This window comes from Anoplopoma fimbria, chromosome 13 (genome assembly GCF_027596085.1).
Source record: "Anoplopoma fimbria isolate UVic2021 breed Golden Eagle Sablefish chromosome 13, Afim_UVic_2022, whole genome shotgun sequence".
NCBI lineage: Eukaryota > Metazoa > Chordata > Actinopteri > Perciformes > Anoplopomatidae > Anoplopoma > Anoplopoma fimbria.
Window position 1 is genome coordinate 2,385,083 of NC_072461.1, and position 121,896 is coordinate 2,506,978.

The following is a 121,896-nucleotide window of genomic DNA, read 5'->3' on the forward strand; positions in this document are numbered from 1 at the left end:
CAACAGGAAATCCATGCCATGGAAATTCACCATTGTTTGTTGGTGGTGGTGACACCAAGGTCTGCCCATAAACGGTCCAATGGGCAGAAGTTGTTCACTTATCACATTGTATGATAGTGCTCACTTTGGTGGTGCGCCTGTTTCATAAAAGTAAAAAGATTGACAAAAGTAAAACAAGAAAAAGAACAAAAAAGAAAAGGAGTTTGATACACGGCAGCCTTCCTCAGAGCATTTTACACTCAATAAGAAAATAATAGAGGGTTATGGTGTATGTTTTTATATAGATATAATAACTGTCAAGGTATAGTTTTAGTTGACCAAAGACAAATTCCTCAGTGTAAATGTATGTACTAAGAGAATGGTGGATAGAATGCCACACAATTAGTAAAAGCACATTAGCCTTTACTGTTTTTTATAACTTTCCCAAACATACCAGGCCTCTCTGGTGTTACAGATTTTATAAATGTGAGTGTTTGCAGTTTCATGACACATGACAAATGCTCTAAAAGTGTAGCATGCAATATTAATGGCAGATGTGAGTAAAGAAGCCTTGAGTTGGGATGATGATTCATGATAATCTGATCAGTCTTGTACTTTTAGCCAAGCATGTGCAAGTTAAATAACGTTGCACATAATTTTTCTTTGTTATCAAATATGTTCTGCTTTGTGTTTTTTTTTTGCATACTATACAGTATATGACTTCTCTTTCTCTCTCTCTCTTTCTCGCTCTCTCTGCAAAAAAATAATATCAGGTTTTGAATAACCTACCTATTTTATTTGTAACTCAAACATTGTGGCTAAGGGATTTTCTAAAAATACATCTTCTTTCTTCTTGATGACTATCTACAGAATGTATTTGGAGATATTAAACAGGATCCTGTTTTGTGAACACTGTTTGCACAACAATGTATCGCGTCAGTTATTGGTTTAATTATAATTATTTCTGCTTGTGGAACTGTATTATTGTGTTGTATTCGTTTTCTGTGATATATTGTAAGTTGCACTGGTGAAACAATGAAAAGTGTGTTTAGGCACACATTTATGAGATTTATCATTTCTAAACAGTTTTGTCTGTTTAGTCATGATAAGAGGTTTTTCCGCACATTGCTGCTGCTGCTTGAGCCAATCATCATTCAATCATGCAGTGTTTTGCTACTTCTCTGCCAATGTCCCTGGCCATGGCAAATGACCAAACCATTGGTGACTTGATTTCCACTTTTTTGTACAAAAATACTTTTAAGACTCACAGATGGCAGAGAATAGAGCCCCAACCCAGCAGAACAGATCTGCATGGCAGGAGTTGTTAAGTGTGTGCAGTTGGATTTTAGCAGCACTAAAACTTAATTTCATTTGTCAGGGAGATTAGTTGCATGTTTAAAACCTGCTTGCAGTCTGTTATTCTGCATCATTTCATATGCTATAATCTTTGTCTGCAGTTGTTTGTTACTCCAATTTAAATACAAATAATCCTATTTTATATAAATTAAATTGAGTAAATTATTCCTGGAATTACTGTTATTACATTGTTACATAATAAGCATTCATGGAAGTCCTTGTCTTTTTCTTTCAATTATGATATACCACAGACATAAATAAAATTACTATCCAGATTATTTTTGTTTACTGATTTGTATTTATGAAATACAGGCAGCAAAATCTGTCAAAAAGCTCAGTCTTGCCTCTGTAAATTTTATTTTGTAAGACAGTGTGGTTAGCATAAATGCAGTATAAACTGAAATGTTCCATTATCATGCACATCACTGCACACTGTATCCTGTATTTAGCATATAGAATCTTCTGCAGTCACCAAAATAGAAATCCTGTGTGTTGTATGTAGTGCAATGTGTGTGTGTGTGTGTGTGTGTGTGTGTGTGTGTGTGTGTGTGTGTGTGTGTGTGTGTGTGTGCACTGATGTTATCTTCCCCTCAGAGGTAGATCGTAGATGAACAGTCTGTTTGATTCTCCAATTTTCTCGCTAACTGACAGAACTTCATCTTGTGCCTAAAGACAGCCAACGCCTTTGGCATGTTAAGCCAGAGCAAGAAAAATGAATAAATCATAAAAAAGCAAACATCCACACATCATAGACATCTCACATTTTGTTGATGTGTTTGATGTTTCTACAGTCAGTCTCTGCTATAGCTACACATTATTTTTCCCTCTCTTTCTCACCCACAAAGAGTGTTGAACACAGAGTTTCCCTTGATTTACTGGTAGCAGTCTGGATGTGACCCTGTGAGGTGGTCATGATAAATCTGTTCAGATCTTAATAAAAGACGGAGACAAGCACATCGCTTCATCAGCAAAGGAGAGAGGGAGTTTTAAAGGCTTAGTGGTTTATGTTTCTCTGGACCCCTAAGTATTACACAACTCTCACATTGAGAAATAAATACAGGCCCTTTGGCAAGGGGGCCCCCTGGAAGTGATGTGTGACTGTCATTCTTGCCAGTACATAGAGGGCTTATTCTAAAGTAGCCCAACTCACTCATGTTACTTTCTGAGACAAAATATTTCAGTACTCTAGACAACTGCTAAGATACTCTTATCACCATGAACCAGAAAACACTCTCAGATTTCACATATTCCTTTATCTCTATATTTATATAATTCACATAATTTGGCCAGTGCTCCATCCTAGTTATTAAAAACACATGTTTCACTAATATTGTGTATCTGACCTTGCAATCATTGAATTTCAAGCATGTAAGAAAACCATCATCATTCCCTCATCTGGACTCAATCAAAGCCTTTGCTCAGTTTCCACATGGTGCCCGACTGATACATTTCCTCCCATATCCTGAGAAATATGCCTTCATTTTAAAAATCAGTTGGTCCATATCTTTTATAATTTACAGTCACTACAGGAACTGTATCAGTTGGGAGGAATGTGTGGGATACTGGACTGGGTGGGCACTGACTCCCAGGGGTCATGTTGGAAGGTCTTTCTTCGGCTGTGCTCAGGGTCAGCCGACTTAAGTTAAAAAAACAGATGTGTTTGACAGTGATATTAGGGGTAACCCGAACAACTACGAATAACACACACAGCCTTTAGGGTGGATACTTTAGGAAAATGATGAATGGTTGAATTCAGCTAGCTTTTAAAGTGGTCTTGGTCTGTGTATGGCAAAAAACAACAACATCAGCTTAAATACACTTCAGGCCTCAAGGAAACAGTATTTTCATTGTATATCCCTTCTGCAAACAAATACTGGTATGTTTGAAACAGAACAGCACACTATTGTTTCAGTGTTTTCCCTTGTAAGTTTTGAAGATGAAGATTTTATATCACAGACAAAGGGAATTAAAAATGATTGAACTACATCTAAACCAGATGAATATACAGTCTGGTATAACTTGGTATACACCGTAACGTAGAAAATTCTTTAACAAGTTGAAAAAGTTACTTATTTCATTGTGACATGTTATTTTTAACTCCAATGTCAGCCCCTCAGCCTTTGATATCTACAGGCACCATTCACTATTAATCTGAAGGGATCCTAAATTTACATATTATGATCATTCATTCAGCACTGTTTCAACAGCTACCCAATTTGTTTTAATGCCAATGCCATAAAAGGAGATGCTAAAGTCTATCCTTCCATACAAATAAAAGAGCTTGCTGCACCAAATGTAAGACATCAATGAGTCAGTCACTGTATATTGGGTTCATTTTGCAGTCCCCTTTGATTGAACAACTGCCTGGTTGGAGAGCTAATTCCCTCTGTAACATGCGCTTGCATGAGTGCAAACCCCCAGGATTCCCTTTCATATCAACCTCCCTCTCTTCTGTATCCAAGACATTGAGAATCCTCCCATGTGACATCTGACTAGGGACCAAGCAGCACACCAAAGACAGAATCATTAACATATCCCACATCTCCTGTTTACACGGCTCTCATTTATCATCAAAGACAACTTTATGGATAGGTCTTTCCATGGTCGAGTAATATTAATCAAGCAAAGATCCAAGAGCAAATGGAGAAATCAGATGCAGGAGGCCAGCATCTTCTTGTCTGTGTGCTGAAGGCCCATGTCTTGAGTAAATATTGCAAGCAGATAAAGTGTGCGTGTAAGCAGAAAAGGCAAAGGGAGGCAGCACAGCTCGCAGAAAGCAGGTTTCTTGGAATCAGCATTTTGGCTTTGCCTGATGTGGTGGATTATACAGTACACTGGTGTTTTGAGGGACACAGTGATATGTTTGCAAGCGGCAATGTTAGTTTTAATTTAATGCTACAGAGCATTGATAAAGTCGACACTGAAAAAGCAGAAAAAAAACCAACATATAATGTTCTAGACGAGGAGCAGTATAAACATGCTCCATACGGGCATCTTTGAACAGTCACTGCTGCTAAGCCTGAAGCTCCATGCTGTATATCTTTGAGAACAAAGAAAAAAAGAAGTAACAGTGGTTTACAGTACGTGCAGTAGTGGTGATATGAGCTAAAATACTCACATATCCTAGTCTCCATGGAAACATTAAACAGTCTGTGAAAAAGTACCTAGCAGCAGAGGCTGCTCACTGTAGAGATCCATCCTGCCTAAGGTCTTAAGGTTCATGGTGGCAACTCTGCAAGGCTCTTAAAGAGCATCTCCACACTAAATCTGCTGTGGAGGAAAATCATTGCTCCACTGACCTCTAAGGGCACCCAGTATCAAAGTTGCCACAATCCCACTTGATTCCCACTGGTGAAGCAGACCCACACACAAATCAAACTACCTGTTTTGCCTCAGGTAAGTGACTATGATATAATAACCATGATGCAAGTTTAATCTTATTTTTTCTGTCAATTTTTGGACATTATATCCAAATTACTTTGTGCAAAATATTGAGGTATTTGTTCAAAAATATTGTGATATTTTATTTTCTCATTATGGCTCAGCCTTATTATGAATCGATTAATTGTTTGCTATAGACTTTTTAAAAAAAAAATGCAATTAAAATCTTAAAATGTCCAAAATACAATTATATACTGTAAAACAGATGTCATTTTAAAAATCTTGCCTGAAAAAACTATTTATTTCATGAAGGCTAATCCGTTAATCAGGTTATTACTTCATCTCAATGCCAAGGTGTCCCAAAACATACATTAAAAATAATATAATCATTTTAAATAAAATGCTTAAGGCCCAAATTAAGAATTTTAAATGTAAGTAAGGAATACAAAGACACATACTTACACAGAAAAGCATGTGTGCAACCCCTGCACACACAGTCATGGGTAATAGTTCACACACACTGTAATTAAGAGGCAGAAAAACTCAGACTTGTGCACAGCAGGCGCACAGACAGACAATTTTTTCACGCTTTGTTTCACTCACAGATGTAAATAGCAATGACACACACATACAGGGACACGGCACACGTCACCAGCAACAACTCTACCGACACCCACCACCAGTTTGTTTTGTTGTTCACATGCTGTCCCTGGAGTGAGAAACTGTGAGCCGGGAGATAGAAAAGAGAACAAAGACAAAACACAGTTCGGTGTAGGATCGCTCGATAGATAGACTGGAGAGCTGCAATGCACAGTGAAAACTTGTCTCGTATCAATGCCATGTTTGTGTCTTAGGTTTAACATAATCATGTAATTGCTTTTCGTATCCATAGACAAAGGTGATGTTTATCTGTCAACAAATTATATAGTTCCAAGGCCAGTATAGCATTAGACCCAGCAGTTGCATGATTTACACTTTAACTATCTGAGAGTTTGTTCCATAGTATTTCTCCCATCTGAGAAAATATATTGGTCTTAGTGTAAAGTGCTTTGACTTGTAGCGAACATCCACAGATTTCTCTTGATAAAACTGAAATGTCTATGACACAATCTGAACTATTAAACTTTGTCGTGGGTCACTAAGTGGTTACTTTCCATTTCCATGTGCCTGGAGAAAGTCAAGATAGGACTTGGGGGTCACTCTTCGCGTCACTCAATGTTTTATGACCCTATCTTTGTGGTTTTTACAATTATTTACATTCCTGAGGACATAACTAAACATCCAACTGTTGATAAACAACTTAAAGAAACCTTTCCTTGATATGCTATTCCTAGTCATTTCTGCTGAAATGTTGAGATTAATATTATCCATTCATTTATTATGCATAAAGGTACATATACATAACAATGTCTGTCTATGTTGCGTAATTGTTTATTTAATTCTGTCTTAAACTGATCAGGTTTTCTTCAGTGATTTATATCAAACTATTTGGTATCATTTTGCAGCTGAGATAGCTCGCATTTCAAATATGGAATAATTAAATAGACTATATAAGTAACTAGCATTCATTCTGTAAAGTAAGGATGAATGAAATAATCAAGATAGTTGTTAAGATTGGAGTTGTTTCGCCCCCATAAAACTGCCATCCCCTTTCTCAAGAAGATAAAGCAAGGAGAAAACGAGAGGATTTCTCTCTCTTCTCCTTGTTGATGCTGAACGGTGGTCTCCACCACCCCACCTAACTGCTTGAACGGTTAAAGCCGATCCCCTTAACAAATAACACTACCAGGTTCTGAAGATATTCAAGAAAGCCGAATCCAGCGAGATGCAGATGCGGAAAGAGGTTAACCCTCTATCTGCCCGTCAGAGCCGTCAGGTGCAACAATACTATTTTCAGATGAAAAAGAGTTTGATGTTCCGAGGCCAAATAAATTCAAGTCACAGCAAAAGATAATCTTAGATAGAAATATCTTATACCAAAAGATCTAAATTTAATTTTAATTAAAACTAATACAAAGGTAATTCACAATACTCCCTGGTGCTTCTCAAACACTCAGCTGCTAAACGGTAAATACATTTTTTTTGATAAATTTAAGGTATCACTGTCAAACGATGGATTTAAGTGATCACTCAATCATACGAGTCACTGATTCTACATGGTCACATACGTATTTATACGTAATTATTTAGTAAATCTGCTACCTGCAACAGCACTACAAATTTGTATTTGACACAACATACTAATTGCTGTATGGGTTCATAGCATGACACTGACAGAACAGTCATGAGGTGTAAAAATAACTGTAGTCTGTAACACCCACTTTGTGGCATGGCTCTCTGACATCTCACTCTCTCTCTCTCCATAGGATAACAATAGCTCAAATCTCAAACAGTTTCTGCTCTGATTATGCTTCTCATGTACAGGCAGTCAAGCATGCACAGAGCATTGCATCCCAAACCCCAACACAGAGCCAAACCATATTTCAAGTTAGTATGTGTTGAGCCTTCCTGATTGCAGCACGATCAGGATTACTTACTTAGTGAATTGTACTGCTTGTCACCATTTAGCATTTCTGCGTGACTCAAGTTTCCTTCAGAGACACACAGCATTCTCTCTTGAGTTCGTCAACGACCCCCACAGATGTATGCAAAAGCAGGATACTGCAACAGTATCCTCGAACAAAATATTCTGCCTGTAGAGATAAGACCACGTGTATGTATACCCACTGCTTCCTGAATATCATGGCCCATCAGTGACTTCTTTGGATCACCACAGATGGTTGCATATTTAAATGATAAAAAGAAAAACAATGTTATTGTAGTTAAGCCCATCAGTTTCCTATGAGATACAGAAATACCACCATCATCATATTCTTCCAAGAGCAGAATAAAAGAAAAAAACATCTGCCACAGACCGGCTCTATTCTGCTTCTCTGTGCTGTTGGTTAAGGTAAATCATGTGATGAACTTGAATAACTGAATTGCTTTCAACAAGTTAGTCAGACTTGAAATGAAAAGATATAAAATATTTTCAACCAATTATAGATTGATGATATATTCCTTTGCTATCTTAAAAATGAAGATACATTTAGGACACATATGATGTCTTTTCCAGCTCCCAACTTTACTGTCATGTCTGATTGACACCAATGTTATACTTTGGAGTTTGAACCCACCTTCTTGCCGCTGCTAATATGGCATAGTATGCAACCCAATTGGGTTCATAGCAAGTGTCTTTGCTAATTTGGCGTGTACCGCCAAAGGGGGCATTTGTGCCCCGAGTTAAGCCTCTGAGGCAGCACTTCCTCTCAGGCTGTCTAGTTCCCCCAACAAGCTCACAGCATGATACTAAGTGCAGGGTCTTAATTTAAGCCAAGAAAGTCCCTCTAATACATGTTCAGTACTGCTGTAGCCACAAAGCCTCAAAAGGCATGACTGGCAATTAAAAAAACTTTTCCCACAGTGCATTCATTTTGACAGAACTATATATTGATAAGCTTAGATGTACTAAACCATAATTCCCTGAGTCATTTGGCCACTTTCTAAATGTATCTAGTGACTTCATGTTCTCAGTTGAAGAAACAACAGAGCCATGAGGCACCAATGTGAATGAGACTGCTGCTTGTACCTCTTAAATCTGTGTCAGAGACATAAATTGGGGCAGGATATTCCAACATACTCAGTGGTGATGTGATATTATGCATGCAGACCACCTGGAAATGAGCCACCCGTGCTGAAGATGAAGTGGGCAGGAAAGCACACGTTCCAGGGTTTGAAGTGGCACTCAGTCACAAGTGCGATTTCATTCCCTTGACAAGCCTTCTTGAAGCGGTACACTGCCAGATCCGATGGTGGGTTTGGATTGAAGTAGATACAGGAATGTATTATACAATGAATGAGGTACTCATGTCGGCTCATTCATTCCAGTGAAATCTGTTCACACAGAGCTGTAGCGTTATTGCTATTAGCATTTTTATAATTAAATGATTTAAAAATGATGCATCATAAACTTATGGATTAGTGATAAAGTGAAGGGAAGTTTTTGCACAATAGGTTCAAAAGCAGAATTTAACATTAGATTTAATTTAGAACAACACCCAGTTTTGGAAGTACGGGGAAACTTTGTCAATTGAGTCTCATGATCTCAGAGTTGCTACAGAGGTGTTTGGCTTGGTGTACAGGGACTTACTTATTTCATACAAACACAAATCACATGATCAGACACATAAAATGATGAATGATGAATAAAACTGATAAAGAATGAATAAATCAATAAGGGATGAACAAATGAGTACACTGAATAACAAAGAAAATGAACCACATATGACCAGGTAGGATCCTTGATTTATCCTGAATTAATGTTTCCAGTTAAATTAGTTGTTTTAAATTGACATTGTTGCGTGACACATGGTAATTAAGTTTGGATCATATTTTTCATCTCACGCTCTGGAAACGCCTTGTTCGGCTTCCTCCTGGAAGATCTTCTGGAATCTATTATCCTCTGAGAAAAGGGGTCTGAACAACAAACCACTCCCATCTTAATAACTATTATAATTCTTTCATTTAAACTTATTTTATATAATTAAACCTAGTTCTTCAATAGCCTATTTAATTCTTCTATATTTCAATGTTGCACTATCTCAGCAGCAGAGGGTTACCAAACATTTGTTATAAATGACTGAATAAAAAGTGTTGAATAAGAAAACTAACATTACACAACATAGACAACAACCTTGTTATTTTGATGAGGTATACAAACATGACAACAGACATGCCTATACATGTAGATATAAAGGTGCACCTATATGCATAGCAAATAAATGGATTCCATATATCTCGACATACCAACACAAATCATCTTTTTTTTTTTTACTTGTATTTCACACAGCTTCCACTTGACCAACAAAAGCCTTTACAAATATATATATTTTTCACATTCTCAAACGTACTCCCTAAGACCTGTAAACATACTTTGATGTGTAAAATAGGTGGAGTAAACCCAGCATGTTCCCTGTTGGTAGGGAGACATTGTGTCAGCAGAATTCTTCTCTCCCTTTTCATTTTTGTTTTACCCTTGGTATTTCTAACCACAGATATAACTTTGGTCTAATGACATATTGTTCATTTCCACTTGCCCTGAAGTCTTACTTGCAGGCATGCACACTTTCCAGACATTTGCCAGTTTTAGGTATAGGTTTTCACCTCATTTTAATTGTAAATTACAACAGTTATTTACTTTCTAACATGATAGTATAATGCAAATATGTGTGCTCTGTTTTATAATCTCATTTTACAAATAAACTTGAAAATGTAGCTGCGGACTGCACATTTCTGATAATGATAGCCCGCAAATATATCCAGAGAAAATGTTTACATCACAGCAAAACACATACTACAAATACAACATGCAGTAACTACAGTACACCTAATGATACTTAGAGTCATAGATACTCATAGCAGGTAAAAAGTTCATGTGGCATGTTAAACTCACTGTAATAACTATTACAAAAGGAAAACATGTCTATAACATGTCACTGTTAACATAATGATTTTCAAGATTTTCAAGAAGATGAGCAGAACCATATGATAACATCTGGGCTCATTTTAAACAACATTGCACTCTCATTATTTGACAGAAATAAACAAACAAACATAATACTGCAGGTCGAAAAAACCTAAACTACAGCAAGACCCTTTGCTTATTTATCTTCTCTTTTCAATGCCATGAGGAAAACATCAGTCAAACAAAAGAGAGCAAGTGAACACTCTTTCAACACTCTTTTTCAATACATCTTTTTATTTGAATGTCAGATGAACTTTAACATTTGCCCTGAGACGTTCTTTGGATTATACAGAATTCAAGTGTGACCCGGTGGTCTGGTAGGTCGATGATATGTGACACGACTGTGTGCTACACGTTCAGGTTCAGTGTGACCTACAACAGATGGACAATTCTTAGGAAAAAAAGAGAAACCCCTAAAAGAGAGACTTTTTGACAGACACATGATCAGTCAAACAGAAATCTTCACAGGTGAAAATGAGAAGGTGGGATTCAATAAAAAAGAATCTGACTTTTGGAAGATTTGAAAAATCTGCTTTATCTTAGAAAAAACAACAACTGAGCTTTCAAAAAGAGGTTCAGAGGTGATAGCTCAACAGAACAATTACTCATCAGTTGTGTTTGCATTGAGATCCTGAGTGCTCAACAGAGATTTCATCTTTTCAACAAAAAAACAAAACAAGGCTTTTGGGATTTAGACTGCTGTTAACTTAGATTTGGGTCTCTGGTGTGCTCAAAGTTGTGCTGTGCAGTCCAAATAGTTCTCATCAAAACCTCCTTTTATCCAATTAACAGTTTTACTCTCACATTTTTATTTCAATTATAAAAGCTCACATGTAGTTGTGACAAATGATCTTCAGTGTGCCTTCACATGCACACAGTAGTGAATAAACTGGTTCTTTAACCCACAGGAAATTAGAAACGGAAACTTTTAATAATCCGCCATATAGACTATACCTATGAGTAAACCTAATGACTTTTAGGTTGCTTTGCCAGCATCTCTTCCTCTCTTTATCTTAAAAGTGTATCATTACTCACTTAGACATGCTCACACACTCGCATGTCAGCAACATGTCTGATACCACAAACATTTTGTAAATTCCCAAAAGCAAGAAGATTCACAATTGAATGGAAAACATCTGCAATTCCTCAGAAATTTGAAAAACATGCAGACCATTTGGAAAGTGTAACCTCCCAAAGTCTCCAGAGAACTGGACGAGAAAACGAGTAAAACATGTGGAGCCTGCATAGTTTGGTTGCAACACTACAGTTTGTCTCAGATCAGTGGTTCTCTTTGTTCTGGTCACTCTACAGTGCTTCTATGCACATGAATGCATCTCAATGCTGTTTGTTATGTTGTTGTCCATGCAGTTTATTTTTGTTCTAGTTCAACTGAACGTGTGATTAAGCAAGGACTTGCTTTTCTTTTTTTGGGGCAAGCTAATAAGCTAATATAAAGTGGAATGAAATGCATGTTTTTTTGTTTTCTGTGAAATGCAGAACATTATAGTAAAATTCCATTACAAGTCCATTGGATTTCATTTTAAATTATATTTTTTTATATCCCTTCATCAACAAATTGTAAAACAGGAAAACCATGTTCATATTGTAATGATATACTGTCTTGGATGGTTAGTGTTGTCAATTAGGGGAAACATAAAAACAAAGAGAAAACAACATACCAGAAGCCCTCCCTGGCTTCCAGCTGGTGAAACATTTAAGTGCTCACCATGGTATTTTATGGAAGAGATTAGGTATCACATGGTGGTAACACTTACTGTGGCCTGATTACAGAGTAAAATGATTGCAATTTGGAAAGAATTTAAACTGAATTGACTCTGGTACTCATGTTTTTTCTGGAATAAATCAAATCTAATCTCGGCTCATTCTTGGGCGAGGGCTTTCTGGTGTGGTCCAAAAAGATTCCAGATTTGATCCGTCATGCAGGATCCTGGCTGCCAAAAAGGCCCTGACTAAAAAATGTAACCTGAGGCACACTCTTGTACAGTCGTTTGATAGCACATTGTATTTAATTTTTGTATGAAAAATGTGAGTGGATTTCAAAATACAATCAGTCAATTTATTGAATCCATTCTTCCCTTAAATCCATTGGATCAACTTTGCATTCATGTAGGTCTGTTCAGTGTTTTTGTGGTTTCTGATGTGGGTGTGATGTGAAATTGATGTTGCAATAAAAAAAGAACACAAATTCACTGACAAAAAAGGAAGAGAATGCAATTGACAATAATGCAGAACATTTTACTTTGTTTATTTGTAGGGTTTCCATTTAACTTGAACACTTTGGGTGTTCATTTTTACTGAACCAGTCGGAATTTATAACTGAGTTATTTTCCAGGCAGTGGGTTTGATAGACACGTCACATTCAGATCAAAGCACCGTATTTGTCTCCCCATCATTTGTTGACCTAGAGCTGATATTTGGAAAGATTCACTGCTTTGTACAGTGGAGCAGACAGTAAGAGCACGCATTTGCGTCTGTGTTTGCACCTTTCTAACTGATGACATGTTTTTCTGATAAAATATGTAAATGAGTGTGAACATCAACCATATGGAGAACAACTGTAACCCACATGTGTGTAATTAACTGTGGAAAAGATGTTTAACAAAACAACAGATATGCAATGGTCTGTTTATCTCATACACGCCCCCTAAGATACATGTTTTCCATGGAGACCTACGTGGGTGGTGGTAGTGGGGACTCAGGAGGGACCTTTTACCTACTCAGATTTTTGCTATTCTCATGGACCCGAAGTTATATGTATATGTATGTATGTAGTTATAGATATAAAATATGGGCATGTGAGTGTGTGTGTGTGTGTGTTGTATTATATATATATATATATATATATAATATATATAAATGTACACACACACACACTCAAACACCTATTGTATATTTGCTGTTATTCAACAACAGTGCTTGCTGAGCCTAGTTGTGCTATATCCAAATGCCTAAGAAAAAATAGTACTTTAATCTTGGCTTTTTCAGAAGTCTCGTGATAGGCTAAAAATCTCCTTATCTCCTACAGGAATAGCACATTTCGTATTGTTGGTTTCACTTCCACCAGCAGTGTGATAATGAATCCGCAGTGTCCTCAGTTCCAATAGCTGCTTTCAGATCTCCAAGGAGAAAAATAAACTTTGGGAGGCTTACACTGCTCAAAGATGACTCTTGAATTGGAATGGAAAAATGTCAAGTGTACTGCTTTGTAAAGAGAGGGATGAGTACATTGAAAATCCTCCTCCGCCTAGAAAAGAGTTTCTCACTGCCTGACACAGGCGCAGCCAAGACAATCCCCTGCATAGCCTCTGAATTATTTACATACTACAGTGGTGGTGCATAAACATTACTGTTATATGCCTGGCTGGGTGAGAATGGACGCAAACATACCTTGACAACTATCATATTACCGTATTTAGCCTCAGAACATGTCATGGTGGAAGAGTCCACAGAGGATAGGGGGGCAGTATCTGCAAGCAGGCTCGATATATTGATCGTAACCCAGGGACCAATGGTACTGTCATGTCCTAGCTCCGCTTAACTTATTGATCATTTAATCGTTTTTGCCAAGGCAGTCAATGATGATGCAGGGATTAATCTTCAACATCTACCTTCCCACTGTCTCTACGAATACATCTGCAGGGTGCACAATGTCAGGGCATTACATTTTTGATTTGCTTGAACCCAAAGTGTTGGTGAGGGGTTGAAAAGTAAATACAAAATAATAATTCTGTTGACGTTGATTACCTATCATAAAAAGGCAGCTTTTCAACGATGCTGGTCTCCAGGGATCTGTTCCATATCAATACAAGTTAAAGGAATGTTTCTGTAGCATACTAGTACAAGGGCATTGGATTGTTGAACATACGCTTGTTTCAATTATAAATGAGGTCCTTTGTTTGGGATGCATGTCATTAGAGAAAATAACCTTGGATTGTTCTCTGCTCCTTTCTTTTTCTGTTCTGTCTGTTTCAAAACACTTGTCATCACAGCTTCCTTTGTATGTTTTTGGCTCATCAAATATACTCTTTGCTTAGTCATTTAATAACGTAGTGTAAAGATGTTCCGTTGCTCAAAAATTTGTCATAAAACGTTCCTCTGAACTAAACATTTAGTTGAATAATACAATTAAAGTAACAGCGGATCTGTGACATTTGCTGTCATTGGAGTTTGCCAACATATTCCTGAAATTATTCAGTGAATAAACTTTGTCACACATGTGAGTAAGCAAACACTGCGATACTGTTGTTCACTCTGTTATTGGAAGCTTGATGTAAAATGTCACCTCTTGTTTCTCTCTCTTTCATCTCCTCTTTTTCCACCCACAGAGTGACTGGGTGTGCTTTGGCTCATCATCGTCTTCGTCATTGTGTCTGGGCTGTAGGGGGGGACAAAACCACTATATGAGTGCTTCGAGGCAAATAAACATTTACTCATACTTTGAGTCAAATAGTTAGAATATCTTTGAAATGAATTACTTAAATTCCACAGACCAAACCAAAGTATTCCCTTTATTTTTGGCAAAAAATAGCCACGGGTCAACTAGCTCATTACCTCCAACTACAGTGTGTTTTCATTGTTGTTGGCTTTGGGATCCCTGTTAAACCTTTTAGAATAATATGAAAAACCCCTTTTAGTAGCTGAGAATCTGTTCAGAGCGGGCCGAATGCTTGGCCCTGTGGTGTTGCTGCTTGCAGCCTTCTGGAAAACTGCTCATACAGACAATATCACACTCGACACTACGTTTCCTTGGCTCCTGAGCAATACACCTGCCACGCCATAGTTACGTCACACACCGAAATTGTGCTCACTATCAAATACACCTGTCAATTAGGCCTACAGTCTGATTCACAGGAAAAAAAAAAAATACAAGGGCAGACTTTACTGTTAAAGCGAGGTAGGCAAAATATTATGTTAGTAATTGAATTACTATTAACTTAAATAAACTGGTTAATTAGCAGATTCCAATATGACTCACAGTATATAACAACAAAAATATGCATTATTATTCATTAGACTTTCCAGAATCTGAATAGAATTGAAAACTCCACCTAGTGCAGACATTAGCTAAGCGTACTTGTTATTCCAAATTATATTTGTGTAATGTAACTGACGTCAGCGCACTGGGAGAGCAAGAGGGCTACATTCGAGCAGGAAAAACGTTCCATTTTCAAGCAAGCTTAAAAAAAAGAAATCTGGCGCTTGAGACTCTAGTAAGGCCCAAAAAAATAAATATTTGATTTGTCAGTTTTTGTGCATATTGTGTATTTTCTCTCTTCGCTGTTTTCTTTTTATTTACATTTTTAAGCTGGTATTTGAAAAATAAATATCTTCCTGGGCTGCCATGCTCCTGGACCCTCCTATGGGGTTTGCATCTTTGTCACCTTATGAGTTTACATCCCTCATGTATTTATGAAAATGAACTTTAAATAGACAGTTTAAGCAGTTAACCATGATGGTGAAATGGATAGTTTAGGCATTCTTTGCAGTATTTAACATACTTTGATTTTCTAGAGTACTCTAGATAGACTTCCATAAAACAGAATGTTTTCGTGTCTATATGGCCTTTTTATGACACTTTTAAATGCCACACAAACTCACATAACCACAAGCAAATAATCCACACGTGCACACTTACACAAGAAGCAATAAATACACAAACACACATTCATGCGATTCCCAAATGCCTTTGTGTGCAGCTTAATAATATGTGAGAGCCTCTGGGTGTCAGTAAATACTATAGTTCCAAAGGAACAGAGACCTTAAGTAGCCCTAGTAAATGGTTTTACAAGCAGTTCAGTGAAGCATGATGTATCCTTACCTGAAACCCCTTACCATTATACCTCACATACTACTACCACTGATACAATTTATTTTTAGGCAATTGAGGCACAGACCAACAATTCCCTTGTTTGAAATTATTGCTTAGGCTAAAAATATGCCCCCTCTCTTCAATGAGAGGGAGTCACATGTGTCCATGTGCTTTAAACATTGGGCTTTAAAGCAAACCTCCAGCAACTCTGACATTTGGAAAATCCAAATCAAGACCAAATTAGTTGTGACTCAAGTTTTCTGCAGATATTTCTGGTTTAAGAGGGATTGAGTCTAAGAGGTTAGTGCAGAGGGCGAACAGGGGCCAGCTGATTATTGCTGAGAAGAAAACTGCAAACACAATTTATCACCACTGCTGATACTGAAGAAAATACTCCCTTTAATCACTCATGTCAGAAAGGATAATCTCAGGAATACCAAAAATTTGTATTCCTTTAACAGAACATTCATTCAACAGAACAACTATTATTCATGAACTTGCTCTTCTATCAAATAAACACACTACTATGTTAAATATGTATAACTCACCCTGGCTCCTTTTGCCTACATTTATACCAGCTGAAAAGATGCAGAGCAGAGCAGTGCCAAATGAATTGGTAAGCGGAGGCTGTTGATTTGATCAATCAGCCAGCAATGGAACAGTTGATTGATTAAAATGCTAATCAAATCAACCCTAACAAGTTGTAATTAACTCACTCAAGATCCCCACACAACAAGGTTACACTTTTAATCAGTAAAGACTCCTCTTGGCCTATGTTGTACCTTTTAGTGGGCATTTTTCTGTGGACAACTGCAGATGAGCGCCAGGGCGAAAGAATGGGTGGGGATTTTGTGGTGGTGGGTGTCATGTGTTTACCCAAGTCTTTGATGATCAGAGTGGTGACGGAGGTGGATGGAAGGACCTCCTCATAACTCACATTGTTACATTATAAATCCTGCTGTCTCATGCTGGGGAACAGCGTATTGATCTTTGCACAAGAAATATAGTCCTTCTCTGGCTAGTGTTGATATGTGGCATTGTTGTAGAAAATGAGTTGCAGAGGTCTAAGGAAAGAAGATCAAACTCACAGACTTTTAAGAGCCACTCCTCCGTCTCAGCAACACAATTGTGTTCCCACTTTTGCCGGTTTTGAACGTTTGTATCAAAGCAACAGTTGTTGCAGTTGTGCGTGTCATGATTGCGGTGTTCGCTTATGCAGGCTTTGAAGTGAAGTCCTCAGTGAAGGGTTGAGTGTCATCTTTGTAAATTGTTCTTACAGTAAGTCCCAAGCCTCAGCCAGTGAAGAAAATATTTGTTCAATCTGGGAAGAAAAACTGACTTTAACATACAGAATTGTTAATTTCTGTCCTTGATCTCAGCAGTCAATTAACGTGCGCAAAATCTGAATGTGTCAAGACAAACTATAATCCAAACTGACTCGTGAAAATCTGAATAAACAAAGCTGTTTGTGATTAAAAGCTGTTTAAAGCCCAACAAGAAATATGAGTAAATTAAAATAACACCCTGCTAAATCCTCTTGGTTTGAGGAATATGTGCAGTTAAGTTAGAAAGAGCCTTGCTGAGCCAGACAAACAATATTTGATTGTTTGAAACAAATGTTTTCATATGCTAAATTTGGTATCTTCAGCTATTCCAAGGATGCCGTCTGAAATGAAATAATTTTCAGACACTGACTGATACTCTACTGAGTTAAAGACTTAGAAAGAGTGAAAGTAGGCCATTGATGCCGACGTATGTATAGGATTACTTGCACACAACTCATTAAGTCACTTCTGACAGATATTAAATTAATTAGAGCCAAATTCCAATTAATTAAACAGCTATAAGAAGTTTAGAAAGTTAAGAACAGGGTGAAAGCTCATGTCAATCATTCACTAGAACCCCATATATTATATCACTCTATTATGCATTCAGCACAAACTGACAAAAACACCGTAGAGTGGAACGTCAGTGCAGGTTTGTGGATGATGGGGGCTCAGGCCAGTGTTTCAGGCAAACCACCAGATTACTGCCTTGGCCGTATTCGTAGTAGAAACAGATGGGTCGGGGTGCACAGTGGCAGCTCGTCACTATAATGGTCACACAGTGGGGGCAGGTTATGGAACATGTTCCTTCTTAGGCAATGTATCATGGTTCATTCATTCTAGAAATCCATCTAGCAATGGGTGACAATGTAAAAGTACAAAAATAGGAATACTTTGTGAAAGCGTTATCTTGACAGTTGTATTTTTCTTTTCCTTTTTTTTACATTATTTAGAGATCAAATACCCAGTGCTATTATAGCAGTTGTGCTATCTGTCGGATTATCAATGACAAAATGCCCAAATGCTCAATGTAGTTTTATATTGAACATTGTGACCATAGCTCAATCAAAATCTCATTTTTTGGTGCATTTGTAAAGTTAGAACTCAGTTCATTATATCTGCTGCAGAAAAAGTATATTTATAAGCAGAATGACAAAGAGAGGGAAAGCACGAGCTGGTGCCAGTGGTTTCAACAGCCTGGGACTAACAGAAGAGAGGGGAGAGAAATAGAGAAGCCTGCTGGGGGAACACATAACTCCACTGTGTGTCCCGATGCTGAGAGAGGAAGGGAATAGACGATACAATGCAATATTCTCTTTGGAATTAATTCACTGTCTCTTCTCCAAGAGCATCTAATTTAGTGTTGCTTGCCTTCCTTACTGTCTCAATCTGCCCCTCGCTCCCTCTGTCTCTCCGACTTTCTTCATCCATCTCCTTTACTATCTCGCTGTTTCCATCCTGCTCTGCACCTCCCCTCTGCTCCCACCACCACCACCACCACCACCACCCTTCTAACCGCCGCCTCTTTCCCTTTGCTGTCTCTCGTTCTTTCTCTTTCCCTGCCTAAGGCCTTTGTTAGACTGTCTTTGTGGCGAGTGCAGAGAGAAAGAGGGAGGCCTTGAACAAGACTCAAGCAGTCTGATTGGGAAGGAGAGCGCGAGAACCTGGAGACATGAGAGATGAGAGAGGGAGCGAGCGGATATGAAAAACCTCTTCTCCCCCTGTGAGAGACCGAGGGAATGAGAAAGAAGAGGGAGCATACTGATAGAAACACAGACAGGCACGGAGGGGAAAAGTGATTAGCCCCTTATCCACTGTTTTAAAGAGGTTAACCTCATTAAAATGGTGGTTACGAAAACGCTGAGGGCACGCTAGATTATAAAACCTCATGCCAATGGTACAGTCTCAGTCTGAATTCATAGACTCTTTACCCATTAAGTTTTGATTTCAGATAACGTCTGCATCCTAAAGGTTCTTTAGCCCCACCTATCCATTTGGATGAAAGGATAAAATCTTTGTGCCCTTCAAGGTGTGGATTATTGCTGGAAGAGAAATAGCAGCCACTCCTCTCCAACCCTGTAACTTTTGCTGGAAATGAAAACATAGCGCTCGTTTTAGCGGCTGAAATAAAAACAGCAGTAAATGAGTAAAAAATTAAAAGGTCACTGAGTTTTCCAGCCCGTTGCTCATCCTAAATGGGTCCCTATGGCCTAAATGAGGATGGATGTGAGCCGAAGAGGATTCACTGGTCTGAGCTGAGCCTCTCGACAAGGGCAAAGGAGACGAGAAGAGTTGAGTTAGAAGAAGTACTGGCTGTGGCGAGGTTTGGATATACTAGTGTGGAGGATTTACAGAATACAGAATAGGAGTTGTGTTCAGTAGGCTGGGAGTGGAGACTGGGAGGAGGTCAAGGGGCCTGTATTTAGTGTACAAATTTAGCAGCAATCCTCTGTGAATCCTCTCTGATCATCTCCGTTGTTTGATTCTCTCTCTCTCTCTTTGTCTGACACACATGGAGCTGAAGCCTAATAAGGACTGTTGTGTCAGTTTTATGGTTTCATCTGCACACTTGCTAGGCAAACATAAATAAAAAAGTGGATTTATAGGGTTCATCTGATTTAAAGGGTAAATTCCTATCCAACTCCAAACAAAATATAATTCAAGTGAAATAACACCATATTTTTTAAGCAGTGGGAGGTGCTGTGATCATAAGAATAGAGGGCACCGTCTCATTGAGATGATAGTAGACACTTTGGAACTGCAGATGATTTATAGGTCTTGACCAAGTGCATACAGTTATAGGTCTCTATCTGCATTAAACCATAGGACACTTGATATCTTTCATGATTCATGGCAAGGAGCTCGGAAACACCTCAAGGTCAGACTGATAACTATGGGATGTTGGGTGATGACATCAGCTAAAATTCGAGCCTTGCCCTGCTCCTTTTTCAGTTGTGGAAAATTCTAAACAAAAATGTGTGGAAATAGAAACTGGCATTAAACAGGATGCATGATGTCCCTTAAGAATGATGCTTCCTCCCAAACGCCCAATTGTGGACCTACAGTAAATGCCAGCAGAGGAGAACATAAAGTCCAAAATCAAATGTCTTTTGTTCTAACCAACACAGTGAAAACTTCTAACTCTCCTATGTTGGCCATCAAATATTTTACTTTTCAGTTAACAGAGTGTACAATAAATGTGCAAAAACACATTGCACATTGAAAAATTGCACTTGATTTGAACTCTAATTTAAGTCCCAACCACGGGTTAATCAGTGTAAATTTGACGTCCCCAAAGTGCAATTGTCAGATTTATTTAGCCCCTACTTTCATCAAAGACCAATAGGTGGTGCCTGAAATATCACAGATGGCACATGAATCAGTGTGATGCCCACCGGTGCGCAAAAATAATCTAATTTTGAAAATGCCACAGCTCTGTGAGATAGCAGTTTACATTCTAGCTTGATCAATGCCTTGTCAGTGGTGCCTGAATGGATGGATAGATGAAATCCCAAGCAGGTCATTAAGATCAACCTTTCAGTAAGATTATCAGCCCATGTGTCATTTCACTAGATAGCTGAAGTGACTTTAACCGGGAAAACAAGGTGTAGGACATGCAATGGCATCATTGGCAGAGTTCTGATATCAATGTTGCAGAATCGGCACACTCTTTAGCTTCGATATCCTTGAAATCAATGCAACCTGCATGTTTGTTACACTGTGCTTCAGTGAATATCACATACCACCAGTCTTACTTCTGTCTTTTCCTGGAGCACCAGACAATGTATGGGTATGTTGTACTGTATCTTTATTTTGTTGTATAGTATGTGTATTTATTGTCTGTGTAGTTGTATAGTATGTGTATTTATTGTCTGTGTAGTTGTATAGTATGTGTATTTATTGTCTGTGTAGTTGTATAGTATGTGTATTTATTGTCTGTGTAGTTGTATAGTATGTGTATTTATTGTCTGTGTAGTTGTATAGTATGTGTATTTATTGTCTGTGTAGTTGTATAGTATAGTATGTGTATTTATTGTCTGTGTAGTTGTATAGTATGTGTATTTATTGTCTGTGTAGTTGTATAGTATGTGTATTTATTGTCTGTGTAGTTGTATAGTATGTGTATTTATTGTCTGTGTAGTTGTATAGTATGTGTATTTATTGTATGTCTGTGTATTGTATAGTATGTATGTAGTTGTATAGTATGTGTATTTATCTGTGTAGTTGTATAGTTGTATAGTATGTGTATTTATTGTCTGTGTAGTTGTATAGTATGTGTATTTATTGTCTGTGTAGTTGTATAGTATGTGTATTTATTGTCTGTGTAGTTGTATAGTATGTGTATTTATTGTCTGTGTAGTTGTATAGTATGTGTATTTATTGTCTGTGTCTGTGTAGTTGAGCTGCTGCAACACTTGAACTTCCCCCATGGGGATCAATAAAGGAATATAATATAATACATAGCTTCGAGGATGTCCACCAAAGGCCCACAGATCTCAAATAAGTTTATATTATGTTGCTCTTAAGTAACTTTTGTTAAGCAACTCATGCATAAACATTATATCATATCGACATTATTGCCTGATTTAAATATTGGGTGATAATGCTGGTTCAGAATATGCACCCAACAAGGCTTTCCAGAGATAAGACACTTGAAAAAGCTATCCAATTTACTCAGACTTGGAAAGGAAGCCATGTTGATTGAAAAAAAAAAAAAGGTTAAGGAAAGGCAGAAGCGGCAGATTTTAAGCCCAAACCCCGGCAGACTTGTTGGCAGTGGGAGGAGGGAAGGGGAAGAGAACCGGTTTACTGTGACAGGACCGTGAAGCGCACATCCTCCTGTGCGTCAATACGCACCGCCTAGCCCGGATGTCTGGAGATTGCATCTTCAAAACAAAAGCTTAACATTTAAATCATGGAGTTGGCTTATGTCATGTAAATATTACATTCATATGTATAAATGCACACATACAAATCTCAAACACAGTATATTTTGTCTATGCTTTCACATCACACTATCACTGTGCACATTGCGGTAAATGTTATGAGTTCTCTTAGGTCAAAGGTCAAATACTCCGGTCAGGGCGTTCTAGAGACACATAAAGAAGGATGAGCTCATGCTGCAGAGAAACCAGATAACAGAAACCCAGTTTCACTAACTGATAAGGCCCTCAGAAAGTCTAAACCAAGAGCCGCCTTCCTTTTTTAGGGACCTATCATATTCAACTCATAAAAGTCTATATAACATGATGCGCACTCTGTTTTAGTTGCTGAACTTCTCAGTACTGCTAGGCCCGTGCACGTACAACTGCTGGGCGATATACTCCTGTTATCCTACAATAAATGTCACATTTGTTTTAAGATGAATCCGGTGTAGAAGTCTCTCTTGTTTTCCACTCAACACTTACGTGTCACATACTTTTGTAAATGTAGTTCATTATAAATGCGTTAGGTCAGCTATCTAGTGAAACACTATCTAGCGTAAACCTTCATAGCTACTGCATGGCAATTAATGTATGGTAAACCAGACTATTGTCGTATCTTTCATGCGACAGTGCTGTTGAAGTGATGAGGAAGGATGCTCCGCGGACACTGTTCTTGCTGGTATAATAAAGTTTATTACAAACAAGCAACACATGTCATGACGGACGTCTAGAGCGCCCGGAGGTCTCGAGTCGAATCTGGAAGACCTGCCTTTCGGGCTCTCGCACCCCCTTATATAGGGTACATGTTTATCAACATTTGGGCTGAAGTCAAGACCGTGTATGGGGCTCCGTCATTCTACACCTTTGACCTTCAGCCCCTGGTATCCTGCACATCTGCTTCTTATATTGAATTTGCACTTATTGAATTTGTATTTGTTTACTGCACTTATCCTATTCGTAGTAGTTTGTAGCACTTACTATATTCGAATTAGTCTGTTGCAATTATTGTTTTCCTAGTAATTTGCCTCTGCACTATACTTTTGCTCTGGTTTATGCTTTGAGATGCTTGTTTAAGAAAGGAGATGCACTTATGACTTCTGGTGACTAGTAGTTCTCTTGAATACCTATGTTGAATACACTTCCTGTAAGTCGCTTTGGATAAAAGCGTCTGCTAAATGACTGTAATGTAATGTAATGTAATGTAATGTTATATAGGACAAAAACACTTGGGGCCTTCGCTGTATTGTGCAAGACCTGAAAATATACCACACTATACGAACATACGATACAATAATGCCTTTTGTTGCATTAACAACAATCCAATGCAGCATATTTTGAAACAAAACGAAAGCAATTGTCTGATTTTACTTTGTAAATTCTGGTCCGGAAATGATGATTGACTCAGCTTGGGGGAGACTTGACTAGTTGTCCGGGAGCATCGGGCACACACTCCGCTCTCCACTACATCTCTCCACTGCGGTAGGACCGGGGCAGCAGAGAGAAGAGGAGAGAGAGGAGAGAGAGAGGAGGACCAGGCAAGGACCACTTCACCTGTTCCTGCAAGGAAGCGACCCAGGTGTCTCTGCAGACTGGACTTTATCTGAGAGGACATATAGCAACAGATCCCAGTGCAATCTCATCCCAAGCAGGGAGAACTTCTGGCTATTGCTTTGGCATTTTTCATTTTGTTTTTTCTTTAACCACACCTCCATAACCTTGGAAGTCAGACCTGGTTATTGTGGGAGGATGAGGCTGCTCCTCTCCATCGTCCTGTGTTTGGGTGCTGCTGTCCCGCAGCATGTGATAGGTGAGTGGAAGAGTGACTGGCTGTCAAATCATTTCAATAGCCTTTTTTATTATTTATTATTATTATTTTTTTGCGTGGGAGTACAACCAAAACTGATCAGCAGCGGATCGGAGCATCTTTACATTTCATAATTGACCAAGTAGCCCACATGAACAGCTGAGCAGAATGAAATGTGCGTGTTTTATTCAACAGAAAACCACCGCTTGTAATCTGTGCACGACTCGTTAGTTAATTGGTTTACTTGCCTTTTTAAGGACACTTGTTTGAGTCGATCAAACACATTAATTTATGTTTTATCAGTGCGTATTTTTTCTGTGACAAAGATGCCAAATCGGTCCAATGTAAGGTAGCAATGTGTATTTTGTGCCCTCTCGCAGTGATGATCTTCGGCTGTTTATTCGCTCCTCCGTGATGCTTCCAGAGGATAAAAAAAGAAGCTGTGTGTTCAGAAAAAAAAAAAAAAAAAAAAAAGAAATTACGTCACTTTTTCCTTCTTTAACAAACTGAGTTTAGAAAAATAGATAAATGGAAAAATGTCTTGAACATGTGGGCTTTAGACAAACCCAGATGATATCGCTTAGAGGAGATATGCCTGAGAGTCTTGTGTATTAGCTGCATCACAGCACCATTATTGACGAATGTGTCACCAAGAGAAGGTCAGTTGTGTGCTGCAAGTCTAATGTAGAGAAACACTGTCTGACTGCTTTTGTAGAATGGAAATGTTTAAAATACATATGTTTACCTGACCTACTGGATCAGCATTACAATAAGTGGTCACTCCCCTCCTTTGCCCTTTCCAGTTTCTGGTCACAGGAATATTTAAGCTTTTTTCCTGTGCGGTCTATTTTACTTGAACAGTGCAGAACAGCACCGCTGGGATCTGTGTAAAGACAGCAGTGTAGCCCTTATGGAAGTGGGTCATGCCATCCCTCCTGTCTCTATTCATTTAGCAACATGCATGCCTCAGGAGTCACAAATGTCAGACAGACCTCAGTCTCAACACCAGGAGTGTGCCTTAAGCAGTGTTTCTAAAGCTCCATAAGCCTTGCAGTGTCAACTCAGAATCAGCCGCAAGAAGACATAATACTCCCTGGTAGGCTGGCGTAATGGATGCAGAGGAAAAGCAGGGAGCTTTAGTGCCGTGGGTCGACTTGTTTCAAGGCTCAGTGAGTTAAAAATACACCCCAAACTTGTCCCTCAATTAATCACACCCCAGTTAAATTGGTTGTATTGTAAAGGGTTTTTTTCTCCATCTGTTTCCAAACTGAGTACAGCTGTAACCTAATTCACAGCAAGGAGCTGGTTTAAGGGAGTTGGAAGGAGGGTCTAAACCGTACTTGATCTGTCTGTTAGCATTCTAACAACCATCCTCGGTCACCCTGGCAGCTATTTTAGCACCATAACTGCTCTGGACTGGCTCCAAAGGTCCAGCAGCATTCAAACTCCCCGTCATAAGGAATGCATTGTGGTGTTTAGAAATCTTTTTGTATTGTACCAAGGCTACATTATACTTATCTTTTGTGGTTGCTCAAAGGTAGCAGGTGTCTTCTGAGACAGCCGATAACAAACACTCTATTCAGGATGTCACAGGGTGCCTCTGTCCACTGAAACAAATTGATGGGGTAGAAACATTCGCCTTCAGGTAAAACAGGCTGCATTGTTCCAAGTCAGTGTGCAATACATCACTTCCTCTGGTCGGTTACTGGTGCTGACTCTCACACATTGTTTGGGATCCAGCCTGTCCGCCTGGACAAAGCACAAGACCGCACCAGTGGGCCCTCTGTATGTCAGATGCTTTTGTGCTTGTTTAGAGAGTCAGTTTTTATTGAATTTCATGCATCTTAATTTTAGTCTCATTCTTGTTATTATGGCGGGGCAATTACAGCCTTTTCAAGCAAATGTACAGCCATCTGGAGTGGCGATGTGATCTGATTGTGATTAGTGTTAATATCGGTGGTCACTGTGGAATTTGTTCAATGATTTCACTCTGTGGTCACTGGTCAATTTAAAACTTGAGGGAAAAACTGACAGAAGGCCTGTTCCCTGTTAGCAGGAATGGCATCTGGTACATATGAATAAACAAAAGATCTAGCTAGAAATGAGTTGGATGGAAATTGTTGGCTGGCTGTAACTTAATACTGCCGTGGGTATGTTGGGGCCGTGGTAAACCTACAGCAGAGTGCAGACTAACTCACTTACATTTTCCTCCGATGCATTATTTTACTACAGTATGCATGATGGGCTATAATTTCCTGAGATATATGATGTATTGATCACTGCAAATATATAACCTCAGACCTGTCAACAAATTGCTGCAGCAGTACAGTATTGGCTAGAGACGCAGCAATCAGTTGATTCATTGATTAGTCAAACAACAGAAAATGAATCATCAACTCTTTTGATATATAATCTGGGAAGTTTTCCAAACATTTGTTGGTTGAAGCTTCTCAAATGTGATGATTTGCTGCTTTTTTTTTGTCATATCTCACCGTAAACTGAAAAGCCTATTTTTGCCTTTTTGACTGTTGGTTGAATAAAACAAGCACTCTGCATATATTATTTTAAGCATTGTGAAATTATAGCAGCCACTTTTCCCTGTTTTTCTGACATTTTATAGACTTAAAATGATTCAAGAAAATAAAAACAATTGTTTGTTTCAGATCTAGTATTGGCCTATTCTTCAAAAGTCTAAAGACTTAATTTCATAGTTAACCATCTCAGCATTGGAGATAATGTACATCTCTAAGTTAATTGTTGAATTGCTTTTTTAAATTAAAATATTTTCAGTGAACTTGCTGCCACTGTGCAGAAAATAAACCGAGCTTGTGTTTGCAACCAGTTGGTAACATTAATAGAAGATGTTCTCTTTAAATGCATGCAGATGATAGCGATCCATCTCAAAGCTCATTACATTTACTGGCCAGTGGCCACAGAAGGTTATGGTGGATGTATAGGTGACTTTTAATAACAATGACAGGCAACCTCCCTCTACATTGCCCTTCACTCTGGTTTTAAATGGCACAGTCGTCAATCAGTGGAGAAAGGTCAGACCTCTGTCAGATCAGCAGCCATGATAACCAAAGGAATGAAAGCAACTTATTGGACCACAACACGCACACAAGGGAATAAGATATGGGTTATCAGAACATAGGAATCTATCTTTACACAAAACCATCTCCTGATGCCATAGAGACATTGGCTACTGTCTTTATTTGTAAAATTTGATTGGGCTTTTCATTGTCAGTGCAGATCTTACTTAATCCCATTAATAATGATAATTTGACTCCTCTGCCGACAAGTTAATGGATATGGAGCTATTTGTCTTTGCTGTAGTCGGGCCTCTGTTGTCTTGCCTTATTGGAAGGGTACTAGAGGGAAGGTTACAGAGGTGGCAAGGACGCATGCTGAGGAAGTGCTCACCAAAGAACTTTAACACGGCCCTGATATAAGAATGGGCAGCACAATTGGAAAATAAGTTGTTTTAGCCAACACACACTCATATAAGCTTTCAGACAGAAATGACTGTAATGATGTAATCACAAACTATTGGTGTAAGAAACGCCCTGTGCTTTAGCCCAGTTCTAGATTTTCAAGGTGACTTGAGGCTTATCAGCTCTGCATTTTTACATCTGCAGTAAAAAGATGAACACAAAGACAATCAGCAGTAAAAATAGCCTCTTTTTTCTCACATGACTTCCCATGTTTTCCCCGAATCCTTAAATCGACATCTGATGTTTCTACTCACAAAACTCTGAAAACATTGATTCTGAATTTTCCCAGACATCATAAAGGTCTAACATTCGCTAAAAGCAGCATGTAACGCTTTGTCGGCTTGCATAAGCAGCGATCGTCTTAGAATTCTATTAATACCAGTGTCAAAATTCAGACTGTGACTGGGCCAGGATTAGAAAAAAAGGCCCTCTGAAACACTAAATAGATTATATGAATGTTTTCATTTGTAGTGTTGAGTGTAGGCCTACTTCACTTTTTCAACTAGATCATGCAGCAGCACATCCTTTCATGATTTGAGCAATCACAAGACCACATGCTGGTTTTAAGTAATCCCACTGGGTCACGATTAATGACTCAACTTTTGGAGGCACAAGCCGGCCCACACTGCAGGCTCACATCCGTGTGTGGCAAAAAAAACCATTGCACATAATGTCTCTGAAATGAACTGAAACATATTGTTAGGGATTTTCCTGAGGCTTGCAAACTCTCTTGACTAAGAAATATAATATTATACTAAGAAAAAGGCCATCCAAAGCCATCCAGATAGAACACATTTAGCCTGAAGTAGATAATGTAATTTTATGGTACAGTTGGCCTTGAATTGCTGTTAAGACAAATCTTTTTAACATGTCAAAATGTAGCAGGTACAGGTTCAATAACAAAGATATAGTAAAGTACAAAGCACTATTAAACATTACTGCACAGTAGCTAACCATACTGTTGATGGATGGTGATTTGTAGATGAACAGTGGTTTAATGACTAAGCCAGTATGGACACTTTACTTTAACTCACTTTTAATGTAATGTTGAAATAGTATTTTAAACTGTATTGTAGAACTGAATCCTGATAGCAGGGAGTAAAAGCTAATCAACACCACATTTGTATTCACTCACATATATTTGCTTCTGGTTGCAACCGTGGGAAATGGCTGAAATATACTCAAATGATGTCAACTTTTCATATTGTTATGTAATATAATTATATACATTAATCACGATGTGTGCTTACAGGCCAGAGTAATTACTGATTTAACTCAATGATTCACATCCAAACAAAACATGGTTTGCATTCAATAAAGTGTCTACACTGCAATGCCTTCATAATGCTTTTTGCACACAGTAGCAGTCGGCTACATTGTGATGAAGCTTTATTTTTTTTACATTTGAGGTGGTTGGGGTGCTTTGGGCTAATTGCTTTAGAAAAGTTAGTTTAGACTTCCCTGTCGTCCACACAGCCTGGAATTGACATTATTTATTTTAAAATTCCAACTCAAATTAGATTAGAGCTCTCATGCTGCGTTTCAGACAACTTGGAACTCAGTATTTCCAACCTATTATCATGTACCGTTATTATTATAAAGTACCGTGGAACGCCACTCAAGGAGTTCCTACTAAAGTCGGGGCGAAAAAACCTGTTTGTAACAATTTGCTATAAGCCAAGCCAGTGTGCTGTGCTTGTGTAAATCAGCATAGGCGGATGAGAGTCCATGGACAGAGCAGATAGAAATAAGACTTTTATAAATGTTTCCATTATTTTTATGCTTATTTAACAGCCGTATTGGTTCATTATTTGCCTTATTCCTTCAAAGGTTGTATTGCACTTACAGTAATGAGTGTAGTTGTGGTAGTAATCTACATTTAAAATGGTTCATTTCACTGTCTCTCTGCTCTTCTGTTCACTGGTTTTACTGTGTGTTTGTGTTTTTGTATGTATGTGGAGAGCTCCTCCATAGCCCAGATAGAAAGCAGGGGAGAGGCTGATAATAAATACTGTGTTCAGCCCTGGGGCCTGTAGGATACAGGGTTTCATTGTGTTTCAGGTAGTCTTTTGTGATGTGTTTATCGTGCATGTTCATATCGCAATGATTATGAAAATATGGAAAACCCAAGCTAAGTTCCCTTGCCTTGTCTTTTGCCTGCTGATACATGTGAAAGGGGTTAGCCTCGTTAGCCATGGGAAGGCCCACCTTAAAGTAGACCCCTAGCACCTTGCCAGCGCTTTTCTGCCAGAGCAAAGCACTATATGGACACACACTGTTAGGCTTTACAATATTACCCACCGCTGGATTTGTAATGAACTGAAATTAAATTGAGTACGATGCTTTGATTACCCGCTATAAAACAACATTCTCTTATTTATTTTATAGCGCATTCTCTCACTTTTGTGGTTATTTTGTTGAAAATAACGCAGAACTCTACACAGTAATTACAGTTACTAATAATTTTTTGATATGTAATATTAAATATTGAAAGTGACTTCCCCAACACTGACAAGCATCAGCGTGAATTGTTATTGTTTTCTTTATGTGAGCCAAGCACAACCTTTGAATTGCAGTGGGAGTGGATACTGAGCGCTCTGGACACTCCCTTTTTTTGTCAGGAGAGTGTCAGAACAGCAACAGCCATTCATTATGGTTGCTGGCCATGAGTGAAAGAGTCCACCTCTCTACAGCAGATCAATAAGCAGAATACATTATTTTGGATTAAGTGTAGAACTGCAGCAGCCTGTAAATCTGAGGAGGTGTGAGCAGTTTCGGCCTGTTTAAGCTCTATTGTGAGACCAAAGCTTTAAGACAGTAAGATTAAGAAATTAAATGTCATTTTTGAGAGTTAAAAGCTAGTACATGGATGGATGAATGATGCATAGGTCTTTGAATGTTTGAATGTTTCATCTTCACACAAAAAGCCAGCTCCTGACACATTTTTTGGCAATGTAACATTTTCTGTGTGAAGATATAAATGTCTTCTGTGCTTGTAATTTATATATATTTTTCCATCTTTCAAACAGGTTCCATTAATGTGTGTGTGTCGTTTCAGTTTTATGGCATCCTCAGGTGTGTGCAGGCCATCCAGTCTCATATTAACTTTGTAATGGAGGATAAAATAAGAGAGATAAAATAAACCCAAAGCTTGCAACATTTATGATTGTATTTATTGGACAAGCATGCTGTTGTTACTGCAGACTGGAGTTAATCCTGTTTTAGTCAAAAAAGATTGAGGAGTTAAAGCAATGAGCTTTGCTTTGGTCAGATAAAGCCTCTCCTTCAGGCCATGGGATACCACTGCATTTGCAATAAGCCCAATCCACTTATTTGAGATCAGATGGGTGCCTGTGGCTTAAGTTCTTACTTCCAACAAGCCCTAAGGAGATGTGGGCTACTTATTCTTATTCTAGAAGCATACTTAAATCATGAGCATTTATGTTACGGTCTACACGCCAGGGTCGAAAAGTATCTTCAGTCATGAGCCCTTTTCTTCTGTTGTTTGAATGAACAGTAAATGATGCCACAGAAGCTAAGAAATGCATGTTCATCTAAATGAACTAAAAAGTAGTCGCTGGTTGACAATAACGCTCAAGTCTCAAATGTTTGGGTGCCTTGTGCATCCATCTTTTACTATACTCTTTATACACACCCGTGTTTCTGATTGTCTCTTTTTCTTTTTACTCACTCGTCTCATACTCCTATAATGAGTAAGGTGTAGATACAAGCCTTGTTTTAGCATTTGTTTGTGCATTTCATCTCATGCCCAGACTCATCAGCTCTGTAGTTTACAGCATTTTAACTTATATTTGATTATGTCAAATTCCTGTGCTGATGATGCCATGCTCTTTTGTGTGTGCGTGTGTGTGTGTGTGTGTGTGTGTGTGTGTGTGTGTGTGTGTGTGTGTGTGTGTGTGTGTGTGTGTGCGTGTGTGTGTGTGTGCAGTTGGGTGGGTTTGTGTGCTCGAAGCTGGGAGAGGTAACCTAGAAATGTCACCAAACAAAGTCTAGGCAGCAATCATGGTTCTTTAGCACAGTGTGAATGTGCATCTATACTTCAATCATTTACCAAGAAAACAAAAACAGCATCCCTTTATTTATCATGTCAGCCAGCCTGCTTTTACACTTAATTGTGCTGAATGCCAACAAGGGGGTGTTTGGTGAGTGACTGAAAACAAGAAGGAGCCCATCTGTTAAAAGAAATGTTAAAACAATCTTCTTGATGTGTTTTTTGATATTAACAATCTGTATAATGCTGCATTTCAACTGAAAGCGCATTCTTCAACTCAGATATGAACAAATTGCCCGAGACTAATTTTTTTTTATTGGAATATCTCCAGACCAGATGTTTTAGATTACCCTTGGGGTTTTTAGTACCAGGCAGATCTGAGAGCCAGGATAGAAATCGCCTTAAACGTCAATAAACTGCAACTACTTGTCTTCAAACTCCAAAGTAAAGCCTATTAGAAAACTTGCAGTCCATTGTTGCTACTAAAAAGGGGCAAGGGTTGCAACAAGTTGCACCATTTTGTTTATTGTTAGTTCAGGTAGATTGCTTTTTTTCTACAATATCTTCTTTTTAGGTTTTTTCAGAGGAGTAGTCATAGACCAACAGAAGCCCTAATAAATTGAACTTGTCTTGTGAAACTCGTCTGCGGCAGTGACAACAAGCAGCAATTCAGCCCTTACTCCCCCCAATGAGCACTGAAAGCCAAGTTGTGGCAAAGAGCTGCTGGTCTCCCTGACAGTGAGAAGTTGAAATCAACTTAATGCCATTGAGCAGTGATGCGGTTTAGCAATGGACACTATTGATCTTGTGTTTCTCTGCTATTAAGCGTCATTAACTTTAGATCAATAAGAAAACTGAGGACTATCTGATTGTTGCTGTATCCACTTCTATAGGTATGTCAACAATTAGAGCATAGCAGAAGGAAAGACAAAATACATTCATTCAGTAATAATCTGGCAGTTTGCTTTTTAACTGCTACACTTTCTATGGATTATCATTTGTTGTCACTTACTGCAACATCAAAAAACAAGTTTAAATCTCAGAGCATATTTTTAACCAGGATCAAAGTATTGAAGAGGGACCTTTGTGGGATTTGAGGGCTCACCCTCTCTTTCTGACTCTCTTTCCCTGTCTCCCTCTAAGTTATAATTATAACACATCAAATCACAGTTCTAAGGTGGCTGCTGCAGCTGGGCGAAGAGCTGTCTTGATGTTGTGAATAAAACGATTTCATAGCTGTTGCCTATACCGAGTAGGTTTGATACCAGACCATGTGTGCATTTTGCAGATGCATGCCTGTTTATTTAAAGCAATCATAGAGCTAATCTTCCAGGGGTCCTCACTGATACCTGTGTGTTTGATGCTGTCATTCAGTTATACATCAGTTACTCATTTACTTCATTTCCAGTGAATTGGCTATCCAATGAGACATAAAATAATCACTGAAAAGTAGCTTCAGTAAAACAGTTTGATGTCCAGTAATCAGCTGTGACTGTACTTCATCGCTCATAAAGCTTCTGTACACTAGGCCATGTCATGCACAATACTGTGGCTCTTTGAGGAAGTAGCGCCTGCTACATGAAATTCACTGACCAAGGAGTAAGCAGGATCAAGAAATTCAATTTGTCAAGCCCTACCCTTTCCAGTACACACAATGCACAGCTCAGGCCAGCGGGTGTGAAGAACGAGTGGAACAAGGATCAGAAGATATTCTGTAACTACTTCTTCATGTCCTACTAACATGCATATAGTGTAATAGAGCAACATCACATGCAGCTTTATAAAATGTTACAGTTTAAATTGCTACTATGACTTTAACCAAACAAGTCATGGTACCATTTACTGTATCAGAGACTTGCTATGCAGCAAGACATTGAGAAGTGGTACATTGCATTGTGTAACACGGTGTGTTATAATGTGTGAGATGACAGTCAGAAGAATTTAAAAAGAATTGAATAACATCTTGGGGAAATACGCCATTTTGCTTTGTTGACAAGTATTAGATGAGAAGATCGTTAACATTCTCATTGTTTGTCTGTTCAATATGTAGCTGGAGCCAGCAAACCTGTTAGCTTGAGTCTCATTTGTTTAGTCTGTACCAATGCCAATGTTAAAAAACAATTTGCCATTTAACAAAGGCTTATTGAGAAGGACTGTTTCATGAAGTCTTGTTGTCAGCGTGAGTGTGCTAGGCAACCTGCAGAGATTCCAGAGATTCACAACTCCTATCGAAGAAATAGTCTGGCACATAACCCCTGTTCACACACACGTATAGAATAAACAAACAAGATATGATGGGACAATTATTGAGTTTTAAAGGAGCATGTAGGTGTATTTTGGTACTTTCGAACAGAACTGGGCTAGTTGTTTCCCCTTTTTTCCAGGCCTTATGCTAAGCTAAGCTAACGGGCTACTGGTTTCAGCCACATGAAGACCTGACAGACATAAGGTTTCAGTCTTACTTTCGACATAAGCAAGGATATTTCCCAAAATGGTTCCTTTAATGCAAAGAAACGTTTAATAATAATAATATGTAATGAAAGGCTTTTCATGGAGTTATCAAATGTATTATCGGCTCTTTGAAGCTACCTGTCTCCCTGTCTCTAACACATACAGATGCAAAAAGACTTAACATTTGAATTTGCTGTACTGGTGCATCCTTTGTGAATTTTGAAGTAGAGGGTTGTTCAGTCACAGTGTGTGTTTGTGTGGCATAATTTCCCTTTCATCCCAAAATGCCACATGGAAAACATCAAGACAACAAGAGAGCTAATGAGGTACATTTAACAAACAGTGTCACAGAAATGCCTTCATGTGCTGTTGAATATGCATTAAACCTGTGAATTAGTGACACAGTTTTCAAGCAAAATGCTTTTTCCCCTCGCCAAGTTGTTTTCCCTCCTTGCCTGTTAATCTGCACTAGCATTTTCCATCACAGACACCTTCCTCTTCAGCAGTGACTGTGGAGATTCAGATGAGATGTGAGCTCTACTTCTTTATACATGTTTGATGACTCGTTTTATTCCACTTCTGGGATACAAACATGAATGTGGGAGATCTTGTCATGGAAAAAAAGGTACAAAAGATGGGAGGTTTCCAAGTTCTTAATGAGGCTAGCAAGGCTCTCCTGGCTCATGAGCAAACCAGGGCATATGTAATGAGCATGCAGAGAAACGAGGGGGTGGGGGGCAGAGAGAACGGAGAGAAGCAAGATGCAAATGTGAGTTGCTCCACAAGCTCTGTTGTCCAGTGGATGTTAGGCAGAAAGAGGGGATAGTCATACTGTAGCTCCTGCTCAATGACCGCTACATTCAAGTATTGTTTTCTCAGAAAGCATGAATTTAGCAGGGCATACGTCATTTTTTTTATACATCTATGACGTTGTTAAATGGATGGTGAAAGACCCAACTGTGCTTATCAGTGGAAGAAAGCACAAACACTAAATGAACAAAAGGTTTAAGAGATGCACAATACTGAAGGTAGAAACCATAAAACATCTATGATTCTTTCAACACAGTTTTGCACTGACATGTAAAAGTATGTTTTGTCAAGATATTCCTACGCAATGATGCTAAAGGTATGTAAACAATAATAATGCTAATAATGCACAAATGTGAAAGCTGCAACCATTTCAAATTGAATGTTGCTGCATTTACCCTCTCCTGAACTGTAATTGCATTATTGAAAATAATTTTGTGAATCCAGTAAAAGGTTTATGAGCTATAGCTGAACCTAAAATTGGATGCATATGAATTATGTTAATCACACAATTCATCATAGGGCCTTGATGCTATGTTTCTCTGCCGGTCTTTGATTTACAACAGAGACAATTTGTTTTGGTGATTCATTCTTGGTTATCATAGGATTTATCTTTAAGATGACCAGAGTAGCAAAAGAGAATAGTAGAACTTTAAGGCATGTACTTAATGTGTTTAATGTGTCTTCCTTTTATATACTACTGTCGCTGATTTCGAGTTTGGGATGACTTCACTTCACAGGAGTCATTATAGTCAACTCAGTTACCTGCCAAACTTGCACAAATAACTATGTAACAATATAAGCCTTATCATAATCATCATATATTAAGCTCTACTATTGACCTGAAGGGATAGTAAACCTAAAAGAAATACTCCCAGCAGAGTCATATTTTTCACTGACCTGCTGAAGCCACCACATAGAATAATAAATATATATCCAGAAGACCAGCTATAGGCGGTCAGGAGTTAGCTTGGTGTGCGAGATCTGGATGATAGTGTTACTGCTGAGCCTTCAGGGTCATGGGGGTATGCTATATGAAAGAAAAATGCTCAGGTCGAGTGTTGTGTTGGAACTGCAGAGTTTGACCATCTGGGCTTTGCCCTGTGGATTTTGGGTGTCGAAGCTTGCCAGTTCCAATTTTCAATATGAATTAGGCATTCATAAAATGGGGCATGATCAGGCAGTGAATCATTGACCCTGTAACATTATGTTAGGTGCTGCTCCCACTTCTGATTGTGTTTTATAGTTATTTAAAACGCCAGGGTGGCGTTAAATCCCTCTTAATTATCTCATGTGAGTTAACATAATCCTTGATACATATTCTTATAATCTGCCCATCTAAAATGTCACCATAGTTTTGGAAGCAGTGTACATTTTTATTTTGTAAGGGCTTCATGGTTCATAACTGCACCTGTTTCACCTGAGGAAAGCTTCAGTCCTTGGTCCCAGGTTGCTTCAAAATCCGGTGAACCCTCTAGACACTGGGCTGAGTGCATTATTGCTGCTTCTGGCCCATGATGAGGAAAGGTATTGATCTTATCCTCCGACAAAAGCCCTCTGTGCACCTCTGCAGGGCTTTGAGATGGCTGAGGCAGCATGCACAGTAATGAGGCCAGAATGGGGGACCAGCTTACTCCTAACAAGGATGGAGACCTTTACACTAAAGAAAAGAAAGAAGCTTGCTGGGCATTGTTGTTTGTTTCTTTTTATTTAACCCCTACTCTCAAGACGCTCACGTCTTTCTCTTCCTGAGCAGAGTTAAGGTCTTAACCACACCATGCACTGTAGCCTTGATGGTCTAATCTGGAATTCAGGACCCCTGTGGGAATATATCTCAGCTGTTTTTAAAGCGAATTTGGTTTAGTCCCAGTATGTCAAAGTCAAAGGAGCATGGAGGTGGTCTCAAACGATCAAAAGCACTTCTCAGAGAAAGTGGTTTGAGTTTAGCTGGACCTAAGATGCTAGGATACCTCTGGCTGGGAAGAAATATTTCCACTCCTTTGAGTGCTATGGTTGGAGGTTTTTGAGGCAACAGAAGTTGCTTTTGAGACAAGGGCTCCAAAGAGAAGACTTTGTGTGCACAAGCCTTTGAGATGATGATTATGTTGGTTGAAGCCTCTAACCTCACAGTGACCAAAGCTCCACCACACCATACTTATTATGGGTGGCTGATTCTGGGCCATGACTGCTGTAGGTTTTGGTTAAGCTTACATCATATGTATGGTGGTATGGTCGTTTATGGTGTTGAAACAAAAGGTTCTTTCATTCTCAACAACAGATGAATAAGATTAACTTTTTTTTTTTTAAATGGGTAACGTTACATACGTATCCTGTACTCACATGGAAGACATCAGTCTGAGTTAGTGCCTTCTCACACCAGAAAGTGAAAATGTATTGTGCATCGAGGCCAAATAGATGGTGCTGAAAGATCAGTGTAATTGTGACTACTCTCAGTCTCAGTTGTTAACTGTAAGTTAAAAAATAGTTTGACATTAAGGTAAAATATTCTTAATCTTATTCTTGCTTAAAGTAAAATGAGACGATCAATCCCACTATCATGTCTTAAAGGCATAGATGGAGCTGTTTCCAGACAACAGTTAGCTTTGCTTAGCATAAAGACTAGAAACGGGGAAACAATTAGCCTGGCTGTGTCCAAAGCTCTAAGCTAACTGGCCAAGAGAACATATATGTCCCATCTACCCATGTGTCATGACTGACTGCAGACCATGCCACATCTCATTTTTGCAGCTGTTTATACTCCCAACATTATATCGTTAGGCCTAATTAAAATTGGATGATACTACACCTCTGAATAATTTCTTCCATTTTGGACTCACTGGTCTCTCAAAGTTCAACATTGTATGTTGATAGCAACTGGTCAATGAGTCAAAATCACTTGTCAAAGTTCACCAAAGATGAACTCTTCACAAAAGAGCTGCACAGATTGATTTTGCAGCCATGAACAACATGAGTGATTGTGCCAATGCCTTAGCAGTAAAATTACTTCAATTTGAATTTTCCCTAGAATAAATGCTACTCTGACAGAGCCGTTAGATTTCTGTTTGAAATGAGGAAATCACTGGTTGAACCTCTCTATACTAATATGAGCCTATTCTGCCTCAGTTCCACTAGCTGTAGAAATCTTTCTAACTCAACGAGGAGGGGAAGTTTAAAGGACTGCCCTCAGCAATTGACTGACTTCACAGGAGCACCAAAGGTTTCTCTCATCTTCAAAATGTCCCTGCAACGCAGACCTAGTTCTCTTCTCTCTGGACTAGGTCCTCCCCAAAGCTTTCACAGACATAGGGGCCAGCATGCTCTATGTTATCAATACCCATTTATGTGTTTGATGTGCTGCCCTTTCTCAGACTCTCTCCACAGTCTCTCTCCTTTCTGGCGCCTTATAATTCCTGTCCACATTCCTGCATTTTTTTAATTCTCCTTTGTGCACATCTTTATTGGGGTGTTTCTGAACAGTAGGCTGTGTATGTGTTCAGCTAACTTGGACTATACTGTCTGTCTTTCTACTGGATGTTTAGCATTTTCAGCCCTCTCTAAACATCTTCTCTCTCTTCTCGCGTTCCCCTCCCCGAGGCCAAAGCAAGCTTATTCCCTCTAGCTATTACATCCAATTAGGAAGAGTGAGAGTTTCACCCCTCCTCCCTTTCTACACTAACAATGTGGAATACAGTGGAATGAGTCAGGGTTTTCGCTTCTCTTCTTTGATGTGAACAAATTACGCTTCAGATACATACTTGGCAAGGAAACAAAGATCCAGTTTACTCTTTCAAGTTTGGGTTCTTTGTCATTTGGTGAACAACGAGATACACAATGGAAGAATAGATCACTTGGTGTGGATGATGGAAGCTTTTATTTCAGCTGTTCTCTTCCATCTTGAAAAATACAGCCTTGTTTAAATTCAATTTCGAATAACAGTATACAGTATGTTCAAAGAGTGGGGGCGTGGTGTTAACATTTAAACTAATCACAAAATATGATCATCATATTGCTAAACCCTATCCCTGAAGCACAAGATTTTTTCCAGCATTTCCATGAACATTGTCAGCAGTTCTGATATTATTCATGTCAGTTCTGCTGACTTTCAATGATGTGGTTCCTGATGCATGTTCTTCTTCTCCCAGATCAAGTGTATGAGCCACCTTCAGAGGCCCTTTCATTGACCTTTAAACACCATTCTTTTGAAAAATCTATGGTCTACAAATGACCTTCAGATAACATTATAGGTCTTTTAGGCTATCTTACTGCAGGGTAAAGCGTCAACATATTCTAAATAAAGAGAACTCTATAAATTATAATTTTTTAGTTAAGTCTCTCGTTTAAGTGGCTTGAATACATTTTGCTCCGGCCTCCATCCACAGCATTATATTTCAGCATTATGTAATGCACTGGATAAGGACCTAAAACAACCCCACTTCAAAGAAGCTCGAATTTTCCCTTTAACCTTTAGAGTTCCATTTCAGAGAAAAAAACTGAGGTTTATAATTAAGTTTCTGGAAACAGCTTGTGAAAAATAACAGTGTCAGTGCACTTAGGGAGCTAATTTGCTTTTGTCTAATAATAGTAAACACTTTGGTGGATTACATACATGACGGTGAAGGGAGTGTCAGCATTTTCCTTTTGATGTGAACTGTTTCATTTAAGATGGTGGCGAGCTGTCTCACATTGCTTTTTCTCCTTGGCTTGTACTGCTGTAGTATGCTGTTTCTGTTTCCTCCCTCTCTTCTTCTTTGCCTCCCTCCTCCATGTTTCTTCTTGCAATGTTGCAGCTATAATCCCGAGTTGCATTATTCATTTGGATGCACAGATCAAATAAATATACATGCTTCTCTGTATATATCTACGGTCATGCTTTATGTTTTATTTGCTGTTTTGAAAGCCACAAGAAGTGAAACCAGAGAAGCTGCGCTTCTAATCTGACCACAATCTTTTTATTGCAAGTGATGTGGTTATTTGTATAAAAACAGCTTTGACAATAACTTTTCTTCTTGCAATAGCAGCAACACTGGTCTTTATTCTGTTTGTGTGTGGGGTTTTTTCCACATATATGTGAATAAATGAACACATTTAATGCAAGTAGTTATAGCAACTACTCCTGTGATCATCTTTAACTTGACAAATACAGTTCCACACAACCCCATCCATCTGAGTTAAGTGTTTATACGACATCTACCATAGATATTTTGGTTATAAGATCCTTTTGCACAGTAGGACACAAAGAAAAAAAAAAAGATGGATAACGTGCCTTAGAAATAGTTGCTCTGCTGAAAAGGAACACTTGCTGCACTACCATACGTTTCAGCCTCCTTTCCAAGGCATCTGGTTGTTGCGCAGTGCAACAAATGTTGTTTAGGTTAGAATACTTTCTGGAAGAATAGCAGCACTTATTCTGTAAATGAAGGATTTTTTTATGGCATGCAACATTGTTTTGTTTTAGACCTGTTGCCTGAGGAATCAATCAAATCTCAGAATTTGTACACAACTTCAATTACCACCACCACGGATTGCATTTTATCGACAATTGACAGAAGAATATAGTCAATTTTGTCCACTTTTGTATTCTTGAGGTAGCCTCCTATAGGGTATGGACAATCAATTCTGACCATAGCACTATTGAGAACATATATTATTTTGCTGACAATTGGTTTTGCACACTGACACTTGAGAGCAGACCTAAATAAAAAAAATATTGATTGTGTGTCAAAAACACAGTATGAATAAGACCTTGGATATGTCTGCACTCTGTATTGACCACATTACAAAAACACCCCAAGACAGTCTGATCCAATGGGTTTTTCTCTATGTTATGCTTAGAATTGCAATTTGATGCTCTATTTGACTGAACATCCTCTCCACAAGCAATCACATACAGTATACAGTCTGTGATAATATGGATTTTAAACAGATTTATAAAAAAAAATCATTTGACTCAAGCATACTTTTCAAAGAAAAATGACTCTAAGAGATCTACTTTGTTTTAGGCCAACACGATATGTACATGTTTTAGGGCCTTTTCACACCTGAAAGTCCAAACCAAGGTTTGTGTTTTTGTTGCATTTTATACATTTAATCCAGGTAGTTTTGGTTTCCCATTCCAATGAAGCGAGCACACTAAAAAACTAAACATGACATACCTACGTACTATTTTCCTTACTTACATAAGCTCCCAATACTTGCAATAGACTGGTTTGTTAACGGTCTCCCTGGTCCTCTTGTATCTTCTCCCTCTCTGAAAGTAAAATGAAGAAATGTCAATTGGTCTCCTCTCCTTTCTTACATAGCTTATTCAGTTTTGCTGCTTTGTACTTCCGGTTCTGCAAAAGACTGCCAAAACTTTATGTAATTTGATCAAAAGTCAGAAACATCCAAATAATGTCTGCACATCAGAAATTAAAGCAACCATTATTAAATTTTACCTGGACCGAAAACCTCCCTTTTCGTTGGACCAAGGTTTGGCTGGTTGGTCTAGACAGCGATACTGGGTAGGTTTCACATCTGTCATTTTGGTTTGGATGAAACTGAGAAGTCTGAGTCCAGACCAAACAAGTTAGGTGGATAAGTGCCTTTAAAGGCCAACAACAAGTCACAGTAAATATACTGACTAAATCTCCAAATACAATGGTATTTTGGAGTTACATGCTAGCAAAGAGCGCGTCAAGAAATAAAACCTAAAAGATGAATTTTAAATGATACAATGGCATTTGTATTTTTCTGAAAAGAGAGGACTCATTTGTTACATTTGCCTGCTGTTTACAGCATTACAGATGGGTTGGGATTATTTATCATTTCCTCCAGTAAAGACTTCACTTCATTGGGCTCAATGTACAAAAGCAAATTTTATGATTTTATTAACTAGTATTTTAAAACATATCATTCATCAGTGGTTTGTTGAGCAGTGTGTTTATTCCCCGAATAAACAGTTTTGGCAGTGGCTTCCCCTCTACATAGGAAAATACAATTATAGAGATTTTGATTTCTACATTGTAAATCATACCACAGCTGTAGTGTCTGTCAGAAAAATTGCATTAATTCATTTCTTCATACATTTTTACAATATCCCTACTTTCATGTATTAAAGTTTACTTAAAAGAGGTTTAAATGAATCTTAAGCATCCCTATTAGCAAGATGAGCTGTAAGGGGAAACAATTATAATACCTTATCTCATCCTGGAGTTTGCTGGGTTTTTTTGTGTTTTTTCCTTCATAAATTACATGTCAAAGAGCCACTCGTTAATGGAGGACTTTACCCTGCACCCCTGCTCTGCTGACAAAAAAGTTAAATGAGATGGATGGGTCATTTACTTACAGAGATATAGCATTTGCCACTCGAGTTGATATAAAGGGATGTGCTACTGCACTTCCTTGTCATTAGTTAGAAGAACATCCACAATGCCTCCCTAATTATTGTTGGTATTATGTCTGTGAATCATTTCACAGTTATCCACCCACTCCAGAGCAAGATGATTTAATGTTAATAAGCACTGCTATGATGGAACAAACACTTATAAGGGTGATGTTTGTGGGAGATAGATATGCAATGAGCATCTGCCGGGGGTTGGATAGTGAGTGTTTGTGTGTGTGTGCGTTTGTGTGTGTAGGTGGGGGTACAAGGAAAGGTGATATCTGTAGTGCTAATGTAGCACATGTTCACAGAATGTGCCACAGTGAAGCTAACTAAATCCTCATTTGCAGCAAACCACTTTAGACATTTTTATTCTTTTTTATCCTTTCTGTCAGAAAAAGCAAAATTGAGCTAATAGAAATGCTTACAGTGTTTATTGCCAGTTGGACAACCGTCTTAAAACAAACTCTCCCAGCTGTTCAGTCTGCATTTCTGAATATTCATAGTCATTTGAGTGCCCTTAAAACTTAGTCAGCTTTGATCTTGGTTTGCTGAAATATGTCACTTACATCAATGATAACTAAGTCAATGTCAATTTTATTTTGCAGCTTGAGTTTAATAATGCTGCTCATTTATAGCTGCAAACACGTGGAACCTTTTAAACTGTGATTTGAGTCATGCTGTAATTGAACGCAGTCCTGTGGCAAATTAAACCGGTTTGTTCACTGCCAAATAGAAAGTAAAGAAACATAAAAACTCCAACAAAAGTTTTACTGCTTGGGATTCATAACATGAGACACTTGACAGACGCAAACAGGCTTTGTCAGCCCCAGTGAGTGGTGTCTGGGCTGCCAGCATTAGCAGTGACAGTTGACTGTCACTCTTGACGCCACGATGCTAAATGGGAATACGACCCATTATCCGGATGTTTTTTACTTTGTCGTGGGCCGATTGGCCATGAAGGTAAGAATGATAAGCTTTACAAAGTCATCATGTCAGATGGAGATCAATTTGACCGCTGGCCAGCCATCATTGTTGGGGTTTTCAATTGTTACATACCAGCTTATATCAAAATTTTGGTAATATAATCAATACAAAGAAGCAGTTTTCTATTAGCTCAATATTTCATAAGACAAACAAACAAAAAATCTTTTTACTTTTACTTTATTCTTCATATGTAAATATGAAACCACTCATACAATATATAACACGAGCCATCAAAAAACGCCTGCTATTGTGATTAACTAAACATTAAAACAAAGTTCCTCTACAACCTTTCCTGTGTGCAAAACATCCACCAGGTCAATGCCATCAAACATAACATCATAAAACAGGCGCTAGCTCCCATGACTATGTAATGGATGCTATCATCATTACATTATTGCAATCACTGTGTTGACCTCTCACACTCACAAATGTGGATATCAAAACAACACTTTCATCTTTATTGTGAAAGCCGTACAGGGTTGCAGGTTTAATGCTAATGGAAAGGAAACAACCCTGGAAAAAGTGCTGAAAATATTTAATGCAACCTCCTCCCACTCAAAATAATCAAATTGTATTGACATCAGCACATTGCAACTAATTGACCATTATTTCTGAGAATGATACATATTTTCTTCTTTTTAATAAAAATTTAGAAGTCAAGCACAATGTGAAAGTCCAAGTTAGGTACTATCTGAGATTTGATTCTTACAGATTTCACATGTTAGAAAATAATTGCTGAAACACGTGTAACTATATAGTTCTCAATTGTGTGGTTAGGCGATTATTTTGTCATCAGCATTTTTTTGTGAAGACCTGAAGTCATGGCTCATTGACGCACTGGGGCTATCCTTAACATAAACCATCCCCTAACACTATATAAAAACTGGAGTACAGCGTGATTTATGCTGGCCGAATCTGCGAGTGTTTGCAAGTGTTCACATGGATAAGTAACGTCACACCATCAGACACGGCCCTTCACAGGGGTTATTTGCAACAGGTTTTTGCCTGTCTGTGCATATCCAACATGGTAGGAGAAAACGGCGAGCTTCCGCCCTTGCGGAAAGTATAACTGAGGCTTCACAACACTTACCTACCACACTCTACAGTTTGCTACCTAGCAGTTGTTTACTGGCCATCTGGCTAACCGGGACAAGTCCTGGTTGACCCCCGCATCAGAGCCTCGGCCAGCAGAAGTCTCCGGTGAGCCTGCCCTGCCCATAAAGCATGTAGATTTACATTTTGCAAAAGTAACATGACTCAGTGAGAAGGCAAACATTTTGTATGTACTGTAACTGTACGTATGTAATCAACCCTCATCCGTGATTGGGCTTGTTTTTAGAGCATTTAGCAGACACACCCCAAACATTTCAGAGCAAGGAGTACAGTTATTTTTTTTATTTAATACAATTATTTGTTTCACGATTTTGAAAAACGATTTTATATACTTGCAGATATTTTTAATAATAAAATTTTGGCTGGGTGGTTAATATCAATATATTAATATAATATTAATATTAATATTTTTTTTTCTGTGGCGTCAAACTCAGGACACACTTTGATCTCACATCTACATAGATTTTGTTATACTTCTACAATACTAACTGTGCTCCTGTCAATGTTCACTCTATCTACAGTACCTTCTTGCTCAGCCTGCCAGTCATATCCTTGTTTTAGGCAGCTAACAAGTATCCTATCAAATCTGTGTTCTGTACTCAAAGCCTTTTCGAGAAGAGAAGACCCTTTTATTGTCTGTATTCTCTCTCTCTGCAAAATCACTAACACTGACATTATTTGCTAGGACACTCACAGCTGTCAAGAACTGAAGTAGAGCCTTCGTTTGTTGGAATTTAAGATGGCTACACGAGAGAAAGAAAACTGAACACAACCACAGACCAGATGAAACACTCTGTTTTGAAACTTTAACTGTCTTATCTGTGCACTTCTGTTTCTCGTTTTGTTGTACCAATTGATTATTTATTCGGCTAGTTTGACCCAGTGATGCAGTGAGGTCCATCACTGTATGAGTTAAGGTAATGAACTAATATGATCACTTACAGTGTTGCAGGGTTCTCTATTGCTGAGGATTTTCTTCCTGTCCCTCTCACCTTCTATGATTCCATTTTAAGATGTCTGTCAGCTTGTGAAACTGTGATCACATGGTTCATCAGAGGTGATCCAAATACATTTCACACTCTCATTCACTTCAGGTCTACCACTTTCCTCTAGGCACCTTATAAAAATATATCACATCAACCATCAACTCTATGAATCTACAAATCATTGGTAATGCCAAGGCCATATTGAAGCAAACATGTCATCATGGTTGTACAAAGAGATATTGTACGAATTTGAAATTGAAAATATTACCAACTACTAGAGTAAATCACCACTGAAGATGCCGCTTTTAAAGGGATAGAGCTCTGCAACATTTTACTTGCTTTCAACTCTTTCAGTTGGCGGGGTTTACTGCTGGAAAAAGCCAAGCAACACATTTTCACTTATTTGTCATAAAATAACTAAGTCCATCAAACAATTTAGCCTGTATATCCTCAACTTCAGCAACAAGCGCCTCTTCTATGCTCTGTACAATTGAATGAATGAGCTAAGTTATTAGCATATAGGGAATCTTGTATTAAATTACCATTAATGGTTAATAGAAAGGTGACGACACCATTTCAAGTTCACTTTGGCTGATAAAAGTACTCTATGCAGGGTCGAATAAATTACATTCTTAGGTTTGGATAAATAGGTTTTATAAATGAAGCCCAACATAACTATTGGGGAAGAAAAGCAAACTATTAGATGATATTGTTCTAAGTGTTTGTTTCTAAATGTAGGCTTCTATTGGTCCATATTGTAATTTATACTCTGTGATTGGATGGTGTGTGTGCATGTAAACAGGTCATTGCTGTTGAAATGCATGTCCTGTCAGCGACAATGTAGAAACTAAGTAAAAACTGCTGACCAATAATACATGATCACATTTCTCTCAACCCTAACTTGTCATGTTACATCTACACGTGTTCACCTTAATATGTGTGTTTTATATGTGCATATGTATCAACTCCTTATGCGTGTGCGTGTCTATGTGTGTGTGTGTACTATGTCGGGGTTTTGTAGTGTTTTTTGTACTTGTTCGTCCTGTGCACCGGCCCCTCTATCTCCACTGAACACCTTGAGGTCACAGCAGCCCTATGCTGGACAGGCTGGCTGGTTCCCATTTAGATTATGGATGGTTATTACTGCCTCCCGGCTGTCATTCAGATTAAACCAATATGTCCCACGATGGCGGTTCGTCGTGCAACAGAGAGGACCTTCTCCTGGGAAGGAGGAGGGGCCATTTAAATAAGCCATCTCCAGAACCTTCCATGTTTTACAAATGTTGTAGTGCAGTCTCAAGATGCATCAATTTGTCAATATTTCGGTACAAAAGGAAACATTAGCTAGGCTTATCTATCTATCTATCTATCTATCTATCTATCTATCTATCTATCTATCTATCTATCTATCTATCTATCTATCTATCTATCTATCTATCTATCTATCTATCTATCTATCTATCTATCTATCTATCTATCTATCTGTCTATATGTCTGTCTGTCTAAATATGACTATTTATCTTGGCATATGATCAACTGCTGAGAGAAAAACACATTCAATTGATTATACGAACTCATAGGTTCAATAGTTTTGGACTAAATTAACATACACTGTTTGATGGTACTGTATGTACGCTCACAGCTCAAATGTGAAGGTTGGGTTTAGTTTTTCACCATTTTTTGATGATAAACATTAAACTGAACTGACTGCTTAATGTTTGTATCACAGCACGTTTTCAGAAATAGTATGAATACTCTTTTTGCTCTTTGTCTATATTGAGTGGAAAAACTGAATAGTACCACTTTCATACTATCCTAGTAGTATGTTATGTGATGTCTCTTTTCTTTTTGTGCCTTTGCAAGTATTTCCCCCAGATGTGTGTGACGTCAACATCAGGTTGAAACGGAAAAGTTATTGTTTAAAACCAGTGTGTAAAGCCCTTTATGGATTCCCTGAACAGCATCATCTTTGCATCCTTTCTGGAAGGCATGGTATATTGATATTTACATGAATAGACAAAATTATAAGATAAAATAAAATAAATGATTGAAAGTGGCACTGCTATATGAAAGCACCTTTAGAATACCCAATTCTAAGATAACAAATATAGCCATTTCACACACTATACATGCCTGCTCTATGGTTAAGACCTGGATAAGATCATGCATTGGTTAAGGTTAGGAAAACAACACTGTTGTGGCCAAGATAAATCAACTTTGGCTGTTGGTACAAGATGGGGCATGAACCATGCTCACGTTTCAAATCACTACTTGTTAACCCAATGACCCATTGTGACTTGTTCCTTAAGAGGTTTTACTATATAACATAGACGCAATATGTCCACTTTTGCTACTTATTGAGGACAGCACATTGTTCTGAAAGGTTAAACATTCTTTTTTTAAGTGTTTTCCCAAGGCAAGCTAATGCCCCTGATTTGGCTGAACATCACATGTATGTGAGATAAAGCCAGTATTGTCTGCTGTGTTTGTACTACTGCCTGGCATTTACAGATGACCAACTCAGTAGTTAACTTACAATTGTGCTGTTTCACTATTTCAGTAGAGGAAAACACTCTTCTCATCTTCTAATCTCTTCATTGAATTGGAAGTACATTTTCTTTTGTCAGACAGCAATTACTATCACATAGTCAGACCTCTCTCCCTTCGCTTTGTCAGAGCTAAAGACTGGTCTGGAACCTGATATTATCATTCTGGTAAAGGGGTCAAAAACGCTATGGTTTGTTTGTATTTCTTTAAACCAATTACAATCATCTTGGCCGGTGCTAAGCACAGGATGCAGCAATGGTTCTCTTGCAAATAGATAGCTGAGATACCGGAGGGGGGGAGAACGCAGCATGAGATACAAGGCAGGCTTATACTCACTGTCTACATCCCCAAAAGTCCGACTAGACAACAATAGATAAACAGTTTCCATTGGAAATAACTCAAGTGATGCAACTCGCAAAGAATGTTTTGACCGATCTTAGGGAACACTCAACAATTGAAGACATACATTTAGCCAGCCCCGTATTTTATACATCTAAAGCTTAGTATTTCACGCACTATTACTATTCACCACATCAACACATACAACACATAAAAACCTTTTTATATGTCTATTTCTTCTCAGCATGTGTATTCATGTGTGGGTGTGAATAGTTGTCTGCACTCACAGGCATGTTTTTCCTTTTCATTGTGAGTGTGTAATTGTGTGTGCACACTGCATGTGGCTATGGGCTTGACTGTGTGTGTCTTGACCCCTATGGTAAGAGAGGAGAGGGAATTGCGGAAAGAAAACCGCACTGAGTGAAGCGTGGAATGTGCTTGGATTTGTGAAAACATTGGCCCATGTGCATGGGAAAACACAAAGGGGAACATCTACTGCCAGACAGATGAGAGGTTGGGAAAATACTTGGCTTTGGCTCCTTGTGACTTCAAGTTAAGTTTTCTCTCACAGTTAAAGACGTGTTAAAGGCTGCGGTTCACTCTTTAATTCTGTGTGTTTATCATTCTGATGTCTAAGTGAGTTTATTTTACCCCTCAGTTTGCCGCTGCTGGGGAAAGATTCATTGCTGCTGTCTGAGTTGAAATAATTTGTTCCAGAGGTGTCCTACGTTTTTCAAAACAGTCAGCTCAGCTTGCCTTGATAGCATTTAGTAGTTACAAAGAATACAGACCCCCCAGAAATAAGGTACCACATTAAATAAGATTGGCAATAAAAAAGTTTCTTAAAACCATCTGAGTGCACTTTGTGAAGTGATTTTATTTTCACATCCAAAGACACCAGAGGGAATGCAGACTGATGGAGCAATGATGTTTGGTTTGTGAAGAGGAGAAAAATCCACTCTCTGCATGTTTCTCATTGTTATGATTGGAAGTGTTGACTTGATTAGTTTTCTAAGATGGATTTTAATGCATTTGCAGCTGCATTAAATGCTAGCATCAATAACTGTCTCCCTGTCGGCCTCATGATCTATGTGGCCTTAACCCTCTCCATATGCTAATAACTAATTAGTATGCAGCACTGTGAATTGAAAAATGTATATGACATTGAATCATACTTTAATTAAGCTAGCATGCTCATTTGAAGGCAGTATCATTAGTGACTGAGTACAGCACCAAATCCCATTACAATCATGTTTATTCATTCATCCATCCATCCAACAAACTGAACCAAGGGAATTGGTTCATCCTGTAACACATCTCTGATAGTCCCCAACAATAAAAGCAAATGTTATTTGTCCTCCTATGCATCAGACAACCTTGGTCTTTCACCTTTGTAGCTGTGTCCAGCTATCAGGCACCTTTTTAGAGAAATTTTACAAGTGGAGATGGAAATGGAAGTTTGTGGTAATGATGGCAGACAGGCAAGATCTCAGCCATGGAGCAGGATGGGGATTTAGGAGCCAGGGATGCAGTAAACATGTATGAATGCCGCAGGGGCTAATCCTACAGTGGTCCAGAATGATGAACACATATTAGTCAAAGGCCACCGACCAGGACGTAGAGCACTGTAGAAGTGTGTAAATGGGGGATGCGCTATGGCACGGTGTCAGGCTACGCTTCATGGTGGCAGTGTGGAGAGCTTTTCTTGGCAGAATGTTTTACCCTACAGGTAGCAGGTGTGGCTGGTTTTACATTCTGAGCGCTCCCTTGATTACAGATTACATGTGAGATGTTAATGCACATATGGTAGCGCACGGTGCAATACATAATATAGTTGAATCAGCAGCGTTGCGTGCAGCTCAAGCACTGAATACTGTGACATAGTTGAGATAAAGCTAATTTTATTTTTCTCCCTTCCCCTCCTCCCTCTTTTCCTCCTCTGTGTCTCAACAGCAGCAGATGGTGAGGAACCAACTTCAGCAGGTGGGAAATTTTTATGCTTGGTAACGTGATTTCCCTTCATTTGTGAATGTGCGTGTGTCTGGGTGTGTGTGTGTGTGAGAGGGAGGGAGAGAGAGAGAGCTCTTTCACCTTTTAAATCTTGGCCCTCTTCCTCCCTTCATTTGCATTGACTAATACCTGTATCAGCTCATCGATAATGGTTAGCAGCACTCATGATTATATCATTTGGTAGTCCAGTTTTTAAGGCAGTCCTGTATAAAGCTCTAGTAGTGTGACTCTTGCGTATAGCTCCTCTTTGTCCCTCATCGTTATGAGATTGTTTTCAGAAGCTCACAGTCAGATTCATTCCCAAATTGCTTTAGCTTGATTGCTTTTCTGAATACCTGAGCATATTGCTTAAATTCAAATGAAAATGGCTCCCAGTGTGCGTGTGAGCTTTTACTTTACAATCCATTAACTTAAGAGCAGCATTAATACACAGCAATTTCAACATTTTAACAGTTTACTGTATTTTATCTTTTATTAAGTACAATGCATTGAATCCTTAAATGCATGCCATTAGCATCAGTCGGAATGTACAGGCCAGTGTATAAAATCCCTAAGGAGCACGTTGAGTGTGTTTTGTGTTGCTCTTAGTGTTTGTAATAAATAGTAAAGCAAATAGCTGAATTATCATACAGAAACGTCCTTATAAAACAGCTTCCTTAGGGACAATATTTGGTATTCATAAGTAGTGCTTCTCATTATTGAAAGAACTAATGTGACGAGAGTTTTATTACAAAAGCAAGACCACAGAGGACAACAGTAAACAAGAACCTGATTTATCTTCATCAGTGATATAATTACAATGTCACTTCACATCCTGGGGAAGTACCGCAACTGAATACAAACTTCCTACTTCTAAGTGAATCCTCAGCATCTAATTGTCTTTGTCTACGTTTCTTTCATCAATATTAATATCTGCTGGTTTATTTGAGATCAAATGGGTTAAAACAAGAATGATTTATTTAGATAAGACATATTACCTCACAAATCAAATCAGCTTGTTGTTGCTATTCTAAATTTAGTGTAATCTCAGATTCTAATGGGTTAGTCAGAAAATAGGAGCAAAAAACACATGTACTCTCATGTACATGTGTACACATACATACATAATCTGAATATAGATTTGATATAGAATATAAACATAAACCCTTTCAATTAAATAAAAAAATAATATTAAAACATTTAATTACACACAAACAAAAAAGAATGAATAATTTAAATGTCAACCTATAAATTCTAATAGATTTGTTTGGTGGCATAAATGTCACAGAAAAGATGAACTATAGAATGGCACATATACCGTATACAGTACGTCAACCCTAAATTTATGAATTTGTTGGAATAAATGTACTGTTTGAATAACTGCTGTAAATGTTGTTGCCAAAGTATTTTCCAAGCTTTTTTTTCAACACAAAAGAAAAAATTAGCAGATCCGAAAATGACCCGAATTTGGTGCGACTTCTGTCCACTGACCTGGAACTGGACATGGAGAAAAAATAGGACATTGTGATGTGGAAGGGCAAATTACTCATGACAGGTTTGAAGAATTTAGCATATCAGCTGCTATTTCACAGCCTTTATATCTTCAATGTACATATTCACGCCCTTATGTGTGTCTTCACACATAAAGAGGACTCTCTTAAGCAAGTATGACCTGCATTTGTTAAGCTCCTGTGTGTATCTCTGTGCCTATGTCCATGCTGATTTAATTGTATTTTACTATGAACATTAGTCCATTATCTACATGGCATCTGAAGCTACTATTAAAATGAAAACTTTGAGGTTGAGAGAGAGAGAGAAATTCTGCAGTGTGCTAAACATGACAGAATATTGGATTCAATTTTGTCCTCCTCCCCCATTGGAGTAATAAAAGGATAAAATTGCTTGAATTTTATCTACAAGGCCAGATTATTTCTTTACAGCTAGGAGGTATTCATATTATACCAAATATCATACCAAATGGGAATGTCTTGATAACAATAAAATACAAATCATGTGAGTAACCCAGGATAAGAAAAATGTTCCACTTCAACATTTTTCCTCTCAAATCATCACATACACAAAGCTCTTTAGTGGCTTCCAGCACCAGTATATGAGCGAAGCATGTAAACAGGATGTATACAATCCTTTTTTTCCTACATTGAGTCTCTTGATTGACAACAAAAGAGATAGAAGGGATAAACGTCCTGCTTTTATCATCTGAAAAATGAGTGTGTCTCTGTGCTTATGGTGCAGTTCTTTGGGAACAGCTTAAATAACATTACAACAAATACTATAAATGCACTGTGGTTTCATCATGCCAATGAGACCTCAAGAAGCATGAAGGTTAAGTGGATAACAAACAGTCTCTTTGCAGAATGCAGATCAGTAGTCCTCCATTGAACAGGTTGGAGCCAGCCTCTGTCTGATTATCTAAATTGATTTAAGTTATGGCTTAAGTTATCTTGCCAAATACAATTTGGCATTCCTCACAAACGTTAGAATCAGGAAAATGCTTTTCTTTTTAAAGAAGACTTTTGCGAGGCAGGGACACCGATCTGACATTTTCATGGCATTTAGTCTCTGACAAGACAACCTCTATTTCTGCCTTTCCCCTCATCTTCCAAGAACAATGGGGCTCTTCAGCATGACCTCTCTATTTGGATATTTTTTGACATATTCCGAACCATTTTGTTTCTGCGTGATTCCTACTTCTTGCAACTCTAAGTGCATTTGTCTGACATTGTCAAATGATGATGGGCTGAAATGGCAGAATGGCAAGGGCACAGGAGAATAGGAGGCCAAGGACTTACTAAAAGCATGAACGTACAACGGCTCACGCTGAAAGCACTGATGTAATATTGGTGGTGCGGTGCCAACTTTCATCAGTCGAGGTGAAGGATGGGTGCAGTGACCATGAGTCTGTGAACCAGTGAAGCCGTCATAGAGAAAGAGGCTGGGTTAAAATAGATTTGACATAATTAGGCCATGTCAGAGTTCTCTGTGATGTGGCTGGGTGCACATTCAGAGCCGAAGAGCTTCAATGTAAATTTCAATCTCTTGAGGCAGGTAGAGTGTGTGTGTGTAATATTTTTTCTTTTCTAAAATGTTAACAAAGTGGTTGATTGGCCAGCTTGATACCTCAGTACTGTATTAGACGGCTGAATTAGAACTGAAATTCAGAGTTGACAATTTCATTTTAATTAAATCATCTACTAATTATTTTCGATGTAACGGATTTTCAATGAAGGTGGTTGGTGTTACTGATGTAGTGTTGCTCAGTAGAGCTGTCAGCGATCAAGTCGACTACAGATACTTGTTTGTATTAAGGAAGAGTATTAGAAGCATTTCCTCCACTGTTGCTGTAAATGGACAGCTGGCCCCACAACCTGACCCACTTCACTGGGATCGGCATAAATCTTTATCAAGAACATTCAGTAATTCTTTGTCCGACCTCCTCGTGACCCCAACCAGCACGGAGGAAGCAGTAGCTTCACACTTCACTTCTTTCCTTTTCCCACCATTTGATTGTCAGTGAAAATAGCTATATAACTGTATAGTGTTAACATTTTTTTATAGAGGAATGTTTTCCCTGAGTCTCTCTAGTAGAAACAGAGTGGACCGTTAATTATATCCCACTTATGAAGTCTTAATACCTCTCAGCCTCAACGGTGCATTGTAAAATTTAGTGCTGTGCACTAAATCATTGAAAAGTGGCTCATTTATAATGTGAAGTCTAATGTAATTAGAGTTTCCTCGCACATTTGAAAAAAACTAATGTTTGTGACGGCTGTCGGCTAAGACGTGAGAGCACATGTGTAGCTTTAACCCTGAAAATGTCAGGCCTTTGTGATTGATCTTTAAGGAAACAAAGGATGCCTTCCTGTGTTTAACCATTGGTCCGGTTTTCACAGCTGATTGATTGGACTCTCTTTGCAGCCAGAAAAGAAATCACAGCGCTAGTGCCGGACACAACACAGGCTCGCATCAATCACTGAGCCAGCGTTGGCTTGTACAGCGGAGCAGCAGCTGACATTCACACAACAAAGCTGCCAGTGTTTCCTCCAAACATGCATCACACAGACATGCATCACACAACCTGCACACTGAGTGAAGAGAGCATCTGTTGACAGCTTGACGAGATCTCCTAAGATGACACACAATGACCCCTCCTGCCTTTTTTCTGTAAAATATGCTTATTTTTTATTTTTATTTTGCTTTTAGATGTGTTGTGATCTCCAGTTTTGTCTCCTCTCATCCCTGCCACTTCCATCATGACTATACATTTATTTTTTACATTCATGCTTTATTGAAAATGATTATTGTTGCAGTGAAATTAGTGAATACATTTTTTTAAAGAACAAAAAATGGAAACCCGTGAATGGAAAGCCAAGTATCTGTAGTGTAATTGTAAATGTCAACTTGGCAAGACTTTTTAGTCCAGTTACCACATATTTATATTTATGTTTTTAAGTAGATTTTAAAAGAGTTTTGCAAATCTCAACCCACTGAGTACATGATAGTAGCAAAAGCAATTAGGCATGGTGTTTTCCTCCTGCCAAAGTTAGTTTGCATTCTCACAGCAGAATAGTTTTTGATTTTATATGCAGATTGCCTATTGCCTTTTTTTTGTGTATGTGCTACTGTAACTTCAGCATCCAATCCGGACTCACAACATAGTTGCAGTCTATCAGGTTTTCACTTTTTTTTCAACAGACAGGGTGTAAAAATATGCAGTGTTTCCCCCACCTTCTAGTATTCTTGGTATAAAATTGTCATCCAACCTCATCAATCATCACTGAATCATTCTTTGTTGAAATATTACTTTGTAATCTTTTGTAACCTTTTATATTTAATACATATAAATTTCCAATTCAGATGTATCTGATATACAGAACACACTCTCACTGTATCTCTCTCTCTGTCTCCTTTCCTCCCTGCTTTTTTCTGCTTTATGCACTCTCCATTAGGGAGGCTGTCAGCACGCCTTGGTGTGACTATAGATCATCACGTCAAACAGCCCTGAAACCTGTCACCCCTTCTCCCTCAGAGAGCAGGGCCTCTGTGAAAGCTATTATACATTTCTCTGTTCAACTGATTAGCCACCACTCTCATTATTACTGATACAGGTCCTGGCTTTGAAATGGCATAACTTTGATAGGATAACTCATTTGTAATTCATATCCAGAGGCCTTCTAATTCCAACGAGAGAACAATAATAAGCTTGCTAGTGGTGTTTATTTATTCATTTTCTTGACTGTGATCCTTCTCAGTCATACATTTTCTGGGCTAGGGCTCTAGTCTTAAATGGTTGAGCAGATGATGTAGTATACAATCCAAGGCCGCAACCGTTTACTTGACATTGTCAAATTTTGTGCTCATGGCTTCTCATTTGTCAAATTGACTTAAGAAGGCATGATAGTCTCACCCTTGAGACTTCTTCTTGCTGCTTATCACTTAAAATGAAATAAGAGACCTGTCAAAAGAATAGTCTACCTCTCATCTCTAAGATATGACTGTAAACAGACTAGAATATAAATGATATCAAGATGGGGAGCTTACAAAAGGTGCTCACAAAAGCAAACTTGTTTTTCTTCTTCTGGCTATTCTGTCAACATACTTTTACAAGCTTCAAACTGACCACAAGTTATCACAGAAACCACCAAACTTTCTTCTCACAGCAGTGTTAGAATGTTCAACATGTGCTGAGCTTTGGCCAGGTTTGCATTCATATCCATCCGTAGACTTCTAAAGTTTTCCCATCCAATCTCCAACCACAAAGTTTTGACAGCACTCGGGGCAGTCGTACAACTCAATGTTTAAAAGATGAGACAGCTATTGGCAGGCCCCTGAGTTATGAAACCAATAACCCTGCATCAAGGCCTCGTCATTTACATTTGTCCCTACTCTGTAGGTTGGTCCAAGAAAGATTTTAGATGGCAGTAATATGACACCATGTTGTGGGCACTGGCAATGAAGTAATATATTGCTGTGTGATATACATTCTGTTGTAATAAATATAATTCAAAGCTGTACTTATCACCATTGGTCCCAACAAGATAAAATTATATGAATAAATTGAAAAAGCACACACGCTCACATAACAAAAAGTGCTCCAACTGAGTTATTAATCATTACCAGCAGAACTTTGAAGGTGTTTTTTTCTGTGGTTTTATTTTTTATAGAAATTATTTTGTTTGCCAAATCCCCAAAGCATGAATTCACTATCTGCTGCAAAGCAACGCAGTGTTCACTACACCCTAATATTAAAGAGAAAACAATGGCAGTGATGAATGGGGTGCTGCACACACAGCAAGAATACATGTGCTTAATGGCTATGAATATGAATTCCCTTGCAAATTAATATTTTGCACATAATAGCCTTTTCTGCACTGAGCTGTATGTATGTACAACATACGCACCCTTTGATTGTCAGTAGGGATGCTGAACTGTTGTGATCAGTTTGTTTCGGAAAAGCAACTTTCACAAAGTAGGCCAGAATGCAGAGTGATTGGAGGCATTGAGTACAACTAAGAGCAAACACACATTCATTTATAGGAACTATTCAAGAACAGATGCATTCATAAATGACTGAAAGCAATCATTAAAGTCTACACCTTTTTAAAAGGCAGTAGGCAGTAGTATCTAGTTTCAGTAATCTTTGCATAATTTTGCTACCTTATGAATTTTCTCATGAAATGGCAGAAACTAATGAGAAGTTACTATCTCCCGGTGGTGATTAGAAAATCATGTATCATTAAAGGAGTACGTTTAACATGTAATCTTCACTTTCCTATGCATTTTGTAGAGTTCAGTTTTACATACTCAGTTAGCTGCCAATAAACACATTTTCAGCATACTGTATGTAATTCATTCTCACTCTCAAGGTGCTCTGTATTTTACAGAGCACCTTGAGAGTGAGAATGAATTTCACTGTAACCAATCTTAGAAAGATTAATATTATTATTATTATTTGTTTTAAATAAAATAAAAAATATTTAGACTGATGTAAAAATAGCTACTCAAAGAAATATTCAATATAGCCTGTGCCTTGAGCTGCTCTCCAAACCACAGAGACCAGCAACAGTCACCGAAAGCTCTCCTGTCATCCTCAGCCTGACTGTCAAACTGTTTTTCTCATACAATGTCTCACAAGGTCCAACTCAGGGTCATTTATTCATTCATTCAAATGCACCGGCAATGTCCACTTTGATCGTTTAGTTTGGTTTACATCACTGGCTGGGTAAGTCTGTTGGCATGGCAATATTCATTTTATTCATGTGAATACTCAAAAAACCATGCTACACCAGAGTGAATCAGTTACCTAGAACATTGAGTACTTGTATACACAGTAAATGAGAAAGTAGAAGTTGGAGCTCGCTAAAAGTGTCTCACGGCCTTAACACACTGTTTTAATATTGGCACAAAACAGGCTTTAAAATAGTGTTTTCTTCTTTTTTTCCGTGCAGGCCCTTGCCATCCAAACCCTTGCCACAACAGAGGGACATGTGAGATCAGTGAGACCTACAGGGGCGACACCTTCATTGGTTATGTCTGCAAGTGTCCACCGGGCTTCAGTGGAGTTCACTGCCAACACAGTAAGTTAAACCCCTCTCATCCCTTGCCTTCTCTAAAAAATCTTGAAACATTCTCACACATAAGGGTGAACTAATACCATTTTTTTTCAGACCAAGCACAAGTACTAACAGTTGACTACATGCCAGTAGGGACCCTATACTGGTATTGTTATCAATGCATCCCTTCTCACAAAACAGAAAAATTTGAGGTTGTACGGTTTTGGAAAACCTGTCTCCTTTAACCATTCTATGAAGTAAAGTTTGTCTGTTTGAGCTGACAGATTTTTCCAACACAAATAATGACCTTGAGCAGTGAATAAATGTCAAGCAGCTGACAGGAAGTAAATTGCTGTTGAAAGGACAAGTTCAGCAAAATGATAGTAGGTTTAGTGGAGAAAAGAAATGCTGATCTGGCTTTCTTTTGTTGAGCATGCTCTTGATAAAGGTTAGTGTCAGAAGGTTTTTGCTGCCTATGAGATAATACTTTACATTAGACCAGGGGCATTGTTCTCAAGCCCCGTACAATTTATGCTCTATCTTTAAGCAGACTTTCTGAACTCTTAAGCCTCTAACGACCTGAAACTGGACACAAGGGTAAACAGTAACGCAAATGTTGAGGTGCAAGCGGATGTGGGTGTGTACACCAAAAACTGCAAAAAACATGGACATGTACACAACAGACCGACCAGCAACATCGCTTTTCTTAAAAGGACAAAACTTTGATTCTATTGTTGCAAAGCTTTCTCCAGACGTCTCCAGAAACTCCAGAACAAACGACTGAGCTTTTTACGATTTGATGGAGTAGCCAGAGTGAGCTGTTTTGATATTTCAAAAAATAAATCTTTTTTTTTTCTGCAGCCGTCTGTTTCACTTTTCACTGTTCTCAGCAGTGTGAAGTGAATTTCACAGCAGTGTCAAAGCTTTCTTATGATAAAATCACTCGCAGTACCACTTACCAAAAAACCTACTGAATGTGTCAATTAATTTGTTAGTTTTATAAAACAAGTGGAACCAAAATCAGCAAGTTTAGCATCAAAACCTCTACATTAACTTGCTTTAAAAATCCTCTGCATTTTGAATGGGTCCCAGTTTTTAGAAACAGCATATAGCTCTTCCTCTGTAAGTGTTAAATCTTGCTAAATCCTGCAGGATGATATATAGGCCAAGTCCTGTGGCTGCCATGCCTGAGTGTGTGCTTCACTGAGCATTGCATTAGCTTGCACAGCACAGTTGTCCTTCATATCATCGCAGGTGTTCTTCTAAGTAATGGATTTAATGTATCATGGTGCAAACTGTGTGGTGGGATTGGTCATTATCGGTTTGAAAGAAAAAAAAAAAAAGAGATAAACACGCAGAGAGTGAGAGCGAGAGAGACGTTAACCAGAGCTTACAGAAACCATTTGTATCTGTCTCATAACTCCGCCACACTTACACCAAGGTTAAACAAGACAGCAGTTTAGTGGTAAACTGAAAAAAGGGCTTTGTCACTCATTATTTATTAGTTTTCACATATTTTTCCCATTTTTAATGAAAACCCACAAAACATAAAATCAAATGGAGCGAGTCGCTATATCAACGGCCTGTCATTGTGTTTGTCTCCAGTCTGAATTGTGAGCAATTGGCTAGTATTCATATCATAATTCAGTTATTGTTTCCTATTAAGCCCTTAGGGTGGTGAAAAACTGATTTGATATGGGCTGAATACACATTAATGTCTGCCAATTTTCCTCACCTTCATTACAGTTGAATGGAAGAGAGTGGGTGTGTGAGAGAGAGAGAGGGAAGAAAGGGAGACTTTTGTTAATAATCAAATCTAGCGTATGGATAATTCCTGCAATTAAATGATAACGGCGTACTCATAATTGTTCTTTTAGAATGACAGCTTAGTTGGCTTTGTTCTGGTATAGTGTTGGCTTTTGATCGATGACAGCTCCCTGAAAAGGATAAAAATACTGAAAACACAAAAACATGGGCATTTAAATCCTGCTGAACAATAATAATGTGTGTGTGTTATTTTCATGAATATCACACAATTTTGTGGGTGGATAATGATGTTACAATTTTCACTGCTGCCGGCAGTTCAAAATTGTACATAACTACTTGGTACTGCCTCTGTCAATACTATGAATTTAACAATACACAAAAGTATTCATCTAGTTAACTGGATGAATGAATTGGTGCTTGGAACTATTTCAAAAATACTTAAAGGAACTAACTTGTTACTCAGCATACAGTATCTAGAATAAGTCGGATTCAGGACTGATTCATTTTGTAGGATTACCCTTTATTTTATGTGACATCTAATCCAGTGTTTTCAAACCGTACTGGCCCAGATACATGTTTGGCTTTGTGTTTACTATACAGACGGAAAATAATATATGTTTGGGACAGCCCTGGCTTTTTACCGTGCTCTTACTATCTTCTTGCTCTGCCAGTGCCAAATCCAATTTCACACCTGTGAACGCTATCCTAAACACATGCACCACATATCCTGCCTGTAAGACCGTTTTTATGAAGCATAGCCAGGAATGATGTCGAACATGGACAGCTAGGATAAGCATGAGCTATTTCAGACTTCTTTGATTGGCGGATACTGTATTCACTTAATGTTGTTGACGGCTTTGTTTGTTTTTAGGACGCAGCCTTCAATGACTCAACTTGAGGTTTTGAGATTTTCATATTGAGGGCAGTTGTCAGATAATCCCAGCTGAAGGTGTTGGCAGGGTGTGCAATCACAGCAGCCATTAAAGTGAACATTACATAAATTTGATTTCACTCATCCACTTCATATGCAGCCAAATCTCACAGGGTCTTGTTTCCGTCTTATAAAATATTGCTTAAATGTTAAACTACAAAGGTGTCTTTTGCTCGTTGCATTAATAATGTGCCTGTGCCAAAAGTATTTACCCTATAGCATTGGTTTAAGGTTTAGATTTTGAAATAATACAAAGGAAAAACAGTGAATACTGTTTTATAAAAAGAAAAAGTTTTACAGGTGTCTTAAAACCACCTTAGAAAACAAGGATAAATGTCACTGCTTTTATTATTAGACCACTTATTATCTCAGAGTCATTCATCTTCGAATTGTGTGGCGTCATGTCCCTATGGTGACAAGAGACCAAGTGGGTCAAGTAGCCAAACATTGTAATGACCTGTCACAGTGTGAAAATTGGGACTGATTGCCTCAGTCGTCATGAGGTTGCAGATCATATTCAGGGAACATGTTATCAGCCTATCAAGGACAAATGAAGTATAAACTGTTTCAATTATTTGAGGTGAAGTGTTTTGTTTTTCTGACCAGAAAATCTGCCGTAATGTGTCATCGTAAACAGCCTTGTGTAACCAGGCCCACCTTGTGGAGAGGCTGAACAAGATTTTAATTTAGTTTGATATAGTAAAAGTAAATCATGTCTTTGAAAGTTGGCAGATCAGATGAAGATATGTCGCCCTCCTTTCTCTTTGAGTAGGAAAGCTTGATCACAGTTTTCTGCAGCTTCTTATTTACCCTCTTTCAAAGTTGTTGGTATGAGCCAGTCTGTTCGGACTGGTGGTATCTATGCAGAAACAGATTTGTACTCACTGTACAAGATCAAAAAAATAATTTGGCTAAATTATCCCTCAGATGATTGGTGTTCACTTTCTAACTCTGTCTCTTTCCATCCTTCCTTGGCTTGCAAGTCCTTGGAGGAGATTCTATCTTGGTCTTTGATCAATATGTGTCTTTGCTTTTCTTTTTGAAACACACTTGCAGGGCAGGATTGGTTGAGGCTAAATGTAGGATGTATGAGGTCTTTTTTAAAGCTTTGCCCTGGATTTGATCATGTATTGACAGCTGCTATCAAGCAGCATTAGCCCTGCTGCCTCCACAGCTTCCAGCCACAGGATAATCAGCTGGTGTTTGCGGCTGTGGCCCGTTAACACAAAAGAAAGAAAGAGAATCCACAAGGACTAGCTCTGTGCTTACTCGGTGGTACATCACTTAGGAGTGCATTAGTGACCTGTTTATTGTGTTTTGCAGGTAAAAAGGAGGTATACAGTGGCACCTACATTTCCTTTTACTTGTTTATTTTTTCCTCTCTAATATTTCACCAGGCCCTCTGACTCCTTGCCTTCACTTGGCTTTTTATGGAGAGTAAGTAAGAGACATAGAGTTCTGATTTATGTTCCGCTGGCATCTGTTTGTTGTGCTCAATTTACTGAGCAATGTCAAGATGAAACCATAGACGATAGCACTGAAGCCCAAAGCAACATGAATAAGTATCAGAAGGACAGTGGTTATGTGCATCTTAACTGTTAAACATTTGACTACAACAATAGACTCTATTTGTCAGGTACAAGGCAGAGGCAGAGGTCCGGCAGTTCTTCCCAGCACCCCTTCCATCCCCGTGAACACCCACCACTTTACCAGCACACCTCCGAGTGGCTACCTGCACCTCTTAAAGTGAGAAATGACTTGCCCTTCTTAAACCTGCCTCACAGGAGGTGACTTTGTAGCAAAGGATCTTCAGTTTGTTGTGATAGCAGGGGGAGGGAGGGAGTAGGGGGAGGGAGCTCTTGTTAGCTGGCATATCTGCCACTGCTCCCATGGAGGCCACTGAGAGAGGACAGCAGGTGTGGTGGAGAGAGATTTGTGGGCTTGTGGTTTTCTGCTCCCTCTTGCCATGATTGAGGCTCTTGGTATCTCCTTTTTACTGTGAGGCTGCACGGTTAAAATCACTTCAGCAAAGATGACAATGAAGCATGGAAATTACCTTCTCCTTTTTTAGCTGTTGTTAAATGTTAATAGCATTCTCACCGGGCTGCAAAAACCCCCAATTATTTCACTAACTAATAGACACTTTCTTTGGTGACAAACAACATAGTGTTTTTTGAAGGACCAATATGCTTACATGCTTTTCGACATGCTTTAAAAATCGATACAAAATGTAACACAAAAACATTTTCATTTAAATGTTAAATTTATATCTATGAGCATGTATCAAAAACAGTTCGTCAGCTGCCCTTTGACCTTACGGTGTCAAACATAGGGACTAAATGAGTATTTGTTCGCTTTTTCTGGTCATAGTTATTTTGAACCATAAAATAAACCCATAATTTCCAGCAAATTAGCTTGCAAATTCCCACAATATCAGCTTCCTTTTCATCTCAGCGGTGAAGCTCCACTAAGTGCTGTTGCTATTTTGTTTATAGCTCTGGGGGAAAGTTGTTCATGTACAGAAATCCACTAACTGTCTTAGATCATATGAGCAGTATGGCTGAATTGTGTTTAAGGGCGGATTTTCATTCCAAGTTTTCGGGGCAGGCTTAGCTAAATGGATTAGCTAGATTGATTTAAGTACAGCTATTAAAGTTAGTGAGAGAAAGTTTGTTAAAGAAAAACTTTTCTATGGTAAACCGTCAGAAGGAGTACTTTGTTCACAGAAAGTTAACCTATTTTCAAAATAAACAGAGGCATTGGCTTAGTCATAGTGCCTGAAGTCTGTTCTGTGAGGTATAAATATGCCTCGTCTTAACAGCCTCTGGGTTATAAGAGTTGGGAAGTTTTACTGAAATTATGCTAATCTACAGACCAATTTTGTTTTTAAATGCATAAATTAGCATGAATAACTTCTCACACCGTTTTGTTTTCTCATAATAATTTATACCGATGCCAAAATTCTAAACTTCTTATGATCGGCTTGTTTTCTTCTCAGGGTCAAACACTTACATAAGATGTTGTAACAGAATTTCAGTACACTAATTCATAGTATTAATTTAAGTTATTAACTCAAGAGTCTCTGATGTATTTTACGAAATAGAGTTAAATTTTGTGAAATTCTTTCGAAACCTCCCATTGTTTATCTTGTGAGTATAGATTCACTCCTGCCAGAGTTTCCCAAGGTCGTCATTGTATCACCGATCTAAAAATGTGCCCCACTAACAGAAGTGCCCTCAAAACTATTGTGGACACTGGCAGCCTCAAGGCTCTCTCCACTGCTCCATTACTCTGATGTAGAACTGTCTGGAGGACATTTCCAACACCCTCTCAGCATTACATTCACAATTCCACAGCCCACTCTCTCCTCACAGTCTGTGGCTAGTAGAAAGCTACATTTACAGGAAGAGATGAGTGTAGCGAAGCCTGGGGGAAGGGTCCATACTCCCCCAAACGTCCAAAGAAACGACCACAATCACACACAGCCAAACCGTCAGATGCCAATGATCAACAATTCATGGAGAGCCAGTGAGTGTGTCTGCATACTCTCTTTTTGGCTCGAAGGATTCGCTGCAGATCAAAATGGAAAGATGGATATGCTTGTGGGCAATCAGTCCTGCTGTTTTAGCTCACTGCACATTTGGTCTTTCGTTTTTCAAGGCGCCCGACTTTTATGTCACTAAAAACAGCAGAATGCCTCTTTATGTGCGGTGGCAGTTTATTCATAATCTGATCTAAATGAGTTCTTTAGAGAACTTTTACTTTTTCTTCTGTGGGAAGAAATGCACATTAGTTTCTTTTTCACCACTCGCTGGATATTTAAAAAACCTCAGATCCACCTTTACTTTGGGCGCATGGCCTTCATCAATATATCTGAGGAGGGAAAAAAAAGGGTTAGGGAATGAATCAAAGAAAAATAACACGTTTTCTTTAGCAAATCTTACATGAATAGTTCCCCTTCGAACAGATTCTGATGTTATTTTGAAATCAGATGTCTCCTGTTTGTAGAGTGTCACCTGCATTGGGTTAGTTCAAAGATGCTTCATTATTTCTATTGTTGGGCTAGTGAAGGCATACCTGGCATATTTCTGCCATCCTGCCCATGTGACGTCTTTTGGTGCTTGAGTCTGCACAGTAGTGATCGGGGATGGAGCTGTGGTATCGAGGTCCTGCCAATTTAACCAGAACCCACTCTTCCCAATCGTGAGCATGAGTACAGCTTATTAGCGTGAGAGCCACCAAGCTGCTGTACTTAACAGACATTCGGCTAGAGAGACACAACTAATCATTATATCGCTATCAATACATTTATGATCAAATTGAGGCATGTTCTATTACACAGATTTGAGATATGTGTTTCAGAAATGTCTGATAAGTTACACTTCCATTTCAGGATATGAACACACAGGACGGTCCGACAGTGTTCGGTAACTTTACTAGGTCAGTGGAAATGTTGCAAAGTGACACGGTCAGTGAATGTACACAGTAATTGTACGTAGAGTAGGAATGTCAAGAGGAGATGTAACTTTAACTTTCTCCATCAGTGGTATCAAACAAAGACTGCATATAAGTCTATGTTTGAAACCACTGATGTGGAAAGTTAAAGTGACAACTCCGATAGATATTCCTACTCTACTAACAATTACCGGAAAGAAGTCTGCGACTACTTCACTCAGAGAAGCTGTCAAGCACAGCTGTTAATCATGACGTCACACCCGCTTTTTATAGTGTCAAATAACTAATTAAAAACCCCTGACAGGCTCGCCTCCCTGTGAAGTTGTCTCCTGGTAGCGGTAAACCAATATACGGCTTGTTTTCAAATTTCTGCCACTTTGGATTTAATTAAATAAGAGATCATCAAATGTACCGTCATATATATATATGTTTTTTTGTTTGCTTCGTGTGTGCTTCTTTGTGTGTGTGTGCATGCATCCACAAAGTGAAGGAGACCTGTTCAAAGATCAGTGTTGTACTTCAAATGTCTATTTTCTCGGGTATTCTTCTGCTCCTTCTCCATCACAGGAGTAACCGACCCCATCTCGCCTCTGTCAGGGGGCATTTTGGATAACAAGTTGTGGAAACAAGCTTGAATCAAGGTGTTTAGGGCCACCGTCTTTGTGCCAGTGAAACAGATGTTTTATTTAGCCTTCTAGAAAGAGCCTTGTGCTTAACAGATCAAAACTGACATTTTTTTCTTCAGGTTCATTGAATACGTATAATGGCATCAGACAATATTAACCGGGATCCATCTGTGCCAGGCCCTGATCTTGTCAGTGTTGGCCTCATGCATGCTCTCACACCCTCATTTGTCAGTCCTCTGACCCATCATTGATGATATAAAAGTGATGCATCACCTTTCCCATATGCCTTCAGTGAGCACTTCAGTTCTGCAAATCCTGCCAAATAAAAACTGCTGTAGTAACGTACTTTGAGTAAGATGACCTTTCTTGTTTGGCAAGGTGGTGCTTTGCTAGCAAAATTACAGGCAGGACAGTTTTTTTCCACAATGCATCTTTGCTATTAAAACCAACTTTAATGGCACAGAATGCCCCCAGGTAGTGGAGGCTACATAAAATGGTCAGAATGACATCTTGTTAGTCTTTTAGAGAAAGGTCAGCACTTTTGAAATAATATTTGATGTGCTGAAGTGCTTTAAGAAAGGTTTTCTTAGAGCTTGGATTTCTTTAGTTATGTTTGTACTGATGAAAGTGAAAATTACTAAATCAAAAAAAAGTCTTGAAAATAAGTACCTTGGTTTTTATGAAAAAAAAAAAAAAAAAACAGCAGGAAAAATAATGACATGAGAATTTTGAAAAAAGGAGCATGGGTGTATTTGTTTAATTTTGTGAGTTTCTTTTCCCCCTCCCTTGTTCGCAGTCCCTGAACACGTACTCACCCGGTCTATCCTTCCTGGGAAGGAGTTGTAGGGAACAAGCTGTTACCGGGGCCTAATTGTGTAAGGCCCCCTCTGACACTTGAGCCTTGCTGTCACCTTCTAGCCTCTGCACAAAGTATGGACCTTTTGGCAGATGGCCAAAGCATAAATAGAGATGCATTTACAAATCCCAGGTGGCGGAAGAGTTACACTCAGCCCTGCCCAGGGCTTCTGACTGGCCAAAGCACAACACCTAAAAATGTCCAGCTTGTCTAAACAGAACTACATTAAGTCAGGATGGTAAATATGTGGCTAAATTAGTATTAGTGTTGTTTGAGTTCAATGTGACTGAAATTAAGATCAACGGACATGAGAACATACAGTTTGTGAACCATAACATATTATTTTCACTGATGCCCAGCAGAGAAATCTTATATTATTATTCCTCCTCTCATTTAATCATAGATATACCTCAGCGTGGAAGAAATGATATAGATGTGTGAATGTCCGTTATGATCCGTTATTATCATTCAAAATCTGACCTTTATCAAAAATCATTTTACTTTTAGTGGATATGATTTTAAATATTTAGTCAGAATGCAACTATTTCTCCAGATGTTATGTTTTGAACCAAACTTCATTCATCCTTCATATCTGCTCTTCTTTATGTCATGCCTTGGAGTGTTCTTGTCTTAAATATGATGACTGTTTTCCTGTCTTTTATTTAAATGTCAATGGTGTTGAGCCACTACTTTGATCCGGACTGAAATGTGTTTTTAATGGAAGGCAACTATATTTCGTACAGGCTTTCATTGTCCCTAGAAGATGAATCTTACTAGCTCTGGCGATCACCTGACTTTTGTTCCATCACGACCATGTGGTTGACATTATTGGTTCAGATTCAATATCTTGACAACTATCAGATGGATTGCCTAAAATTTGCTAAAGCTCCAAGGTCCCTAGAGGATTCATTCTAATGGCTTTGATGATCCTCTGACTTAACTTTTACCATCACCTGCAGGTCAAACGTTTCACTTCATTCGGTACATCAAGCCTACTCCATGTATTGGCAAGAAATTTGACTCAAACATGGTTTCCAGACAATGTACTCTATTGACTTTGGTTGTTCCCTGACTTTTCCTCCAGGGTCACCATGAGGTTGACATTTATTTTGAAATATGACAACTATTGGATGGATTGTAGTGACATTTGGTGCAGACATTCATGGTAACCAGAGGTTACAACTGTAATAACTTTGATTATCCCCTGACATTGTATGTAGCAACCCTGTTTTGCCACTTGGATGTAACTAAGGCTGTCAGTTATATCAAAAACAACAAGTTGTATTCTATTTGTTGTATGTTAAAACAGTATATACTCAAATAATGTGTTCTCCTAAGGGCAGGCATTTCTTGTTATCCTTGTTTTCCCCCACATCAAGTCCTTGCTTGCTCTTTGGCCTGCGTCCACTTCCTGCTGCATCTTTTACCATTTGAGTGTCTCTTAAACATTCTAGTAAGTGTACCTCAATGATGTTAAAGAGCTGTTGGGTCACACTCGGTTGTGCCGAGCTAGATCATTATTCCCCTCACACACCTACTGTGGAGGCTTCATATGCAAGCTTAAAATGACACTTAAGGCTTTCTTCCAAGTGTCAATCTGCCCACAAGCTGGGGGCTCTTAACATTCTGCACATCCCAGCTACGACAGATCCCCCCCGGTCTGCATGTCTTAGAAATGATGAGTGTTTTGCTTCTCAGATACTCAAACCTCTCTGCAATGCATCCTAAGATACCTTTCCAAAGGCTTCTGTAGTACTGCTGTGAATAACCTCTCAGTGGGCTAATCCCACTTCAAAAAGCGTGTCTTCCAACACTATTCTTAATCCTGAATTCACAGCTTCATGCATCATCATATACATATATAAACAAACAGCATGTACCACTAGTGGAGACTAACATGCATGTTAGAAGAGATTTTTTTATTTTTTTATTTCTATGTAGGAGATCCCAAAAATCAATACTCATGTTAAGCCTAGATACACATGACCATGCAGAAATATATCACTGTGAAAACACATATCAAGGATACATCAGTTTATGATAAATATCTCTTTCAGCTCGTTGTGGCATGTCATCAGACTCCAGATAGGAATCCTGTTTTATGTGGTGATAGTCACTTCAGTGACATTGGTAAGGCAAAGATAGATTGACAGGATAGATTGACAGTGGAGACAGACACTTCCGTGTTCCATCTTCTATCTCTGACTCAACTTGGAGAGACAGGTCTTGTTCCGGCCTTGTGTAGTGTGGATTCGAAACATTTCACTGCACCAGCACCTGTCAAACACAACATCCAGCCTTGGATGTTGTGTTTGACAGGTGCTGGTGCTCCCAGGTGCTGGTGCTTGGCCCATATATACAAAGATGCAGCTCTGAGGACATGTCAGCACTTCAAGTACAGTAGCATTACAGTACTATTCAGCCTGGAATTGTATAGGCAGACCGTCATCTATTAAACATAGATACTGTATGTGCAATATGTGTGTTTGCACGTGCATGGCATCTACAGTTAATGTTAAAGCTTTCGTGAACATTCAATCATAAGAAAATAAATAAGAAGCACACACAACAGGAGAGATGAGATCAGATATGACATGTGATCAAACGCAGTTGGACGAAACACTGCATGTAGCTGACTTTTACTGGTAATAAAGCCCTCACTTTTTGCCAAACATACAGCAGATGGCTTTTCTATCTCTGCCCTTTCAATACAGTTCTGCGTTGCATCAAAACATGAGTGGGGAAAAGTTATATTCACAAAAGAAAGAAATAAGTGTGAAGATTGCATAACAGGATACATGAGCATACTAATCACAGAGGGGATGGCAGAGTGGACAGCCAAAGATACGCTGTTCCTCTCAAAACCTAATAATAATGATAAACATTCTTGCTGGTCAGACTAGCACCCAAATATTGTAAATCATTGGCTGTGTGTTTTTCATTTTGCCCCTGATAAATTCATTAAATGTGTCTGTGGATTGCAATCTTTTTTTCAGTATCAAATCCAACATCTGCAGTTTACCAACATGAATCACAGGGCATAAGCAGCAGCCTGTCCCAGGGGAAAACCCCATCCATCAAAAAAATAGGATGATTACTTCTTTGGGAGTAAGAGTGTTCAAGGTCAGGGGTTAATTATGTGGCAGGCATAAACAACCGGTGGTCCACTTCATTGCTGTCGATCACTGACCGTAGAGGTCATACTACTATTCCTTGCCAGGATAAAGATGTCAAGAGAACCAGCTTGCTTACCAAACATGTGTGGGTTCACTGGCTCTTTGACATAAAAACAGATAAGATGAGGTGAAACTTCCCCAGGGGAAACTGTGCATGAGGGCTAAACTGAGTCCAGATGGAGAGATGTAACACGATGAGACATCGCCACATGAAAGCAAAATCTTGACTTACCTCCAATTGTGTGGCTTACAGTGTCTTGGCATGGGAAAAAGAAGGCTTTACCCAGATTTACCCAACTGTAATTTAATGAAGGAAGTGGGTGAGATGTAGGGGCAATACTGCTGGGACATTACCTTTTATTCTGCTAATTACGTTTGGGGGCTTTACAAGTGTGAGAGGATTACAAGCTATTAGCAGACATTTATTCCAATCATTTGTGTGATTTATGTTGTTGTTTGAGGCCAGTTTAGGCTTCCTGGTGCTGCTGCATATATAATTAAGTCCAGCTGAAATTAAGATGCTTGTTTTAATACTAAGGCTCTTTGTAAATTAAGTTTCCGCAGTTATCTTTTGGGGAAAAAAATGTACCATAGATGGAGAATGTGCATATCTATATATTGTTTACTTCTTTTTAGAAATACTAATAAAAATGTATATTGAATGTATTCTCTGACCACAAAAATTATATTTTTTCTGACTTTGGTCGGTGTCAGTTCTCTCAACTCTTATTCTCTAACAATGATTACTGCAGAATGAATGACACTGGGTTTGAGCAAATAGATAGTTCAGTGTGTAGGATTTATATTGCAACCAACTGAAACTTCTCTTGTGTGCCAAGTGTAGGATAACTATGCTGGCCGATGCAAAAATGCTAATGACTCTATCTGGATCCAATGTTTGGTTTTTCCATTCTGGGCTACCGTAGAAACATGGCGGCTGGCTCTGTGAAGAGGATACGCTCTGATATACACATCTCATTCTAATGTAACAAAACACAACAATTCTTATTTTGAGGAAACTATACACTAATGAAAACATACCTAATTATGTTACATTCAATTTCAGGCAATAGATCCCCCTAAATGCTACACTCTGATGGAATTTCATAATTTTTGCCTGAGCTTTAAGGCAGATATACCATTCATCCTTCCTCGCGCAAGATTTGACACTATACCTTTTCTGTTGAATGAACTGGAAAGCAGATTCATCAGGCTGTCTGTTTGTGTGGCTGTAGCAGGTGCAGGCACTGCAGAGGTCAGTGCAGCCCAGCGGAGAGGGCACAGATAAACCCCCCTCCCAATCCAGGTCTCCTCTTGCTCTCTTGACACACAAAAGCCAATTTAACGCTCACAGCCGGCGCTAGTTCCCGACACATAGCACTATTCATTGCTCTCATTATTGTCCGACTGAGACACTTTTTAGATGGCAGTAGAGGAGCAAAGCCAAGTAGCAAGACATTGCAGTGGACTGATGAGAGTCTGATCAGAGACTGATCAAATTTATTCTGGGGTTCAGTGCAAGGGGTAGGGAAGATTATGATGGTGTTAATAATGATAACAATATAGTATATAGTATTAATCTTTTTTTTTTCAACAACAAATTAATTTATAAAAGTCAAATATATTCATTAATGAAGAAAGTGCATTTATTGAAGATTGGCAGAATGAAATATGCACCTGTGCAATATAATGCACTATATTAGCCCTTCATCATCCTTTGCAACATATTTTGCCTGGTGTTACTGACCATTGGCCAATTGTATTTTGTCCACCACTGTATGTGCAGCAGGTGGACAAAACATCAAAACTTTGTTGTTGTAGACTGTTGCAATCTAATGTAATAACACTTAATACAGTATAAGTTGATTGAGCATCATCCTGGCTCAGTTTCAACAGACATTGGACATTATAACCTTCACAAGTAGTATTATTGGAGAGCCACTGTGTTGTATTATATTAAATTGTTCCCCTTTTAGTTTATATTGTCTCCATCCGCTGTGGACATCTTTACACAAACTGGCTTGTTAAATCCTTTATAACCAAGATAGCATCATTCACATTAATCTGAAGACATCAGTTTCAAATGTTGTTTTACCATAAGGCTTTAATAACATATTTAATTGCAGAATGGTAGAATCTGACTATTTGGGGAACTCCCTGGATGCATGCCTGTAACTGTGTTGCATAAACATAAGCACTGCATTTATTAACCTGACCACTAGGCTTGCACATCTTCCTCTCGTACACCCTCTTCTCTCTTCCTTTAACAGTTGCTGTCCCTCCAATCCCCTCCTCGCTTCTCATAACCTCTCTTATCTATTTTATGTTGGGTGACTTAACTGCATCCTCTGAAGTAATCCCTTTTCTCCCACCTGATTTACTGGCAGTACATCACTTTTAAGTCTTCCTTACCCTGCGCTTCTCATAAAAGGAAAGCAAATGGTTAGATGGGCTAGTTGTGTTGTCCTCTCTCAGTGGTATGTTGTGCTCCCGGCTATTTGAGTGGCTTGCCCATTTGGCTCATCTTTGTACTTGAACCTGCAGAATTGGTGGAAAGAAAACAGGATGTGAACCTACAACATCACTTTTTCTAATTATACTGTGTACAAAGTGACCTGTGGATTGTTTTTTACTATTGTACATTTCTGCCCTTTGCCTCTCTCCCACCAACGCCACTGAAGGTTAAGCAGGTATGGCTAATGGATGGATGTACATTCCTGTTCATGAAATATATATATATACATACTCCTTTGACATTTGAAGTAATAGTCTCTAAAGAGTGTGCCTTTAACTCTCCTATTTCTCAAGAGCTTGATCAGTTAAAATCTACATCAACATTTGTGTCATTAAAGTTAAGATGTTCATATTAATGCTACGGTGCTTATTCACAGATGGATCTACAATAAGTTAATGCATTGAATGCGTTACTTCGCAATGTTCACAAATGGCATTGAAATCACATTTCAATTGTAGTGTTCCACTAAGGCAATTAGTAAAGACCACATATTCTTTTTTACAAACAACCCTGATGGGAATTCTGTTATTGATGTTTCATATGGCCTGCTGTACCCTTGATTAACTATATTAGTATTTTATTGGCTTTGTCACATTTAGCTGAAAATAACACTAAGAAGCTGAATTGTTGAATGAGGATTGATGTTCTCTAAAAGGCAGGCTCTAGTTGTCATTTTTCAGGTTCATAGTTATTTACAGGGTTTTACACATAATCCCCCTTAATTGCATTAACCGTCCATAATCGAGACGTTTCCTTATGACAAGTACTTGTTTTTTCATCTATATGCTAATTGTGTGTTGTCAGTAGGAGGCTGGTTTCTTGCATTAGTCATGCTGGCTGTTTTTGGATTTGCCATTATAACACAATGTTCCATACTAGCTCATCAACGCAAAGTTAAAGTCAAGGATGGAGCATAAGAAAGATCACAGGTGAACATGAGGAAACTGGTTAATGGGAAGCATTATTCTGAATCGCATTTGAAACATGGAAGGTTCTTGAATAAGCTATGGAGATGTACAATAAAAACTGATTTATGTATGTTGTGCAAGAATGTTGCAGCAATCCCCAAAGACCCAAATCCAACATATTGTCTCTCTAACATGCACCAATGAGGCCAGATTTATATTGTGACTATTGTGAACATTTTTCAACCATGTTTCATGAAATAACAGCTCAGAAAAATCTGATATTTTTCTTTCCTCCCTCTAAGCTACAAGATTTAAGCCTCAGTTCATAATATGTGTGAAGTGAATCTCTCTGTCCGTCTCCCATAGGTTGAGGCTCCATAATTCAAACCACATGGACTCAACTGCATGGTCCCCAGCTGACTGTAGACAATGTAGATCCAACCATGATGCAGTTTTGGGGAGATGCAATTAACCTGTGCAATTAACCTGCCCGACCGGATGGTTTGTTTCATAGAACCAAGCCGTCATTGGAAACTGTTTGAAAAGGGAAGGCACTTTCAAAAAATATTTGGCAGGTAGTTGGATGAACTATCTGTCAATCAAACTATTGTATGAAGCCACATATTTTCCATTGGGAAAAGCATTCAGTGTCATTCTTTGCTCTTCTTTCAATGAAGAACAATGTACAACTGCATATTGGAAGTTGAATGGCTTTATGAAACTCCTTTGTAAATGTCTTGAAAAAGAGACACTGGAAAACAGCTAGGGTCAACACAGGTATGCACTAACAGACAAGTAAAAAAATGCAAAAATACACTCACATCAAATTTCATATGTACGGATCATCACAGCTTGACAGGCAAAATAATTTCACTTCTCTCACTTCTTGGTTGTTGTTATAAATTACATGTTCCATTATAATTAAAGATGAGTGGCCCCTGCAGTTTGAGTTTGATCTACCTACTTTGTGTCTAGCTGTGTGTTGAAGCAGTTTTGAGAATAGTGATTTTAATGCTGTGAAACTGTGAAAATCAACTCTTTTGTCAAGCTCCATAGCCACAAAACAACATGTTGGCTAGTAAAGCAATTTTTCCATCTCCCTAAGAGTGAAGCTTTAAAAATGTACAAGTTGGGTTGCATCACATTTGGAGGATCTGTGTTTATTTCATGTTCAGTACGATTGATTCATCACCTGCTGTTTCTAACTAAAATGTTTGTGTGTTATAGAGGATTAACAAACCAAGGGCTTCTCCATCATCAGCTATGGTCTGAAGCAGAATGTAACCACCATATTAAAAGACACATCAGGCCTTATCTCAAGAGTCCTGGCTTGGTGCTCAAAAAATAAATAAAATAAAACACATTGTTAGATGATAATCAAGTATATATACATAGGGTATATACTGTATAGAGAGAATTATTCACGTCCAGATAGACCCAAAAGCAAAATGTCTCCTTATGCATTCCAAGATAAATGAAAACGAAATAGGTGTGTTTTAAGTCAACCTGCATAACTTTTGATGGTTTTACAGTTCAATTTCATTATTTCACTCTATTTATTATTATTGTTTTGTGCTTGGCTATATATTAAAGATGCTACTGCTTCCAATCACAGTACCTCAGTGACCACTATGTGTGAAGAGCATGACTGTATTTCTCTGCATCAAACAGGATATTCACCAAAAAAATATATATATTTAGAGCTAGTGGTTTTCATTAATTCCAAGAAGCTAGTGTCTTTGTGAGAGCTTTTATTGGCAGACACAATCAAATAACACATAGAAAAAATTCAATATATGCTCCCTACCGGTGCATTCTAATGACAATGAGGTCTTTTTAATGCCTATGTCTGCTTCAACTTTATGAATGTACCCTTTTTTTTTGTGGCTCTTTCAGACATCAACGAATGCGAAAGGGACCCATGCAAGAACGGGGGCATTTGCACAGATCTGGTTGCCAACTATTCTTGCGAATGCCCGGGGGAGTACATGGGGAGGAACTGTCAATACAGTAAGTGCATCCATTGATTCTTAACAGCACACACACCAGACAGTTTGCTGGTGTGCTAATTCCCATAAAGAATATATTAACAGGTTTCAGTGGATAGTGTGCAAACCTTTAATGAAAACCTTTCAGAGATTATACAAGGTTGTTCAATTTTGAAGACATTCCTTTGTTTTGGGGTATGTAATAGCCATTATTGTTAATATATGCTCAGTGTGTAAAATTACAGTTAAAAAAAGAGGAGGAAAGAAGGCATTTGCAACATTTGACAGTGAAAAAGAAATTTATCTTAAAAAAAGTTTGATATTGTTATTTGAAAGGTGTTAATGTCAATTCTGTTCATAATCTGTCTTGCACAACTTTTTTAAGTTTGGATGGATTCTAGGGAGAAAACGCCCATGAACTACTAAGGAGGTGGATTTGAATATTATTTGAATCTAACATTTTGACGATGTTTGCATGTTCAGACAAACACACAATGAACCCTAAAGCATACTTTTTTTTTTTTAAACTCAACATTTGAATGCTGAGAATTCAAGGCCACTTTGTGCTTGCAATCATTCATTTCATTCTTCTGCCCAGTGGCTGTGTAGAACGAGACCACTCTTCCATCTTATCACAAGTAGGTTTCTTTTGCAAGATGCTGGGGAGCTTAAAGTGCCCTCGTGTATTTATTATGCTATTGTGGGGATTTGGTCTGCTCACTCTAGGAACATTTTAGGATTAATGTACCAGCGGAGCCGGAGCCCTGATCCACCCCTGCACTGCTACTGACAAATTAATTCATTAGATTTTCTATCTTATGTGCTGCACAGTTGTTTGCAAACATACTCAGGAATTTTCAAGAACAAGTCTGCATTGGAAAGAGAGACATTTTGGAAGTTGCTATAGTTATTTTATGAATTAAATAACAGAAGGCAGAGGGTAATTTGTGTATAGAGAGGAGTTAAGAGGCACAGCATGACTGATAAGGTTGGTGCAGTGAGTGAAGAACACAAGGAGAAAGTTTTAGTGATGCTTATTGAACATATGCTACGCTCCATTATTGGTTTAATGGTGCTCATTTCCATTTTCTCATATAAACTATATTTGTACAGCATATTATACAACCATTAATTCAGCCAGCCAAAGCGGCAGCGCAGTCTATTCGTGTTCTGGTTTGTTTTGGGTCTGTGCTTCTGCACATTAGATTTGAAACAAAACAATGACCATGAGGTGAAAGTGTTGACTCTCTGCTTTAATTTGATGATGTTTAAAACCAAAAGATATCAAAGTGTACATGAAAATAATTCCTACAGTGTTCAACCAATATAGATGTAAACAACCCCAAACACCCCTAAAGCTAAACTTCGGCACTGTTACCTTGTTTTTGTTTTTTTGTTACATGCTCTGGAGTATAGCCAAACATAACTCAGTCTTTATACTGTAGGACTGAAAGTTATGTTTTCTGACAAGGCTGCTTTATTTCAAAAACAGCCTGTACAAGAGACTGGATAAAAATCTTTTACAAATCTATCACGAAATGTATAACAGAAGGGCACCTTCTCTCTCCCCTATTTCAAGACTACCCTAAAGGCAAAAATCTCCAAAGAAAAGTTGAAACCTACATTTCCCATAATGAAACTCAATAATGTATTTCATTACATACTGCCTGCCTGCTAAACGCCCACATCGTTAAAAGTTAACATATTCACTTACTAACACAGTCATTCAGGTTACAATTTGTAGCCATCCAGCCTATGATGACATCACTGTGACATCACTTGAGTTATTTTCTCAGATTTGGTAAAGCTTCCCCAGAAACCCAGAGGCCATTTTCTTCATAAGTTTGTTAATTGAGTAAAGGGGTCTTCATGTTTAAACTCGGGGGAATGCCTCTTTAAAATCTGAAAATATGCTGTTTAATTATTGAATTGCTTAATTATTCATTCAATATGTTGCAGCTTTATCATAAGAAATACAGTATGTGGGGTCCCCAATGAATATAATATTGATAGAAAAAAGCAGAATGCCTGGAATCTACTTTTATGCAAGGACTCATCATCTCTTCTGACTTGTTCCTTCAACCCACGTTGTGTGAGTGGGCAAGTACTGCACACACATTGGCTGTTGCAGATAAAGCAGCTGTACATTTTCGGCCATACCATAAATGAGTGATGCGATGGCAGCAGTGAGTTTTGGCCATTGTCTGTCTGTTCGGTGATTATCCGATTTTGCTAAAATAATTACAGCGCTTTCATTTGCTTCCCACGATCCAACGGAAAGCCAGTAAAAAAGAATCATATCCGTCGCTTGCCAACATGAATCCCAGTAAAATATATACAAGAAGGCATACAAATACAGGGAAATAACACTTGGCCCAAAATGCCTAAGCCTTTCTTTTTGGGATTGTTACTGCCGTATTCGTCCAGGGACATTCACATTTTCAAACACTAATATGGGTTATATGGTCGGTTAAAGATCAAATATTAAGTAAAGGTTAGGTCTGTTCAGGGCCGCGTTTTCCTTAAGGCTAAGAAGATTGTAGAACCATCTCCCTTGAGGGGAAGGAGAATTGATTCAAGTGAACAAAGTTATAAATAACATCTAGTTGTCCTGAATCAAATACATTGCAATAGGATTGAAGCTCTGGCTGTTTTCCATGTCCTCATGACATTAGTTGGTCTAAGACCATATTCAGGGCTGAGATATATTAGTGTTTCTTTCTTCCATTGACAGTGACAAATCTTTACATAACTTCTCCTGACAGTCACTATTTCTGTCTGCTATCAACCAATAATACCCATGTGCAGAAAAGTGGTTCGCATTCCTACGACAACCAGCTACCATGAGAAATTGGCACTAGTATCAGCTGTGGCATAACTCCATATTAAACATACGGTGATTTGGACGTTTATTTTTCCATTCTAATATATTCGAAACATAAAATCAATTTACTCATCAACTAATTTGCTGAGGATTAGCGATATCCCTGAATGAAGTTCAACAGCAGCTGGAATTCTCAGACACCTTGTAAACAAACTTCTAGACGTTTTTGTTGCACATGGACTTTATCAGTATTGGCATCAAAAATCCTGTATTGGTCGGCCTATGATTTTTGAATCATTTAGTCTCTTTCTCTGGAATCTCGATTGAACAGTTTGGCAGAAGTCTGTTTTGTGTGTTTATTCTTCTTTCCCTCAGCCCCTCTTTCCACCCAATGCTCATTAGTATTGGTATGCTTGCATTAATTTCAGTGGGGCTCTAATTTGTTTAGGCTCTAGGTAGGGCTTGTGGGAGATGGATTCAGCTGTCACATCACGGTAGTGCTGGTGTTAGTGATGTGTGCTGTCGCAGAGCTGATGTATGCTCAGGGGCCAGCAGGCCAAGGCCCGGGGGCTGGCTGCCTCTGCTGTTCTGACGGACGACTGGCAGGCAGCTCGTTAAGAGAGGCCCTTCATTGCCGCAAGGTGAGAAGGACTGCGACTTTGCCACAGTGTCTTGCCACAACATCCGCATAGAATACCTTACAAGAGATCTGCCGAAGAGGTGCAACAACTGGACAAATATGAAACTTTGTTTTCGCAACATTGCTTCTGGGCCCCTTAACGTCAGGTCGTAATGAGGAAACATAGATGCCATATCACTTTCGGGAGTTAAATCAGGGTGATATGCCATTTGTTGCACGCACCAGAATAGCATGTATGAGTCCACAGGGTCCCTAATGAATTGAAATTCAGTATTCATGAAGGATGTTGTCTTGCTCTTAGTATTGATTTGCACCCTCTACATTCTTTACATTTGGTGAGGAGTTATCACCCTCAAGTCAATTAACACCCCTTAGCCTGCCATTTGTAGACATGCCCAATTACTTAATGCAAATGTTTATCCCTCAACTTTACAAGTACAGCCTTGCAGAGGTGTTTGCATCCCTTAGTCTTGTTTTTCTTGAATGAGAAAACATATTTAATGCATTGTGTCATTTCAGGGGGACACCTTTTTTAACTTATTGTAAAATAGACAAAGACATGTCCATCTCACTTCAGGTTTGAGATCTGAGTCTGTTAACATACCCTATATATTTCTCATATAATTTCATAGTTATGGATAAAATTATAGAATGGGTGAAATCAATTCTAATCAATTCCTCAATTAGAATTTTGAGATATCTCACTGATGGACAAATCTCTTGGTACTTATGTCACTCTGTAAAGGAGAGACTGACACTAATACACATTGTCTCTGAATTTGTACAATAAGGCAGTGAACGCTAAGATACAACATGTAACATTACTGTTTATCCAACACAATTGTAATTTTGTCTGAGCCATGGATTTAGTCTGGTTTACCATGGTTCAAAATGAAGGCTGTATATTCTGTATAAGACAGTTAGAAGAACAGAATAGTTTATCCATCAGATCAGAAAATAAGAAGGTTCTCTCGCTTCAGCAGTAGGCTACCGCATCCACCTACACCATCCTCTCATCAGTCTGGAAGCGATGAGTCACACGCAAGGAAGAACGAGTAAAGCAAGAGTGATTTACCATAGCGGAATATATAAACACGTCTTTGTCAGTACAAACACACTCAAACAATATACTTTTTGCTCTTTCCCAGCCTCCAGTCAATCCCCCTGGACTGTCCTCAGACGTTACTCACTGTCTCCCTGCCTTACTGTTGCCTAGAGCCCCACTGTTTTAGCAGCTGGATAAGTCCTGCTAGGGTTCTTTTCATTGTTCCATTCTTCTCTGACTCTTGGCTTTCTTCAGTGGTGAAAGTGTACTTGCAGCTCTCAACCCTGCCAGTTTCATTGTCTGCAGGAATGTGTGTGTGTGCCTCGTCCGTCTGTGTGTAAGCGTTGCTGTTTTGCTTAAATGGGGAAGGCACCACAGCCTTCTGGTGACCGTTGCTCCAGGCTTCCCCTGAAGGCTGGTTTACACCGACACCAACAGTTCAGTTGGCATGCGTGAGCAGTGCCTCTGGCGGGACTTTGCACTTGATATGTCCTCACTCTTTTTGGACAAGTTCCCTCAGCCTTTCCCACACTTGTGGTGTTAAGGCTCTTAAACAAAGCTATTTAATCATCTGTGCAGACACACTAACAGTAGACATATAGCGGCGTCTGTGGCTCTGGCAGAGTAGGTCATCAGATGTGTCCTTCAGCAAGACACTTAACCCCAAATTACTACCGTAGGCTATGCCGTCAGTGTATGAATGGGTGTGAATGTTAGTTAGTCCTGATGGGCAGGTGGACCCTTGCATAGTAGCCCCTGCCATCAGTGTCTGAATGGTGTGACATGTAGCGTAAAAATTGCTTTGAGTTGTCGGAAACCAGAAAAGCGCTATACAAGTACAAATACCATTTACCATGTTTACAAACAGAAACCTGAAATAAAATATTACATTCTGGGTGTCCTCTGTTTTATTATTATAATCCCTTTTATCCCTGTTCTCGTTAGAAATAAACACAAAGACAATAGAAATTCATCCCACATCGTTTTCCATCGTAAGCAATTGTTTGTCAGTGAAATTAAATAAAGTCTTAAATTATAATAGTCATAAGCTTTTATATCTGGTAACAAAACTGTCATTCCATTCAAAAAATACATTTGTAAAATAAAAGTGAAAAAGGCAGACACTATTACCTCTGTCAGATCTATTTGTTTAGTGCTGTCACACAACAAGAAAGGCAGTGGGAAATAAAACCCATTTACTACACACTTGAGGTTTATGCTGAACCTTATGACTTTCGAGAGAGAGAATTACATTTCCCAAACTGCAATTTCAGGTGTGCAGCACATACATCCAGTAAACTCCAACTATGTACTGTAGAATATTTAGCCAATGCTGTTCTTCACTGGGGCCTATCTTCAGCATATTTTGCAATGGATGTTCATCTTTGAATTGATGAATTTGTGAAATACTATTGTGCCACTTTCCCTCAAAAAGTGAATAATGTAGTTGTTGAGAAGCTGGTAGCTCCAGAAATGTACAGTAGTCATCTAATTGCAAATCATGATCACTAGGAAAGGTATTTTAAAACAAAAAATGTTTGACTATAAATCCTCAACTATGCTTTACTTAGAGACTAATTAAAACTGAAACGTCTGGCACAACTAACACAGCACATCTTAAATACAGCTGTGATGCTGTTTATTTTTTAGAGGCACTGTGCACTAGACGAAATATAACGATGCAGGGGTCTTTGTATCCTGACTGTTTAGCAGAATTTAAACCGACTTTGTGTCACCTCTCAGCTGTTTGGTTTTCCTTCAAAATGCACAACATCGGAACCAATTTCTAGGCTATTTTTAAGTGATTGGGTTGCATATTAAAACATACAGGTTGAATGTTATCCAATGGAGAGACAATGCCATTTACAATCTCAGTTACACAACCTTATAACACAATTTATTCAGGCTGATGGATTCTGAGGACTTGCAGTCACATCTAATTGATTTGCCAAATCTCTTTGGAAGAGAAATTCAACCCCAGTTGAACTGCTATGGTTTTTTTCTTGCTACACCTGGGTCATCCTTAACATTCTAAACTAAATGCATGCATATCCCAAGTAACTCAATCAATCCTTAGCTGAGTTTTGATAGAAAAGCAGATGTTTTGTGTGTAAATGAACAGTATACAATAAAATTGTATATTGTGTTACGTCCTATATTTATAAAACATACAGTATGGATACATACTATTCTTTCCATAAGTTTCTTCATTGTGGTTGGTTTCTCATGTGTTTTCTGTTAGTATTTGATTTCCCAATAGGCTTTTTTTTAAATGGAAACACAAAGAAGTAGTTGTTTTGCAGCACAATAAACAGCCAGCACTCCTTTCACCACAGGTATGCATGTCTATTAAAATGTCCTTGATGTGTCTTGACATACCAATAAGGATTAATATGGAAAACAAGATGCCTTCAGAAGAATGCTTAGTGTTTTTGTCTGAAGATATTGCTGTCATGCCTGGCAGTTGCAGCCTGTAGGATGTTTGAAGCTGTTACAAAGCTTGTTGACTTTGGGGATGAGTCCGTCCGGAAGTGGCAGCAGCTCCTTGGGAGGAAGCCTAAGGGCTAGGGTTACTGATGGAAGGCGCAACCTGTTAGCCCCTGGGATGTGACAGCATGAAGGCAGATACTCGTCCTCTTGAAAATTGCCATGACTCAAAAAGATATTACCATGATGGAAACATTAATAAATTATCTTGTGATGAATCAAAGCAACATTTATAATAAGAGAGACAGGAGTCATTATGCACAAATCTATGACGACCTTAAAGACAAGGTCTTAGTAGGAGGTCATCAATAAGATACAACAATAAAAATGAGTGGATGAAATGTTGCAGTTTTAATGTGTGATGCACATAGATGAGACTGAGGTTTTCATCTCTGAGACAAACAAGGATGTTGACTCTGATGTGCGGACAGTGAAGAGAGAAATGTAACAAGATGTGGAGGACGAAAACACTGACATTATAAAATGTGGCCTTAGTGGTATTTTTAGTAATATAAATGCATCGCACAGGCTCAGTTTCAGATTGCTAAAATGACATGATCATACTCATCAGTCTCTTTCCCTCTCTTCACTCAGGATGCTCTGGACCACTGGGCATGGAGGGCGGTATAATCTCCAACCAACAGATAACAGCCTCTTCCACCCACCGCGCTCTCTTCGGCTTGCAGAAGTGGTACCCGTACTTTGCACGCCTCAACAAGAAGGGCCTGGTCAATGCCTGGACTGCTGCCGAAAATGACAGATGGCCGTGGATCCAGGTAAAGCAGAGTCACAGGACAGGTCACACACAGAGTGGGGCCAGGGCCAGACACAAATGAATGAACACGTAGTCTAAATTAAAGATACAGTAGATATTATCTTGTTTGTTGTGGCTTTAAACTGTTAGATGTAAGCTCCCTGCCTTAGAGCATCACTTGTTTGTAGTTTAGAATAAAATGTTAAAATGCGACCGTGATAGTTTTGGGGTAAATAACTTGGTAGAACAGATGCAGGTGTAATCAAGGATGATGAACAATGTGAAAGGGCATAGCTCTTTTCAGCTAGTGGCTGTTGTGTCTGTGGTGATGGTATCAGTTTAATCAGCTCTGCCGTCTCCAGTTGTGACCTTTAGCTGTGACATGCTCCCAGTTGAATAGTAACTGTATTGGCACTTGCTGTATTTTTGTGTCACAATAGAAGTTTTGTTGCAACAAATGATGCAAAGCAATGCATCAGCAAATGATCAGTAAATCTCTCTGCTTTCAAGAGAGATATTTGATATATAATTTTACACATCAATCAACTCTATTTTTATTTCAGTAATTTACCTGTTACCCACAAAAAATATTGAATTCAGCACAACAATTCAGTCCTTCCTTTTGACCTTTAGCAAATACCTCAGAATGGTTATATGACAACCTAGGGGTCCTCATCAAAAACCTGTGAATTGTGAAATGAAATGAAAAGCAGCATGCATTGATACACGCTAGTCTCCTCTTACTATACCTTCTGAAAGCTAACCTTCATGCTGTGCCATTAGTCTGGGCTAATTGTTAAACAGTAGACATGTTGATACTGTAGCTTTCATGCTGCCTCTGAATTTCCAGATCCCACTACTTATACTTTTGAGGGCCAGTTTTAATGCAGAAAGGTCACTCCCAATATTTACTATTATAAAATGATAACCTTAGGGATTTAATTACATTAGACAATGATTAAAGTGTTATTGCACCTCCCTTACCTGACATGATCTGGCACCACTTTATGACCTACGTAGAATTAATTGTCTGGATTAATGTTGAGCAAATAGTCACACATCGTGACTCCATGCTGAAATGTCTGTGGTATAAAGAACAAGTGTAAGTTGATGCATAGCTTTGAATATGGATATCCCCCCCTACTTTAAATTTGATGCATAGCTATGATGTATAAATGCATTCCCATCTCCAGGTAAGTCCGAGTGCCTGGTCGAGTTCCTAAGCTTCTCTCATCCCACAGACTGCACAGTATTTCAGAGAGAAATCTAGACGGATAGTGAAACTAATTAATCATTAAGTTAGTTGATTGAATAAATATTATATAAATAATGTCTTTTTTGCTGCTTTACATTTCTCTTACTCTTGTAACACTTCTTTGACGACAGAAATGCTGACAGCAACCTTTGAAGTGGGCTGTTATCAGATACATGACACACGAACAGTGAACCGTGAACCAAATGTAATAGGAAAACATACTACTATGTGACAGCGTGATGGTGAAAGCAACGCTGCACCCAACAACAAGAGAATAGTAACACAGGGCAAAAGTGGATGTGTTAAAGAAGGAAAAAGAGATAGGGCCTCAAAGAAACAGCCAACATGAGGGAGAGAAAAGAAGCCCTTGCACATGGGGAGGCTGAGCAGAACAGAACAGGACATGAAACATTCAGACGGTTTGTTTGACTTTAATGATGCCACGTGGGATGTTGTGCGGGATGCTGTAGGCATTGTGTGTTTCTACAGAGGGCCTGGATAATTGGGACGTGGGTACAGAGGTGCACGGTCATGTCAGTGTTTTGGGATTATGTTAAGGAGTCAACGCTGTGCTTCTGTAGTGCAGAGTGATGTGGCGTGACTGAGTTTGCATGTCTGTCATGTGAAACAGGTTTTACTGACGGACGACAGCTCTATCAGGATAGCGATCAGATTGATCCGGCTATTCGTAAGGTTTTCTCTGGTGCAGTATGTATTTTTGGAAGTCTGCCTGTGTCTGCTCTTTCAAATCAAACACAGAGCAACATACTTTGAATAATACATCATAGAAGTGCAAACAAAACATGCATTCACTGTATATGTTTTGTTTTTATTTATGTTGTTTTGTGTGTTTTTGAATTGAGCTTGCTACTGTTTACACATCTATGTACTGTCAGACCATAAGTTTTCCACAGCGTTGCCACGACGAGCTCCCACATAAAATTGCATTTGAACACTCAAGGGAAATATGCTGCAGGTCTGGCCAATATCAGCAAAATATAGCTCCAGCCGGCTGCGTTGGAAGAATGAAACAATTCAAATCATACATCTATACGTCTATATATAATTGAATGCAAGGAAAACTGTTAATGACGTAATGTTCAAATGCAGATCTCCATCAATGGTTTAGCTTTTTGTACATATGTGACCTGCTTCGTAGTCTGTGTCTTTCTGTCCCTTTTCATTTAAATGTAAATGTTATCAAAACAATCAACTCTACAGTCTGTTACTGGGTTAAGATGTGACCATGACAGGCCTTTCCATTAAAGTTCATTCACAGCATGAATGCATTCGTTAGAAATTGAAAAAAACATTTGGATACATACACTGCGGTACATAGAAACCTGAATGTCTGCCATGAGTTATTCATTGGTCTCTAACAGCTGTCTAACAGTGACCACCTCTTGAAATGCTTCAATTCACTGGTAGGTGGTTGGTGGGGCTGTCTCTTCCTGGTCCTGCCAAAGCATCTCAGATGTGGACTGCAGGTTCATGCCATTTTGAATCCTGTAAACATTTGCAATGCCCCTATGACCAAGCACAAAGCATGATTGAATGTCATTGGCTATTACTTTGAGGTTGATACACAGGTTATTTTCGCTCTTTGGATTTAGAGGGATATTAGTTGAGGGGCCAATCTTACAATGAGTCACCAGTACCTTAAACTCTATTTGACCTGTGATGGTTTGGTGAAATACAGACCATAAGATTTGATTACCGTATACACCAAACATCATATAAATTAACCCAAAATAGGAAAAATAAACAAAAGCTGATGTAATTTCAGTATGAACCAAATGTCTGCACATATAGAAAATGAGAGCACAATGAGAGAGAAAAGTGTGAACAGAAAAAACATTGCCACAGGACTCTTTGGTAGCTTCAAGGACACATGACAATGTAATTGTTACAAAACCGCTGCAATTCCCTTAACAGTTTTGATCTCAGTGTGTAATCAACAGAGGGTATTTTATCACGTTGTATGCTCCTGACCTTTTAATGCATGTGTGTGTTATGTGTGTGTGAGGTCTTGCTTGTTGGTATGATAATTGGTAATAATTAGTGATCTTGCTTATATAAAGACCTGGAAGCTAGCTGTTAATAAACATGTTTTTTTTGTTTAAATAAGGCCTAATCAGCGCTGGAGAGCATTTAATGAAAATATAAAAAAGGTATTTGATACTGTTCTTCATTGTTTAGCAGACAGCTTTCAGGTTCTAAGTTGATGTGACATAAGTTAGTGAGCCAGTCCCTTACAGCAGCACTGCAGTAGTATAGGCATTTTAATGGAAGTTTTAGTCATGATTAAGGCCACTGCTAATGTTTTTTTATTGTAAAGCTAACAATTTTCTTGATCAATAATAAACCTTTCTATCTATATAATGTCAGGAAATCTTGAAAAAACGCTGACATTTCCCACAGCTCAAGGTGACCTAATGGCTTGTTCTGTCATCCCAAAAAATACTTGGTTAACTATTGTACATGACGAAAAAAATCCTCACATCTGGAGCCAGGGAATTGTTGGCAGATTCACTTGAAATATTACAGAAATGATTGATTTATTTATTTCAGTCAACATATGGACTAATCAGTTCAGCTGTAGTTATGCTGGATGACTAAACATTGCTTTTGATATTTAATTATAATTGCACTGGCCTCTATATTTAGATGAAAACATAAGTCCAGAGAATAAAAATAGTGTTAAAGCCAGAATTCTCTGCACATGTTAACACAGCCTGTGTCTTTGTTCACTGTAACTCAAGATCTGCCTTGTTATAAGCACAATAAATATCACTATACTATATATGTGGGAATTTGAAGACTTATTTGTCAATAGGACCATGACCTTATTGATCGTTTCCTAAAACATTTAATTTAAAGGACGCCTCAAGCAGTGAATATTTTTCAGAGAGAAAACAGGTTAAACTGATATGATGTAGAAGCTTTTTTTCCTCTGGAGGCTCATGCATTTTACCCAGAGCACTTCCTACCCGAGACACTGTATGTTTAAGGGAAAAGGAAAGGGTGAATGGTAAGAGTTTATTCAAATTGTTTCTTCTACTGCCCTGGCTCCCCTTTTTGCACAAACTCTCTGCTAAGGACACACAATTCTGTACTCTGTACATTTTTATTCAACATATTGATAAAGATCTGCATCAAAATATACATAGTATATTAAAATAAAATATACAAAAATATTTGAATCATAGTATTTGTATGTCTTGACATAAAGATGGACTGCGAATAATCTGAAGTGATTCAGTGTCATGACCACTGAGTAATGGAAATAGGTAAAAATGCCACATTTTGCTTAGAGTTCATCTCTGCATGTGTCATCAAAGTTTGGGTTCAATTGGGTTCAATTGCAAAATTCCAGAATTATGGTAATTTTGTCAAATAGTACTAGTTGCAGTAAAATGGTATTTTGGGTCATACAAAAATGTTGTGGCTTAATCTGCAATGCCGAGTGTAGTATGAAGCAATTTAGGTTACCGCCCCTAACACTGAGGTATTTTGCTTCCAACTGATGCGTATACCTCTGATGACAAAGGTCTACCCATGGAGGATTTTTCCGATGATGCATCCCTCAACCAAATAAATGCATCACTATTAGCACTGAGGTGACAGACGTATGTTTCTGAGTGGTCATTAAAAATGCGAAGGATCACCCTAATTATCCCGGCAGTGGCCTTTTAGTGACAGGGCTTCTAATTAGTGCGAGAAGTATCTCTATGGAGAAAACTGAGAAGAGCAAAGAAAGGCTGAAATGAAAAAGAGTGGTGGGAGTCATCGCAGCTCTGAAGCTCTGAGAGGGGTCTTTATGTATAATTAACTTGATATGTTGGTTTAAGTGTGTCTCTACAACTGTAAATTACTCAGGAAATCAACGCTGCAATAGAACTATTATGCATTACTCCATTAGAAGTTGACAGTTCAGACAAGGTTGATGAACATCTACAGTTATTTTCTTGTGCTGGATCCGTAAAACCCAGTACTGTAATCTCTTATGTCCTCAGGAGACACAGCTTAGAGTGGTTGTTTTTTCCTTTAACAGAAAAAGAGAGTGTAACTCAGTGGGCTCAGACTATCTGTTTGTGCTTTTACTCTCAAATATTTTACTTGTAAATTGCCTTATTTCATAGTAGATTGCCTTATTTCATAGTATTGCTAAACATTCCTGCACCGGAAAATAAGCTTAAGTCCCTGCAATACCATCCTGAATGTGGTCACATTGTCAGTGAAGTTAGACTTCCATTTCTCAAGGATTACCTTTAAAGTGGTGCATATTCTAAAATAGAAACTGACTTCAGCTTCACAAACATAAGCTGAAATATAGTCTTGTTTGTTTGCCACTTCACATTAAGTTATGGATTTTGTTGTCTAGAAGGCAGGATTTAAAAAAAGAAACTGTAAGAATAAATGCGACCTCGAGCCATACTAGACCAATTCATGATGTAATTCAACTGCTGTTTCAGTGTGCATTTCTTTCTTTAAGTTTGGCCATTTCGGGTTAATGGTCCTTTCCTTATTACTCACTCAGTACGGTATTATTGCTTCCTGTCTGTTCTGCAGCTTTGGAAGACCGGACAGCTGTGTTTTTATATTTTGTCAAAGGGTGAGCTAGCTGAGCCAAAGTCTCTTTTCTTCCTAAAAATTAACGCAGCTTGTTATGAATGTAGTGCCAAAATGATGAATGAATAATTGTCATCAGCATTTATTTACTTTATCTCATTTGTCACAGACTATCACAAGTGTCTTACAGTATTATAGTACTGAAATTGCATTGTGCCATGCTGCCCTACTTATTGTATCAATAGTAATAGTGTCTGTATATAAAGAAATGGCAGTACATATGTGTGTGTGTGTGTCTGTCTCTGTGTGTGTGTGTAGGTGTGTGTGTGTGTGTGTGTGTGTGTGTGTGTGTGTGTGTGGTGTGTGTGTGTGTGTGTGTGTGTGTGTGTGTGTGTGTGTGTGTGTGTGTGTGTGTGTGTGTGTGTGTGTGTGTGTGTGTGTGTACCTGTGAGTACAGTGTGTGACAAAGCTCCACTCTTTTCTCACCACAGGCTTCTTCTTATGAAGTGAGCTGTCGAAAGCCATTAAGGAAAATAACTGAGAGAGACTTCTCTCATTTTTTAAACAAGTTCACCTTGTGTAACATCACTCATGTTCTAGGTCTCTGTTTGCTGCCATCCTGCACTTGGAGGTGGGTTATTCAATTTTGGACATGGAAGCATGGGAGGAGATGAGGAAGTACCAACCACCACTACAATCCTCTGATAGTCATAGAGACTATAAATAAAATAAGAATATTTCGAAATATATCCTTTTGACATTTTGAATTGCATCACTGATATAATTCAGAAGCCTAATAAAATGAGTATTGGGAGAGATGCTGGCCCTGTATGGAGGGATCCTCGAGTAGCCAGGCATAATGTTGTGTTCATTAGTGATGATTGGACATTCAGTTAGTCATCCACAGCATTATGTAATTTTGAAGCTGTATATGTGCATTTTTATAGCCCAAATTATTCCATTATCCACCTGAAAACTGTAAATCTAGCATTAAGAATATGTAGTGATGAGCTACGCTGGCATGTGAACACGCAAAAATGAATTAAACATACACATACCAAAACCTAATCTGTGAGAGGAAAATAACTGGAATATATACACTTTTGCTGAAATGGACTCGGATCAGAGTGAAAAACATGTCAGAGCTAACCTTTAAATGGTGTGTAACATGTCTTCGGTGCTAAGATAATAATGATCCTGCTTTGTGTGCGCTAAGCAGGATCTATGGAAACATTCATCACTTTCCTCTTTCTTAGCGCTTTCTTTTCCTCTTGGCTCTCCAAACCGCTTTACATTGGCACCATATTGACAGTCTGCACAGGGTTGACAGACTGGATCTCAAGCGTGAGGATTGATTAAATGTTCCATTTGATCACAGACTTTCTGAATAAGATGGATGGCCCTGACAGAAAAGATACAAAGGGGGGGACTTGATTCCCATGACGTGCATGCGCACACTGCTCGTGCACACACAGACACAGACGCACACATTCAAACTGTCTGAGAAATGAAGCAATTGTTTCTTGATTTTGCCTTTTTTTTTTTTTTGACTCAACAGATAAACCTGCAGAGGAGAATGAGGGTCACAGGTCTAATTACCCAGGGTGCAAAGCGTATCGGCAGCCCGGAGTACGTCAAGTCTTACAAAGTAGCCTACAGTGATGACGGAAAAACCTGGAGAACATACAAAGTCAAGGGCAAAGATGATGATATGGTGAGACACACACATGGGTACACAAACACAGGACACACCCATTGTCATCCCTCCCTTCTTTTCCCCAAACCTTTTCACTCTGTAATACACAGACAAAGATACACACAATGCTCACACTCACACGTGCACACACGGCAACTAGAGACTGTGCACTCAGTCAAGGGCAGGGTGGAGGACATGATGAGATGGCTTTTTAATTAGCTAGCGCACACCAGGCCCATCTTGCTGTCCCCTTACCCCCCTCCACTTTTATGACTTCTAGATTGAATTTTTATACTATTTGGGGATGAACAGCCACCAGACAGGCCACAAAGCGTTCTATCATTCCTGACAGCAAACCATGACTCTCCTCCATTTGGCCAAGTTCCGAATGACCCCGGCTTTAAAACTTCTTTTCAGATTTATTATATGGAACAATGAGTCTGGACTTGGATATTCTGTGATCAGTTCTGTTTGTTTTATATCTGTATTTTTTTATTTTTTTATTGCGTAGTTGTCGGTAAAAATTGTTCCTACAGAAAGCAAGACTGTGAGTGAGATTGTAAGTGTAAATTTGCATACAGTACTTCTTGAGGTGGAAGTTTGACCGTATGAGCAGACTGGGATAAATACCTGCACAGTAGGATCTGTCACTGTGATTGAGGTAGTCACATGCCCTGATACCTGACCTAATATAAATCTGGGATTTCTGTTCACATTGACCTGTTGCCACCCAGTGACAGCTACTACTTTTTTATCGTTTGAAAACACACTGCTCTGTCTCTCCCTTGCCTACCCTGTCAGGCCATCTCAGGTCTTTCTGATAAAACTCTCCAGAACGTATGGCGATATAATTGGAGAACTAATTTAAAACACACTACTGTTCGTATGAATTTGTGGGCTCAAATGGTGCGAGTAATTGTCTATTTTTCCCTGCAATTCTAGCTCATTGACCTTGAATGACAGCAATTTGTTGAGTGTGGAGTAGACACTAGAGACAGCGTCAGATAGGCTGCTACATTACGAAAAAAAATTATCTGCTTCACCATCCTCCCTGCCCCCATCTGCTGTTATTTCACCCGCTGCAACAGATTTTCAGAGGAAACGTCGATAACAACGCTCCATCAGCCAACTCCTTCACCCCTCCCATTGAGGCCCAGTACGTGCGCATCTACCCCCAGGTGTGCAGGAGGCACTGTACCCTACGCATGGAGCTGCTCGGTTGTGAGTTGACAGGTGAAGGAGCCGAGCATGTTTCATCTAACTGTACACACAAATTAATTAAGTAGTGATCTGAAAATCCACCACAGTATTCCTGCTGCACATTTGTATCATGCTGCATTTTTAATGCGGCAACAGCACTGCAAAAATATACAGTTTTTTTGGAGGGTAGGGGGTTATGCGGTCAGGAAGGTTAGAACAAAAGTCTTTGTTTTTGTTGTTGGCAGGCTGCTCTGAACCACTTGGAATGAAGTCGGGCCATATCCAGGACTATCAGGTCACGGCCTCCAGCCTCTTCAGGACGCTCAACATGGATATGTTCACTTGGGAGCCTGGAAAGGCTCGGTTGGACAAACAGGGCAAGGTCAATGCTTGGACAGCTGGACACAGTGACCAGTCACAGTGGCTACAGGTAAGACGTTATCTGTTGCTAAATGTGTTATCTTTTGTAGCTACTGTTGGGATTGGATCAATATATTAGCAGGGAAATGAACAACTTACAGTCAGGTTCTTGCAGATAGCTGGTTTTCACTCTGCTGAAGGATAAGCTCTTACCTCCGTTGCATAGTAATTCATGGTGTGTACCTGGTAATGCATGCAAATAGATTCAATTATACCGTATTTTATAGGGAGGGACTTCATTGATGTATACAGTGGGAGGAATTATATCTCAAAGTCCTCCTTCTATTAGCTAGCATTCAGTATTATTCATAGAAACAGTCAGTAATAGGTAGCCATTTCTTTTCTTTTCATGCCAGTCCTTTTCAGCCCAACACCCACACTGCCTCTGTTATAAGAGTTTAGCTCTGTTATCCTTGGCTGCAGCCCAGGCTTTCTGTCTCTATGAAAACAGCCAATCCATTTGTTTTCATTACAGTAACTGATGGCTGAAAATGTCTCCTGAAAGGGACAAGACACATCTCTAAGTGAACGTTTACACCCCAGTCTTTCTGCTTAACACAATGTGGGATTGATGGAGGCCTAGGGAGTATAAGATACATATCAATCAGACTCAATCATGCCCAGTTTGCCCTCACGTATGGCCTCATATATTGGATTCTTTTTTGTTCTTTTAAGATAAAAGGCAGTAAATGCGTTTTGCTTTTAGAGTAAGAAACCACATCTTGCTTCAAGCTGTAAAACTGATAGTATAGAAGAAATTGTGATATGGATCCACGTCTCAGGGTATTGAAGATCAGAGTGATTTCTTTGATTTCTTGGCCTTTCTGCTGCAATCGCTCCACGCATACCGCCTACCAGCAGTGACACAGTTAGCGCTCTGTAGTCACGCTGACTTGTCTGGCCGTTATTAGATTGGTCGGGTCTTGAGTCAGATATGTTTTTTATTACGCTGAAAGCTTTTTTGCCCAGGACGAGGGTTGTGTGTCGGAGGAGACAGGTACTTAGGCAGGCCCCGTCCAGGCCAGGGAGCTCGGCTAAGCAAAATTGATTGCTGTGGGTAAAAGAAAACTTGTGGTCTCATATTACATGCTGTGCCGGCAGGAAAGGAGAGATGCTATACACGGTGAGATAATCAATGGCTTCTACTGCCAAGGACCATCTCTGTGCACACAGGCATATGCAACGTCTGGCTTTTGAAAAGTAGACATTTAGATTTAAGTGCTGTTTCACATTTATACAAATACAGCTGTTGCTGTACCAATCGTCGCATATGCATTTGTTAAACTACAATCAGTGTCTGTACTGGTACTGGTTGCCATGGCAAATAATTGATTCTCAGTGACATTACTGAATGACTTTAAACCTCACAAATTAATGAAATGAATCAGCCTAATGACAAATTAAGTATTACTATTAATCAAGACAACTGCTCTGGTGTGCAGTGGAAACAGTGAAGACCTTTTCAAACATCAAATATCAGATCTCATTTCAGTAGCAGACTACGGGATGCATTTATTTATCTAATACAAAATAAATAATCTAACACATATGGCTCAGAAATAAATCCTTAAATAAATAAATGGGAATCTTAATTAAAAAAAAAAGGATGTTTTTTCAAAAGATTAATTTGATTTAATTCAGGAACCTTTTATTTCACAATTCCACATTTGTTTATTTCAGGGGACTTTATTTACTAATGCCACATTTATATCACGTCTTTTTATTTCCATTTGTTATACTTACATTAACGGGGCGTTGTTATATCGTAGATTCAGTTAAAAGCACAATAATTATCTAGCTAGCTTCCCTTGCCTCACTCCCCGGAGTCCCCACTGATTGGAGACTACTGAGTCAGAAAGTTTATGATCTGGCGGGGAGTCTAGAGGGTCCATAATCAGACCTCTGGCGCTGGGCTTTGGACTGTCTGAATTCAAGTTGCTGAAGCTCTCCTCCCTTCGAAGTGGTCTACTAGCATCAGGGAGTAAAGAGGAGGGACTGCGGGGTATCCTTATTCTTGTCTCATTTTTGGTCTGATAAACATTTATATTCATCAGAAATCAGGGCCCCATACTGGGGCTACTTTAGCTGTCATATTAACCAGAGATAGCAATCAATGAGCGGCTGTAGCAACTCTAATTCAGCCAGTCCATAAAGGCTTGTGTATTTATCTATTATTGAATGAATGGCATTCCACGGCAGGAAGTGGAGAGAGATTTTTCTCTCATGCCTCTCTGAATACATACTTATAAAATAAGTATTCTAGCCTTGAAACAATACATAAATGTATATCAAAGCTCTAAACATTTTCTGACAGATTTATTGCGTCTTATTTTTCATTGTAATAGTCGGTGGCCTTTTGTAGTTTCCTTAACAATTGTGTATCCGTGCTACGGTGCCATATCATAATATTGTTCTGGACACGTCAGTTTATACTCATTGTTCCAATTCCTGGTAATGTCAATCATAGAAATACACAACTCAAACATGCAACGAATTTGAATTTGAATCATCTGATCTTTAAGTGGAGAACATAGTGTTCAGCAGTCTAAATACTTACTCAATGGAAATGTTGTGCCACAAACCAATGTAAAATCTTAACAAAAAGACCAAGAATTGAACCTGTTTGGGGACTATGCTAGCTAAAGTCATTCTAGCATGGCAAGAGATAAAATGACACAGAGGAAAACCGAACCACAATTTTTCAAGATGTTTTCAAGAGAGGAGCTGAAGCTGTCAGGCTGATCTGCAAGTGTTCCAGCTGGCATAAGCTGATTAGTTAATTATGCACATTAACATGTCCATATAGCAAAGAGAAATTGCCAGAGAGACAGTAGCTACTTTTCAATTTCACAGTGTCCCTTTTGATGCAACACATGCACTGCAAATGCTCTGGCAAGTAGTGTTCCAAGACTGTGTAGAGTGTTTTAGGGGATTATGGTAAACATTCCTCAGACAAAAAAACAAACAAGGTTGGAATGGCGGGATTGTGTCTCTTCATCTCATATCTCTTAACTGCATAGGAGTCAACAAACTACTTAGCAAGGATTCACTTTCCTGGATTATGATGTTGAATTCTGAATCCCATCTGATGTTTTGGGTAGCACTGATGAGGACTCCAGGTGTGATATCCACTGACAGGAAGCAAAGAAGAGGAAAACAAACTGCAGAGAATAAAAACTCCATTCAGAATACGACTGTACGAGTCTTTTAAAAACTGAGATCACGATTTTCTCAGGGATACTTTTCTTTTGTAACCCCTAAAAAAATTGTTGCTATTTGCATTATACCGTTTATTGTGCAGAAAGGTGTCCTACAAAAAAAAAGCAAGCATTAGAATTATGTTATAAGCATTTCTTAAAATACCAACAGGTTCAACATTCTACTATCAGATATAGAAATGACAGTTGCAATACCTTTCTATCTCAATATCCCCAATAACCCACAAATACCAAATATGATCTTGTAATGGGCAATTGATGCTATTCAAAATGGATCTGCACATTTGCATTCATGTTTGCTGATTTTGCTAATTAAATTGATCATTCATTCACTACAGAATGGGCAATCTGATTTTACATTCAAATACATGACTTGCAGGTCCTTACCATCAACATATCCAGCAAGAATAATATGTTCACTAAATATTGGTGATGGTCAAGTTCAGCTATCAACTGCGGCTCAATCGCACTCTGTTTATGTAACAACACTTACTAAATACTTAATTTACTGAGGTTGTCCCCACAAACATAGCCAGACTATGTGAGATTAATAGAGCCAAAGTCATTTTAAGTCTAATTATATCCCTGGTAGAGCTAACTATAGTAACTATAGTGCGTGTTGCACGTTAAAAGAAAATACAGATGCCTCCCAGATAACCACGGTTGCAGTTTCGTGGGACAATATTTGGCAGTGACCCAGCCTGACCACACAGACAGCTTTGTGGTTTATTTGATTTATTGAGTATTAGTGAAGTGGTGGGTTCAAGGTGAATCTGTCACCGGCAGAGGGGACATATTATGAGCACTCATATTAAATATGCAACTCTCCAAAGCAAATCATCAGAATCATTCTACTTCAGAAATGAGACTGCATATATGCCTGCATGAACTGAGATCGTGATCTTCTAACAATTTGCAGCCCTAATTCAGACACACCTGGAATCATTATTATCTTTTGTCATTATTTTCTTTTGCTATGCTTTGATCTACTATGCTTTGATTAGCACAACTGATTGGCCAAGTTCTTACATTGATACATAATTTGCCTTTTTTTTTTTTTTTATATCTGAAATGAAACCTATGGAACATATTGTTAATCAATATATAATATAGGATATCTTGAATATGTTTAAAGTGGGTCCGCTTTGTAATGACATGCTGACATAATGATTTGAGACCAAATTTAAGATCATCAAGCTCTGAGTTATTATTTGTGTTAAACCTTTATTTAACCAGGTAATTCTCATTATGATTACAAAATCTCTTTTCCAAGGGAACCCTGGCCAAGATAGCAGCAATACAGTGTTTCAAACAACATACACATAAACAGTTTAAACACATAAAACAAAACTCACAAAATCTTTGTCTGCAAGAGGTTGCAGGCTGTAGAGGCACAGAACATATAAGCGTCTTTGCCCATTTCAGTGCCAGCCTTAGCGGGTGTCATTTGAGCACAAACATTAGGGACTAGTTTTCGGTGAGAAATACCGACAAAGATGAGAAGGGAGCAGAATGGGCTTCTAAATTAATTTGCACCAGCTTGTCACACTATGGATATCAAAACATGGTTTATCCTTAAGAAACTGCAGAGAAGTTTTACGCAAGGAATGAATGCCTTTGGACACAGTAACACTAAATAAATATACGGACAGAATTGTGTAATATAAAGTGTAGCCTACAACTGCACACTTAATTTATTATATATATACACACTATGTGAAGTTGAAACAAAATAATCTGAGGATGTATGTAATAATTTAGTTGAATATTACAAATCTTCACTGATCAATTCAACATAGACCAACTTGTAATCCTTTGAGATGTAAAGATATCAGATTACTGGTTGGCTATCAACTGGACATTTGATGGTTGACAATGTGTTGTTATTCAAAGAGAGTTGAATAGATCACAGGTCTCAAATTCTTAGCATGTTTTCTCACACCCTTAAGCCTACAAATCCCTGTGGCAAAGCAAAAGAAATAAGAAATGGTTCTTGAGTTTGTTTTGGTCGAGTTTCCATGCTATTTAACAAAATACTAACCCTTTAGTTAAAGCTAGGAGTGGGTATTTTCATAAAAGGGCATTAATTTTCTTTAAGCTTTGTACATGATATTTAACAAAATACTAACCCTTTAGTTAAGCTACAGCAGAGTGGCTGTATCTTTCATAAAAGGGCATTTTCGTTTTCTTTTCCTGATCCAAACAAGCATTTCAGGTGTCACATACAACCACTGCCGTACTATATATGTAAGATATAGTCTATGTTAGTGGTAGAATGCTTCACAAGTTAAACAAACAGAACAGATTCATAATACCATTAGGTATGTTCTGCATAGCTGCAGGTCATGTCTTTGTTTCATATGTTATTAGCCACTTTTTTCTCCAAATTTGGAAAGAGCTCTCTAGTGACTGCACTGCCATAGAAATCCACTTTCAGCCATTATCTTCCACTTTTTCCTCTTTTTACCAAGTTCCAACCAGTGTAAGTATCTAGTGCAGAGACAAGAACCCTCACTACTCTTCTGCGAACATGGCCAACTGTGTTTGTTGTGACATGAACACATGCAATTTAACTCAATCCAATAAAATTGCCTACCTAACTCCGTAGAGTACATTATTTATCATGCATATCATGTACATCTGTTCAAATAATGAGTTAGTGTAAGTTCTTTAATAACACTGCGAGAAGTAATTTACACATTTATTTTGTGGACATTGATAGTGCCAAATGTGTCACTTCATTTGCAACTTGTTTAATTTATTTGTATCCTGCAAAGGTTACAAAACAAGCTATGAACGTAATTCAGTTCTGGTGGTTCATTTGTTATCCCCTGTCTCTAAGGTTTTCACACCCAATTATCTCCTTAAAGTGATAAATATGTGTGGTGGGTGGCTGTGGCACCCTGATAATCACCTCTGCCTCTGATGATGCAAAATGAGCTCAAACTTGGATGTGAAAACTTTGAGATAATTACAGCAGCTGCTATACAGATAGATATTTTAGATATTTTATTATTTTCGTGTCATGCACAAAAACGTGCCCAACCCTCATGGGTTTACAAGACACCAACAGTACAGCTGCAGTGGATCCACATCTCATCAGGTCACATTTGATTACAAAATGACATGTTGCTTCACCGCTCCATCTTAAACAAAACATTCTGCCTTCTCTCCCAGGCCTGGCAAATAAAATCTGCTACAAAGAAGGTTCCTTTCCTAAAACACAACTCAAGTTTTTCATAATCATCCAGCCAAAAGAAATCAACATAAATGGAAGTCATTTTACTGAATACAAATGGTATATCGGTGCTAATTTGAAATTCAGCATATAGGTACAGTCTTTGTCACATATCAGTCATTTAGGTACCTGACCTGGTAATGTAATGCCTCATTTTTCGCTGCATGGCACGGCTTTACTCAACTCGACTCACTTTTGGCGACAGGTCATTTTCTCTACTTCATTTTCCACTGCAGATAGTATCCCCTCAGTGTAGGTGGTATTCTTGGTTGATCACCATAGCGGAATCGCGAGTAACTATCATGACATCATCTTCAACGCGACACCTGAATCCTTTCATTGGCAAGTAAACAGAGGAACTTCTGCACTTCATCAGTTTTACATGAGAGTCTATGTAGTGTATGTCGTAGTGTAGTGTAGTGAGCTGTGTAGGGTTTGTGCAGGATGTCCCGTGGTTTGTGATGCCGATTATCTCTGACCAGTCTACAGTCTGCAGTATATTGACTCCACCTTCTAGATTCTTCTCAGCTCGCTTAGGACCTCTACGGAGGTGGTACCAAAAAAAGTACAAAAGCACTATCCACAACTTTTGCCAATGGAAAACAAAAAAGAGTGAGTTGGGTGGCATGAGTGGGAGGGCCGGGGTAAGTCATCACAGATAAGTAGATCAATGGCCTGCATATCAAATATTTACATGATGGGTACTTGTCTTTTTGCGTCTATGGAATGACTCAAATTTCTTCAACATGAATTTTAGGTTTCTACACTATTGACCCTACAGCAATTAAATAGTAACCATTTAAGTAAACTAAGATATTATTAGACATTGATGTTTAGATTGTATTGCTGTCGATGTTTGAGGGTTGGATCCAAAAGAAAGCACCAAGCTGTAGGCAGGATTAGAATTTGGAAGCTTTTTTTATCGAAGGCAGAGCAAGAAAATCTCAGGAACCCATAAACTTGAGTAAATATAAACCTCCATATGGTCGTATATAAAGCAGAGCACAAGTAACAATTAAGCAAATGACTACTGTACGAGTGGAGGTTTGCATTGGCAGATACTGATGAGATAAATAGTGGCATCTTAGTAGCTAAGGAACTGCCTGCACATGGGGGGAATGTGTCTCTCAGCTGGAACACACAGGACCAAGGAGAAAGAACAGTGGGAGTCTATAAACCCAGACAGTAGAGACAAAGACAAGTTGAGAGTCATAAGTAAAGTGAGCTATTTCAAATTAGCACCGATATACCATTTGTATTCAAAAATGACCTTTATGTGGAGTTAGTGTTATTACTCTAGCACCAGTTTAGCTGCATACCTTTCTTTACTGAATAACTACCATGATGAATAGGGTAAATCAATATACAGTAGGTGCTATGAGGACACATGGCTTGAGCTCAGAAATGCAGGTGATTATTTTGAATAGAGTGTAAGATTAATAAAGGGCACTGCCAAAACAGCTTAGTTTTTACTGGTAAAAATTGTTCTCATAGCTGTGTGACAGAACTGGGTTGCAGCCATTTGTTTTCTGATTTTGCTGGTAAAAAAACATGTACTGTAAATTGCCACTGGGGATGATGAAGCCCAGCAAAGAGGCGGTACAGACACTGTATTTTTCGGGGATTCAACAAAAAAATGGTGACCTTGGAACCATGTAGAGCTTGGTCTTGAAGAGACTCCAGATACACAAAGACAATAGAACATGCCATGAAGAACATTGTGCCTGGCAGAATGGTACGATCTGTCATGGACAAAAATGGTCACTCAATGATTATAAAGATGACAGATTTGCATACTCAAGGAACAGTTTAAAGGTTTGTGGGATCCCCAAAGGTTGTGATGATAGGATAAATACTATCTTAGCATACTTCTGACATTTTACACAGTAGTGCTGACTTTAACCAACAAAGAATCCCCAAGAGAGAAATGTCAAAGTCCCTAAACATTGTTCATCCAATGCACTGGCTTCTACTTGAATTTGTATAGGCCATGTTGGTTTAATCCCCAGTACAAAGAGCTTCTTGGATCCAAAGTCTACTAGCACCAAGGGGGTGTCACTGGTTTATACCAGAGGAGACTGCAGCAGGCTGAACGTCAGAGGACAGTCTTGTCATGTCCAGGCTGGGCACAGTACAAGTTGCACTTCAGATAGATGCAACCCAACACTTGATCTGGGATCATCAATCTTGTACTGCCCAGCTGTTGGGTCACCTTCCTGTTGTCTTTTGAATGACAGAGTCTTTTTCCCCCATTAATCTTATACAAGCAGTTGCATACTAAAATACTGCAGCACAGCTAGCAGAGCACATACTGTAGATATAGATTTGCAAAATTCAGTATACCATAAATGAGTGGCGGTGGGAGGTGAGGCACTGAATGCATGTAGGGACATGCTGATTCCCTCTGTTGGTGAGACGGGAACACACAGGACCAAGGAAGAGACAGACAAGATCAGGTAGACAGGCAGAAGCAGACCACACTCAGGACAGTTGAAGTCAATGAAATACATTTTGGCATAGAGCAAATATTAAATAAAATGAATCCCACAAAATGCAAAGTTAATGAATTCCACTTTTAAGTGTAGCTTTTACTGTGCTCAAAGTTCTTAAAATTTGAAACAGCAATAAGTCAGATCAAATGAATGTTGCATTTCCATAAAGGAGCATACCACAGAGCTTGCAACAATTCTTTTTTTCTTTATTTTACATAAAAGCAGGGACCTTACAGAATTAACTTTTCTCATGTTATCATATTTATTCTATCCGAACATTAATTATAGAAATAATAGTTATTCGAATAATCCATATTTCAGATGATAATGTTTCATCTTTTTATTTTCTGCAATTGACAATAGTCGTCTTAAAAGGGATCATCACATTGTAAACATTTAAATCTTGTATTTAATAGTTTTATTCAAATTAACAATGAATAACAATGGCAATAATTAATATACTGCTGAATGAAATCATCCCAGCTTTTGCAAGTGGTTCCTAAAGCATCAATGCTTGTTGATACTTCACATCGAGCATTGTCCCATGTGGAGTAGAGGCTAGAAGGAACAATAAGTAGACATAAAGCAAGATTGATTCCCGCTCAGGGCCTGTGAGCATGCATTTGTTGTAATCAAACCGGGTATTATCATTACACCAATTTTGTCGAGCACAGCTTCCTAATAAAATCGCTATCTCAAATACAGCAGTGCTGACAACAAACTCTATTTCCTTTAATCGATAGAATTAGCTGGGTGTTTGTTTCATCCATCCACAGAGGAGAATGGCTTTAATTTGTCCCATTGAAACACTCATCTCTTCTCGAGTGTTTATGCAGCAAAGATGAAGCGTGTCCTTTCTAAAGACAGAAAAGCTGCCTCCGAGAGAGTGAAGGCATTGTTGCATGAAAGGATTTAAGAGGGATTTTTATAATATGGAATAGCAATGATTGTGTCTATATTTCAAGAACAAGTGACTAGTACTTTGTTAGAATTGCTTTCATGGACTGTAAGAATTTATTCCTTACGACCATGAATTGTGAGGCAGCATACAGAGGCTATCCTCTTAAATACAGCATTTTTATTACTGTCATACTATGTTCATCTGGTAGAAAGTAGATAAAGACAGTTGTCCCTGCAGATCTGACTATTCAAAGTTCTAATTACATTAGAGATACATCCTTTATTCTACTGCTCAGCATTTTATCATTGTTTGTCCTACGACTCTAAACAAGAAACTGGATCAGCGAGAACAGCACCTGCAGCCAAGTTTTCTTGCTGAACTAATTAAAGAAACAGAACGTTGGAGGGACGTCTCCAGGTGGTTTCTGTTGCAATCAGTGAGAAGCACACGACCATTTATCCACAGCTGTGATGATGTAAAAAGTATGAAATGTATGAACACTGGCTTGAGCATATCTTCTAATCAGTCGGGCTGCATCTACACTGTGCATGTACATTGTGTGTTGATTCAACCTTCATAGGAATTGCCATGACAAATATTAATAATCCAACACAGTAGGATATAAACACATTCCCAACTAAGCCAGCAGCATCGCATCTTAATCTTTTTTTTTTTTGTTCCATAACTTGTTCAATATCTGAGCTATGGCACTGCACACTGATATGAGTTTTTGAAGCCAGGATAACAGATGTAGCCATGACTGCAAATTGCTCAGCCAGCATTTGCTTTGGCAGATGTGCCAGCCCAGTTTCAGAAAGGCATGATCAAATTTGCACCGTGTAGCTGTGTACAGTGAGTGCATGATTATAAGACTTGGCACATTCTTTATGGAGGATCATATTAAGAGAGATTGTTGTGGGTCATTATCCATTTACTACGTGAAGCATGTCAGATGGGACCGATCTGATACTGGATATCTAACTGCTGGCTACCCAGTTGGACACGTCTTAATATTATAAAATTCTCTTAAATGTGAATAGACATAAATACAGTCGGTTCAAAAAAATGTTGCCAGCAGCTATTGCTAATTCAATCATCTTGAGAACATTATCCAAGAATTCAAGGAGAATTTGACAAAGAATCCACACTAATTTGAAAACATGCTTGATGTAAATTTCATTAAGGAATTATCGTCAGAGCCTCATTTTAATCCTGTCCAATGTGGCTCTATTTTATTCAATTTCCCTGCAGCTAGTATGCTGATTTAATTAGCTTCAAAATGAAGTTACGGAAGGGATGGTAAATCTCTCCGCTTTCCTGATTCAATTGGGTGGTTTTTAGTGTCTCCTCCCTCCAACTATAGCCTTAATGTACAGGTCTGCTTGGAACCTGTGTAATGTTACCCTTTTGTTTTCATTACCCAAGGAAGCCATCTCATCCTTCAGCACCGCATCCTGATACTCATCTCCCTCTCTCTACCTTTGTCCCTCTCACTCCCTCTCAGCTACCGTAGGAAGCATTTATCTGTTTTATCTTGGGATGAGTGATTCATGAGTCTGCAGCAGCGCCTGCTCTAATCGTGGGATCTGCAGGAATTGTCAGAAGCGATGGCGCCTGTACCTAAATCAGTGCAGCAGAGATTGGGTCCAATGTGTTCTGCATGTGTATCTTGTGGTTTCAGAGTGTTTCTAAGCCATCTCTTGACAAGCAGGGTATCCTAGGTTTAAATCAGACATCTTTATGTTATGTGCCCAGGAGAGTGTGAATGCACTTAAGCATCAGCACTACATGCAGTATCGTACAGTATTATGATTAATTCAGAATAGTCCACAGTTAAGCTAAGGCTCTGTAGAAAACTGGACATTGATACATTTCAGGGTAATAATACTGTTGCAAAGACCACCTATGTCCATAAATGTTATCTGTTTTGCAATTTTCATGGTTCCCTATTTCATTGCGTGTGAATCACACGTTGGTTTTGTGTGTGCGTGTATGTGAGCACACATGTGAGAATTTGATATGAATATTTTATATACCATGTGAGAAGCAGGAAAGGGGAGAGAGGAGTGATGATGAGTTGTAAGTGCAGCAGCCAGAGTTGTAAACGATTTTATTTTTAACTCACCTCTTCGTAGGACCTTTAAAATCCTGTATCCTCATTTTTAGAATTGGAACACCATTCTTTAGATCATTAAATCATTTCACATTTTACACATATTCCAACAGGAAGCACTTTTTTCCCCTCCAGCAAGAATTACAGATTTGATTTCAGACAAGATCACACCGGGAGACAGACTACTTTAGATTTTATCAGTGAGTAAGTGTCCATCACATGTGTAGCCACAGTGAACATTAAACAGAGTGTGAAATCCCCCAAGTCCCTTACTAGTGCAGTGTCAAGGCTATTTTTTACGCATATAGATCCCTCACTTCACACATGCTGACACAGTATGCAACTCGCTGATTCTTTAGATGCTGTTCTCCTTGCTGTAACAGCTCTAAATGATTCAGACCACCAGGGTTGATTTCCTTCCTGTTCCTCTTGCCATGGTCAATCCCCTTCATTGGTCCTACAACCATTTAGCAACTTCACTTGACATGCTGAACTGAGGCTCCTTCCGTTTTATGGCCATTTGCTCTGAGTTGCCCATTAGAAACCTCAGGTAGTAAGGTTTGTGCTTTAATGAACTTTAATGCACCGGCTTTGATGGAAGGCTGCCTTTGTTATGAAGGAAAGAATGGGAATTAAATAATAGTTTAATGTTTTTTTTCTAAAGCACTCAAGTTATTTTGTTAAATTATGGATGAAGAGCAAAATGTCTACAAAACAAAATGCTGACCATGCAGTGTGTTTCTGTTGCAAGCTTTTACAGGAGAGAGAGCTACTTTTCTCTACAGACTTAATAAAATGTTAGCATTTATAAAGAAACATGACACAGCCTCATCGGTACTGGTAGCTCTGAGAACCTTTCCAATTATATCACCAGTTCCTCAGTGGGATGCAGCATTTATTGAGAGCCCGAAAAAACATGACGAAATCTGCTTCTTAAAATGGGAAACTCACAGGACATTCACGTCTATATGTTCTACTTTTAAACAAGACGATAGTTTAACAGCATATAGTAGAGTTTCCATCCATGCTAGCCGCTCTGTGAGGCTCTACTTAAACACAGCGATGCGTTGAGCTGCATACTAATGTTAAATGTTCACCAAGTTTACCATCTTAGTTTAGCGTATAAGCATGCTTACATTTGCTGACACTCACGGTAAATGTTTGACCAACATTCTTAAAATTTAATCCAAAAGGGGACATGAATGTAGCAAATTACACATCAAAACCACATTTGTCAGCCTCATGGTGGCACTAGTAGAAATCCATTCAATCGTTATTCAACTGGATAAATGAAAATTATTACTTAGTAGTGGCGGCAGATAAAAAAAACAGGGAATCACCAGAATAAGGATTCGCCCTCTGGGCACAATTGATATCTGTTCTAAAGTCCATGACTAAGGTAGTGGATCAATGGACCGACCACAGACAGATAGTGGCATCCCTAGAGCCATGCTGCTATCATGGCTAAAAATGTCTGACTGTCCTGTGAGCATCCTGTTTTTGAAAAATGTATTCATTCTGGTCAGATTGCCTGGGGTTATCTACATGCAGGTGCCATTCATTATGTGTTTAAGCATATTAGACATACTGTGAAGATGGAGAAAATGTCAATATTTTTAGACAGAATAAAAAAGAATTGAATTTCAGTTAAATGCTGCTTCATGCAAGTGTGCTGGCATGAAGACGAGAGTGAAGAGGAGGTTAGGAGGGGGTGATGTTCAATGCATAGCAATGTCCTTGCCATGTGAAACTGTTTGGCTTACAGATTTGTGTTCTTGCCACCATATTGAAATTCAGTTTGAGTCACTGCAGGGTGCTTTTCCCGTATTTATATCCCCAGCATTTTGGCTTTAAGATGTGCCTTGACCAGCCAGCCAGCTGACTCCATTAATGTGCTGCCAAAACAAGTCATCTTGCTCTATAACAAAGACATATATCCTTGTGTCAGGACAGCTCATTCCACGTGAGGTGTCTTTCAGCAGAGTGCATTTGATTCACATTCCACATTTAGCACTTTAAAAACATTGTGTATAAGTCAAATATAAAAAGGAAATTTGTTCATGCAGGAATGTGGTTAGTGCCACACTGACCGGCCTTTGACAACATGGTGCAGCCATGAGGGGCATTCTCTCTATGACTTTTCCTTTAATACACTCAGTACTCCTTATTCACACTTCAGACTGTCTGCCCACCAGCCTTTCACTGTGTTAGCGCTCAGCAGGCATTTATACCTTCTGACATCCCTCAACCCCATGTGGAAACACCGGTCACAAAAGGTGCCAGAAAGGAGATTCACTGTGTGTGTGTGTGTGTGTGTGTGTGTGTGTGTGTGTGTGTGTGTGTGTGTGTGTGTGTGTGTGTGTGTGTGTGTGTGTGTGTGTGTGTGTGTGTGTGTGTGTATTTGTGTGGTGCTGACATTTGAAGGACTCAAAATGTATTTCACAGTGTGCAACTGACTTTAATCTAAGGTGACAACTACAGTTATAGTGACAGTGACAGTTATTCAAACTATCGAGTTACTCTGAAACTAAGTTATACATTTCCAAACAAGGCATCACCCAGCCCGTTCGCATTCCCAAGGCGTCAAATACAGAGGCTTTGTCACGCCGTTGGCATCTGATACTGAGTTCTGTATGAGACTCACCTGACTTTCATTTAAAAACAACCAATGTAAACCCATCTGCATCATTATTAGACGCTCAGAGAAAATGCTCTGGGAGTGTGATGATATTAATATGAAGTCCGAAAAACTCCCAAGAGCGGGTGGACAAGTCTATTAAACACAGGACTTCAAGCAAGAGACTTTATGAATCCAACAATGTCTTACAAACAGATTTTTGTGTTGCTTTGGCCACCTGTGTTGTGTTCACAATGTTTAACTTCCACTAAACAAACAACTGATTGTGTTCTTTACATGTTTTAAGCTTCATTTTCACTATAGATCTGTAATGCTTGAACCCAAACCCTGATGTTTTTTCTTAAACCTACTACGTGGTGTTGTCGCCTAAGCAAGTGTTTTTAACATAAACCACTGGGACCATATTGGAGCGTCATAGTTTGACGTGGTGGGCTAACAGTGTGGGAAAGTGACGGACAAGGCAAAGTAGGTGATGAGAACATGTGGCATCTATTCATTCCATATCATTTACTTATAACCTCAGGCACATACAAAACCTGTTTGTTGTTGTTTTTATTTTATTATAACATGCATCATGCTACAGGCTGCCTCAAGGTGTAAAGGTGTACCTTCTCAAAATATTTAAATTTCGCCATCAGCAAGCTGTTGGCTCTTGAGAAACTTTTTTTTTTTTTTTTTTTTTACCAGCAGCTATTTATATTCAGCACTCTAGATTTTACATTTTAATAAAAAATCTTTGTCCAACAGGCTAATTCCATGAAGGGCTACGGGCTGTTTGTTTTCTACAGAAAAAAACAAAACAAACAAAATAATGAATATTAGTCTCAGTCTTATTTGTTTGGGCTTATGTTATTGCTCAGTAGGGCTGTAAGTATGCCACAACTTATTTTGGATCCGTTCATTTTCACTCTCCTGGGACGAGGACATTGATGTCCTTTCACCAAAGAAAAGCCATACATGTCACATAACGACCGTTCAAGCTCAGTAAGCCTCAGCCTCCTCGTTCCCCTCATTGAACTGGCTCAGCCAGCTCACCTTTGTCTGGAATGGCACATTTTTAAAACTCAGAAGGTGCCATGACACAAACAGGCTTTTCTTCGCACTCAGTAAAAGAAGTGCTGTACTCAGTCCGCCTTCAGCTTCATCCTTTCTTTCGTAGTCATTTAAGCTTTGCTTTTCAGTTTAAGGGGCTTTTCTGAAGATAGTAGGCTTGCAGCAGCACAGAATAGTATTTTTTGTCATTTGGTATGTAATATTCTGTTCAGATAGCAGGCATATCTGACATTTTGTGTTAAAGTACATGCAAATGGGACTCAGATTCAGTCAGGACACTTCTTTTTTGGCCAAATGTAAAATAAGTTTTCAGAAATAGAGGAGTGACTACATCAAATGTGCATTATTGTCTATACTGTGAGATATAATACCCTGTGCCCCACATTAGTAGTTTTCCATCCTGGTCATGAGGAGCTAGAGCTGTTACAGTTGAACCACATCTTGACTTTCAGTACCGGTCAAGCTCCATAAATGTTGCCTCTTTTGTAAGAACATCCCTTCATCCTAAATGCCCACTTAATCCCTTATTTTTTTCGATTCAGACTATCTTTTAAAAATGTTGATGTCAACAGGGTTTCTTCTTCGGTTAATTTATTTCATGTCAAGCAACAACATGAGGTTAACGTTGCAATGTTTTTTGGTATGATGTGGTGTTTCTGCGTATGATTAGGGAAGTGACTCGCTATAGGTTTTTCAAGAACAATGAAACAGGGTGTTTTTCAAGCGCTCTCCACAGCTTTAAGCTTTAATGGTAGCTGCCCTGTTGAGGGCTTGATGGGCCATAGCACCGTTCTCCTCATCCCTCTGTGAGTTGTGTGCATTCAATTCTGAATTCTGCACTATGACCTAGGAGAATATACAAAAAGGATAAACACCCCCATACTCAATGTCCCACAGGCTTTGAGGATTGAATGAGTCTTATAACAGATATAGTTATATTAACACAGCTGGAGGGAGAATGTCAGAACGATGCTATGTATGCAAGTGCTTTATTCATAAAACAGGGAACTGGGCCTTGTTCCGCTCCTTATAAAGCTGCCTCTCACTGCATTAATCTCTTTATCCTGGAATGGCAAAGCCACTTCAAAAAGGGACACAAGATTTACACGCCAACTCTCTTCTTAATGAGCGGGGGAGAAGAAGTGAACAAGTGTTCCTCCTTTGCATGCTACTATCGGAGGGAAGTACAAATAAGTAAATGATGCTCTCTCACTTTTCGATATGGAGTTGTATTTTTGGGAAAACTGGAGGCTTAGATTAGAGCTACATGAATCTTATTTTTAATCTCAGAAACAGCAAGCAAAATCCTAAAATTGATTCTCATGGTTTATTTCTTTGAAACATGTACGCCATGAGCGTTCAGCGATTGCTACAAAGACTTCACACACTCCTAGTTTGTCTGGGTTAACAGCTCCTGGAGGAGGGAATGGGGTTGAAAGTGTGATGGGAGAAAAAACAGAAGGTGGGGGCTGCAGGAGAGGCCTTGCTTTAACAAGCTTATCTCGCCTCCTAATTCAGTTTGGGCCATCAAAGTGTTGAGGGCCGCCGTCGCTAGGGGCGGTTGTATTTTTTGACCGCTACCTGAGACAGCAATTACAGGTTCCCCTTGAAGCCTGCCTTTGTTTTGGTGGCAGACCTGACTGCTTGAGTAGAACGAGATTACCTCAACATTCTGCAACTGGAGCATAATCAAAGCCTAACAATGCAAGGTGTCATGCCCCTCTAAATCAGCCAGGCAGCCCCTGCCACTGTTTCTTTCTGCCCCCCTTTATCCAGTGGGTTGCTGTGACATTATTGTAATTATAACAGAACTGTTGTTAAAAGGTATCCTTATACATCACAGGAAAATATTCCAATCTGTGGAGGCAGAAATGAGCATTACTTTACAAAAAAAAACCCAGATGCAGAGGCTGGTTCCATTTGCAGGAGAAACTTCATGAATAGTGTATTCACAACAAATGAAGCATGCATATGTACTGTGCAGCATCTGCATAATTGCATACCTGTAACCACAGCATTGTTAAGAGTGAAATGATGTCTGCCCGCAAACTTCCTCACCTACTGTCCTACTTTCATTAGCTTAACATCGCACAAATGGAGAACTGGGAGTTTATCCACTTGGATGCCTTTTAGCCAAGAGTTTGCCTTGTACTTGCTAAGGCATGCTTTTGTCTACGTGTGTCAGGACCCAGGTCTATGCCTAATTATGTTCAAAGCAGTGGGTCTGCACTTAAGAACACCCACCTAATACCCAGAGAGCTGTCCTCAATTTTAAAGTAGCTGGGAGGAAAGAGAAGCTGTAACATATTGCAAGAAATAAAGGTGCAGTGTGGTGCACTGTGATGCGGTTTGGCACAGCTTAGCGTCTTGCGATGACATGCACAGTGGTGTTCTGCGATAGGTACAGGACCAGGAGGTAGGGGGAAAGTGAGTCATAAGTCATGCATTCAGTTTGTATGCTTATTTGTTTAATCTACACGGAACCTATTTGTTTTATCAGAGCCGTGTGACACAGTATATGTTGGCCTATGACCAGGCCAATTAATTTGATGTATGGCTGCCTCAATGTTGTATGTGTATATTCAGCAGAAGAAATAAATCAGCAAGTGTCTGTTTCTCTCTTGCTCCCTCTCTGCTTCTAAATTTTGCCACTGTCTTCCCATGTGACAGAAAAATGCCAAGTGGCACATTGTTTTTCATCCTGTATTGACAGTGAATCGGTGCTGCTTAGATGTATGTGATGAGTGAGACAGTTTTACAGTGACATTTAGGCTATTAGCATTTAAGGGTTGAAAATGCAGAAGGCAGTGCTATCAATTATTCACATCTGTCTACATAACTATGAAACAACATGCTCTTTTAAAGAAAGTGAATCGTATGTGAGGTTATGGGAATTGCACACCCTTAATTTGTCATATTATTTTTGATATTTAGAAGTAGTTTAGTTTTTAGTTGTATTCAAAACAATACCAAACATTTGGCATGATGTGTTCGATAGATATGAAAGTATTTCTGCACTGTTTCCATTATTTTGGAGTTTACACATCTTCCTCTCAAATTTAAATTGTTCAAATATATTATTCATTTGACATAATTAACATGGTGGAAAAATGATTCTCGGAAAACAGTTTGACCTGTGTTTGACATTACTGCAGTATATCTTCTGAATCAGAGTGGGCAAGGTAAATTCGATGGAGCTATAATACTACTGCTTTTTGTTGTTTTTTTGGATTCGTCTTAACTATGTTTTGAATCTCAACCCAACAGTGTGATATACTTTACCAAATATTCAAGCATAATTGAATCCTAAAATGTCAATAGAAGCAACAGTTTGTGTGTTTACTGCATAGCATCTATGCGTTGTAAATTGTTTGCAACAAATGAGAACCTATTAAAAATGAACCCAAATGGAGCAGTCTGGATCTCAGAAGCTGCTGCGGCGTGCGGTTTCTGTTTTGCTGAGGCGAGGTTGTGGACTGAGCCTTGTTGTTCAATATTCTGTGAATAATTGAAACTGACTTTTTGCACCCAATGTCTTTATACAGTAAATCCTCTGATGACATCAAAAGAAAAAGATGCTGACTACATTGCGCATCTCTGACACTTTTCTACTTGCTAAGTTTCTTGAGAAAATTACCATACTAATATCTTTCTCTCTGGTTTTTCCTCTCTCAGGTGGACTTACTTGTGCCTACCAAGGTTACAGGTATCATCACCCAGGGAGCTAAAGACTTTGGCCATGTCCAGTTTGTTGGCTCATACAAACTGGCATACAGTAATGATGGAGAGCGGTGGAAAGTATATCAAGATGAGAAACAGGGGAAGGACAAGGTAAGAAGCTTTCACAGCCCATAATGATCACGATCAAACACAATTCACACAGTATTAAGTCACGTCTGCCAACATTAACTGAGAAAACGGTTAATCATGTGCACATAGCAAACATACTGAAAAATACTGTAGAATCATAAATGCCTGCCAGTGGGAACTGAGAGTACTGAAAGTTTTGAATTATATATCACATCATGATGAAAAGGGGCATTCTGGGTAGAGAGAGCTAACAGAAATAATGGATAAGGAAAGACAGAAATCTAAAGCAGACACAAACACAGAGCTGCAAATCTCAAAAGTTGTTTTTTTAGTATTAAGTGTGAAAATGTCCTTTTGAGGACATGCCTGTGTCTCCTTTCCACTTCCCTTTAGCATTTTCCTATCTGTGGCTCAAACTGAGCCTGCCTGGTCTGTCTTACTGCCTTTCTCTGGTTTGGGATCAGATAAGACTGTGCTGTCAACCTGGTTTGGCTGGTGCTATGCTGAAAATCTTGTTTACGGCCCTTCAACAGAGTACATGTCCATTCCAATCGCCACGACAACAGACACAGAGCAGGACTGCAGCAGCCTCTCTGCTGATATCAGGGGGGCTGCAGGCACAGTGTTACAGCTAAAGCCGAGGCCCCTTGTCTTTCAGATACTTGTGGTAAGAGAGGTAGTGTTGACTTTCCTCTGTTGTCTTGTTATTGAACGATAAGCCCAACTTCTTCTGATTATTCATGTACTATTGTATTGTATTGATTTTCCATAGTGTTGACTATGGTAAATCAAGAGATTTAATAGAATTCAAACATGCATTTTGCACAGAGCAAATACTGTGGAGGTGCTTTAAAAATCATTCAAAGTATTATACACTGAGATCATGATATATATCTACAGTATTAACTAGTGTATAATCTGTTCAAATCTGAAGTGTAATTTAAAGCTTCTTCTCTGGCCTGAATTCAAAGTATTTAAGATTATTACAAAAATGCTTGAGTTTAATAATCATTTGTGGAAGACATTTTCATTAATAAATATAAATAATAGTAAACCTTTCCCATAAAAACTGATTCAGAGCAGTTTGCAAAGGTTATTGAGTTACTTCAACTGCCATTTCAAAATTAGATTTTCTTAAAGAAGGGCTTTTTATTCAGTTTGGCTCAATGTGGTAGACCTAGAGCTGAAATATGACAGCACCTTGTTAAGGCAAATAAAACCCCTCAATAGCCAGATTCATGCCGGGATCCTTGTTGTGGAGCCAGTGCAGCAGCCGATGCCCGGAAAATACTTTTCCATCTCTACAGTTCACATTCGTTGCTTGAGGAGTTTATAATTTCAACACCCACGATGATCTTTGGATACGGGCCACTGCACGCTCAGCATGATTTTCACTCGAGCAATCTCAATACTGAGCACTGAATGACTTTCGAAGGTCTGGCAAGCATCAGCTGAGATAGCAAAGGGAAGGAGAGAAAAGTACTGGTGGCGTCTCGGGAACCTGTTCTGTTTATTATGTTTCATTTCTAAATCTCATTTTCAGAGATGAATCAGTGGGGAACAGCACTTTTGCCAAGCTACACATGGATTTAAAATATCATTTAATTAGATACAAGCCATTTCTATAACCATCTATAGCTGTCCCCTGTGTTATTATTGCTGTATAAGTCAGAGCAAAACCAGGGATAGGCATTCAATCTGAGTGTGTGAGCTCTGTATTAGAGGACAGGGGTGTTAAGCAAGGCTTTTGAGAATGTCAATCAGTTTGTCCCTAGACGGAGCCAGGGGGCTGCTCAGATGTATGATTCTTCAAGGTGTTTTCCCCCTTCAGTCAGCTGAAGTAGCCATTAATGCAAGAGGACACATTTTGCTGCTGGACTCCCGAGGCTCCTCCTGCCACACCACAATGCTTGACTTGGCAGGGATACACTGAGAACGTATGTGTGTGTTTGTGTGTCTGTGTAATGTGTAAGTCTGAGTGTCTGGTTCGGGCACAGTGGTGGAGGCTTGTAAGTATTCCTCTCAGCTCCCCCCTCCAGCTCCTGTGTGGCAGAGGCTGCAGGCAGTTAGATCTAGATTGAGAGAGGACGCTCTGTCAGAATACAGATGTTGTCACACAGTGGAGCACACATACACACACACACGCAACAGTATCCCTCTACAAAATCCATAGAGCACCTTGTTTGCCTTTTCTGCACACATAAACCCCAAATACCTGTCTACTGCACTTGTGACTGAGACAACTAACAACATAGTCCATTGTTTAAACATAATTAAACCGTGATACGTTCCATAATTATACATATCGGCTCGCCTGCATTCCCTCGTGCACACACTGAGGTCACTACACTGACTAGTCCTGCAACACTTCTCTTTCCTGGATGTCAATATTTACACAGTCAGTTGATGGGGGCAGTCAAGCACAAAAGGAATTGATTTATGTTTGATAGTGTTTCACTCAGGTGACACAGGGTTAATTAGCCATTAAAGCCCTCAGTTCCCTCCAGGTCAGAGGGTAAAGGATGTTAGATAGCTGTGAATACAAGCATTTTAAGATTAACAACTCATCTTCAGTCTTTTTCTGCAGTCATATTAAATGTTGGCTGCAAAGTTTGATGCACCTCAGAATAAAAGAAAACATATAACTAGATTACATATCTCCACCCTCCTTGAAGAAGTAGGTTTAACATTTCAGTTACAGTTCAGTAACTGTGTCTTCTAGGCTGAAAGACTCCTCTTGACCTTTCAATGAAGACGTGGCCGAGTTTCCCTGGTATCATTGTGGCCGCCTAAGGTATCAGGAGGGCAGGGAGCAAAGTGATTGGAGCGCCCTGCTCCCTTGACCTGTGCAGCGGTTTAAATAATGGAGCACGGGGGCACACAAGTACCCATGCCTCTACCAGCCTGTAAAATCAATAGTTGGGAGCAGATTTGTGGCTACTGGGTCAGTCTGAAGACACACACACACACATACACACAGAAATGTGTCCAGTAGACCTGTGTCTCTGGATAAAATAATTATGCTTGGGGGCGATGAAGTGAAACTTACTCTCAAACACTTACAACATATTTGACTAAAACTTCAGCTTGTTTTTTTCTTCTTCTTTTTTTTCTTATTTTGAACTATCAGTGCTGTATAACTTTGGCAACAGAATCCATCTTAAAAAATGAAATTATTATTTTATTTTTTTAACTAACTCAACCAGTATACATATAGATGTCCATGAGCTACAGTGTTTTAGGACAAAACAAGTTTTCTAAATATAGCTATTAATAACTCATTTATCATAACTGATTGTTTGCTTATACCAGTTTGGCACATTTTCAGAAATAAATCCACAGAAAGAGTTCTGAAGCAGTTTTGGCGTATGTACATGTTTGTAACTTTGACAATGAATTTAAGTAAAATATATCACTAGGTGGTCACAATATACATCTTCTTAAATTCATGCAACACAACCCACACCCACCAACCTGATCAAGAGAGGAAAAGCCGTATTTCAACCTGCTGCAGAACTGGTCGAATTCTAATGAAACTGGAGAGGGGATCCATCTAGACATTGTGTGTGGCCATTTACAAATAAATAAACATAGCATTTACAAGTCTTTAATCACTCTTGATTATATCCATATATGGCATACTTGTGAAGCTTGCAACCCTTGCTAATATGGCAGCAACCACTGTTTAAAACACTATTGGAAATGTCATGAGTAGGGTCATGCGGCTTTTATAGAGCTTGGCTCTGGTTCAAATATGTGTAATTGTCTCTGTTCAGTGTAGTGAATCAAAATGCCATACAGTATTTTGTCCTCCCTTTCTTTCTGACCCTGAATAATCTTACACACTTTGAGGATTCATTAATCACCTTGCTCATCTCTTTTCAGTTTTTTCTTCCTAACAGCTTTTGTCTTGTTGTTGTTGTTATTCTTCACACATTCTGTTCCAGACAGTTTATTTTAGAGACACTGCCTCCGTCAGTGTGCAGTTCCCCAGACAGTCTAGGAGAGATTCTTGTCATATTTCAATCAGCTGCTGCTCTCATGGTCTCCATGTCCTGCCTTTTATATTGTGCTGTCATGTGCCCTGGTTGTCACATTACAGTTGTGGCAACACTCTTTGAAATGACACATTTCTCGCTTCCCGGTGTCAAATGTTGCAGTTCTGAAATAAAATAAAAAGTGAAAAGAACAACAGAAACTGGTAGTATTGCAAACCCTGCAACAGAGAATCCAGCTCTATTACAACGTCCATGCGTCTGTCAGCCTGTATGCCAGCTCAATAGAAGGTGCAACATGGCCACATTCAGATTCATGTCATTCAAGTGTTGTTTTATGCGTTTTTTCGAAAACACAGTACACTCATTGCTTGCTGTGGTTTGAAGGGTTTGACTTTTTATAATTACGTGAATAAATCTGTATCCTGTTTTACCAAATTTGCAACATGTAAGCTGTGATTTAAAACACAAATTCATCTCCTCAAATTAATTTTGACACGTTTCACTTATAAAACTAGCTGTACTTGTTAGCCATGCACTTGAATGCAAGAGCCCCTTAGAGCTCACACATTTATTTGCCACTAGGGTTGGTTGGGCCTGATCGTTTTTGGTGTAAACAGAATGTGAGACCATAAGGTAGTTCATAAGTGCCCCTGGTACAGGAACACCTACTTCCTTTTTTCATTCATGCTAAACATCATACATATTTATCCTCACTGACTGAGCAAAGAACACAAATAGTCTTGTCAAAAGAGAGAATTCCGGAAAAATCATAAACATAAACTCATCTAAATGTCATCTAAACTTCTGAAAGTCTACTTAAACACCTTGCTGTTTTTTTCTGGTCTCCCCTAACAAGTAACAATTAGAAGTCTGTTTTACGTTCACTCAAACAGTGTTTGTTCAAATGACCTCTTCACATTGCATAAAAGTGATTATGTTCAGGTACTCTTCATCATCACAACATTCATTAAATTACCTCTCAAGCAGATACAGTGTTGGAATTAAAGCATTTTCAGTACTATAAAGTGGATTTTAAGTATACAGAAAGAAGACGAGGACATAAAGAAAAGAGGGAGAAATGACAGAGAGGGCAGAATGCATTGTAATGTCATATCGTTTGCTTGTCTGCAGATGCAAACGTTGTCTGAATAAAGTCTAAGCCCCATGCTACAATATAGATGGAAACAGGGGAAAGAATGTGTTTCACTGCAGGAGGAGACAAAGAGTGTACGATGAAAAGGTGGCCTGCACTTGTTTGTGTTAGACAGGTGGAATAAGGAAAGTAATGAAAGCATACACCTTTCACATGATTAAAATTTTAGTCTGCAGTAAGAGTAACTCACAAAAGCACAGAAAATGACAGAATGAAGAACTAAGCGAAAGCAGTTGAATTAATGGAAACGCTTGCTAGAAAGAGGAGGCAGAGGTTTGATATCTTGTCACATCATTGCATATTGATCAGTGACAGGTATCGTATATCCAGCTGCTGCTGGATGAATATATGGTCCATAAAATAATCCATTACAGTATCTGTAAAGCATATGTTTCAAGCTGCAGCTTCAATAGAATCTGAGCAATACTGTATCCTTACTGTCTCACCTATTCCTCTTGACAGTTTCTATTTGTAATTATGTAGGAGGTTTATCCAAATTATTTCTTCCAGTTTGAAGTGTATTTAAAGTGGCCCTTCTCCCTAAATCTTTTTTTAGTATCAAGTATGGCAAAATAAAATGCTTGTATCACTCTCCTTCACCAAGCACCGAGGTGCTTAAAACTTAAATCAAATATCCGCTGATCTTTAGTTTAAGAAAATATAGCATATGAATATTTTACAAACTGTAAACAATTCCCAAATCCTTCATTTGAGTTTTGGTGCTTGTCCATTGTTTTTAGCACTTGTTGTAACGAATCCTCATTTTGACTGTTTACATGCAAACCATCTCCTGTATGATTATTTAAATGATAATTATTTGAAGCTTTACTCTGAAAAGGTCATCCTCTGTGTCCAGCACCTGCTTGGATTTGGCCCACTGATTTTCCTTTCCACTCAACACTGGGTCCCATTACATCCAAATTACACGGTCATAATCATGTCTGTTTAATTGAAATGATCATATCCTTCAATGAAGCAGTCCCTGTAGGTACTTTTCTTTCTAATATACCTCATTTTACTGTCTATTAAGCAAACACCAACACAAAGCTTCTTATCATCAAAAAATGAGCACACGGCCCAGTAAGACAATTAGCTTTAGTATTTGTATTTGTATCTTGTATCTAGTTAACCCTCGAACTGTTCTCTTAAGGCTTATCTGAAGGCTTTTAATTGCCATTGAATTGATGTAAAAGTGATGCAGACACTGAAATCTCACTCTTAACAACTTGAATGTTTAGCCTTAATTAGATACCACTGGGTTTTCAGCACTTCAGTGAAGAATATGCCAGTGGCTACATACATAATCAGAATGGTGTGTTGAACCAGGATGCATATCAGTCTGTTGCAAAATATGTTATGAGTTGTAAAGAGCCAATACTGGAGAAACACAACATTCCCTTCATAGCAAAATTTCTGGCAACCACGAAAGCCTTTTATGAAATGCCAAGTTGAAAAATTCACAAAAATTCACAACAAAAATGTTGGAAAACAAGGCCAACAAGTATACGGTTTCTGTTAATGACACCACTCAGTAAGCAGAGAAAAAAACTGCAGATGTCTGTCACTAATTGTGGAGGTGGTACCTCCAGCTGTGGCTCTCTAACAGCGCATACAATTTTCCACGGGGGAAACAGTTGATGTGCTCATATGTGTGGTTGATGAAAGAAAAGAGCCAAGAATAGGACTGAATTCAGAGAATGTACTGTTATATGCCGTGTTTGGATTGAATCTCTGATTGGCTGCACTTCATTCAGAACCTGTTCAGGCATGAGACCTTGAAGGCAACAGTCTGGAGAAATCAGGCAAGAAATGCCCCATGAAAGTTCTGCACCTGCCTCTCAGTAAAAATACATTAAATTTGGTTTCTGTGGTATTTCACTGAAGATATTTTTCCACATCATGTTGACTTCTAAGGCGTTTGATTACCATGTTTCTAGTCATAAAAGCCTTTGAATATTGCAGCAGCATTGCAATTCAGTTTTCACATTAATGTTTTTTCTTGGTGTCAAGTTGACCAAACGTGACTATAGTTTCTGGTTTCAAAATTATTAATCCCTCCATGCTGCTGTCTTTAAAGGTTTTCCAAGGGAACTTTGACAACGACACACACCGAAAGAATGTGATAGATCCACCCATCTACGCTCGACTCATCCGGATCCTTCCCTGGTCATGGTACGGCAGGATCACTTTGCGTGCAGAAGTACTGGGATGCACAGAGGAAGAGTGAAGTTCTTTCTTCCATCTTTATTGCCATTCCCCCTGTCCCTTGGCATACTGGAGTATCTCACCCGGTATTTCAAAAATAAACTGTGCAACCTGTAAAAATAAATCAATTTCCAATGGATTTTTCAAGAATACGTGTTTGGTTGTGGTGGGTTGCTGTTTGTTCTTTTTGTACAATGATTTAAAACCTGCCCTTGATCACTTTTGTCTTTTAGTTTCCTCTTTAAAGCGTAATCTTTCTGTCTTTTTATTCTTCTCAAGATTTACCATCCTGTTTGGAATAAACTTCTGTAATATATGTGGGAGGGATGGGTTGGACTCGGATAGGGGTTCTCCCTGTGGTTTTAACTTGTTGTCATGGAAGCTATTGTACAGTGTCACTTTTTAACAAAGATGTGAAATCTGTCTGCCGTGTTTCATTGGACATAATTAACCAACTTCATACCATAACTAAACTGTCAAAATTACCATGTAGAGATCACACTTTATTATCACCCCTTCAAAAATATTTTTACTTTAATTACAACACTTCCTCAAGCCATGCTTTTACCCTAATGGACACTGGCATTACTACATCAATCAAAACACTATTAATGCTCTTGTATTATATGTAAAAGACTAAGAAATTGCATGGTGCGTGAATTATAAATGTATATTATGACAAATCATTTAAACCTCCAGCCCTGAGAGCAATGGCTTTGATTTAGGGACCTATTTTTATGTGCATTTTTAAATAGTTCTGAAACATTACAACACACTGCAAAAGCTTACTGAAGATAACTGATATGTGAGACAATAAACGAGCACTGCAGTTAAACGTGGTACTGCATCCCTGACGTTGAGGCTTGAAAGCTGTCTCTAGCTGAATTGTCTTAATGCTCTCATAAGGAGTTCCATTTTTTATTTGTATTTGATTAACCCTACACTTTTTCTAAGATATTTGGAATTATTGTTTGTGCTTGTTCTTTTTTGTATTTATTTAGATTTATTTGTCTCAGCTGTCAGATGCATAACATCTGTGTTAAATGTCTTCGTGCTGTCTTGGTGATCTAAGTTTTATCAATTACAAAGCTCAGGATAGATGTCAGTCATAATAATAATCATTTTTGGCCACCTTTTCAAAGCTTTTTTCTGTATCATTATTTGAAGAAAATGTCAAATGGGTGAAAGCAACTATTTAAATCATATCCACATTTTCATAATCCAAATATTGAAAGCAGTCTTCTATTTTATTTAATCCCTTTGATATTATAAATTATAATTAATGTATTTTTCAAAAGAGAGCAAATGTCCAAGATTAATAATATATTAACATTTTTTCATTATCTCAAAACCTACAATGATAATAACATCACAGAACTCATAACTAATATGGACAGCCTCTTTATTTCAGGAGATTTGATCTTTATTATCATGTTGGATGAGAAATCATGTAGAAATAAAATGTAAACGAGCTTGTGGGTATTTTAACATAACATGACAGCAACTATCTGCATGCAAAAATATTTTAAGCTCCTGGGAACCATTTGTACACGTTCAGGTTTATTTATGCAGTTTTCACTGTATGGATTCTGCTGTTGGCTGCTTCTGCAGTAAATTAACCGTGATGGTTGGATAGTTAAATAAATGGAAGTAAACCAGTACCTGAGGTACAGCAGCAATGTCGAGCCTTACAGCCCCATTTTACACGGCTTTAAATAGGCACGGATTACTCCAGTGGTTCCTACTCTTAACTAGTAGCCCAGAAACATTTGAGTGCTCCAATAACAGCTGAAGGGAGCTCCTTTCGTGCTCCGTGTTTCACTGAAGACTTACCAGCTTTCAGTCACTTAATATCCAATCATTTCATATTGTAGTAATATAAAGCATTTGTTCTGAGGTGGCAGCCCAGCCTGAAAGAGAAAGTAAAGAAAACCTTAATAAATTGACTGAACCAACCTCTCCAAATAATTTTGGTTGTCTGACTGGACTGGAAATACAAAAGTGCCACCTTTATTTTCATCACTTTATATTCAATAAATGAAAACACATTTGAATTAATTATATTTTGACTTCATTCTAAAAGCACAGCAAGAAAATGTGTCATCATTCAAATATGTCAGTGCTTACTTTACACTGTTGTGTTCCATGGTGCTTTTTAGGTGTCGTACCATCAACATTGATGTTGTTGTAGTTGACAAGTAACATAAAAACAAAATATATTTCGATTGTTATCTGGATATTTGGAATTCAGTATAGCCTATTGTATTCTGGTTTGGCAAACTACAAGAGGGTTTCTTGGAAATGTAGTTTTCAACTCTGTACTTCAACATAAATTACACTGAAACACTTTGCTGTAGATTACCAATTTGTGAAAACTGTTATTGGTGTGAATCAGTGACTGTCATTCCGTAGGTTCATGGACAAAGAATAACCATAAACAGATTATTTGTACACTCTTTAATTCTTTATTGCCAAATAACTATATCTTGGCCAGCATCTGCCCTGATTGATCTTTGTAGTAAGCTTCCTGTCAGCAGGCCTGCTACAAAGCTTTGAGGAAGTTTGCATGATGTATGAGTTTGAGCAGTACAGTACAACAAAGATGTCCACAGGCACATTATGTTCTTGAATATCATAAAGATCTAATAGGCTTTACTTTGTACCTTTGATTGTCTTGTGCATTGTAAAACTTCATCTAACAGGTTCAAAAGGGGAGCAGAGTGGAAACTCATCCCGTCCTTGTATTTCTGTGTCCGCTGCTCACATAATATTTCTTACCTCTTCATTCTGAGTGTCAATCACTAATTAGAAAATGTATCTATCATAATGCTGGTAAGGTTCAAGCCTGCAGAGAGTGAAAAACTGTGTACAGTCAAAAAAGTTGTTGCTTCAAACAAAAGCTCTTTCAGTTTGACAAATAAAAACATATCTGTGAAAATAACGGGATTGCTTTGTTTTTTCTTAAATGTTTATCACTTATTCTCGTAATTTCTTGATACACAATGTGTTTTTTATGCCATCATGTTACTCATCTTGATGAGCTAAGAAGTCCATTCAGGTGTCAGATGTTCATACAGCCCAGATGAAGGAGATGATCGATATTAGCCTTTGTTTTTTTAACTCTGACAATGGCAGATTGTGGC

At 38.6% G+C, this 121,896-nt stretch overlaps 1 protein-coding gene across 2 annotated transcripts; it reads left to right on the forward strand.

The window, feature by feature from the left end:
* The first annotated feature begins 24,039 nt into the window (after positions 1 to 24,039).
* Positions 24,040 to 121,689, forward strand: LOC129101041 (EGF-like repeat and discoidin I-like domain-containing protein 3). 2 transcript variants are annotated; one of them, XM_054610636.1, is made up of 10 exons: positions 24,040 to 24,166; positions 50,213 to 50,242; positions 57,715 to 57,843; positions 74,950 to 75,063; positions 82,632 to 82,813; positions 90,177 to 90,332; positions 91,403 to 91,547; positions 91,760 to 91,944; positions 111,263 to 111,418; positions 118,626 to 121,689. In XM_054610636.1, exons 1-10 carry the CDS (start codon positions 24,106 to 24,108, stop codon positions 118,773 to 118,775), a joined length of 1,308 nt encoding a protein of 435 aa, XP_054466611.1. In that variant the 5' UTR covers positions 24,040 to 24,105; the 3' UTR covers positions 118,776 to 121,689. The 2 variants fall into 2 exon arrangements, with proteins under 2 accessions (XP_054466611.1, XP_054466612.1); XM_054610637.1 differs by lacking the exon at positions 50,213 to 50,242.
* Positions 121,690 to 121,896: the final 207 nt, after the last annotated feature.

Bases quoted from the DNA above. Each gene is read 5' to 3' on its own strand.
- LOC129101041 (XM_054610636.1), top strand. From the start codon at position 24,106: ATGAGGCTGCTCCTCTCCATCGTCCTGTGTTTGGGTGCTGCTGTCCCG. The intron at 24,167-50,212 runs GTGAGTGGAAGA...GTGTCTCAACAG, and splicing joins TGTCCCGCAGCATGTGATAG to CAGCAGATGGTGAGGAACCA. The intron at 90,333-91,402 runs GTGAGACACACA...CCGCTGCAACAG, and splicing joins AGGGCAAAGATGATGATATG to ATTTTCAGAGGAAACGTCGA.